We start from the raw sequence: 144,179 nt of genomic DNA on the forward strand, positions 1-144,179 counted from the left end.
GTCTCAAAGCTAAAATTTCTTTCTTTCTTTTTATTTTTTATTATGACCTTTTGCTTTGCTTTTTTATGCATTTATTATATATACCTGCTATTAAATGCCAGTGCTTAACCATTTATTTATTTATTGCTTTTATGCTTTTTAGTTTGTTAGTATTTTAAGATATTTAAGTGATTTGCTGGTTTCCCCATTCAATGCACATAGAGGTGCTTGCCGCATGAGCTTTGACTCTGCAGGCTCAGAAATCAAAATTAATTTGCTTTCATTATATTTGCATGCTTTTTCATTTTTATTTATTAGTATTTGCATGATGCTGCATGACTTTTATGTGATAGTCGGTTAAAGAGCTCACCAGAGCTCATGTTTTGTCTGTTATTATGTATATATATGCCGACTCTAAATAAAATTTACTTACTTACTTACTTACTTACTTGATTTGTTTTATTCAAAACATAAGTAAATAAGTGCAATTTTATGGTTCTAGTTACTCAACTTCAGTTTCCTTGACTGTTGTTTGTCTTTTTGTCGTTTCTTCTTCTTGGCCATGGTGTTTTCTGTTTTTATTCGACTTATTGCTTTTTTTATATCCTCCTGAACATATTCTCTTTTTTATTTCCTCTTGAATATCTTCTCTCCGATCAGTTTATCGGTATGTTCTACGGAATTTTACTTTCGGTAGGTAAGAAAAGTTCCAATGTACTCAAAAGGCAAACACAAGTCGGAGTTTTTAGAATTTTGGTGTATTTATAACTAGGGACATGAAAAGAAATTCTTTTATAAATTACTTTTAAAAAGATTGATTACTTTTCATGGCTGTAAAGGACGGCTAGACAAAAATTTAACATGCATGAATATGTTTGCTTTGACTGTTATTGACCTCACTGTATTATTATGTTAATTGGTCAATTAATTGTCTATTCTAGTTTTAAATTTTATTTTTTTATCATATAGATTAAATGATCGGTGGTCTGGGTCAATTACCCATGGAGAAATAAGAAGTCTGTTGAAATGAAAAAAACACGTAATTTAGAAAACGTTTCCAACATAATGGACTTTAAATTAAAGTTCAGTCTAATAATGATATATGTGTGTATTGTAGATCTTCAGATAGCAGAAAATCAATATTAAGATATAACCATTGAAAACTCGTGTGTAGCGATTTAAACCTTTCTATACATACTGCTACTTAGAAGTTGTCTTCTAATGTGACGACATTCCAACAAGAATGCTCTCTTTATATACCCAGTTTAAGATAGATCATCGTCGGGGGTGTCACGTGATTATTGACCGAGTGCCCCGTATTGCAAGCCCCAGTGAAAGCCCAAAGACTGCTAAACAAAAGGAGATCTTCTTACACAAGAAATATAAGTAAATCCTTCTTTACTAAGAAGATTGGAAACTGACTTTTATATACCCCAGTAGTTTATAGGATTAATATTGAAAAGACAAACATTTCTTGTGATAATGGTTTTTAAAAATTAGATCGATGATATGTACCGTGCCTAAAGGATTTTGTGGTTATCATAACTTGAGTCTATTTAATTTAAAAAAATTGTGGTATTTTCATTCTGTCACACCTAAACGACTCTGAGCTATAGAACATCATAATTTCATATAGTATGATTCAAAATAAAAAAAAAGAAGAAGATTTATGTGTTTCTGCAAAGCATCATTAGTGTTCACGTATTATTAAAAGTAAATATACCCTTACTATTTGAATACCCAGTATTCGTTCTTTTTTATGGGATTATTCATTAATTACTTGCTGATTTGTGAATGCTTTTGTTTTAAAAGCGTTTTTGGGGTAACATCAGTGATCCAGAAACCAATCAACACAATCTGCATGTCAAATTATGTTTTTTTTTTATATATTTTTTTTACTGTAGAATTGTCTATCTTTTTTAATTATAGTTACAGACTGACTTCTATCATATGTTTGTAGTTGATGAAAATGAATTAACTGAATTTTAACAGGGATTGTGTGTATGTAGTGATTGTTGTTTGCTAACATGTAGATATTTTAATACGCAATTATTTGGACTTCGCTTGCTAACATGTAGATATGTTAATACGCCTATTGTTTGTACTTTACTCGCTAACGTTAACTTGATTCCCAAGATGGTCGATACCACTTCAGAGACTGTTCCTGTACATATTTCTGAGGTCTGTTTTTGCTAGGATTTTCTGCATCATTTCAAATTGATATTCACCCTTTAAGTAATATTATAAATCGAATATAATAAAAGTATGGAAAAATATATTAAACAAATCTCGCGCTATAACTACTTTGACTTTTTAACTTTAATACTAGTAACTTTGTCTCAATCAATTTTTTTTTTATTTGACAATTACCCTTCCGGAGCACCTCAAATAACCGTCGGTTCGTGTTTCTGAGTATTTATTTTTCTATGTATTTTTTTAACCTGTTTGTCTTTTCGTTCTTTTTTCGTTGTTTGACTCATGCGTTGTCAGTTTCTCTTAGATTTATGAATTTTGAATGTCCCCTTGGTGTCTTCAACCTATTTTTTAAGTGTTGTGCTGTGGTGAGTCAGGGTGAATTTTTCACACCGTTTCATCAATTTACATATTTTTTTTATTTGGTCTTTTGGAAAATGTTGTTTGTGCTGTATTTAAACCCCTCTACCACGAAATTTGTTTTGCATGCACACGTATACAAATTGCGGTTTTTATCCAACGCAATCATAGGTTTGAACGTTGTTTTCAATTTAGACTGTATATATATATATTTATATATATATATATATAAAAACGCCTAAAAAGTGTACACAACAACACCAATAACAAAAAAAAGGAACTATAAATGTAATTATTTATAAATATTTCGGATAACAGATATCCTTCATCAGTTAATATGATTGTGATGTTGAATGAATCATATATCAATCTACTTAGATTATACTATAACAATCTTGAAATTTATACGATAAAAAAGTCAAACCGAACATCAGGTAAGACGCTTGCACAATTCTAAATATGTGTTAAACACGACATAGGTTATATGACTAATTACAACAAAAATCATAACTGTCGTCACCGTTAAAGCTTAAGAATTGTGCTAGTTCATATCGCACATTTTTTTTATTTAGAGCATATATTTGAACTCTCTGTTTTAATTAGTCATATAATTTATTTATGTGTACATGTATCGTTACTCGTAACGATCCAGCGCCCTCGTGGGAAAAATCGTTGACTATTATTCAGACGTTTTATATATATATATATATATATATATAAGTGCCTATAAATAGCAGCACATGACATACAAATCTATGGGAGTGTGGATTAATCAGTACAGAGATTAATTCAATTACACAAATAAAATTATAGATTGCCTAACAATGTAGTTTTAACACACTATTTAGTATGTTAATATAAGAATGTTTAAAATATTTACAAAATGATGAAAATAAACGCAATATTTCGCTAGACTAACTAGCTTTATCAAGCGTGCATCTATCCAGGTGAAATCGGATGTAGATGATAAGAAACTTTTGCAGCTCAATGTATATGTTGCACTTGAATTTAGCTGCCTTGAAAATAATACATAATTTGGATGAAGTTCAAGATTTTTACAAAATTGGTAGTTGAAGTTAGCAACGTCCAGTGGCCAATATTACAGGATAAAAAGGACGATGCTGTGTACTAAATTATTCTTTATCTTTCCTGTATCTTTTCTCATCTTTTTCGTTAAGACCATCAGGTTCTAAAGTGTGGAGTTGGTGGATCCAAAAATTTTCTCTTCTCCTTCTCGCCGTGGTGTCCCACTCGGTGTTGACTTCTACGATTTGGAAGGTAACATTATCAAAAGAATGTTTCGTTGAACGAAGATGTCTTGTGAGAGGACAGTTTTTGTTGGTTTTGTACCATGAACGATGGTTATTGAGCCGAATATTAAATTTGTCCATTGTTTCTCCCACATACTGAATGCCACAAAATTATACCATATACTCAAATTCCAACTGTAAAACGGAGAACTCAATTTATATATTAACATGTGACACATGTGGCATTCAGTATGTGGGAGAAACAATGGACAAATTTAATATTCGGAGCAAAACCCATACTGTAAAGTAAGTAAGCTATAAAAGAGGTCCGTGCATGAAAAATATTAAACAATGAAAAAGAGACAAAGGCCTGATCTATGTTAAATCAAATAAACAGAAAACAAGAATGGCAGACAGCAACTACATTATTTTTGCTTATTTGTGTAATTTGAAGCACACGCTGTCTGCTTGTATACATTCTTTCTTGCCTAATCAATATGAAAATAAGGAGATGTGGTATAGCTACCAAGGAACAAATGTGCTTCAGAACAGGCATGATTTAAATGGCACAATTAGTCTGTAAATCTAGCTTACAAAGAAACATGCAACTGTACTTAAACTATAGGCGTATTTGTTCCCTCTTAACTGGTTTCAGTTTATGGTAGGTTTGATAAACTTTCTATTGTTTAACAGAAGGGGTTCCGAACTAGTCTCGAAACAGTTTATCCAATTTCAAAATTTGTCATTCATTACTGGTTAACTGCAACCGGTTTTAAACTAAATGATAAATCATTAAGAAGCCGAAACCCAAAAACTGAAACTAGTTTGATTGCAATGAATTTGCTCTTAGGTTGCAACTCCCTGAGGCAAAGTTAGACCCGTTAAATTTTCATCCTTTTTCATATTTTGGCTTTCCAAATTTTTATGTTAATAAATGTCTTTGTGTTGTTTGGTTGAAACCCTTTCTCATATTTTTTCTTCATTCATTGATAAAAAGGGTTGAGATCATTGTACCTAGCCAAACATGTAAAAAGGACAACACAAAAAGATTAATATAAACGTACAAACGATTTATGACTTTGTGTTACAAAATCAAATGAAAAACCAATACATGCTAGCAGGACTGACGGCGAAGCAGAAATTGACTAGTTTTTCTTTTTTAATTTTGAAGTCAGAGGACCGTAATTAGGTCATAAAAAAAAACCAGCCGGACCATCTCTAATAGAAAATATGTAATAACTTATTAGACAATCTAAATACCAAATATCAGTACTACATATTACAGATGACTGGCCTGACAATTTAACGATAAACAATTTTTTTTGTAAGTCAGCGCATTAAAGATGAACGGTTTCAATGTGATTTCTAGTGATCACACCATATGAATTTTAATGCCAAGCAATGAATATATGCATTTGTGTATTTTAATTTGATTCTCAAATCATTTGATATAATATTGACAATCAACAGAAAAAGAATTTTGCTCTACAGTCGTATGATGAAAGTTTGACAGCTATACATTTTTGACAAACACTATAAATAACTATGGTCGTATTTTAGATAGTCCTAATTTTCTTCAATGAATGACTATATGTTATAAATTTATGATAAGTGTGCATACAAACATCCCCAACTGCTTTCTTATACAATAAAATAATTGACGTCTGTATAATTAATACAAATAAGAATTACGGTTACTTTAAAGATGGAAGATATAACATGCAAACATGTGTAGACAAGTATCAGCTGTATAAAAATAACTGAAAATTCAGATAAGGGCATAGGTAGGAAAAGTTATTATTTATGATCAGGTTATATAATTTCTGCAATAAATATTTACAAGAACCCTATTTTCGATAGGTTACAAGAAGAAAAAAGAAAGAAAAATCATCACAGATCACAATCTCAATCATAAGTAGACAACACAGACTACTTTGAGTGGCCGTAAATTACTCCTTTGCTTTCATTTGGTACAACTCTTAGACACCACTTATATCAACACTTGCATACCAAGTGTATATGTCTGTAACATATTTTCCTAAACTTGAATAATAAATTGGTCGTTGCTTTTGTTCGCTTAATATATTCTACTCAAGTAAATCAGTTCAGTTGTCAATGGTTCGGCACTCACATGTTTGAAAGATATACTAATGCAAAAACGACATTTACTGGAATGCTTACAATAGAAGTTCTTTCAGAGGACATAATAGACTTGCACGTTTTGTATGACATTAAATGTCGATAAAATATCCTTTATCAAAGCAAAAATTAAATCAATGAAAAAAGAAAGGAAAAGAAGAAAAACATAAGTTTGCCTTCATGCAAATAAAAAATCACGTAAAATATCCAATGACTAGCATTCTAAAGAAACAAAATTGCACAAAATATTTTAATTGGAAAAAGAAGTTAACTATTTAATAAATTGATGATTAAGGCTTCACAAAATATATGATAACACCTAAAATATAAAGGATTACGGACGGTAGTTTCTTCTCTTTTTCTTTTTCGACATCTCGAAATTGGGAAATTTATAAGCTAAAACCAATAATCACAATCTTGGTTATTTACTCCATGACCGTTCATCAGCATGGTGAATTGTCTTTAGCCATTTCGTGATTGTTTGTCATCTTTTCTTTTTTTTTTATTATTATTATAGTAGGAGTATAGTTTCCAATTTGAATTTTCCTTGGAGTTCGGTATTCTTGTTATTTTACTTTTTTCAGTATGTCTGTCTGTCAGTTATATAATCTCTCATCTAAATGACAAAAAAAAATGAATTGTTTCATAATTTTTTTTTACTTTTGTATTTATATTATACGTAGATGAACATCGATATCACGTCTTTGTATCTACATAAAACTTGCTACGATTGATCATATTTGGATAGCAATTTATTGCATCAAATCGCCATTTCACAATCTTAAGATTCCGTTATATTATAGCAGTCAAATTGAAAATTACACAGTTAAGATTAAAATACAAGCTTGAAAAAGGTGTATGAAAGAGTCTCCTTCTAACTTCAATACTTTTTTAGTTTGTTTTCCTTTATTTTCTTTTGTTTTTATATTATTTATTTTGACCCATGTTGAAGTGCTGTACAAGGTACGTCCAGTCAGAATCGGAATGGCTGTTATATCCAATACCCCATGTAGGGAGAGTGCCATACTCTCTTCACGTAAATTAACAGATGCAAGTAATGTCTGAAGGGTCCAGTCCGTATAGGTGATCTATAATTTCTGTCCCTACCCAATATACCCTCTACAATGATAGCATGTTTAGTCTTGTTAATGCATTGACTCTTTATAGATTTTTTCTATTGAACCAGATATCAATCAAATTGTATATTGAAAACGTATTAATATATTTAATTTATGTAATGCATGCTAGCTTTTTTGTAACTTCCTGGTTTATTATAATGCATTGTCAGTATGCCTATTCGACCCACTGTTACTTGTATTTAATGTTAAAATGTCATTACGAAAATTACATCTTTATCTTAGAAGTACATGATGTTATGAACTCATGTCATACTAAAAGTTTGTGTTCCATGACAAATGATACAGACTTTTGAAGGTTTATTATCATATCTATCAATAGATATATTTATCAGTAAAACGAGACATTTTTGTCGTTAGTGCATATGTTTCTACAACCAAACGTCACTATTCAAACACAAGTGAATGCCCGAAAATGATATCCTGCGAATGCTCTATCCTTGTTTTAAGATTAACAACAAAAAAGTACTTGAATAGAACTTTGGAAGGATGATTCTAATGTGAAAAAACTTATTTTTAAAAGATAAAATGAATTAATAAAATACGGTAATATAACTGTTGATTAGTTTGATGAACATTCTAAATTCCTATTTTCCAACCCTAAAATATCAAATATAAAGTATAACAATGACTATAAATATTACTTTTCAAGACAAATACCGTCCCTTCTTTCTATTTTGGCCTTTTAAGAAAATCCAAAACCGGGCCTGGTTAAATATACACCTAGTCATTCTGTAATCATATATTTTTATTGAAGACAAACATGTACAGATTTAATAATTAAATTTTATAATATTTTTCACTTTACTGAATTGAATGTCCCTCTGGTATGATTTTGTGTCATGGATGGATACCCCATATCCTTTGTTTTTCTTTTGGTTTGGGATCTAAGATTTTCTTTTTTCCAGCTTTTAAAATATGTATTTTACTTAACTAATTAAACTTATTCTTTATGAATGTCTAGTAAGTTTAAATACTTTAACATTGAATGAACTCATTTGTGTTCCATGGTCTGTGTTCAAATGTTGTAAAGTTGTTTTGAATGCCATTATATTCTTTAAGTTAAAATTAGAACTTTTAATAAATTGTTTAACAACATTATCATACGTAAAATTATTTTGTTTTCCTTTCAAACACAGTTTAACACTACGAAAGAAAAATGTTTTTATTTGTGAAAGCTAGTGTGAAAAGTAACATGTATGTTTATAATTTAGCAAAATAAGATATACCCATAAAACTACTAACTAACAACAATAACAAATGAAAGCCTAAAAATATATCTTACTTAATTTTTAAGTACTGTTAAAACATCTCTTCTTATAAATACAAAAAGTACATGTTTTATGTACATTAAAAATAAAAATAATCATTTTCTTTGTGCATGGTCGTAAAGATTACCTATTGTGTAATGTCAATATTAGCATTTAATTCCAAAATAAAAGTTCTATTTCTGTACCTTTACAACGCAGCATAACTAGATGTAAACTCCAACAGATTGCATGTTCTTGATGAGTTACAAACTATCGGTTTATGATTTATTTACTATATGTATATAAAGGTTGGACTGTTCGTCTATATAACAACCGAGATTATTTTAAAACATTAAAATTTATTACAATAAAACACAATCAAGTAAACTATCAGAAAAACAATTATAGCACAAATAAAATGAAATACAAATACAATTGCCACGTTCTAACATTGTAGACTAAAGTAATTACTTTAATTACTTAATTCTTCTTTGTTGATCTTGTATTGCTTATCATTTAAACTGTATACAGTTAATTTCAATCTTCTGTGATTATATAATATATAGTTTTTGCCAAACAAATATTGGTAAAAGGATTTATTCAAAGACAATAATTCCTGAAGGAAATTGACTGCCTTCTGGCATTTTTGTAGATCTTGTCTTGCTGATCATGTTTAAGGCTTACAGTTTCTCTCTATCTTTTAAGTTTTAGCCCAAATCGTAAAAAGGAGTAAACATCGTCATAGAAGGCTAATCACCCCTAAACGGAGTCGACTGACAATTCCGCCATGTTGATATATTTATAGATCTTGTGCTAATATTTCTGTTCTTATTTTGAAGTTTGTTTTTCTCTGTAGATTATTGTTTCACATAACACAAACATTGCTTGGTACAAGAAGAGAGTGTAAGTGGAACTATCTTATCCTTGAACCGATTATCTTTTACTTAGTTGAAAATGAACATAGATTTTTGTACAAGTGCAATTTTTATAACTAATACATAAAACATACACGCCAAAGTCTAATTTTCGTGAGTTAAGGAAAACTATTTTCGTAGATACTTGATTTCATAGTTTTGAAAAAAAATGGATACAGCTTATTAAAAATTTGAATTATATTGAATACTTAAATTTGTGGTTAACACAAGTATCCCACGATAATGGAGTTACAGCACAAAAAAGGGTTAGAAATTAACAAGCGAGTGCGAGAGCAACATACAATGCAAAGAATGAATATAACGAATGGGTTGCCAATTATTCATAGTATCGGCTTATTTTTTTAGTATTAAGTCCTAATTTTTAAGACAATATGACACACCAATCGCATTAACAGAACAAAAAATCAGAAGAATATTCTTTGTAGTTTTTCAACTATCATTACTATGGTTTTTTTTAAATAGTCATTCGTTTGATTTTAAATTTTGCTCAAATTTCATGACGTTTAAATACTTAATATCAGGAATCAGCGAATCGATCGCTAGAGGTACCCTTACACGCAGTAGTAGAAAGGCCTGCACATTACTGCAGAAGTTGCAAAGGATTTGCAAGAAAACAAAAACAATCATGTGTTGGTCTAAATGGTGTGTTTGTTTAATCGCCCTTCATACAAATTGATTCATGGACTCGCGCGTTGTATACTTGCATCACTAAGCTCATATGAATAACTAAAGTATTAGATGTTGTGAAATATTGATATAATTTGGATTGATGATGCTTGCATGATTAAAAGATAAAACTGCGTTCAACTATAATTGCTTAAGTGGTCAATGGATTGCGGTAATAAATACTTCACCTTTGTTTGAAGCTATTGATTAGTTTAAAAATGGTGAACAACACGAATGCAAGGAGAAGGTTTGAAAGAGTAAATAAATTATAGATTAGAATAATTAGAAAGAAAGAAAGAAAAAAAGAAAGAAATTGAGAAAAAAAGAAATGAATAGACAAAGACATAAATAAAAAATGAAATAGATAGATAAATGAATGAATTTCGATAGATTAACCAGGTGTATTAATTTGAAGGACAAACAATACAATGGCACGCAGAAAGACGGAAGGGGGGAAAGGAATGGTCCACGAAATGTTGATCGGATTTGTGTTAAAAGAAGCAACTTTGACCGTTCTTAAAATTTCTTTTTATTTCTTTTCTTTCCCTTAAATGCTCTAAGTTTTTAGTTAGGATCTGGCAATTATTCAGTTGTCTTTTGAGCACTCTTATTTTGTGACCACTTAGTGATTTTCAATTCTGTGACAAATAGCACAGCCTTCTCATGCCTTCTATTAAAGCTGAAAGATTTACTGCTTTTTGTCAGTAATTCTGTCATTGCAAATAAAAATATGGGCATATATCTATGAGACAACAATATAGGGTCTGGAAGTTGTGTGAACTGTGTATTTATACATGTTATAGGACTATAGTGTTTTTGTTTTGACATTTTAATATATAATAAAACTCATAGTCAATTATCTTACATGTTATGGTTTCGGTAGAAGTGCCTTTGCATGCAGTAGAAGAAAGGCTTTCACTTAATTTGCATGCAACAATATATATTAATGTAGCGCCATATTGCATGAAACTAGGAGGGTGGACCTCAACCCTTTGTGGCACCTTATGCCAATCTAAACAATTTGAGCTTGATCGGATCCGCAAATCAGAATTTTCAGCGAATGACGTACCTCATTTGTTTATCACTGGCAGCCGCCGATCTGATATACTCTTAATATTGTTCTTTGATGACTTCGATCATTAAGATCCTACAAACGACTAATTAATGGATTGTAAAAAGTATTTTATATCTGACCACCTGATCTGATATGTGTATGTATTAATCGATTCGACAGCAAACGTGCAACGGTCATTTTTATTTCATTCTGCAATATTTCTGAATGTTATAGTATCAATTCACAAAATAATACACCCTTAAGAATAATTTGTTTTACAATAAAAGTCTACAATTCATAAAAATAACAAAGTCGTTGTACAACAATTTATATACACTATGTACTGAGAAAACTCACATACACACAACACACGCTACTATAAAAAAAAAGAAAAAAGAGAAAAGTTAATTGATGACATAAATCCATGAATTAAAAAAAAAACATGAAATGAAGTAAAGAAAAAAGTAAAATACCAAAAATACCGAAATTCCGAGGAAAGTTCAAAACGGAAAGTCCCTAAGCAAATGGCAAAATCAAAAGCTCATACACATCAAACGAATGGATAACAACTGTCATATTCCTGACTTGGTACAGTGCTTTATTGCTGGTCTTCATCTCACTGTAACAGGGAAACCCATTAGGACCTAATTATTTGAATTAGAGATCTCATGGATTAAAATGGTTATCACGATTTGTATGATTCCTGATAACGAATCTGAAGAATAAGGTATCACAGATACACAAATCTGTGATATAAAAAAGAGGCTGATAACAAAGGGACAATCAAAACTCATAAATCCGTGGTCGTCTGTGACACAGATATTCCAAAATGGTCAACCAGTTGATGGCATCCGTGACACTTTCGAAGTGATGACTACAACTTTATCACTTAAAACCGTCGGTTCAATAGCTTCCTTGTAAGCAGCAATCCTCTATCAAGAAAATCATGATAGGAAACGCAAGCTCTGGGAGACAATACTTCTTATAAAAGCGCTTTTAGAATGTTGCAACATAGAAGAGGAAATTTCACAGTTGGGAAACTGAAATCATCTCATTTGTCGCAAAGTTATGTTTTCAACCGACTTTCATTGTCAGTTTCTACACGTAAGCCAAGATATGAGACAGCCTTAAGTGTATCGTCATGTGGTGTCCCTGATTTCAAACTCGATGTGGTAGATGCATTCAGCATTAGTGAGAGGACATCAACAATATAACGAAACATGATGTAAAGAATAAAGCTAGCTTCTTTTCATTTTTCCTGAGAAGCTGCTGTATTAAGCCTGTTTCATATGAATACAGGAACAAGTCGGCAACATTTGGGTCTTTAAAGATAAATGTAGCGTGAGCGTTCATAGACCCGTTCACTTTTTTAATTCTAATTTGTATTAACGACCTTACAACCTTAACGTTTAAGAGTTTCGATGTCTGCTTTTTCGCATTTAACCCATAGCCTGGCATAATCGACTGAATCCATTAGTAGTTTAAACTTGTGTTTCCAATTTATGAATTTTTCCTGACGGTATTTCGATCATTCGGTAAACACATTTCGAGGAGAAGGTTGCTGACAATGTTTAGGTCACCAGTATGATAACTTGGCCAGCCGGATAATATGAATGGGGTACTAGCACAGGTGCAATCAGGAGGTTTAAACTTGAAGTCGTCAATAAAGAGTTCCTGCAACACTTGTTTATGATTGACGATATTTAGTCGCAATAGGTGCGGTATATGTTTAAGATATGATAGGAACAAACTGATCTTTATGGTAGGGAGGTAGTTTTGTTTGAATTGGTTTATTATTAAGGATATTGCCTAAATTGATGGCATCGAGACCTTTGTGGTCAAAAGAAAATTTTAGAAAAGATCGTTCTGTGTAACATCTTCCCATAACTGGTCTGAAAAGTCTGTGACTGGCAGTATCCGACATGATAGCTGTATGTCTGTATTGGTTTGTATGTTGATTTGTAACAGAGGTTTCCAAATGTAAGTTGTAATTACAATTCCTGTTTGACAGTACTGTAAAGTTTCATTTTACGCACCGAGCATGGAATTGTTTTCGCTACATATATCTCATATTCTATGAATTGTTAAATATTTTAATTTGAATTTTATCTTAAACAATAGAACGAACACATTGTTTAATAAAAGATGTGAACTAATTCCAAGGAAGACGACCAAGTAGCTGGTTTCCTTATTATTTTTCCGGATATGATAATGATAAAGTGAAATATTTTTTGTGCTTTTCATATATCCTATGACATAGACCAAAGTAAAGGTTTATTAAAAAGTTTTTGAACAAAATCTATAAAAATTGTATATTGGTGTGTACGGTATAGCAGGTAATGTTGCTGAATAAACAATGAGTAATTTGTGTATAAAATATCCGTTTGTTCATTTCCGGTTTCATAAAGTCACGAAGCTGAGCTACAAACTTTAAATTCAAGTGCATCAAATATTTTATCAGAAAGAACACAAGTTATCAGTATCGTTTATAAATTTAGAAAAGTATAAAACTGAATCATTTCTGACGACAGAAGTTTACTCAATTCATAAATCTAAAGTTATTTTCCTGTTGTACTGTTTTGTATAATTTTCGTTCAAAAACAGGGTGTCAACAAACCGTAACTTCGTACTCTAAACACACGTAGATCATCATAATAAATATTATAGTATATAAAAAGGTCATCTTAGGTTTCAGGCTGTACAAACAGAAAATCTTTATCTTTATCTAGAAAACGGAAATTCAACTACATGTTAAACCTTACAAGCATAGATATCTTACAATTCATATATATAAAGGTTCATATTTTAATTATCTTAATAATGTTCCCAACAAAAATTTCTTGGGATTATTTTTGTTTATTTGTTTGTTCGTCTGGTTTTTAAATATTTTCTTTGTTTTTTTTTGTTTATTTTTTTATTTTGTTATTTTTTTGTTATTATTTTTTGTTAGTTTTTTTTTTTTTTGTATGTTTATCTTTCCCTTTTTGTTTAGTGAGCACGTCGAAGTGTTTGTACATAAATTCGTCTGAATCCAGGAAACTCTTATTTGTCTTTTAATCATAGATTCTGATAATTCTACATCTAATCTAAATAGAGATAATGTAAACTTACGATTCATAGATATATATCGTTATGATTACGCCCTATATTTATACTGTGTTGAAGGTTCCCTATGACATTAAGATGAAGAACAAGACAATTAAGTGCTGTTCCCCTTCTTTGGGTTATGTCAATTGCGTTTAATGATTTCGGGTAATGAATTATTTCACCATGTCCTTTTTTTGGTTGATAATAGTGCATTTTGTTATTTTGAATAATATACTAGGAGGTCCTAAAAATTGGTAAATGGAACCAATGAAAACTCCCAATGTACGGTTGTGGAAATACAATGCAAAAGTTCATTTTTAATCAAAACGACTAGGCTTCTTCCATTTCTATTTCAAATTATCATGTTTTAGTTTTTTTGACAGCTATTGAGATAAAAATCTCTTCGATGTTTTTATAAGTTTAGATTTTACTGAAATTGTAACCTGAAAATTAACTAATTTATGTTTAAATCCCAAAATATTGAAATAAACAAGAACGTGTTTACTTTAACAGTAGCTGACTCGAAATGTATTGTAAGCGATGTTTAACTCTGTAGTTATATATTACACCTTTCAAATCAAACAAGTGGACATGAGAAACTTGGGGGGTTAGAATCTTTGAAGATGGTCTAAAATTTAACTAAGTATAAAAGGTATTGAATGACAGGCTACATTGAAATAATGTTATACTCAGTAGGTGATGTACAAAGGTGTGAGAAAAGTCAATTCAACCGATGTTACAAATTCTATTTGTTTTAATATAAACGCACCATTTCAGAACACAGAAATATAAAAAAAAAATTTCTCTTTTTAGTATTTGTTGTTGTATTCTTTTTGCTTGATTCATTTTTTAGGTTTGTTTTTTTTTTTTGCCTTGAGCATCTGACTTGACGAGCTTGCGGAAAACTAGCGGTGTTAATAGATTTCCTCAAAAAATCAAATTACTGTATCAATACTCTGCTAAAGTTATAGTTCCAAGATTTGTTATTTTGATGCATTATTTGTTGTCGTTACATTAAAGTTTTTTTTTTTTTCATTTTCATCTCAGTCTGATAATCTCCCTGATAAAACGCGTAACCTCAATATATGCTGAAGCTACTGTTTCAATTAATAGCAATTGAGCAAATTATGACTGCAGTTTGTTCATACATTTCCCTCTCTGTTCTGAACGTCTGGGACATAGTGGAGCAGCGAAAGTTGATAAAACGCTTAGTTAACGAGTTTAAATTACCTAAATACCTCATGGAATATTAATGTCTTGAAATGTCTATCGATTATTCAACTTCAAAAAAATATCTGTCGTAAATGTCAGATGTGGTACCAATGACGTTAAAAATGACCTTAACTGACGTTACCCAACTGTCATTGAAGACCCCACTGCTGTTTCGATAGACTATTCTCATAATTAACCCTTTTCTAAACATGATTTGTGAACTAATTTGGTTAATATGGTTACTCTCAAACTTCATACATTGTAAGGGTATTTTTGATAAGTGCTATATTTAAAGCACATAGCATCTGATTATTGTGAAATGAACACGAACAAATCACTAGCATTATTTGCACTTGCAACAAATCTGTATTTCAAAGGTACAACCGTAAAGCCGTCGTATAATACTTCAATCGACCAGATTTACTTTTTGAAGAAAATTAGTAATAAGCAATATAATTGGTTAAACATCTGCATTTCATCAGAATTTCAATTCCGGATATTTGTCACACATAAATCGACACTGTTCTGGTTTCTAGTCTTGATTTTGCGATGGTATTTGTAGTTATTATCACGCGTATTTCTTGTTTACTTTAAAATTTCTCAAGCTTTGCGATTTATTTATGCTGTTAGGTATTGTTGTTTAGTTGTGTTTGTTGAATTTAATCGTGAAAGTGACAATCATTGTTGGGTGCGCTTGGTTTTCAGGTGTGTTCGATCTGTTGTATATTCAAGTAAAATGACATTTACACAAGTTTGTTAAAACTGGCACCGTCCGAAGCCAAGAAAAGGTGCCCTGAAGTTGGAGTTGACAAATACATTACCTGAAATTTTGTATTTGCTGAAATTTTGAGAGTAGCAACAGATTCTAGAAAAAAAAGTTTTAATAAATGATGCAGAAGTGAGACGTGATGATTTATTTATTTATTTCAATGAACTATGTAATGATACGTGAACTTGTACAACCATATTTAGATATCACAGGCCTTGTTTTAAAAGTAACACATATCAGACCTTTTTAATCAGTAGCACGGCTGAAAAGGAAGCACCAGATATGAAGCCAGATTTATCCAATTCTTTATTGGTTGAAAGTAATGTTGACCCAGGATCTCGATACCTTAAAGTGTATAATTTGCAAGAAAATGTCTCATAGAAAGTGAAAACATTACATACCATGCTGGAAGATTAACAAATCTAAATGATGTTGCTGTTAGAGCAGGCGATGTTGATATGATATACCGAATAAAACATGAGAATTTGCTCAATAACGAAGTTTATCATGCTGCATGTTTGACCACATGCTTGGCATAAAGACCAAACTACACAAAGAGTGGTTAAAATTATAGACAATGACCTTATTCGTGACAAAAAGACTCTTGTTATTTTATCAATGTTGATAATGTACCAGTCTTTTTTACCAAAGTAGACCTACTGCAATTACTTCAAACTCACGGCTAAACTTAAGAAGCACTTCATGGATGCCATAATGTTCTTTTCTAAACAAGGACATGGTATTTCGAACATTTGATATGCAAGCGTCATTTCTATTGGCGACGCCTTTAAAGCCGCGAATAACATCAAAGCAAAATCGAAAATTAGTTAAAAGCCGACAGACGGTAATGTTATCAGCTGTCCGACTTCACATTGTAACCATGAAGAGACAGATACCACAATGATTGTCCATGCTTTGTTTGGTGAAAAAGACGGTAAGGATAGAATAGTTCTCAAATCAGATGAAAATTACAAAATTGAGAAGTATGTGTTCAGACTGGTTCAATTGACAGCTTGAAAGATAACAGACGATTTATCCCAGGTCACGCCACTGTTTCGTCTTTTGACCCAGTTGTCACTGAATTTCTTCCAATCATTCATGCCTCGTGTGAATTTTATTCCACTCCAAGTTTTTATAATATCGGTAAAAGTCGGTATACAACCTCCTTAGGACGAAAGCAAGCCACTTTAGTAATCTTGTAGCATTAGCACACGGTGATGTTGATAGTGCTATATATGATGCTATGATGTTTGTTACTGCGTTATACGACTTAAAATACAAGTTCAATAAATCGCACAACATTTATATATATATATAAAGATAAAAGTGTAATAAAGCTTCCGCCATGTGCATTAGTGTTTAAGCAACATGTACTTCATTTGTACTTGCACTATGGCAAAGCAAAGTTTGGGTGTAGAAAAATGTTCCAACCCAAATAATGGCATGCCATGTGAGTTTGATTGGTGGGAAAGCCTGTGCGAGCAGCATACGTTAACAAGGAGCAGCGACTCATTTCTAAAACTATATTACGAGAAAAAACACTCGTAAGTCATGAACATTTCAGTAACTTACGATTTATTTTAGTCGTAAGATTTCTTGGTAAAAGAGTCGTAGTTGGCCTTTTGCAAGGCAAAATGTTTGTCCCTATCTAATATACCCTCATATTCCAAATTTCCCCAAACTTCATCCTGGACTTCTTCTGTTACAGGACCTATCTATTGTTTTTATTGTTAATGTGTTCTTGTCTTGAGCATGTGAAATATTTGCCACTCGACGTTAAGCAACCAACAATCAATCAATCAATCTTTTTTGCACGAATTGTTTTTCTAAATGTAGCTAATTGTAACAATGTCCAGGCCGTATCAGCCGCAAGGCTGATGACACAGATGACACATCATGAACATTGTTTCTTGAAATATTTTCTAACTAAATTGGGGTGTTCCTCGTTCATGTCGTATGTGAATTTTAACTTTCTATAATGTTTTCGATGTTTCATTTTTTATATGAAAACGGTCATGTCTTACTTTTTTAATTTGTCATAAAACCCACTTGCATTCATTTCAGTACCTTCGAATGAAAGTTGATCGTAGTTGTCACTTCAATTCCTCATGCTTCTTGTATCATCTGAAAATTTTTCGTATATTGAGACTAACAAACGGGATTGTTTTCAAGAAAACTCAGTGAATCGACATGAATCCTGGAAAACCGAGACAAAATCTAACCTGCAAATGTTGTTGGATTTTATGAACAATGTCATTCGGATACTCTATTAATACCTATTATTCTCAAATGTATTTATATCTTGGCCAGAAATGCTATTTATCGAGGTCGAAGACCAAGGTTATTCTGTTGTAGTTATTTATTAGGCTTTTCAATTTCTATCAAACGTGTTACCTTCGAAAAAGTTAAATAACACGTTATTCTGGCGTCATGTGCAAATATGAAACACATCTAAGTCGAAAATTAAGCATTGATAAATAATTATACTTGTATGATTTATTGAATGGATTATTGATTTTGAAAATAATCTGCAGTTTCTTTCTCTAGATGAAAATATGATATTTTTTTTAAGTGATGACCTTTGACCTTGATTCAAGGCATGATGGCACCAGCTTTCATATTTACAACACATATTTTCAAAAAGAACACGATTAAAGCTTTCCAGTGAGCTATTCTAATGCTATGAGGTGTTTAAGTTTCTAAAATTGTCCTCACCGCCGCTAAACTAACATAATGTATGTCCCATGCAGTTTGTGCATAGTCCGAAGAACGGATTTCTGTAAAGATCTTCTAAATGTAAGTTCCAGTATACACAACGCCGTTATTAATAGAATGCCTGGAGTTCCAATCACAACTCCTTGTCCTGAACATACAAAACAACGTAACTTGACCGTATAGCTGTACGTTCAACCAGGAGTCAATTAATGAAATTTTAAATAAACTTTAATTAAGTTGTTACAGGTGAATTGTCCTCGATTTGCAAAAAAGTATCCATGTCTATTCTTTTATATCAGTGTATATTTGCAATGTTGCCATATAAATAACTTTAACAGTACTTTACATATTGGATATTTAATAACATTGCACACTTGTTTGACAAGACTTATGTTACATTCCGATAAAAGATCTGGGAGAATCCAATCCTTTCGTACTCTATAGTTGTTATTCATAGTTAAAAAATTCGGTTAACAATTATTGTTAAGGTTATGCCATTCTTGTTATATAATTTAATTTCGTTTTACCTGAGTAGTCATTTGTACATCAACTAGGTTTTCTAAAAATTATTTTGAAATAAGGAAAAGGCTAGAGAATCCCAAAGAGTACCTTCGTTTTGAAAAATAACAGTGTGGGTCATAACCATGAATCGGTATTAAAAAAATCCGTTGATTTTCATGTTCTGTGATTTTTTTTTTAATTGGATAAACTTTTATCATTTTGGATACTAGTGTTACCTGCTTTTGGGATATAAGTAAATTTTCGAAACGGATTAATTTATAATCAATTCAATTTAGGTAAGTTTATTTTCAAGTTTTAATTACACATGGACACTTTTGTAAAATATGAAAATACACGAGGCCAGTCTGATCTCCCCAAAAATTAAAAAAACTTTGAATCAAATTAAAATTTACACTGAAGCAAGCATGATAAATATTTGAAATAAAGATTAGTGCACTTGTTTATAGAGGATATTTGGAAACTGAACAGCGAATTATTAAAAACGCATTTTTTTTTTTATTTTAATTTGAAAAGGCGCTTGCATGATATCAAAACAATATTTGAAAAATAGAGATGACTATCTGAAAAATGTGGTTGCTGCGTATGCAAGAATGAGAATGAAAAAATGACGTGTTACAATTTACATACATTTGCACTGTTAAGTAAATATTTTGCAACCCTACGCATAAACTCTCTTTTACATTGAATTATTAATTTTAGCTTAACACGTTAACAAAAAGCTTCTGCAAACACATAGTTATATAGGTCTTTAACTATAAAATAACATTATGGATTATAAGTTGTATTCGTATGTACTATTATAACTTCCTCACTTAAGGAAGAAATTGAAAATCATTCTAAGTACCAATTAAACATTTAAAGCATATGGATTTTAAATACTATTATGCTTTTATATAATATGTTATTATATTAAAGGTGTTTAAAAAAAATACCAATGCGTTGAAACGTGTGACTACTAGACTGAAAGCAATATGGACGAGATACGCGTAATTAAAAAAAAATAATTTAACACGTCCATCAATAGATAATCCTTTTTCATTGAAATCCTAAATGCTAGCTAATTCCTATTAATAAGGGTTATTGTTTAATCAAACATAAGGGGATTGATCACAAACAGTAGCTTCATTAAATATTTTGAAACAAATCGTGACTGGAAAGGTCTTAATGGCGTAATGAACTTAATTGAGGCTATTTCAAACATGTCTTGACCTAGTATGATATTTTTTTTTAATTTTAATGAAGATCAAAATAATATATTAGTCTTTCCCATTATTAATTATCAGTTATATAAACTATTCAACAGATAAAATATACACATAAGTATACTTTTGCAGTGTTAATCAAATTATAGAGTCAATTTGTGATAAATTATGTTAAACTAATTGCAAACTATGCTTTTTGCGATATTTCCAGTGAAACTGGACATTGGCTAATTCAAATTATTCTAAATGTTAGCATTATTATCTGTCAGCACATTTTTTCAACAGAATCATAACTGACCATTTTCCTATTTCATAGCGACTTTAATAACTCAATATTATATGCTTCACTTCAATAATGATGAGCGTCACTTAATTTGTTTATGCAAAACTTTTAAATTGTACGATATCACATTAAAATCTTAAAATGAATTGTGATCAGTTTCAGTGAATGACTGCTTGGCATATAAAATGGTTATGGCTGATTATTCTTTCCGAACTTAACTGCATTTCACGCAGCAAGTTGTGAACTGATCTAAAACTAATAGTATGGTTGAATGATTATTTAAGGTGTTGTAGGGTTGGGTGTTAATAAAGCAACTACTTTTTGTTTACCACTTGTGATATTTCCTTCTAGCATTAAACCAAAGAAGTTTCAAATGAAAATTTGAAGTGAACAGGTCTGTCACTAAAATTACTTTTAAAATTCACATTAGAAATCACCTGTGATATCTAAGAAACATGCAACAGAATTTAACGAACAAAGGTCCAATTCAAAAATCGTCAATAGTTTACTGAATGAAAAGGTCTATAGAAACGTCCATGAGAAACCAACATGCCAGGACAACAATAAGTCAATTTAAATAAACGACATACAGTTTAAATAACCTCTTAAAAGCGTATCAATCCCTTTTAATTTTGTATTGGAGTTTTACTTTATGATAATAGTTTTATAATTATGTAAATAACAAAAGAGTAACCGTGTAGGCACATAAATTTGACCACGGGTTTCATTCTTGACGGTTCTAATTAATGATTTATATGAATGATATCATCAATACACGTCTAATACAAACAACACGTAAACACATTACATGTGGCGTTTCTCTCTCTAAGATATGGTAATCTTTGTTAACATTGTTGTATCCAAATATTAACATTCGCCACCATGTGGATCTCGGCCCCTCTATTGTCAGACACGTTATACGGAAAAGACATTTCAGTCGATGAAATCTCTGTGTGATGTTCAACTTTTGAATTATTATTGTTTCCGTATTTTAAACTGATTTTTATTGTAATATTATGTGTTGAAGAGACCAACAAGAGATTTACAAGAACGTAGGTATAAACTGTGATTAAGGACGACTCGAGTGTAAACTAATTTGTTGACACTGAAATTGGACTTTTAAAAGAACTTTTATCGGACATAAAAGATCGAGATTGTTTACCGGACAAAGGGTCTGACATGATAGCTATGTCATCCGGACTGCGTTATTTTTTGTCAATCGTGTCCGACGATTTTCAACAACTTTGCTTTCGTCACGTGTCCAATGTCTTGACCTTTTAAGTTTGCCGTCCAACTGTTAATAGATTTGACAGGGCCAGCTATTTAATAAACCTACATGTAGGAAGGAAAGAATATTGAAGTTCTCGCGTTGAGTGATCAATGTATGGGTGCCATATATTACAAGGACGTTACTTCTGAGGCTGCAATAACGCATATAGTGTTATTAATCCTTGAAATTTACTTTTCGTCTTTCAGTTAAAATTACCGCAAAACAATATTTATGCGCCTCTTGCCATTTGACAAATATAAACGACGTGTAAATAGAAAGTTACGGCGATAAAATATTTCATACAATTGTTTTTTAACATCCTTATCAGAAGCACAGAAAATATAAATCAATGTAAGACTTTCCAGTGAGCGCTATTTCTTATGTGCAACGTCATTTATTTTTGGTTGTTCGACGATCATATAAGGTAATTCCAAACATATGCTTTGTTTTCCAGAATTGAAAGCATAAAAAATACCTACCAGCACTCTAGATAAAGCCAATGGCCCCTATTTCATTATTCCTGCGGAAAAAAGGAAATCTGGAGCGCCAGCATAGGGTAGCTTAACTGCCCAACAAATACTAGCCATCTATTCAAACGTCTTAACATATGTTTTTGCCGGTGCATGAAACATGCGCGGATTTGCATTACGTTTGTGCGAAAAAAATATTACATTTGCGCGAGAGATGTCACTACGTTTGCGGTCATTTAAAAAAAGTAATTTACAGGTAAATATGACATATTACAAGCTGTTCTGTTCAGTTTAAAATATATAATACGACTTACCAGTGATAATATTTTCTATCGCGCTAATGTAATGGCCGTATATTCCCAAGTTCTCGCAAATGTAATGCGCCCAAGTGTTCTCGAAATATGTTTTTCCGTGATGGTCCTTGAAGAAAATCTGCTGGTTCTAAATATTATTTGTATTGAAAAGTTAAATTTTAGTGGTCAAAACCTTTGGACAAACACATTTCAAGAACTTTGACGCCCGTCTTTTGCATCTTTAAACATGTCAGAAAAAGAAATTATTATTAAGAAATATCATGGAACATCAATAGTAAATTTTATATTTTTTTCCTACCACGGATCATTTTTAAAATTAGATAAGTTGTAAAGGAAAAACATAAATTTTCAAAACGTAAGGGACTCAAGGGCCACGTTTACATATGAAAAGGGGATTTTTTCGAAATTTGTGCACTTTCCAGTAAATTTCCTATGTTACAATGCTTATGTTACAACGTCGTCAATTGGTCGGGGGCACAACCGGTGTAACTCATTCATAAAAACAACTTGAGATTGGTATACAAAGATAAAACTTTTAAACTTTTTGAAAGAGGGAAGAAAGATACCAGAGGGACAGTCAAACTCATAGATCGAAAACTGACAACGCAAAGGCAAAAAATAAAAAGACAAACAGACAAATAATAGTACAGATGACACAACATAGAAAACTAAAGACAAAGCAACACGAACCCCACCAAAAACTGGGGGTGATCTCAGGTGCTCCATAAGGGTAAGCAGATCCTGCTCCACATGTGGCACCCGTCGTGTTGCTTATGTTATTACAAATCCGGTAAATAGTCTAATTCGGTGGGTCACATTCGTGAAAAGGGAAGGGTATTGTAGTTACGACATAAGGAACATATCCGATATCATCTGTGAAACGGTTATTCCATAACGGTCAACCAACTCGTGATGGCGTCCGTAAAATTTACGAAGGGATGATTTCAACTTCACCATTTGAAACTCTTGGTTTAATAGCTTCCTTGTGAGCAGCAATCCTCTATCAAGGAAATTATGATAGGAAATACAAGCCCGGGAATATCGTATCAAATGGGAGATATATACTCCGTATGCAGGCGCTGCTGGAATGTTGCTACATAGAAATGGAAAGTTCACAATTGGGAAGCTGAAATCATCTCTTTTGTCGTAAAGTTTTGTTTTCAACCGACCCTCATTGTCAATTTCTAGATGTAAGTCAAGATATGAGACAGACTTAACTGTATCCGTAGTATCCTTTATCTCTAGTTCGATGGGATAGTTTCGTTCAACATAGTCACCAAATTTTGTATTATTTAGTGAGAGAACATCATCTATATAGCGGAACGTAAAGTTAAAGGACATTGCTAACTTCTTATCTTTCTTCCTGAGAAGTTCCTGTATGAAGTCAGCCTCATAATAATAAAGAAACAAGTCGGCAAGAAGAGGGGCACAAGTGGTTCCCATAGAAATTCCTTGACCTGACACCTGATTTTGCAAATAAAAAAATTACAAACCATTTAAAACAAATTTAATATTTTTTCCATATAAAACAATGTAAAATTTATCCATCCGATCTGGGACTGTTACACTAATATAAAAGTCCTAGGTCCGATAGTGCTCCTTTGTCACTTGGTGACTGATAATAGGGTCTGGATGGGGACTCCTTCATTTTTGTATTCTTTAATTTTGTAGGTCATTTTTCTCTATTTTTTATACTTTTTGTCCTTTATTCTCTATTCTTTATATTTTAGCACCTCATTATTCTCTATTCTTTATTTTTTTTTGGTCCATATTTCTCTATTCTTTATATTTTTTGCCCATTATTCTCTATTCTGTAAACCCCCATCCACACCCTCTGATAATGTTACCCCCGCTGAAATGTCCCAGATTATTTTGACGCTAAAGTAAGTTTTCATACTACTAATGCTTGACATGATCACTTGCTCATTCTAGATTATGTTGTTCAGGAATCTGATGTTCAGTAGTTGTCGTTTGTTGATGTGGTTCATAAGTGTTTCTCGTTTCTCGTTTTTTATATAGATTAGACCGTTGGTTTTCCCGTTTGAATGGTTTTACACTAGTAATTTTGGGGGCCCTTTATAGCTTACTGTTCGGTGTGAGCCAAGGCTCCGTGTTGAAGACCGTACTTAGACCTATAATGGTTTACTTTTATAAATTTTGTCTTGGATGGAGAGTTGTCTCATTGGCACTCATACCACATCTTCTTATACCTATATATGTTGAAAAACAGGAATTTCAATAAACAGCTGTATTACCAAACCCCCCTTTTTATAAAAATGCTTGGAGTTATTTCACAAAAAAAATCAAGGAGTTATTTCCCAAATAAAACAAATACTTTTGTACAGCTAAGGAATGTATATATGTATATAAATCAAAACTGTCGAAATATCGTCTAATAATGCACTTACGTTACTTAAATCGGACACTAAAAATAATTGTCAAATGACAAATGGCGCGAAATCATAGCGTGGATATTTTTTCGAAAACTATCGAGACTATCCCCCACTCTAACCTTTACGAATGAGCTTCTCCCCGAATGCGATTCATATATTTGAACAAAAGATAATTATATTTTTCGTTTGGTTAATGCTTTTCCATTCAAATATTTTAACATTAATTTTTTTATCAATTTAAAAAAAATGAAACAAAAACGTGTGTCAAGTCCAGCTTGTCATTTTTCCTTGCGGTAAATTCAGGCATTTAAGAGTTGTTCAGTTAAAAATTACCGTTTCAGAAGTAAAAACCGTTACTAGTGTTCTTATAATGTGCTCGGATATATTTTGATAAAAACACAAAAATAAAAAAAAATAATAAACAGAATGATAAACTCAAAGAAATATACTTAAATGTATAATTTCTTGACCAATGCTAATTTTTACTCCTAATAAAGTGAATTTTATAACCTGAAACAACAATGTGGGAGGTGTCTAATGAATTATTCGTAATAAATTGGATTGCGTTCACGATTTACGAAATCTGTTGTTGAAGAAAGGAAAGCTTGCAACGTCCATTGACAAATATTCAAGAGATATTAAGGACGATGCCCAATCAAAAACATAATCTTTATCTTTCCTGTACCTTTTTTCGTCTTTTTCATTTAAACCATCAGGCTTTTAAATATGAAGCTGGTGGATCCAATAGTTTTTTTGTCTCCTTCTCGGTGCAATTGAGGTAAATTGTTGGGCTTTCCAAATACCTTTTCGATTCCTAACATCACTGAAGAGACATTATTTGTCGAAATCCGGATATGGTGTACAAAAACCTTTGCACCTTTTGTTTGCGGTATATCATCTTCTCCGCAAGTTTATTGTTTTCTGTTTAGTATTAAATTTAAAATTAAGATCCATTTATAACATCGGTGATCCGTTTATTTGGCAATCGCCAATGGCAGTCAGCAGGGTTTAAGAACATTTGTTGTTCGACCTGTTAGTCAAATGCGTTTTGTTAAAATATGCTTTTTCACTTTTTTGGTCTTTTGGAAAATGTTGTTTGTGCTGTATTTAGACCCCTCTAACAAGAAATTTGTTTTGCATGCACACGTATAAAAATTTTATCAAACGCAATCATAGGTTTGAACGTTGTTTTCAATTTAGACTTGTTTATAAATATATATATATATATACATCAATGAACATGTCAATAATATGGGTGTCCTATGTTACCTGAAAAATCTGTAACAGGAAATGATATCATCTGCACAGACACTTTCCTGTGGAAGTTTTTTCTAAATTCGTACTTTTTAGAATTATTCAAATTTAACATTAGATGATAAATCAAAAGTTCGGTGTGAGCCCTATGTACATAAAAACACACTGCAAATAACTGTTTGAGACAGAAAACAAGTTTTGACAAAATTAGTATTTACATTTTGCTGGTTGATTGTTTTCTATTAAAGTAAGGATACTGATAAAAGGCAATAATAATATAACAACAAGATGAAATAATATCGTATCGACAAATATTACGGTACAACAAATGGCCCCCCAACAGTGTCAATTTTTTTTTCAAAATGCAATAATACAACATGAGTTCTTTATTGTAATACATATAAAACAGAAACCCTCTATCAAACTTTATAGGTAGCAGGTCATCTGGAAATGACGATACAAACAGACAGGAAAATATTACAAACCGAAAGATTTACAGATAAAAGATATATTTAAAAACGAAATAGTATTACATAATATCGTATGATTATACAAGGGAATACAAAAGATATCCATATTGAATCATTTCCTTTTGAACAAAGATCAACACTGACGAAGGCCGTTTATTGTGCCGAAATATTAGCTTTCAATGCACCAAGTTGTATTGTTTAATGCAGCTAATCAAGGACACTAAAGCAATGTCATTTTCCAAAATCAACAAGTTTACAAATGTAAATAAAAATTGTTCAGAGATTGTTTTCAGCCTCATATGGTTTTTGCAGGGGTTTTATGACGTACAGAGGATACGACATTCCTCCATGGAGCATTAGATTTATCGTCTCTTGTCAAATTTCAAAGATTTTTAAACTCCTACAGGAAATCTGTATATGGAATTGAACCCTTTATATCGCTTCTAGTCACGAAAACTTCGAGTAAAAGAGGGGTGAAAGATACTCATATGTCGAAAACAAACCGACAACGACATGCCTTAAAAAGAAAAAGACCAACAGACTTTCTAATATTCTTGTCATGGTTAGAAAATACATAAAATAAAACCATTACAAACTCAATCCCGATTTAATATTCTTGTACGTGTACGTTATAAATAAAAGTAATCTATTTTATTTTTAGAAATTAACCTGTGATAATATTACGTCACAAAAATAGTCACTTTTTGTGGCGTTGATTCATTCATGTGACGCGCAGTTTATATTTCATATGTGGTGTCCTGTGCTGTCGTAAATTCGTGGGAGGTGTCCGTATTTATTCTGCGGTTTACACGTTGTAATGTACTATTATATTATATATTTATGTATTTCTCTGTGCTGAGTTTTCTTGTGTTTTTTTGTACTGTATTCATGTCAAGTAGAGTTGTCATTTTAGCGGTATTTTTAACATTGCCATATAAGCAGGAGGTTTGGCTAGCCATAAAACCAGGTTCAACCCACCATTTTTTTCTTAAAATGTCCTGTACCAAGTCAGGAATATGGTAGTTGTTATCAAATAGTCTATTTTTATGTATGTTGGCGTTTGTTTTTGTTGCAGTTCAGAGTTTCTGTTGTTCCGTTGTTTTCCTCTTATAGTTGATGTGTTTCCCTCGGTTTTAGTTTATAAGCCGGGTTTGTTTTCTCTTTATCGATTTATGACTATTGAACAGCGGTATACTACTGTTGTCTGTATCTAGCTTCCCTAACTGTAATGCAATGAAGTTATCAATGCATAGCTAAATGCATGCATATATACAAAGGGAAAGTTGAAACTTTAAAATATGAATGTGATGAAATAAAAATAAACGAGTAAATTAAAAATTGTCTTAAATACTTAAAACCATACACATTTTCATATACAACTCTCGAAATTATCATGGCAGTACACAGTATGAATACAATTGGATTTGGGATATACGTCAATGAGACCGAAATCCAACGACATATATAACCAAATGATATTTAGACAACAGAGGCGGATTTAGGGGGGCCTATTATTATCATTTGTCGTAAATTCAATAAAATTAACTCCCTGGCTTTGGTGCATCCGAAGCGCATTTTGGAAGTACATTCATGAGGAATTTCATACCCAAAATTTTGAAAGCGTAGGATGTATAAATACTTGAGGAGCCGGCTTGATGACCAAAAAGGACATAAAAAAGAATACTCAAATACACCTTTGCATTGCCTCATCAATATTTTTACTGTTTAAAAATAGCTTGTTCTCTAAAGATAGAAAACCTTATACATTAAATAAGTGTTGTATTTTCTTTGACAAAACTATACCAAAACAAATTTTTTCATGATAAAAATTTGATTTGCACAAAATGTAATACAAAATATGCCTTTATTAGCCTATCTTTATATATTTCTGAATCCGGTGAGGTAATTGAAAATAAAAAGATAATAATTCAATGAAATTTCTACAGGTGAATTGGAAGAGTGATAACTTATCAAACAATATTCCTATATTTCCTCTATACAAATATTTGTGCCGAAGGATTTCAATATCTTTGTTAAATATCTTATTTTAAAAAAAACGGTTAGTTAATACAAGAATGAAATGACCTAGTCGAAGACATTTAAATCATGAATGAAAAATTATCAATCGTCACTTGAATAGCGAGTAGTCACTTGTAAACTTTTATTAATATTAGTTTAATTACATACGTTGGTATGTACAAAGAACGCGCCTTGATTTAATATAAAAAAAGTATTCTAAATTTTGATTGCCAAATATGTAAGGACATGATGACTAATGTAGACGTTGGTTTTTTATGAGAATGGACAGGTTGAAAGAAAAATAATTGAATTACAAGAAAAACAAGCAATTAAATACTTTTCAAATACCTGATTAATTACAAGTATTGTGTGTGTACTTAAAGATACTCTATCAGATAATCGGAGAGATAATTTGCCATCATATACTATACAGATCGCATATGTTGTCCCCTATGTCTTCAATTATATATATGTGTAATCGCCTTTCTTCTTTTTTTGTCATTACATTTCTTTTTTTTTTTTTTTTTTCTGATTATCTTATCTTTCATTGCACCCATTAACCGTTTCCATTTAATTGTTAATATGGGACCCCAAACGTTCTTCTACTATCCATCAGGGTCTGGCACGTTCCTCCCATACCCCTTTTCCTCTAGAGGCCTCGATGGCCGATTAGTCTAAGTAGTTCATTTACAGCGATCACTAGCCTGTCATCACTGAAGTGTTAGTTTGAACCCTGCTCGTGTCAGTTGAGTTTGACTCCAATTTTTGACTAGATTGCTAGTTTTTTTTTACCAAAGGTCGGAGGTTCTTTCCGGGTACTCCGACTTTCTCCACTAATAAAAATAGCCGCAATGATATAGCCACTTTTCATCCATTCTTTTCCTCTACGTGTATCTTATTTAAATAATCTGTTGTCATTCCATATGGATGAGAGATAGCATGCCCGTCAGCTCAATTACATATATGCTTATTATACGTTAGATCTTTTAAAAGAGGTAAACTGTGACACTCATTGGCTCCTTGTTCTCCCATATCATGCTTACACTAGTTATCCGCTTTAACACACAACAACCCGGATTTTAGACCAATCGATGTCGTCTCTGTGCTCGTTTTCAATTGAAGATTTGGTGTATTATCGATTCCCTACATTCATATCTTTTCGTTCGTCGTTTCAAGTATTCTTTTTTTTATTGCTTAAATATTTGTTTTCACAATGACATGAGTATAATTTATAGTCTGGGTCATCGATTAATTATAAAAAGACCCCCTCCCCCAAAAAAACACAACAAAAACAAAACAACTATCTACAAAAGAAATAAAAACAAATATTTGTCAGACTGTACTTGTTTTACAGACTTTTGTCATTATATTATGGGAATATAAATTATCAGATGCAGTGCTATGACATAGATTTATGATCCAAAGTTAAACAATATGAAAATTTGAAGTGTTGTTGGTTGTATGACTTTTTGAATGTTTCTTCGCTACTTCGATTGTATAATATAAAACAAAACACGTTTATTTGCGAAATAAAATGAAAAAAACATATGGTCTTGTAAGTCAAGTTTAATGTCGTAATCTAAAAGCTTCGTGTACTACGAAGAAACCAATGCTTATACTGCTACCTGTATTAAAATATAATATAAAATTAAAAAATTAAAAATAAAAGAGAAGATGTGATGTGTTAACTATTCACCAAAGGACAATGATGTGAACACTTTCAGGTCATACTACAGCCTTCAAAAATGAGCAAAAGACATTTTTAAATCTTACAGTTTCTCTGTTGACTATATTTTGATTAAATAACATCTACACCAAGACATATTATGTACACGTAGGTAGAAAGTACATGTAAGATGTACATACAGTTCACTCTCCGATAGTTATGTTACTATGGTAAGTGACAATCGACAAAACTTCTGAAATGCTGCGGACTGCTGTTCACCTATAGGTTTTCAGTATGTATTATATATATCATACCTTTTTACGAAGATGTATAACTCATTGAGATAAGTTAACCCCTCCATTAAAACGTGTTGTTCGAACGGAAATAATATCAATATAATTTTATTTTATTTTAAATATTAATTGTCATACAAATGCATCGTTGTAATTTCACAAACGTTTGCATTTAAGTAGTCATTTTAAAACATTAGATAGCTTTGGAAATGTGTGTATTTATCGTTTATTGTTTAAATCATAAATAAAATCAAGCCGTTGATTTCCTCTTTGAATTCTTTCAGATTTTGTCATACCGGGACGCTTTGATAGCTTACTATACAGTATGGGTTTTGCTCATTGTCGAAGGCCATACAGTGCACTTTATATATGTATAATTGTTGTTTACATCCTCGTCATTTGGTTTCTACATTTTCTTATATTTATATATAATTATTTTTTTTCATTTTTCATTACACCTCTGGTAAATTAATAACGCCGCCATATGGTAACCCCATAAGGATTCGTAGGGGTCAGTAGATTTCTTAGGGAACATCTTGGATTTACGTCTACTATTATTGTTACGGTATTTTATTGTTTAATTCTACATTTCTGTATAATAAATTCCATTATTTTTGTTTTATTTATGTTAAATTTTAATTTCCATTACTTGCAATAATCTGAAAATTTATCCAACATACATTGTAAATCATGGCTAGATAACTACGGCCTCATCCTTATAGATTTAACTAACCCTCTGTGTATCCGTAGGGGGTCAGTAGCGAAGCATATAAATGGTATTGTTGGATGAGATGTTTTTTTTCATTATATGTTGTAAAAAATGAAGTCATCGAGCGCCTGTTATCAGTTCTAGATAACAGATACAGGTATTGTTAAAACAAATTTCCTGGATGTTATCGCTTTCTTCTTGAAGAATTGTCGAAAAACAGTGAGCATCCTCAACTTGCAGGGACAATGTTTTTCCCTACATTTGCTACGACTTATATAAAACACTATGGATCATCGTCATGTGTTTCAGCATTAGTTTGACTAAATAAACGAAATCCATGCATGTAAGCGTCAATGTTGATCAAGTGTTAATCTTCGTCATTTGGTCTTTGCTGGATATTATTGTCTCATTGGCAATCTCCCATATCTTCTTATTTTTAGCTTACCTGGCCCAAAGAGCCAAGTGAGCTTTTCTCATCACTTGGCGTCCGTCGTCCGTCGTCCGTCGTCGTCGTACGTTAGCTTTAAACAAAATTCTTCTCCTCTGAAACTACTTTGCAAAATTCAACTAAACCTGGCTACAATCATCATTGGGGTATCTAGTTTATAAATTGGTCCGATGATCCCACCTGCCAACCAAGATGTCCGACATGGCTAAAAAATAGAACATAGTGGTGAAATTCAAGTTTTGTCTATCATTTTGAAAACCGCTATAAAAAGAGAAAATCTGACAGGACAGACATGCTCAGAATGTAAAGCTCTACCTATTGTCCATTAATGTCGAAACTGTCAGACGACTTCTTATAGGAGTAATTGCCCTTAAATGGCGAATTTTACCATTTGTCTCCCTTCATTTTTACCTATTATCTTGAAAACTATAAAAGATAGTGAGAATCGTTGATGAACAAAAATAATCAGCAAGACAAGATTTACAAATAAGTCAACAATGCCGATATCGTCAGACGACTCATTATTAGAGTTACTGCCCTTTAATGACGAATTTTACCAATATTTTGCGTTTTTGCCTAATATCTTAAAACTGCAGTAGATAGATAGAAACTTTAAAAAGCAATAATTATCAGCGAGTCAAGATCTACAAATAAGTTTATTAGCCGAATTCTTCAGTTTACTCGTTATTGGGGTAATTGCTCTTTAATGATTTCTAGTGTTTTTGCCTAATATTCTCTTGAAAACAATAATAGATAGTAGACACTTTAAATAGCAAAAAGGATCAGCAAGACAAGATCTACAAATAATTCAACATGGCAAAAATTGTTAGTCGAATCAATCTTGGAGTTTTTGCTCTTTAATGACGATATTTACCATTTTACTTTTATTAATATTAGTTTAATTACATACGTTGGTATGTACAAAGAACGCGCCTTGATTTAATATAAAAAAAGTATTCTAAATTTTGATTGCCAAATATGTAAGGACATGATGACTAATGTAGACGTTGGTTTTTTATGAGAATGGACAGGTTGAAAGAAAAATAATTGAATTACAAGAAAAACAAGCAATTAAATACTTTTCAAATACCTGATTAATTACAAGTATTGTGTGTGTACTTAAAGATACTCTATCAGATAATCGGAGAGATAGTTTGCCATCATATACTATACAGATCGCATATGTTGTCCCCTATGTCTTCAATTATATATATGTGTAATCGCCTTTCTTCTTTTTTTGTCATTACATTTCTTTTTTTTTTTTTTTTTTTCTGATTATCTTATCTTTCATTGCACCCATTAACCGTTTCCATTTAATTGTTAATATGGGACCCCAAACGTTCTTCTACTATCCATCAGGGTCTGGCACGTTCCTCCCATACCCCTTTTCCTCTAGAGGCCTCGATGGCCGATTAGTCTAAGTAGTTCATTTACAGCGATCACTAGCCTGTCATCACTGAAGTGTTAGTTTGAACCCTGCTCGTGTCAGTTGAGTTTGACTCCAATTTTTGACTAGATTGCTAGTTTTTTTTTACCAAAGGTCGGAGGTTCTTTCCGGGTACTCCGACTTTCTCCACTAATAAAAATAGCCGCAATGATATAGCCACTTTTCATCCATTCTTTTCCTCTACGTGTATCTTATTTAAATAATCTGTTGTCATTCCATATGGATGAGAGATAGCATGCCCGTCAGCTCAATTACATATATGCTTATTATACGTTAGATCTTTTAAAAGAGGTAAACTGTGACACTCATTGGCTCCTTGTTCTCCCATATCATGCTTACACTAGTTATCCGCTTTAACACACAACAACCCGGATTTTAGACCAATCGATGTCGTCTCTTTGCTCGTTTTCAATTGAAGATTTGGTGTATTATCGATTCCCTACATTCATATCTTTTCGTTCGTCGTTTCAAGTATTCTTTTTTTTATTGCTTAAATATTTGTTTTCACAATGACATGAGTATAATTTATAGTCTGGGTCATCGATTAATTATAAAAAGACCCCCTCCCCCAAAAAAACACAACAAAAACAAAACAACTATCTACAAAAGAAATAAAAACAAATATTTGTCAGACTGTACTTGTTTTACAGACTTTTGTCATTATATTATGGGAATATAAATTATCAGATGCAGTGCTATGACATAGATTTATGATCCAAAGTTAAACAATATGAAAATTTGAAGTGTTGTTGGTTGTATGACTTTTTGAATGTTTCTTCGCTACTTCGATTGTATAATATAAAACAAAACACGTTTATTTGCGAAATAAAATGAAAAAAACATATGGTCTTGTAAGTCAAGTTTAATGTCGTAATCTAAAAGCTTCGTGTACTACGAAGAAACCAATGCTTATACTGCTACCTGTATTAAAATATAATATAAAATTAAAAAATTAAAAATAAAAGAGAAGATGTGATGTGTTAACTATTCACCAAAGGACAATGATGTGAACACTTTCAGGTCATACTACAGCCTTCAAAAATGAGCAAAAGACATTTTTAAATCTTACAGTTTCTCTGTTGACTATATTTTGATTAAATAACATCTACACCAAGACATATTATGTACACGTAGGTAGAAAGTACATGTAAGATGTACATACAGTTCACTCTCCGATAGTTATGTTACTATGGTAAGTGACAATCGACAAAACTTCTGAAATGCTGCGGACTGCTGTTCACCTATAGGTTTTCAGTATGTATTATATATATCATACCTTTTTACGAAGATGTATAACTCATTGAGATAAGTTAACCCCTCCATTAAAACGTGTTGTTCGAACGGAAATAATATCAATATAATTTTATTTTATTTTAAATATTAATTGTCATACAAATGCATCGTTGTAATTTCACAAACGTTTGCATTTAAGTAGTCATTTTAAAACATTAGATAGCTTTGGAAATGTGTGTATTTATCGTTTATTGTTTAAATCATAAATAAAATCAAGCCGTTGATTTCCTCTTTGAATTCTTTCAGATTTTGTCATACCGGGACGCTTTGATAGCTTACTATACAGTATGGGTTTTGCTCATTGTCGAAGGCCATACAGTGCACTTTATATATGTATAATTGTTGTTTACATCCTCGTCATTTGGTTTCTACATTTTCTTATATTTATATATAATTATTTTTTTTCATTTTTCATTACACCTCTGGTAAATTAATAACGCCGCCATATGGTAACCCCATAAGGATTCGTAGGGGTCAGTAGATTTCTTAGGGAACATCTTGGATTTACGTCTACTATTATTGTTACGGTATTTTATTGTTTAATTCTACATTTCTGTATAATAAATTCCATTATTTTTGTTTTATTTATGTTAAATTTTAATTTCCATTACTTGCAATAATCTGAAAATTTATCCAACATACATTGTAAATCATGGCTAGATAACTACGGCCTCATCCTTATAGATTTAACTAACCCTCTGTGTATCCGTAGGGGGTCAGTAGCGAAGCATATAAATGGTATTGTTGGATGAGATGTTTTTTTTCATTATATGTTGTAAAAAATGAAGTCATCGAGCGCCTGTTATCAGTTCTAGATAACAGATACAGGTATTGTTAAAACAAATTTCCTGGATGTTATCGCTTTCTTCTTGAAGAATTGTCGAAAAACAGTGAGCATCCTCAACTTGCAGGGACAATGTTTTTCCCTACATTTGCTACGACTTATATAAAACACTATGGATCATCGTCATGTGTTTCAGCATTAGTTTGACTAAATAAACGAAATCCATGCATGTAAGCGTCAATGTTGATCAAGTGTTAATCTTCGTCATTTGGTCTTTGCTGGATATTATTGTCTCATTGGCAATCTCCCATATCTTCTTATTTTTAGCTTACCTGGCCCAAAGAGCCAAGTGAGCTTTTCTCATCACTTGGCGTCCGTCGTCCGTCGTCCGTCGTCGTCGTACGTTAGCTTTAAACAAAATTCTTCTCCTCTGAAACTACTGTGCAAAATTCAACTAAACCTGGCTACAATCATCATTGGGGTATCTAGTTTATAAATTGGTCCGATGATCCCACCTGCCAACCAAGATGTCCGACATGGCTAAAAAATAGAACATAGTGGTGAAATTCAAGTTTTGTCTATCATTTTGAAAACCGCTATAAAAAGAGAAAATCTGACAGGACAGACATGCTCAGAATGTAAAGCTCTACCTATTGTCCATTAATGTCGAAACTGTCAGACGACTTCTTATAGGAGTAATTGCCCTTAAATGGCGAATTTTACCATTTGTCTCCCTTCATTTTTACCTATTATCTTGAAAACTATAAAAGATAGTGAGAATCGTTGATGAACAAAAATAATCAGCAAGACAAGATTTACAAATAAGTCAACAATGCCGATATCGTCAGACGACTCATTATTAGAGTTACTGCCCTTTAATGACGAATTTTACCAATATTTTGCGTTTTTGCCTAATATCTTAAAACTGCAGTAGATAGATAGAAACTTTAAAAAGCAATAATTATCAGCGAGTCAAGATCTACAAATAAGTTTATTAGCCGAATTCTTCAGTTTACTCGTTATTGGGGTAATTGCTCTTTAATGATTTCTAGTGTTTTTGCCTAATATTCTCTTGAAAACAATAATAGATAGTAGACACTTTAAATAGCAAAAAGGATCAGCAAGACAAGATCTACAAATAATTCAACATGGCAAAAATTGTTAGTCGAATCAATCTTGGAGTTTTTGCTCTTTAATGACGATATTTACCATTTTTTGGCGTTTTTGCCATTTGTCTTGAAAACTATAAAAGATAGATAGAAACTTTAAATTACAAGAATTATCAGCAAGACAAGATCTCCCATCAAGTAAAATTTTGCCGACTTTTTACAGGAGTGATTTCCATTAAAGGGCCAATTTTACTCTCTTTTGTGTTTTGGGCAAAAGGTAAAGAAAATAGGGAGAAACTGAACTTAAACAAATATAATCTACAATGTTGGAGAGAGTCAATTGTTGAATATGCACATATACCTAGGTGAGCAACACAGGCTCTTTAGAGCCTCTAGTTTTTTTGTTTATAGTAGACAAATGTCAATTCGATAGCATGTGTGGCGATTGGACTAGTGTTTACACATACCAATTGCTACTTTATTTAGTACGATCGGTTATAGATGGTATCAATTTTAAAGACATATAGTCAAGCACTTGTGAATTAACTATTATAATTGACGAAGACGCTTAACAAAGTTATCATATCTTCCGCTATAAATTTAAGATTATCTAAACCAAAATAGATAATTTTCAAGTTAATAATCAATAGTTCATTATGATTCACACAATACATCTATGTAATAAAATATAATTTTTCAAATATGCAATAATATAAATCATACTTCAATACAGTTGCAGAAATGTATTCAATTAAACACTATTTTAATATAAATCAACATAAATCATGCTTTTAAAAAAACGTTATTTGAGTGTTACATTTTTTACCTTAAGGTTAATGTGGTAAGGTCCTTAAAATCTCTAATATTGAAGGAAATGTTTTTATAACAAATGGAATAATTCATGATTTGTCCGTGGTTATATACTCAACCAGAAACAATAAAACAAAGGACAGATTTCAGCATGCATAGTCAAAACAAAAGAAAAACGCAACCCGACGAATAACAAGACACAAAATATTACACAGAAAGTTAAAGATTACGAGTCAGGGGTAAACTCAGACGACCTGGAAAGACAGCAGTACCCGTTCGAGATTCAAGAACCATCATTTTTCTCGTGGTCAAATGTGATAATTGGAAAAAGAAAGTTGATCAAGAAGAAAAGTTTAAAATCAAAAAGCAAAATAGACCAATTTTTCTGAGTTTACCCATGAAGATTAATGCTGATGGACAAAAAACTGAGGACATAATTCATTTTGTTTTATTTTTAATGATCCTACTGATTTCTCTGGGTTTTTGTCGTTGTTATTTTTATTTCTTTTTCTTGTATTGAAAAAGACAGCAAGGTTCATTGATAAAAACCGGGACATCACATGTATCAACAACAAAACATATATATATATATATATAGTTAGACTCAGATCGACGTCCGGTGTCTAATCGACGTCCGTTCCTCAAATCGACGGCCAATGTGACGTCACGTTCTCTACTAAGTGTCCAATATTTTAACCCTCTAATCAACGTCCAATGTGACGTCATTTTTTACCGAAACGAGGTCCGATCGATCGGAGTTTCCTCTCATCGATATATAATATCATCTAACCATTTATTTTTAGTTGGATCTTTGTTTATATTATCTTTATTGTAATGTTTTTGTATAAAGGTGCTTAAAGAACCTAACTGTTTCAGATATCTTTATCAGAACGAACACCAAAAAAGACAATAAGACAACAACCGAGTTCATATTACAAGTCCATGCATACATATTAATATTTTGGTTATAAAGAAGTTCATCCTCTCGATAAACGTGCCAAATTCCTTCTATATTCATATAAATGGCAAGTTGATACACGACAATGAGACAACAACCCAACGACAAAGATAACCGAAAGACATCTCGAGGGCAATATAGAGTCTCAAAACAATAACCAGAATAAAAACAAAAGTACAGCCAATTGTTGAAAAGTATTATTATTTGGACTTTGCAAGATTTAAGATATTCAATAACTTTTTGAGTTCTAGGTTTCACCCACCATTTAAAAATTGTGATGCGGCAAGTCCAAGTGAGATGCATAAATTGGACGTCGATTTTAGAACACTAAAAAAGCCGTCGATTAGAGAGACATATAATTGACCGTCGATTTTGATTCTCATTTTATTATGACGTCAGTTTTGGATATCGAATTGAGAAACAGACGTAGATTAGAGACCGGACGTCTATCTGAGTCTTACATATATATATATATATATATATATCGTTCAATATCCGTTCTTCGCTTATAGCATATAATGATAAGTAGATTTTGATTCAGATGATGCGTTGATTCCAATTACTATTTATTGTTTGGCAAACAAACTAATGATGAAAGCAAATGCTGTTTTAATTTAACATGAACATTTTTCGTCTTTATGTTAAATAAACTAAACAACGGTAGGACCAGAAACCGAATGTATGACTAACAAAAACACAACTGTTAAGAACCACCCGTGTTGTAAAATTTTATCTATTTTTCAGGGCTAAAATGTTAATCATAGGACGGCAAATAATAACGTTGATGGTAGTTAGAATATTTATTGCACTGCTTTTTTTTGCATCTATTGCTTTATCGACAACAACAACCGAAGAATCAACAGATTCTACTGCTACTACGACTGTAAATACAAGGGTAGTTACAAACACTGTAAACATAGCAGAAACTACAACAGAAACTACAACTGATTTAACAACCGAAACAACGGCAAATTCTGCAAATACTACAACTGATGGTACAACAGCAATTGCAACTGATTTAACAACCGAAACAACGCCAAATACTGCATATATCACAATTGATGTTACAACAGCAAACACAACTGATGTAGCGACAGAAACCACAACTGATGTAATGACCGAATTAACGGTAAGTACTGCAGATACTACAACTGATGGAACAACAGCAACCACAACTAATGTGACGACAGAAACCACAACTGATGTGGTGACAGAAATTTCAACTGATGGTACAACAGAAACCACGACTGGTGTAGTGACTGAACCTACAACTGATGTAACGACCGAAACAACGGCAAATACTACAGATACTACAGCTGTTGTTACAACAGAAACCACAGCCGATATGGCAACTGAAACTACAACTGATGTAACGACCAAAACAACAGCAAATACTGCAGATACCACAACTGATGTTACAACAGAAACCACAACAGATGTGGTGACAGAAACTACAACTGAGGTAACGACCGAAACAACGGTAAATACTGCAGATGCTACAACTGCTGTTACAACTGATGTTACAACAGAAACTACAACTGATGTAACGATTGAAACAACGGCAAATACTGCAGATTCTACAACTGATGGTACAAAAGAACCTACAACTGATGTAACGACCGAAACAATGGCAAATACTGCAGAAACTACAACTGTTGTTACAACAGAAAACACTGAGACACCAACATTAGAAACTACTACAGAAGCAACAACTTTAGAAAACAAAACTGAGGCAACTACATTACAAACTACTACAGAGGCAACTACATTAAAAACAACTATAGAGGCAACTACATTAGAAACTACTACAGAGGCAACAACATTAGAAACTACTACAGAGGCAACTACATTAGAAACTACTACAGAGGCAACAACATTAGAAACTACTACAGAGGCATCAACATTAGAAACTACAACTGATGCAACAACCTTAGAAACTACCACAGAGGCAACAACATTAGAAACTACTACAGAGGCAACCACATTAGAAACTATTACAGAGGCAACTACATTAGAAACTACTACAGAGGCAACAACATTAGAAACTACTACAGAGGCGACTACATTACAATCTACAACTGATGCAACTACCTTAGAAACTACTACAGAGGCAACAACATTACAAACTACTACAGAGGCAACTACATTAGAACCTACAACTGATGCAACAACCTTAGAAACTACTACAGAGCCAACTACATTACAATCTACAACTGATGCAACTACCTTAGAAACTACTACAGAGGCAACAAAATTACAAACTACTACAGAGGCAACTACATTAGAACCTACAACTGATGCAACAACCTTAGAAACTACTACAAAGGCATCTACATTAGAAACTACAACTGATGCAACAACCTTAGAAACTACCACAGAGGCAACAACATTAGAAACTACTACACAGGCAACAACATTAGAAACTACTACAGAGGCAACTACATTAGAAACTACTACAGAGGCAATAACATTAGAAACGACTACAGAGGCGACTACATTAGAAACTACAACTGATGCAACAACCTTAGAAACTACTACACACGCAACAATATTAGAAACTACAACTGATGCAACAACATTAGAAACTACTACAGAGGCAACTACATTACAAACTTCAACTGATGCAACTACCTTAGTAACTACTACAGAGGCTACAACATTACAAACTACTACAGAGGCAACTACATTAGAACCTACAACTGATGCAACAACCTTAGAAACTACTACAGAGGCATCAACATTAGAAACTACAACTGATGCAACAACCTTAGAAACTACCACAGAGGCAAAAACATTAGAAACTACAACTGATGCAACTACCTTAGAAACTACCACAGAGGCAACAACATTACAAACTACTACAGAGGCAACTACATTAGAAACTACAACTGATGCAACAACCTTAGAAACTACCACAGAGGCAACAACATTACAAACTACTACAGAGGCAACAACATTACAAACTACTACAGAGGCAACAACATTAGAAACTACTACAGAGGCAACTACATTAGAACCTACAACTGATGCAACAACCATAGAAACTACTACAGAGGCAAAAACATTAGAAACTACAACTGATGCAACTACCTTAGAAACTACCACAGAGGCAACAACATTACAAACTACTACAGAGGCAACTACATTAGAAACTACAACTGATGCAACAACCTTAGAAACTACCACAGAGGCAACAACATTACAAACTACTACAGAGGCAACAACATTACAAACTACTACAGAGGCAACAACATTAGAAACTACTACAGAGGCAACTACATTAGAACCTACAACTGATGCAACAACCTTAGAAACTACTACAGAGGCAACTACATTAGAAACTACAACTGCTGCAACAACAGTAGAAACTACAACAGAGGCAACTACATTACAAACTACAACTGATGCAACTACCTTAGAAACTACCACAGAGGCAACAACATTACAAACTACTACAGAGGCAACTACATTAGAAACTACAACTGATCCAACAACCTTAGAAACTACCACAGAGGCAACAACATTAGAAACTACTACAGAGGCAACAACATTAGAAACTACAACAGAGGCAACTACATTAGAAACTACTACAGAGGCAACTACATTAGAAACTACTACAGAGGCAACAACATTACAAACTACTACAGAGGCAACAACATTAGAAACTACTACAGAGGCAACTACATTAGAAACTACTACAGAGGCAACAACATTAGAAACTACTACAGAGGCAACTACATTAGAACCTACAACTGATGCAACAACCTTAGAAACTACTACAGATGCAACAACCTTAGAAACTACTACAGAGGCAACAACATTAGAAACTACTACACAGGAAATTACATTAGAAACTACTACAGAGGCAACAATATTAGAAACTACCACAGAGGAAACTACATTAGAAACTACAACTGATGCAACAACCTTAGAAACTACTACAGAGTCAACTACATTAGAAACTACAACTGAAACAACAACATTAGAAACTACTACAGAGGCAACAACATTACAAACTACTACAGAGGCAACTACATTAGAAACTACAACTGATGCAACAACCTTAGAAACTACCACAGAGGCAAAAACATTAGAAACTACTACAGAGGCAACTACATTTGAAACTACTACAAAGGCAACTACATTAGAAACTACCACGGAGGCAACAACATTAGAAACTACTACAGAGGCAACTACATTAGAACCTACAACTGATGCAACAACCTTAGAAACCACTACAGAGGCAACTACATTACAAACTACAACTGATGCAACTACCTTAGAAACTACTACAAGGGCAACAACATTACAAACTACTACAGAGGCAACTACATTAGAACCTACAACTGATGCAACAACCTTAGAAACTACTACTGAGGCAACTACATTAGAAACTACAACTGATGCAACAACCTTAGAAACTACCACAGAGGCAACAACATTAGAAACTACTACAGAGGCAACCACATTAGAAACTACAACTGATGCAACAACATTAAAAACTACTACAGAGGCAACAACATTAGAAACTACTACAGAGGCAACAACATTAGAAACTACTACAGAGGCAACAACATTAGAAACTACTACAGAGGCAACTACATTACAAACTACAACTGATGCAACTACCTTAGAAACTACTACAGAGGCAACAACATTACAAACTACTACAGAGGCATCTACATTAGAAACTACAACTGATGCAACAACCTTAGAAACTACCACAGAGGCAACAACATTACAAATTACTACAGAGGCAAGTACATTAGAAACTACAACTGATGCAACAACCTTAGAAACTACTACAGAGGCCTCGACATTAGAAACTACTACAGAGGCAACTATATTAGAAACTACTACAGAGGCAACAACCTTAGAAACTACTACAGAGGTATCTACATTAGAAACTACAACTGATGCAACAACCTTAGAAACTACCACAGAGGCAACAACATTACAAACTACTACAGAGGCATCTACAGTAGAAACTACAACTGATGCAACAACCTTAGAAACTACTACTGAGGCAACTACATTAGAAACTACAACTGATGCAACAACCTTAGAAACTACCACAGAGCCAGCAACCTTAGAAACTACTACAGAGGCAACAACATTAGAAACTACAACTGATGCAACAACCTTAGAAACTACCACAGAGGCAACAACATTAGAAACTACTACAGAGGCAAATACATTAGAAACTACTACAGAGGCAACAACATTAGAAACTACTACAGAGGCAACTACATTAGAAACTACAACTGATGCAACAACCATAGAAACTACTACAGAGGCAACTACATTAGAACCTAAAACTGATGCAACAACCTTAGAAACTACTACAGAGGCAACTACATTAGAACCTAAAACTGATGCAACAACCATAGAAACTACTACAGAGGCAACTACATTAGAAACTACAACTGATGCAACAACCATAGAAACTACTACAGAGGCAACTACATTAGAACCTACAACTGATGCAACAACCTTAGAAACTACTACAGAGGCAACTACATTACAAACTACTACAGAGGCAACTACATTAGAAACTACAACTGATGCAACAACCATAGAAACTACTACAGAGGCAACTACATTACAAACTACAACTGATGCAACTACATTAGAAACTACCACAGAGGCAACAACATTACAAACTACTACAGAGGCAACTACATTAGAACCTACAACTGATGCAACAACCTTAGAAACTACTACAGAGCCAACTACATTACAAACTACAACTGATGCAACAACCTTAGAAACAACTACAGAGGCTACTACATTAGAACCTACAACTGATGCAACAACCTTAGAAACTACTACAGAGGCATCAACATTAGAAACTACTACAGAGGCAACTACATTAGAAACTACCACGGAGGCAACAACATTAGCAACTACTACAGAGGCAACTACATTAGAACCTACAACTGATGCAACAACCTTAGAAACTACTACAGAGGCATCAACATTAGAAACTACTACAGAGGCAACTACATTAGAAACTACCAGGGAGGCAACAACATTAGCAACTACTACAGAGGCAACTACATTAGAACCTACTACAGAGGCAACTACATTACAAACTACAACTGATGCAACAACCTTAGAAACTACTACAGAGGTATCTACATTAGAACCTACAACTGATGCAACTACATTAGAAACTACCACAGAGCCAACAACCTTAGAAACTACTACAGATGCAACAACATTAGAAACTACTACAGAGGCAACTACATTACAAACTACTACAGAGGCAACAACATTAGAACCTACAACTGATGCAACAACCTTAAAAACTACCACAGAGGCAACAACATTAGAAACTACTACAGAGGCAACTACATTAGAAACTACTACTGATGCAACAACCTTAGAAACTACTACAGAGGCAACTACATTACAAACTACAACTGATGCAACTACCTTAGAAACTACCACAGAGGCAACAACATTACAAACTACTACAGAGGCAACTACATTAGAAACTACAACTGATGCAACAACCTTAGAAACTACCACAGAGGCAACAACATTAGAAACTACTACAGAGGCAACAACATTAGAACCTACAACTGATGCAACAACCTTAGAAACTACTACAGAGGCAACAACATTAGAAACTACTACAGAAGCAACAACATTAGAACCTACAACTGATGCAACAACCATAGAAACTACTACAGAGGCAACTACATTAGAAACTACAACTGATGCAACAACCATAGAAACTACTACAGAGGCAACTACATTAGAAACTACAACTGATGCAACAACCTTAGAAACTACTACAGAGGCAACAACATTAGAAACTACTACAGATGCAACAACCTTAGAAACTACTACAGAGGCAACAACATTAGAAACTACTACACAGGAAATTACATTAGAAACTACTACAGAGGCAACAATATTAGAAACTACCACAGAGAAAACTACATTAGAAACTACAACTGATGCAACAACCTTAGAAACTACTACAGAGGCAACTACATTAGAAACTACTACAGAGGCAACTACATTAGAAACTACTACAGAAGCAACAACATTAGAAACTACTACACAGGAAATTACATTAGAAACTACTACAGAGGAAACTATATCAGAAACTACAACTGATGCAACAACCTTAGAAACTACTACAGAGGCAACTACATTAGAAACTACAACTGATGCAACAACCTTAGAAACTACTACAGAGGCAACTACATTAGAAACTTCAACTGATGCAACAACCTTAGAAACTACTACAGAGGCAACTACATTAGAAACTACAACTGATGCAACAACATTAGAAACTACTACAGAGGCAACTACATTACAAACTACTACAAAGGCAACTACATTACAAACTACTACAGAGGCAACAACATTAGAAACTACTACAGAGGCAACTACATTAGAACCTACAACTGATGCAACAACCTTAGAAACTACTACAGAGGCAACTACATTAGAAACTACAACTGATGCAACAACCATAGAAACTACTACAGAGGCAACTACATTAGAAACTACAACTGATGCAACAACCATAGAAACTACTACAGAGGCAACAACATTAGAACCTACAACTGATGCAACAACCATAGAAACTACTACAGAGGCAACAACATTAGAAACTACTACAGAGGCAACTACATTAGAAACTACAACTGATGCAACAACCATAGAAACTACTACAGAGGCAACTACATTAGAACCTACAACTGATGCAACAACCATAGAAACTACTACAGAGGCAACAACATTAGAAACTACTACAGAGGCAACTACATTAGAAACTACAACTGATGCAACAACCATAGAAACTACTACAGAGGCAACAACATTAGAACCTACAACTGATGCAACAACCATAGAAACTACTAAAGAGGCAACAACATTAGAAACTACCACAGAGGCAACTACATTAGAAACTACAACTGATGCAACAACCATAGAAACTACTACAGAGGCAACTACATTAGAAACTACAACTGATGCAACAACCATAGAAACTACTACAGAGGCAACTACATTAGAAACTACAACTGATGCAACAACCTTAGAAACTACTACAGAGGCAACAACATTAGAACCTACAACTGATACAACAACCATAGAAACTACTACAGAGGCAACAACATTAGAAACTACTACAGAGGCAACTACATTAGAAACTACAACTGATGCAACAACCATAGAAACTACTACAGAGGCAACAACATTAGAACCTACAACTGATGCAACAACCATAGAAACTACTACAGAGGCAACAACATTAGAAACTACTACAGAGGCAACTACATTAGAAACTACAACTGATGCAACAACCATAGAAACTACTACAGAGGCAACAACATTAGAACCTACAACTGATGCAACAACCATAGAAACTACTACAGAGGCAACAACATTAGAAACTACTACAGAGGCAACTACATTAGAAACTACAACTGATGCAACAACCATAGAAACTACTACAGAGGCAACAACATTAGAACCTACAACTGATGCAACAACCATAGAAACTACTACAGAGGCAACAACATTAGAAACTACTACAGAGGCAACTACATTAGAAACTACAACTGATGCAACAACCATAGAAACTACTACAGAGGCAACTACATTAGAAACTACAACTGATGCAACAACCATAGAAACTACTACAGAGGCAACAACATTAGAAACTACAACTGATGCAACAACCTTAGAAACTACTACAGAGGCAACAACATTAGAACCTACAACTGATGCAACAACCATAGAAACTACTACAGAGGCAACAACATTAGAAACTACTACAGAGGCAACTACATTAGAAACTACAACTGATCCAACAACCATAGAAACTACTACAGAGGCAACTACATTAGAAACTACAACTGATGCAACAACCTTAGAAACTACTACAGAGGCAACTACATTAGAACCTACAACTGATGCAACAACATTACAAACTACTACAGAGGCAACAACCTTAGAAACTACTACAGAGGCAACAACATTAGAAACTACTACAGAGGCAACAACATTAGAACCTACAACTGATGCAACAACATTAGAACCTACAACTGATGCAACAACCTTAGAAACTACTACAGAGGCAACTACATTAGAACCTACAACTGATGCAACAACATTAGAAACTACTACAGAGGCAACAACCTTAGAAACTACTACAGAGGCAACAACATTAGAAACTACTACAGAGGCAACTACATTAGAACCTACAACTGATGCAACAACATTAGAAACTACTACAGAGGCAACAACCTTAGAAACTACTACAGAGGCAACAACCTTAGAAACTACTACAGAGGCAACAACATTAGAAACTACTACAGAGGCAACTACATTAGAAACTACTACAGAGGCAACTACATTAGAAACTACTACAGAGGCAACTACATTACAAACTACTACAGAGGCAACAACATTACAAACTACTACAGAGGCAACTACATTAGAAACTACTACAGAGGCAACTACATTAGAAACTACTACAGAGGCAACTACATTAGAAACTACTACAGATGCAACTACATTAGAACCTACAACTGATGCAACAACCTTAGAAACTACTACAGAGGCAACTACATTACAAACTACAACTGATGCAACTACCTTAGAAACTACCACAGAGGCAACAACATTACAAACTACTACAGAGGCAACTACATTACAAACTACAACTGATGCAACAACCTTAGAAACTACCACAGAGGCAACAACATTAGAAACTACTACAGAGGCAACAACATTAGAAACTACTACAGAGGCAACTACATTAGAAACTACTACAGAGGCAACTACATTAGAAACTACTACAGAGGCAACAACATTACAAACTACTACAGAGGCAACTACATTAGAAACTACTACAGAGGCAACTACATTCAAAACTACTACAGAGGCAACAACATTAGAAACTACTACAGAGGCAACTACATTAGAACCTACAACTGATGCAACAACCTTAGAAACTACCACAGAGCCAACAACCTTAGAAACTACTACAGATGCAACAACCTTAGAAACTACTACAGAGGCAACAACATTAGAAACTACTACACAGGAAATTACATTAGAAACTACTACAGAGGCAACAATACTAGAAACTACCACAGAGAAAACTACATTAGAAACTACAACTGATGCAACAACCTTAGAAACTACTACAGAGGCAACTACATTAGAAACTACAACTGATGCACCTACATTAGAAACTACCACGGAGGCAACAACATTAGCAACTACTACAGAGGAAACTACATTAGAACCTACAACTGATGCAACAACATTAGAAACTACAACTGATGCAACAACATTAGAAACTACTACAGAGGCAACTACATTACAAACTACAACTGATGCAACTACCTTAGAAACTACTACAAGGGCAACAACATTACAAACTACTACAGAGGCATCTACATTAGAAACTACAACTGATGCAACAACCTTAGAAACTACTACTGAGGCAACTACATTAGAAACTACAACTGATGCAACAACCTTAGAAACTACCACAGAGGCAACAACATTAGAAACTACTACAGAGGCAACCACATTAGAAACTACAACTGATGAAACAACCTTAAAAACTACTACTGAGGCAACAACATTAGAAACTACTACAGAGGCAACAACATTAGAAACTACTACAGAGGCAACAACATTAGAAACTACTACAGAGGCAACTACATTACAAACTACAACTGATGCAACTGCCTTAGAAACTACTACAGAGGCAACAACATTACAAACAACTACAGAGGCAACTACATTAGAACCTACAACTGATGCAACAACCTTAGAAACAACTACAGAGGCATCTACATTAGAAACTACAACTGATGCAACAACCTTAGAAACTACCACAGAGGCCACAACATTAGAAACTACCACAGAGGCAAGTACTTCAGAAACTACAACTGATGCAACAACCATAGAAACTACTACAGAGGCAACTACATTAGAAACTACAACTGATGCAACAACCATAGAAACTACTACAGAGGCAACTACATTAGAACCTACAACTGATGCAACAACCTTAGAAACTACCACAGAGCCAACAACCTTAGAAACTACAACAGATGCAACAACCTTAGAAACTACTACAGAGGCAACAACATTAGAAACTACTACACAGGAAATTACATTAGAAACTACTACAGAGGCAACAATACTAGAAACTACCACAGAGAAAACTACATTAGAAACTACAACTGATGCAACAACCTTAGAAACTACTACAGAGGCAACTACATTAGAAACTACAACTGATGCAACAACATTAGAAACTACTACAGAGGCAACAACATTACAAACTACTACAGAGGCAACTACATTAGAACCTACAACTGATATAACAACCTTAGAAACTACCACAGAGGCAACAACATTAGAAACTACTACAGAGGCAACTACATTTGAAACTACTACAGAGGCACCTACATTAGAAACTACCACGGAGGCAACAACATTAGCAACTACTACAGAGGCAACTACATTAGAACCTACAACTGATGCAACAACTTTAGAAACTACCACAGAGGCAACAACATTAGAAACTACAACTGATGCAACAACATTAGAAACTACTACAGAGGCAACTACATTACAAACTACAACTGATGCAACTACCTTAGAAACTACTACAAGGGCAACAACATTACAAACTACTACAGAGGCATCTACATTAGAAACTACAACTGATGCAACAACCTTAGAAACTACTACTGAGGCAACTACATTAGAAACTACAACTGATGCAACAACCTTAGAAACTACCACAGAGGCAACAACATTAGAAACTACTACAGAGGCAACCACATTAGAAACTACAACTGATGAAACAACCTTAAAAACTACTACTGAGGCAACAACATTAGAAACTACTACAGAGGCAACAACATTAGAAACTACTACAGAGGCAACAACATTAGAAACTACTACAGAGGCAACTACATTACAAACTACAACTGATGCAACTGCCTTAGAAACTACTACAGAGGCAACAACATTACAAACAACTACAGAGGCAACTACATTAGAACCTACAACTGATGCAACAACCTTAGAAACAACTACAGAGGCATCTACATTAGAAACTACAACTGATGCAACAACCTTAGAAACTACCACAGAGGCCACAACATTAGAAACTACCACAGAGGCAAGTACTTCAGAAACTACAACTGATGCAACAACCATAGAAACTACTACAGAGGCAACTACATTAGAAACTACAACTGATGCAACAACCATAGAAACTACTACAGAGGCAACTACATTAGAAACTACTACAGAGGCAACAACATTACAAACTACTACAGAGGCAACTACATTAGAAACTACTACAGAGGCAACTACATTAGAAACTACTACAGAGGCAACTACATTAGAAACTACTACAGAGGTCACTACATTAGAACCTACAACTGATGCAACAACCTTAGAAACTACTTCAGAGGCAACTACATTACAAACTACAACTGATGCAACTACCTTAGAAACTACCACAGAGGCAACAACATTACAAACTACTACAGAGGCAACTACATTACAAACTACAACTGATGCAACAACCTTAGAAACTACCACAGAGGCAACAACATTAGAAACTACTACAGAGGCAACAACATTAGAAACTACTACAGAGGCAACTACATTAGAAACTACTACAGAGGCAACTACATTCAAAACTACTACAGAGGCAACAACATTAGAAACTACTACAGAGGCAACTACATTAGAACCTACAACTGATGCAACAACCTTAGAAACTACCACAGAGCCAACAACCTTAGAAACTACTACAGATGCAACAACCTTAGAAACTACTACAGAGGCAACAACATTAGAAACTACTACACAGGAAATTACATTAGAAACTACTACAGAGGCAACAATATTAAAAACTACCACAGAGGCAAGTACTTTAGAAACTACAACTAATGCAACAACCTTAGAAACTACCACAGAGGAAACAACATTACAAACTACTACAGCGGCTACTACAGTAGAAACTACAACTGATGCAACAACCTTAGAAACTACTACTGAGGCAACTACATTAGAAACTACGACTGATGCAACAACCATAGAAACTACCACAGAGCCAGCAACCTTAGAAACTACTACAGAGGCAACAACATTAGAAACTACTACAGAGGCAACTACATTAGAAACTACTACAGAGGCAACTACATTAGAAACTACTACAGAAGCAACAACATTAGAAACTACTACACAGGAAATTACATTAGAAACTACTACAGAGGAAACTATATCAGAAACTACAACTCATGCAACAACCTTAGAAACTACTACAGAGGAAACTACATTAGAAACTACTACAGAGGCAACAATATTAGAAACTACTACAGAGGCAACTACATTAGAAACTACAACTGATGCAACAACATTCGAAACTACTACAGAGGCAACTACATTAGAAACTACAACTGATGCAACTACATTAGAAACTACAACTGATGCAACAACCTTAGAAACTTCTACAGAGGCAACTACATTACAAACTACTACTGATGGATCAACCTTAGAAACTACTACAGAAGCAACTACATTACAAACTACAACTGATGCAACAATCTTAGAAACTACTACAGAGGCAACTCCATTAGAAACTACTACAGAGGCAACTACATTAGAACTTACAACTGATGCAACAACCTTAGAAACTACTACAGAGGCAATTACCGTAGAAACTACAACTGATGCAACAACATTAGAAACTACAACAGAAGCAACAACCTTAGAAACTACAACAGATGCACCAACATTAGAAACTACAACAGAGGCAACAACATTAGAAAGTACAACTGATGCAAAAACATTAGAAACTACAACTGGGACAACAACATTAGAAACTACCACAGAGGCAATTTCCTTGGAAACTACGACAGATGCAACGACATTAAAAACTACAACAGGTGCAACTACATTAGAAACAACAACTGAAGCAACTACATTAGAAACTTCAACTGAGTCAACAAAATTAGAATCAACAACACCTACAACAACATCAGAAACTACAACAGCCTCAATGACTTTCGAAACAACAATTGAGACAACAACATTATATCTCACAACCCAGCCAGTAACAACATCATTGCCAACACCAACTTCTACACAAACAACAACCACAGTACAGACAACATCAGCTGGAGCACGTGCCTCAGGTATGATATTGTTTTTTTTTCTTAAATTTTATCATGGACACATATGCCAGTTTGTTAGGAAAAAAGTAGATAAAATGTGACAGGTGTGGATTTTTTTGGTTTGATCGAAATACGAAACTCGGTTATAAATAAACACATCTGTTGTAAGATTTAAGAAACCTTTTCAACATAGATACAACTGCACTTTGTATTATCTTATTAAGGGGAAGAAAAATAATTCTTCATTCACAGTTTCAGAAACAATTGCACTCTTTGTAATAATTATAAAAAAAGAGTTCAAAACATTGTGATTGGTCATCAGTAACATACACAACGGATATTCGGCCAATTACGTTACAGTACTTCCATATTTGGTGTATGAACAAAACATAATTGAAGATATCAGACTTATAATTTCCCCCGAGACACAAACTTTTTCCCGACGCGAAGCGGATTTTGATTTTGTCAGTTTTTATGAATTTCCTTTTTTTGAATTTACATTGCAGTTATAGGATTTTGTTATACTTTTTAGTATGACAAACGTATATAAGCGCGTTTCATCTACTGAAGACTCATAAGTGTTGCGCGAATCGAAATATTTGAAATGCCAAATCAAAGTTGAAGAGCCTTGAAAATTAAAAACTCCCTCACAATTTTTCCAAATATGGCTTAGCCCGTCTAAGCATAACCCATCTAAGCATAAGCTTAGAAAACCTTAGTGTTTTGGACAATTCTGTTTTTTTAAACAGCAAGTAAATTTCAAGACAGTGGTCGTATCAGTGATATTTCATGTAAACACAGGACTGGTGATACTCTCGGAGACAAAACGTTCACCAGCAGTGGTAAAAACTGAGTTGTTTCAAAAACTCATCAGTGATACCAGGCTCATAATGACGTATGGCGTTTCTTCTACAAAAGACACATCAGTGGCGCTAGATTCAAACAGTTACAAGGTCAAATCAAATACGAAGTTAAAGAGCATAGAAAAAAAACTCAAAAAAATTGTACCAAATCTGGCTGAGGCAATTAATCCCTGGAGGTAGAAAAACCTTAATTTTTGAATAATTCGACATAAAAATAAAAACGGCAAATCATCATAAGTTTTTACCTGACATGTTTTTATTGTCCCCAAATGCAGGGTGAAGTTGGTTTTGATCAACGACTCGGTCAAACCAAAGACTTTATACTCAGGCGGCATTAAAAATCAAGATGTATCGAAGTCAGAATAATGCGTCCGTGTTGCTTAGTATGTCGTCCTGTGAACTATTAACTTGCTTGTTTATACCTCAGTTTTTCTTTCTAGTACAAAGCACGTTATATATATACATACTTAATTGACATGTACCTTGTTATCATCTTCAATACTCATGTTATATTTGTCAAAGTCATCAATCAATCAATAAATCTTAAAAGTCATTAGTTATATGGTAATTTATAGTTTAGTGATGTTAAACAAACATGTATAACACTATTCTAGAATTTATGGCATTCGGAGAACCAACTGCTGATTCAAGACTTTACGGAGATGACGTGTCAACTAATAATCTTAGATGTTTCACATCAATTCCTTTCTTGGGTGACAGTTACAACTACTTGACAGTAAGTGTATACATTTCTTGTCATTTGCAGTTTAACAAACTTTGTTTTCGTTCAGATCACTTTGTGCGTTGAGGCTTTGGCTAACTCGGCTGTGTATTTTTATGTGTTGGATTAAGTTGTTTTGTGTAATGTATCCGCTTTTTATTCTGTAGGTAGTCCCCACTTCGGTTTTATCATGTATATCTATTATATAGTCATTTTATAAAATTTACTGTTTGCAAAATTATAAATTATTCTAAATAATAAGGATGTTCTTGTCCCAGGCAGAAAACCATTGCCGTGTTAGGCGCAACTTTTTGGAAGTTTTGGTCCTCGGTGCTCTTTAGCTTTGTACTAGTTTTGGCTTTCAGACTTTTTTCATCTGAGCGTCACTGGTTGGTCTTGTGTGGACGAGACGCACGTCTGGCGTATTGAATTTTAAGCCTAGTACCTTTTGTTAGCTATTATTCGTGTGTTTCTTTGTCTTATATGTTCTCCCATTTATTTGTATTGTGGTCCTGTCATGGGATGTTGACGTTTTTGTGTTGTGTTTGACGTTGCCATAAAAGCGGGAGGTTTGGCATGCCACAAAACTAGGTTCAACCCACCATTTTTTTCTTAAAATGTCCTGTACCAAGTCAGGAAAATGGCCATTGTTATATTATAGTTCGCTTCTGTGTGTGTTACATTTTAATTTTGTGTTTTTGTTGTGTCGTTGTTCTTCTCTTATATTTGATGCGTTTCCCTCAGTTTTAGTTTGTAACCCGGATTTGTTTTTATCTCTATCGATTTATGAGTTTCGAACAGCGGTATACTACTGTTGCCTTTATTTAAAGCGTTTTTGTTTCTTTTTATTACAAGCTGTTTCAAGGTTTACTTAGCTAGGCTAATCAGGTTGTTCCACCTACGATAGGATGGAAGGGGGTGTCATCTCGAATTCCCAGAAAAATAAACGCTGAATCCAGAATTCCCGAAAAAATAAAGCATATTTTTTCGAATCCCGAAAAAAAAAACACTAATTCCTGAGTATAACAATTTATATAAGTGTAAATCCTAAATTCCTGCAAAAAAAAAAGACCCAATCCCTACGTCACGAAAAAGGTCCCTCGATCAGTACCTCACTTAGGAGTTTCCCTTGCCACTTTTTTAAATTCGTAAAAGATTATCAGAGCTTATGTTGATATCTTTTAATACTATACGGAAATAAAAAATGAAGTTTAACTATGTCATAATGCATATTGCTATCATGTCGTTACAATCTGCATATTCATATTGACCTTTACTTTTCATTCACAGTTTTCTTCAAATGGTCTAGCATGCATGGGATGCAGATATACTTCCTATGTTCCAAGAGAATTGAACTTGGTTTCAGATCGCGATATAATAGCTGCATTATGGACAGATTTAGTTGTATCTAGATCAACTGAGAAGATGTATTATCATCTCTATAGTGACGATGATGATTTTGGAAATCGAACTCTGATTGATTCAGTTTTGAATAAAGTTTCTTCTAATGTCAATTATTACTCTCAAACAAGTGACTTTTCAGCATCTTGTGTGTATGTTGCGACATGGGAGAATGCAAGGCTATATGGTGATATTGTAAGTAGTAAGATTGTATATACAATTATTGACTTTTGATGAGATTGGTACAATGATTTATGAAACACAGAGACATGATATTCACTGAGGCCAACAACCATGGGTGAATATCATATATCTTTGGTTGATAAATCATTGTATTAACTGATCATGCTGATATCAAATGTGGACAATTGTTTTATTATATAATTTTTTTAATCCATCTCCAATTTTCTAGTATTTGTTTAAGATGTTTAATGACTCCTTGTTTTTATACTAAATATTTTATCTGCTTTAGCAGTTGTTTATTTTAATAAGTTGAAAAATTCGATAAATTCACTAAAAAAATAAACACTGAAAAAAGAAGAAGAAGAAAAAGGCGAACTTGCATGAAGTCATAAACCTTCATTATAGACGTTGCCTAGGAACATATCTATTTAGGTTCATGTGAGCTGTTCCAAATCTTATATTAACCTCTCATGATTTTTCCCGTAGTGAATATAATGTTTTATCAAGCAATATTCCCTTTGCTTTTAGCCAAGGAGAAAAGAGAAATTTTATAGTCATTATAACATTTAGTATTAGGTCCTGATGTAGATTATGGAAATTGTTGCCAAGTTTGTTTTATTACAAGTTAAAATGATAAATAATACTTTGTTTGCATTTTTACCCCCAGAATGCTTATAATATCTTTAAGATCAGTTAAGGGAAATACGTGTTTAAGTGAAGTTGCATATACATTTATTTCCTTTTTCTCTTTTTAGAACACTGTAACATTTCAATTTATTTTGGCAACAAATGGTGCAAAGACCTATGCTTACTCCTTGTTTAAGGATGTAAATATACTGCTTCCACCTGGTGGCAGACAATGCTCTATAGGATATTCAGGATTAGGTGGATCGTCATCAAGTATATACTCCTTCACACAAAGTGCTTTTAAAGTTAGTGAATTTAGAGGGAACACATTTGATGGTGGGTATATAGTGAAAATTTAAATTATTAACTCGACTACCACAGGAAAACTGTCACATTCAACACTTGTATTTAAAAACACAAAGAATGTATATAGAATATTCTTACCTTTATTAACAATAATTCTTGGTTTTCTGAACAAATTCATCCGTTCCAAACAATTTGGTTAAAAGGTATATGTATATATGTGAGCCTCAGTGGTTTGAAACAACAGTTTCTCAAAGTTTTCAAAAAAACTCATCGAAAGATACCGGGCTTCTAATTTTGTACGCCAAACTGGCATTTTGTCTACATAAGAAATAAAGGCAACAGTAGTATATCGGTGTTCAAAAGTCATAAATCGATTGCGAGAAAACAAATCCGGATTACAAACTAAACCGAGGGAAACACATCAACTTTAAGAGGAAAACTGAAGTGCAACAAAAACGAACACCAACATACATAGAAACGAACTATTTCGTAACAACTGCCATATTCCTGACTTGGTACAGGACATTTTAAGAACGAATGGTGGGTTGAACCTGGTCCCATGGCTAGCCAAACCTCCCGCTCCTATGGCAAAGCTGAAAAATATCGTCAAAATGACAACACCACGTGACAGAAACACAGCACAACACACGCAAGAAAACTCATCACAAGAGAAACGCACAAATAAATAACACAATAAGACTCATCTGTGACTCTAGAATCAAGACAGTTCAAAGGCCAAATCAAATAGGAATTTAATAATTTAAAATGGCATACGACATAAACAAAATAGTGTATGTCTTAAGATGACAAATCAAGACATCAATTGTACCGATTAACCTTCTGTTGGTGTGCGTAATACCACAAACCTCCTTTTATTAAAATAATTAAACTCATCATTGATACCAGAAATACAATTTTGTATGGCAGACGCACGTTTTGTCTACAAAAGACTCATCAGTAACATTTAAAAAAAGAAATTAAAAAGGCCAAATAACATACGAATTTGAAGAGCATTGAGGACCCACAATTCAGCAAAGGTAATCTATTCCTGGGGTAGAAAATCCTTAGTATTTAGAGCAATTCAAAGTTTTGTAAACAGTTAACTTATAATAATGACCATATCAATGTTGGTTTTTAATCAGTTGAGATACGTGAATGCCTTAGACTTGCTTATTAAATTTTAAATTGTTTGATCAAGCTATATAGAACAATTATTTTTTTTTTCAACTGTAACATGACTGTATACTGGCGTCATAAATCTTAAATTCTATTGCAGGTGTAAATGGTGTATTTTTTATGTCACTTAATGCAAAGGGTCCAATACAAGAGAACCCAGCTTCTCAGTGTGTGAGGTGGTATCGTAGGAATGTTAATTCAGTTAGATGGAGCTTGAGAAATCAGAGATGGTGGTTATCTCAGATTTGTCCGTGCAATCAGAGAATGCTGGTTTTTGATGGAAGATTTTATTTCCTTTCGTATCAAAACGGTGCTGTGTGTTTTGCCAACTACAGATTCGGTACCAGTCGTGTAAGTATATATTTATATCTGCTTTAATATGCATCAGTGCATCTATGTAGATGAAGACATATGTTTTCCTGTGATGTTTGGAATTTGATCACATACACCTGATTTCTATTATGTTTTAAAGTGATGTTTAAACATGATAAATGCTGTCTCATTTACATTCTCTATCATCTCTTATCCATGTTAAACACATTAGCCCTTATAGACCCTCACAACATTTCTTTGACAAAAAATGGACCTCAGAAGTGATTTTACTCCTTCACTCCTATAATGAGTTTGAATAAGATAATATTTGTCTTCGACATGCAATTTCATAATATGTTATAATTTCTTACATCTGATTTAACAATCAAACTTTTATCTATGAATTTGTAAAGACTTAGATTACAAAGAATGAAATTGCCTGTTAAAAGAATATCCTGACATGTGTTTCATGACCCAGAGGTCATGATTAAACAATTGGTTTAGATAAATAACTTTAGGATTCATAACAGTTGAAAAAATGTATCTTAACAGAATGATGTAACATATATTTCATGACCATTTGTACTTGCTACCTTTCTTCTTTGTGTACCTTTTGATACATGCATATATTTGATTTGTAAATATAGTTTGCATCTCATGCTGATTAGAAAAGTTATCCTTGATACTTCTCAGGAGGGCTATTGTTTATGGTCAACACATTCATTTGACCCCTGGAATTATTTTTTTTCTTCAAAATTCACATTTTCAATTCAAGTACTTCATGTATGTATATATATATATGTTAATTTGAAAAAACAACAACAGAAGAAATATATTGGCATCTTTATACTCCTTGTTTTTCTAAAAATAAATATATTATACGAACTACTCACATACAATTTATGAAACACTTTTATATATATTATATCGTTACATTAACAAATATTTAATTTTATTACTAAATACCATCGAGTTAGGCATTTTCTTTAATAACCACAGAGGTGTTTATCACTATTTGACGAGGATTTAATGTAATGAAAGGTAGTTTAAATTTATAAAAATACGTCAGCTGCAAAGCTCTCAGAATGCAGAATTTTGCATCTAAGTTGTTTTTTTTTTAAATATGGGGTGGGGAGGCAACGCGGTGCTCACCAATGAAACTACTGCAAAATACTGAGAAATCAGTTAATATTAATAATAGACTGAAATAGGGGTAAAAACCTCTGTAACCAACATTTACTGGAAGTCAAAATTATAGAGTACAATGACATTTTTGATCCAGTTTTCAGTTTTACCAACAAATGAAACTATATAACAAAAGTTACTTTTCAGATTTGCTGCTATCACCAGTTCTATGGGTTCCTTCTTAGGAACAGACCAGATGCTGGTACTATGGTCACAGGGAATCCTTTTACTGATATTGTTACATACCAAAGTGATAATATTATCCCTAAAAACAATTGTTGTTACAAATCAAATAATTGTCATCTGTACTACACAGTAAGACCAGTGGGATTTTGTTACAGGAGGTCACCATTTGGTATATGTAAGTACATGTATTCTGCAGATTTATAGGTCCAGATGGGTGTACATTACTGTAAACCAACTAATTTTTGTGACTTTCGTGAGTAGAAAAATAACACGAATAGAAATCATCACGAATATGTAAACTTCTTTCCTTATTCAACTACATCAAGAAAATTTGAAATCGTGAACTTTAATCGCCGTGAAGTGGGCTAGAAGGGATGAAACGCGAAATAAATTTTCTGCGAACAGCTATACTCTGTTTTGCTGTAAATAATGCTTCTTTTATTGTTTAATGTTACACATTGATTTCTCATGTACATGTAGTATCACTATTTAAAACTTTAAAATTCTATAAGCGATGATTGTTATCCAAAGATTAATTTGCCTGTAATTGTCTAATATCTTTTTTTTGTATAAACATTTCATAACAAAGACAAACATGATTACTTTTGTAGATCATTTTAGAAATGCAAGTAATGAATGTTACCAAGTCCATTTTGATGGGAACTGGAAGTGAACTATATAAATCTATAATCTATAATTCGATCAAAAGTTGCATGCAACTTGAGAATCAAGCTCCTTGTTCCTGAGTCTGTACCTTTAGTGAAAATATATGAAACCTCAAATTTAAAACAAAATAGAATATGTTTTACAGTTTATATACTTGAATGCCTAAGTTTTACTATAAAACAGTGTATATATGGAATTCATTTAAACAAAAATCCTTTATCTTCTTGAAATCTTAAGGAATCATACCACATATCCTTATTTTTATACTGGAAGCTAGAAAGATAGAATGAATCGATCCTGAAAGAAAACATCTTAATTCAGCAAATAATCAAACAACTGTTATGACAAAGTTTAATTAAATGTTAACGCACGACAAATATAAAAATTAACAATTAAAGAACACTCTGTTCATGCTATCATCTTTTATTTTTCACATGTTGCATGATTCTGTGTTGATTGTTTATCAAGGTCAATAATGGAAAACTTTATCCTCAAAACCTGAGAGTTAATTAGTAGCAAACGTTGTCGATCAACAATCACTGAATGAAATATAATATGCTTATTATAGATTATTGATTCTTAAAAAAATGCTATCTAATATGCATAAAGGACTTAGTTTAGTATATATGCATGCCTATATTGGTTCAATAATTTTCTTCATGTTATAATTACAAGAAACTCGTTTCATATGACTTGAATTAGTAAATTTTGTTTATATTTTCAGTCTTTACTTTTGGGGATCCTCATGTTGACACATTGGATGGATTTCAATACACATTTAACGGCTGGGGTGAATACACAATGATGAAAATTGAAAATGAAAATGTAACTTTCGAAGTTCAAGCTAGAACAGATTTAGCAACCTCAAAGAATGGAACTGAACTGAAGAAAATAAATGCTACTATATTTAGTGGATTTGCTGCAAAAGAAGACGGAAATGCCTCTATGCAAGTAGAATTGGCCAGTGATTTGGAAAGTAAGTTATAAACCCTGGTTATGTTTAAAAACACCAGTATGAAATTATTATTTTTTTGTTTTGGTAACCTGACAAGCAGCATAGTAACTGTCATAAGGGAAAGATTTGTTATCATTTTTAGTTGTTTATAAAAATATAGATTCTATGATGATATTTATCCAATTGAGATCGTTCACTTTTCAAAATTTCAACTGTGATTGCCAAGCATTTTCATATTTGAAAACTTTTTGTACCAATAGTGGATATATATAATTTATTTATAACTTCTTACTTAAAATATGTACATGTTGAACACTTTTACAACCCTACAAAAGTACTATTAAATTATTATCATAACATTTTTACCCTTTAATCATGATATTACGAGTTAAATCAAGCCTTTCTTTTGTTTTTCTTTGCATTGTTTTCACATTATCAGGGAGAGCATGTGCAGTCATAGATGTTACATTCTATATGGAAATGAAATATAATTTTGGAATGCCTTAGCTAATCAAAATTTAAAGGAATGATATGAAACTTATCTGCAATGTAATAAGATAATGAAATATTATCTGTTCTATACTTCACTTTAAATATATGTTGTTATAGCTTGTCTTTTATAATATTTGAAAACTTTCTTAATTACAGCAATGGTTGTTTATGGTAACGGAAACGACTACACAACACAGTTCAATACTGATGAAAACTTTAAAGTTTTTCTAACTGGCATTGTATTGAGACGTCAAAATCATACACTTGCTGTTGCTTTCTCTGAGTCAGGTGATTCTTCCAATATCTTTAATCTATATGTAAATATATATATAGTCATCGTGTTGATATATTATTTGATTTTCATAGCAAGGGAGAGTTTTTAGGTATTATACCAATATTGCATTGGGAAAAAAAGACCCGCTAGATTTAGTCGACTTTGCCATTTTGGTTTACCCAAGATATTTGGTTTTGACAGCTGATAGTCTTATAATTAATCCTTGTTAAGGAAGATTTGTTGTACCATGCATGATAATTTAAGACTGTTACATATGTTTACTTTGAAAATCTTTAATTTTACACATATTTCTTGGAAAGAATAATTTGTTGAAATAAAGTAGTAAATATCTTTGACAAATGGCTGATAAATTTATGTATTCTTCCATGCCTACGGTCATTAACATTTTTGACAATTTTATTACATAAAATGAGCAAACAAATATTTACCGGTTGATATTGATTTATAATTCTTCATTAAATATAAGTCTTTACATTTGTAGGGATTCAGTTAAACTTTCAGGTAAAAACTCGGCAGTTGACTTTGTCAGCATCAGTTCCTGAGGATTTTAAAGGTCAAGTTACAGGTCTTATGGGAAATTTTGATGGCGACAAAAACAACGAATTTGTATTACCAAATGGAGATATACTTTCATCTAGTGATATTGATACTGAAAGGGAAATCTATAACAATTTTGGTCAGCTGTGTAAGTAATGAAATCTCATGTTTAGTGATGATCGTTTAGAAAAAAAATAACAAAAAAAACTCTATTTAATTAAAAATGTAAGTGATTTTTTGTACTTTTTTTGACTTATTTCAAAATCTTTTTGTTCTGAAATTTCTTTACTTTTAATTGTCAGAGTTTTTAGTGCATTAGACTTTACAATTCAATGGCTCAATTACATAATTTTTAGTACTCTTTAACAAATTTGAGTTATCTTTTTTATACGCCCGTCAAAATTTTGACGGGATGTATTATGTTATACAAATGTCGTCTGTCCATCTGTCCGTCTATCTGTTTGTCCGTCTGTCCGTCTGTCCGTCTGTCCGTTTGTCTGTCCGGCGTAAACATGTCGCATCACAACTTGAGAACGACTTATACAAATTTCATGAAACTTAACATAGTTGTTTCATATGATGGTCAAACGATCTGTATACTTTTTGGTGAAAATAAGATTAAAACTTTTTAAGTTACGGAACTTAGTAACTAAAACAGGTGTGTGTTTTTTTTTCACATGTCGCGCCGTATCTCAAAAACAATTTATGATTATTGCTTAAAACTTAACACACTTCTTAGTTATATTAGTCTTAAGATCTGTATACTTTTTGGAGATGATTCAAAATTCTATTTTAGACATATTGAGTATTTTGTTAAAAAAAGGGGGAGGGGTTTTTCACATCTCGCGCCGTATCTCAAAAACTGTTTATGATTATTGCTTAAAACTTTACACACTTCTTAGTTATATCAGAGACATATAATACAAGAGATTGGCAACTCGACGAAATCCCGTAAAAACACGCGGCCACTAGTTAAACCTCGCGAGATCTCCTTAGGTAATAAAGTCTTTAATAAAAGTATTAAAAGTACTCGAAGTAAATACGAATGGTTACTTGTAAGCATAACATTAACAGTTTCAGTGTTAAATTTATCATAATTAATTAAATAATTTGAGTTCATATATAATTATTTATTTTTATGTAATTTTGATTTTAGATTTGTATTATTGAAAAAGAGACATAATTTGATATTGTATTAAAAAAAATGTTATGATATTAAATAATTAACACTTGATAAATTAATTGTATCAGAGTTCATTTTATTTGATAGTTTCATAATGGGTTTCTATTGAATATACACCTGTCTCGGAGACATAATTTCACAGTGTGACATGTATATTAGGTTTGAATTATTCGATGACCAGGTAATCACGAACATGTCATAAATAATGAGTTTTAATTGACACCTTGTAAACAAGAAGTTGTTACACCACAGGTGTCCACACTCTTTTCAAAAATACAATTCACAAAATGTAAAATTAATTAATGTGGAAAAAACTTAATTGTCGGTAAATTTATGGTTTCTTCGTGTTCGAAGTGTGTATTGAGAATTAATATTTATGATAATTACAATTAATTTCTCATTTGAATAAAGCTTCATTCATGTGCACGCAATATGAAAAATTCCGATTTTATTTCGAAGGAAGACATAAGCGAGAGACCCACTAACAAAAACAATTGACAAAACTGCATACATAGATAGATATGTGTGTCCTCGAAGCAACAAAAATCTTAAAAAATAAACCACAACATTGAAGTGGGAGCCGAGGTCATACATCAAAGCAACATGGAAGACACTTTTTTAAAAGTATTTTATAACCTTATTTCCACGAGACAATCATTTGTAGTGGTTTTTGTCTTTTAATCATTTGTAGTGGTTTTTGTCTTTTTATTCTGGGGTAAAGAGATGGCAGTTTAAAAGTAAAATTGTTAATGTGAACATATACAAATCATTGATGCAAATAAAATCTTTTATTATTAAATATATATATATATCTTTTGATGTCACCATTAAAATGTCCTCAATACGATTTTAATTTGAAAATGAATTAGGTTCATGTTTTGAATGAGAAGCGTAGTCTGAAACGACAACAGATGCATGAAGCTCATTCATAATATTACGACCAGCAGAAGGTTTCCTTTTCTAGAAAATTTTACTCCTTTTGAAAATTTACTGCATTCGTTCATCTTTGGCACCCTAAAAAGAAGAAAAAACGATGACTTCATAATAGGAGAAAATAATAAATTTTGCCATAAACAGAATGAAAAATGAATAAATTGCCTACCAAAATGCAGGCTTTAAATTTCATAGTGCACAAACATGAAGGACTGATTTAAGGAAATTTTTCCATGAACAATTTCAATATTTAGCCAGTTTAATAAAAAAAAAGAAGAAAAAAATGAGAGAAATGTAAATCCCCATAATATGACATATTTATTTGTAAATTTCTAGTTTTGACGAAACAGATTGATAAAATTAGCATAGCTGGCTTTGTGTATAAATAACAAAATAATAGACACCCTGTTTGTGTGATATTTTTAGAAATAACTGTTGGATTAAATTTTACGAAACGTGGCTTATTTTCACGACATAACATCTGAGGGAAATATAGCCCAATACAATTGAATATTTATTTGCACATTTCCAAGTTTTACGAGATAAAATTATAGTACCAGCACAGCTGGCTTCGGGTATCAATAAGAAAAAATCGCCACATTTGTTGATAATTTAAAAAAAAAAAACAACACTATTGGATCAAATTTTACGAAAATAGTCTTATTTTCACGAAACAACATTTGGGAGTATTATTGCCCCATAAAATTATATATTTATTAGCATATTTCCAAGTTTTAAGAAAAAAAAATTGGCAGATCAAATGGTTTCTACAAGGAATTGTATATTTAAATATACAATTCCTTGGTTTCTGCGGCAATAGGTGAAGTAAAATGGGCCGAGTTTTAACTTTGTTTGTATTTGATTAATCTCATCATTCCAACACATTTTATTAGTAACAAATTATTAGAATTGTTTTTTTGTATCTTTTAAATATACTTACATTCTTTAGCTGTGAAAAGTATCGGCATTATCCATTATAAAAATCGTTAGGCGTAGGACCTTTTTCACAACAATGGCGGATTTTACCCAAAAATCCATCGGTATAATCGGCTTTCCGGTGGCCAAGTCATTTCATTGGCTGTTGTATAGACTCTACTAGAGTTGCGAATCTCTTGTATTATATGTCTCTGGTTATATTAATCTTAAGATCTGTATACTTTTTATTGATGATTCAAAATTTTATTTTTGAGTTATTGAGTATTTTGTTAGAAAAAGGGGGAGGGTTTTCTTACATGTCGCGCCGTATCTCAAAAACGATTTATGATTATTGCTTAAAATTTTATACACTTCTTAGTTATATTAATCTAAAGATCTGTATAATTTTTGGTTTTGATTCAAAATTTTATTTTTGAGATATTGATTTTTATTTTTTTTTAAAGGGGGGTTTTCACATGTCGCGCCGTATCTCAAAAATGATTTATGATTATTGCAGAAAAATTCACACACAAGATGACGGGCGTATCATGCGCTCATGGCGCAGCTGTTTATTAAACATAGTTATAATTTGTTTATCATAGGGGAGACAACTGCAGCCATTTCAATATTTGCTTATACTGATGGGAAATCATGGGCTGATTACAGTCACCAAGATTTTGTTCCATTGTTTATTGACGAGTTTAAAAATACTACCCTCCAGTCAGCCTACACCATCTGTGGTGGCAGTAGTGACCAGTATAAAGCTTGTATCTTTGATTTCCTGGCGACTGGTGATCAATCATTTGCTGATGATACTCAATCAATAAATGAGGAAGCTGAGTCTGAAACTGCACAATTACGTAAGTTTTGTTCTCATTTCTAAACTTTATAGACATTTTAACAAATTTTGTGAGGTGTAAACTTTTAATTCAATATAAAATTTTTGAATGTCTCAATCTTTCTTTGAGTTGAAGGACAGCAAATAAGAGCCCTGTTCATGTAAATAGAGTGTTGTGATTTTGTATAATGATCAAATACATCATATCCCCTCTTTTCTACAATGATTGACAGTGACAGAATCTTTTATTCAGATAATTTTGAATAAATCATATTAGCACATTTTAGGTCTTTTAATAATAGAATATGAAATATGAAGTGGCAAAATATTTTCAGAGTTGTGATCAATTTAAGTCTTTCAAGTTACATTTAACATTTGTTTGCTAAGTAATATTTCTTACCTACATTTATCTGGACTTTACTATATATTTGTTTTATTCTATTGAACAAATAAACGGTAAAAATAAAATGGAACATTGTCAGTGTCTTATCAAGAAAAAAAGATGCGATTTGATTAGAAGGCACTATTCTCTTGCACGCTCAATTCTAATAAATTTATAAATGTTGGATTGCAAAGGAGTAAAGCCAGTATAATTAAATCCCAATAAACAGCCCTGTAAAGGTGTATTTTTAAATAAATTCAATTGTTGGAGTAAATTTTGATTGCATGTTTCGCCATATGTATTATTTTGAAAGTATTATTAGAATAATTGTATATCTGCATCATTATATATTAGCCTGAAATAAAAATAGATTTCATTTTAGGTAATTTTCTAGAAATTTGTCATCTTTTCCACCGGTTTTTATGATTTCATCTATGGCGCCAACCCTCGCCTATTGAAAGTTTGGTTGAAAAGTAAAGAATGTAATATATAAAGAACATTTCAGCAAAATATTTATGTGCCAGGGTGGCTCCACTTTTAATTTTTCAGAAAACTGTCATATATTTTGCCAAATTATGCATAATCATAGTTGAATGGAATAAAAATAAAAATATAGTAAAGTCCAGATTAATGTAGGTAACAAATGTTGCGTTTCATAAAAAGATAATACACAGATGTGCTGCTGGTATAAGCCATAAAGGTTCATTTTCTGTTAATATGTCTGTAAAAACTGTGTACTGATCCTTTTATCTAATAATATGAATGATCCCATGTGGTCAACACATAAGTAAGCTATCACATATTTGCAAAGTTGACCTTTGATGTACTAGTATTTGCTTATTTGGTCTATTTTGGTCATATAGCTCTACAACTGTTTCGGGTCTTAAACATCCTTCCTTCAAATATTCGGCTTTGAGCGTTCCTGATGATGATAAATCTGCAAAAGCACTTCAGACGCATGAAATATATAAAGTGTTGTTTACATTTTACATATAGGAAGAGACCTCCTGTGCATTTTGACATCACAAATACTTGACCAGTTAACTAACTCCTTTGAAAACATTGGGGTTAGTATTCTTCAATCTTTGTTTTCTGTATAGACATATTTATAGACTGTTGTTTGTCTAGTGATCTTTTTCCTTTTGATTAAACTGTTCAATAATTTCATTATCTTCCAGGAAATGAGGCGCCAGAAATAAGTGGACAAGAATCTATCAAAGTAGTAGTAAATCAATCTGTAATTTTTAACTTCTCTGGTCAGGATGATAAAGCAGATTTTAAATACAGTATAATAGATCAGCCAGGTGAAGGCACTTTTACATCTGATAATTCTACAGGAAATCTGACATTAACATGGACACCTGCAAATCTCAATACAGAAAAAATCAGGTAAATTTTGTAGATATTTTGTTTTAAAGAAAGATTCAAGGGTTCAAAACAAGATTGAAACAATAAGGAAGTTCTACGTTTGATGCAGCATTGAATATTGGTATTCATTGTGTATTATATTTTCGGATTGAGTAAAATGAAGAAGAAGGCACATTTTTGGCTCGAAAATGACACTTATTTGCAATTAATATTCTAACATTTTCTTAAATTGTAAGAAATGTATTTTGATATTTTATCAACGTTTGATTCAAATTTTTTACTTTGATATATTGTTTACTGTTAGAACAATGTGCACATTGAATGTTAACGAAAAGTGTTTGGTTAAATTCTTTGGTATTGTGTTTCCCATAGTCTAGAATTGTGCAATGGATTTTCCACATTTGGCATTTTCCATCGTACATAGGAATTTTATATGATAACCTATATATTTGCTGATAAGTATACTTCTTGTATCCTTTGTATTTCCTTCATATAAGATATGATGTGGTATGATTGCCAATGAGACAACTATTATGGACCACAGACCAAATTAAGTAGATGTTAGCACCTGTCTTTAGAACTTGATTTTATCTTGTGTACATTCTTCTAGTTTTTTATATGGTTTTTGTATTTTGAAATTGCTGCATGAACTATGAATATCTGCCCAAATAAATCAAATCTATATTAGTAGAAATGCTCCTCTTTTGTCTACTACCAAGAGCTTTAAGGGATGTATTGTTTGCCAAGAAAGAAATGAAACTTATCAAAGATACCAGTCTTATAATTGCCAAAATTCCAAGACGATTGCCTGTGCTAAAAGGGCATTTTTTGTATTTGCGAACTGTTTTAATCTGAATCATTTCCCATAAGTTAAAATTATAGCTAATGATCATCAGTTTTCTAATTCTTTTGAGTTTATACCTTTTGTATTTTATTTTCTAAATGATATTATGTGAAGGGAGGAATATTAAATTTCTTTCAGACTTTGATTAAATTGCAATATCAATGTGTAATAATATTACATAAACTTCACAGGGTAACTACTGTAGACAGTGATGGTGTAACAGCAGATGCTATAGAGGTGGTGATTATTATGTGTAGCGGATGTTCCGGTGACCAAGGAACATGTGATTATGACACTCTCAGAAATGAAACCAATCCCAACTTCTTGATTGCCTCATGTAACTGTACTACTGGTTGGTCTGGTAAGGACATATTTCTTTGTTTTAAATATAGTTGACATTTGATTTCAAATTGTATCTGTTAGATAATCAAATCTGGAATTAAGCTATGGTAATTGTACAATGTTCTGTTATATAAAATTTAAAAGTATTTGGTATCTAAATAATCAAATCAAATCAAAGCAGATACTAGAAATCACATTTTTCGAGTGTATTGGTATTTTCCTAATCTTGCAGTTCATTAGCTGTTGTATCAACTTGATCAGACAAACGTGCTTTCAAAATTATTTGTATGAAATTTTGGTCCAAACCAATGTTAAAAACCGTTAAGTTAAACACTTGAGGAACTATCAAACTAAAATCGCATTGAAAGGACACCAGCAGCTGAGTGACTGACCACTGTGTAAAAGAGGGACGAAAGATACCAGAGGGACAGTCAAACTCATAGATCGAAAACAAACTGACAACGCCATGGCCAAAAATAAAAAGACAAACAGACAAATAATAGTACAGATGAAACATAGAAAACCAAAGACTAAGCAACACGAACCCCACCAAAAACTGGGGGTGATCTCAGGTGCTCCGGAAGGGTAAGCAGATCCTGCTCCACATGTGGCCTCCGTCGTGTTGCTTATGTTATTACAAATCCGGTAAATAGTCTAATTCGGTAAGTCACATTCGTGAAAAAGGAGGGTATTGTAGTTACGACATAAGGAACATATCCGATATCATCTGTGAAGTGCGTTCCTGAGATTTTGCATTTTACTGGAAGCCGCAAAAACATAATAGAATAAAAAAAACAACAACAAGAAACCAAATTTAATTTCTTACAGCATATGTACTACAGTAGTGACATCCTTTGGCTCTCACAATCCATTTGTCCTTTGGTTGAAAAACAAAATTACAAAATACACAACTGAATTTAATTCAACAACATTTCACATGCAAATTATTATGTTAAAATAATATTTACATATTTAGTTAAAAATTATGAGTTTGTTAACATAACAATGTGTCGTCATTGACTTCAATCATATGAGAACATATTCTACACAAATTGAAAGAAAAGTGTTTATTCAGTATAAGACATATTACATTGAGAACTGCTGTCTACTTTGATTCTGTCCCGTCAGATATCTTTAAGAATATAGTTAATTCTGTATTCTAATATGACGTTCTTCAAACGCTTTGAGTACACACCCGTGATAAAATATGAATATATTGATATTTCAGCTGATCGTAAACGTCATGTATTGTTTGGGCTGTTAAATCTAACTCCCACGTCGTTTGCTTACTATGAATGAGTTACCCGAGGTCAGACGGTGTAAATAACGTCATTGAACGATGACGTAAGAATATAAGCCATCTACGGGAAAATGCACGAATTTGAAACTGAAAGTCGTCAAAACATGAAAACATAAACAAACGATGATAAGAATTTGTTGAAAGCCCATTTTCTTAAATAAAAGTAAGATAATTAATCTACTTCGTCCTAAGCTGTCTTAGTATGTTATTGTAAATCATTTAAGCATGTCACTTATTAAGTTTTCTTCGTATTTTACGTCAATATTAATAATGTGTTCAATTACGGGAACAGCAAACATTTCCCTTCACCTACAGCGCTTCGAAACAAAATGATTGTTGTCTTCGTCCTATTAGAATAGATATAATTCATGGGGGCTTAAAATTATATTGATTTTACTACGGGTTGGCCCTTTATGCTGATATTTTACCCCTCGCTCGTGGTAAAATATTTAGCATAAAGGGCCGACCCGTGGTAAAATCACAATTAATTCAAGCCCCCATGAATTATTTCTTAATCATATATATCTAGTCTAAGTCAAAAATATTGTACTTAAAATTTTATTTCATAAGATGTCAACTACAATACCTTTGATTTTCTTTTTTTATAATTTGTATATTGGTACTGTTTTATTTTGTAAGATAACAAGTTATCATCAATACCAATCATATAATCATTTGTCCGAGACCAGCTTTTCAACTACATTTGACTCATCAGCAGCACTCATATCAAAATAGTTAGACAGCAAAACGTAATTATTACAAAGTCAAATTACTGAATTGAAAACCAAAATTTCCAAATTGTAGTTCTGAATCTGACCAAGGCAATCTATATATCTATAAGGTTGAGAGAAAAAACATATGTATCTGTGTGCTTTGTATGGGATACCAGTAGGATTGCCATCCATCTTTGAGGACATGTACAATAAATACATACATAACTATATTCCTTCCCTTTTTTAGGTGATGACTGTGAAATTGATACAAATGGTTGTGTTGATAACCCATGTGCTTTAGGACGTACCTGTATAGATTTATTACCAGGTGATGAAGAAGTATTTGGTCGCGGTTACAACTGCTCTAATTGTCCAGCCGGCTATAATATTACAGCCGATGAAAAGTGTGAAGGTAAACAAAGAGACCGATTGATTAAGAATTATTCCAATTGAAGGGCATGAATAAGGAACCTTTTTCATTATGAATTTAAACAGTTGAAGTAAAGCCTTAATATTTCAATATCAACCCTTTCCACACACAAACTCTTATTGAATAAATTTGATTCATTGATATTCAGATGAATTTTCCAAAATTATGAATCATTCTTTATAATAGATGAATACATGATTTCTTTATCTTATATCACATCATTTTTCTTTTACCGGTCCACAGTATTGTATTCTTCCTGTAATGATTTTCATTGCTCTTCGGTATTTTCCTACGTTTTTCTCATAACTCTTATAATATTTTGTGTTAATTGAAAAAAAAAGAAATGCCAACTTTAAAAGTGATTGAGTATGATGCCAGTAAAATTACGCTTTTATTTTTAGATATAAATGAATGTTTAGATGGAACAGATAACTGTCCAGCAAACAGTAATTGTACAAACACAGATGGAAGCTTTACATGTATCTGTCTAGACGGGTTCAGAGAAGTTGGTTCTGAATGTCATGGTTTGTACTAAGATAACAAAAGTTTAAAAATTTGAGGCTCAGTTAATTTAAATGATGTTTGAGACATTTTGATGTGAAAGATAAAATAATCTCTGTGACTTTCCAAGCAGATGTTTATGTCTGGAGTTCATACAAAAAGGGGCATTATTAGTTCCTATCTAGAGACATTTGACTTTGGGCAATTTTCCTTCTTCAAAAAATGGATAAAAGTTTGTAACTCTAATGATTTTAGTCACAAATAACACACTTTAAAGTCCTATACCAATAATCTACCAAAAAAATTGTATTTGTGTAACACATTGACACCATTTATCTTTACATAATTATAAAATGAAAGAATTTCAATGAAATATGATATCTTATTTGAATGTTGAGCAATACAGAAATGAGAACTGTTAATTATAAACTTTAGAAAATCAACTGGTGCAAGCAAGTTTAACCAGTAATAAATTCAAATCACTTTAATTATATTTTCACAGACATTGACGAATGCACTGAAAGAACAAGTGGTTGTGAACAGATTTGTGCTAATTGCGATGGAAGCTTTACGTGTAGTTGTGTGTATGGATTTGAGCTGGTAGCTGACGGTAGCTGTAATCAAAGTAAGTTTAATTGGGAACCTAAATCGCTACTTTAACTGTAATTAGAATGAGGCTGTATTGACTGTTTGAAATTGTGTTAGTCTAGTTTTTCATTCTGTTTATTTTATTTAAAATTAAAATTTTATGTGACTTTCAGCAGGTGATTTTTGGGAAAGTTTTTTGATCGTAATACGATACTTCAAGATTTGTTTTCATCGTAAGATATATGATATCTTTATTGCATTTAATAACTTTTAAGTGATGTTGTCAACATGCTTCACCAAGTCATTATCCTGCTCTTCCTAGTCAAATCTTGAAATTACTGATTGTTTAATCTTCTTTCCAGCAATATTTGATGTCTGTGCACTGCAGAATTTAACCTGTAGTTATGGTTGTGATAATACTACAAATCCAGGAACGTGGGAGTGTATATGTGCTGAAGGGTATCAACTTGATAGTGGCAGCGGAAATTGTTCTAGTAAGTGTCATTTATATAAGAAGATGTGGTATGATTGCCAATGAGAAAACCATCCACCAAAGACCTAATAACTTAGATTTGAGCAACTATAGGTAACTATACAGACTTCAGCAATTAACAAAAATCATACCGTATAGTAAGCTATAAAAGACAACAGCATGACAAAACGAGAAAACCAACAGCCTTCTTTATGCAAAAATAATAAACAATGACAACCACTGAATTATAGACTCATAACTTGTATAGCACCCTTAAAAAGGACAGAGTACTTCAGAATTTATTGTGAGGTTTTTATCAATGCCAATAATGTGACTGGGTGAGTATCACGATAATAAGAACTCGCATTCTGGTATCTGATACATATATCTTAATCCCGATTATCCTGAAATCGCAAAAATTAATCTCGCGTTTTGTCCATTCTTCAAAAATCGCAATAATAAATGCATACAATAATTTCTGAATTTCAGTATACTCTTGTCAATGCATATACCTATATTTACTACAGCTGTGCTATTTACGCAGTCTGATTGCATTGACCGTATAATCATTTGTGATATACAGTCACTAACCGTATATCGCCTTGTTTGTGACGTTGACAATGCGTTTCGGTACGGTTTTATGTATGATGTCATTAAAAGTACAGGTTCGCAGAATGTTTACGTCGCTCACTCTAAATTAAAAAATGATGGTTTTTATCCTAAATATTTCATTTGAAACAGTTGTAGGAGTTGCAGTATATAAAAAATAATCATAAATTGTCTGGAAATATAAATTGTATTTGTACTGGGCTCAAAACAGGATAGAAATGCTCGGCAAAGCCTCGCTTTCTACTATTTCTAAGCCTTTTACAAATGAAATGTATATTTCGAGACAATGTATGGTTATTCTATATTTCCAAAGTTTGATTTGTAAAAAGCCCACAATCAGAAAAGCAGAATAAAATTTCTGCATTTTGATTGTCAAACAACAATATGTACATGTATATACCAGATTTGATATTGATATATTTCACAAACTTTAGAATGAATGATATACGCCGGCATGTATATAGATTTCTTGATCATTCCATCTAGTGTAATATACTTTTACATCAAACTCCTGTCATATGGCAAAACTGTTTTATAACTAAAATTTGCATACAGTGTAAGTGAATTGATATATGTGGTAATCTTTCTGCAACAATTGAAAATTTTACATTTTAGATATCAATGAATGTGATGCTAATGTATGTACACAGAACTGTCAAGATACTGTTGGTAGCTATATCTGTTCCTGTTATAGAGGCTTCAAATTAAATGCTGATAAAACGTCTTGTTCAGGTATGAATTCAAGAAAATTTTTAAAATTTAATGCATGTACTTGAATATTTGATTGTTATGGTTCAGATATTTTACAACAATCTATCTATTGAATATATATCAGTTGGATAGTTATACACCATCATTAGTAACGCCTTCAAACACAATAAAAATGAAAAAAAAATCAATATAGACTCCTTACAACAATTTTTATTCTAAATATCATTGCCCATCACATAATTAAACAAATTAGTTAGTCTAAAAGGAATAATTTTATTTTTGCAACTTAAATTGTAAGGTGACAAGAAAGTACAGTTTTATCATTAATACAATCGAACATAATATATATAAATGGATTTTTTTATTATGTGTATTAACAAGCATGCTCTATTTTGTGAAAGCCTGTTTGAGTCCATTTTATGGTGACAACTGTGCAAGTCAATGTAGCTGTGGACCAGGCGCATTAAGATGTGATCCAAGTCGTGGATGTGTTTGTAACAGTGCCTGGACTGGAACTAATTGTGATGTTGATGTCAATGAATGTGTAGAAACTCCAGGCATATGTCAAAATGACGACAAGACTTGTGCGAATGAAGATGGCGGTTATGAATGTAATTGTAGATCGGGTTTTGAAAAAGTGTCTGCAGATGACAGTTTTCCTTGTGCAGGTAAATATTAGGTAGAAATAGGTACAACATGTATTTTATAATGTATTTCATAAATACATATTGTAGAATGAAAAAGTCTAGTTTGTATTGTTTGAATCTAAATAGTACTACTTAAATGTCATTTGGTTGCAGTTTATATAAAAACATTACTCAAATCAATTTAAGGACAGGTGTAATTGTTCTTGATTATCTAGACATGACGTAATGCATTGTACCTTTCTTATCTAAATGTTAGCTTGAACTAGATATAATTTCCTTTTTTTAACCCGTTGTATGAATACACTCGTATTATTACAGCCTTTTGTCATCACAGGCTGTTTCCTAGTATCGATTAATATGAAAATCATAAACGGCATTTTCTTAAATATATAAATAGAGGTATTGATTTTATTAACTTATCTAGCATATTCAATGACTCTACCATCCAAAGCCAAATACCTCCATATTTTGATAATATAGAACCACCTGTTATTTCGTATTCTTTTAAAAAAAACCAGCAGAAGTTTGATTTTTAATTATACGTCAGTTAGATCAGACGTCAAAATAGAAAATAATGTTAAGACCGTGAGGTCAAAACTTTTCTTAAGAAAGGACCTAAATATCGTCCTCTATCTATAATAGATTGGAAACAGTGTCGTCAGGTCATTAAAGACGCTCTGTCTGCCTACTGTAAAAATTGGTGTACACGTGGAAATTCTGATAAATCTCTAGACAGTTATTTGAATAAAATTATGAATACTGTTGATATTCGTATACCTCATTTTGAAAACAATTCTGAAATTAATAATAGGGTCCATGATATTCTTATTTCTGAATAAAAAATAAACTCCAAGTAGTCGCAAAGCGGTTTGTGTTTGTACCGGCAGACAAAGCAGCCAATAATGTAGTGGTGGTGTGACGCATATACTACACGGAAGTTCTCCAAAACGAAATTATCAATTCTTCTACATTCAGGACCGTACGCTCTACAGAGAGTCAAATTGTAAACAAGCATATCACTGCCACTACCCAGCTTAAAGCCTCTTCCGAACATTTGAAAGTCCTTACTATGTACTGGCTACCTAAATTGCACAAAAAAACATTTAAATTCCGTTTCATCTCCGCATCTAGGAAGTGTTCTACTACTAATCTATCAGTGCTTCTAACTACCTCCCTTACTACTATCAAAGAACTTGTTATTAACTTTTGTAATAAAGCTTATGAAAAAAATGGTAATAATTATTTTTGGAGTGTTAAAAATTCTTTATAGGTTTAGATAAAATACATGCTATTGATGATCCTTTTAATTCTGTTGACAGTTATGATTTTTCTACTCTCTACACTTCCACACACTCTTTTCAAGAAAGCGTTTTCATATTTAATAAAATGGTCTTTTGAAAAATCTCATTGCAAATTTATTTGCTGTAACTCGTTTAAAGCTTTTTTCTGTAACGAAAAAGGAAAGTATGCTAGATACACTTACTGGAAATGTGAAGATATGATTGAAGATTTAAATTTTCTCCTGGAAAACATATATGTACGTTTCGGCGATAATGTGTATTGACAAGTAGTAGGTATTCATATGGGCACTTACTTATTGCTATGAATCTCAGTTTATGACCAACTTCAGTAAAGACACGTCATTGTTACATTTGGTTAATACATTCAACAATACCTACCGTTATCTTGATGATATTGTTTCGTTAAATAATCCAGAGTTCTCTAAATATATTACCTAAATTTACACAAAGGAACTTACTTTAACTAAATCTAACAGCAGTAGTTGTCTTTTTCTAGATTTAGACATTTCAATTTCTAAAGGGAAACTCCATACTTAAATTTACGACAAAAGAGACGATTTTTCATTCCCTAATGTTAATTTTCCTTTTTTAGATGGCGATGTGCCTTTGGCTCCACCATACGGTGTTTATATATCCCAACTCGTTCGTTATGCCTGTGTGTGTAGTGATGTCATAGATTTTAAGGAACGTAATCAATGCATCACTGGTAAATTATTAAGTCAGGGATTTCGTTACCATAAATTACTTAAAACTTTTACTAAATTCTTTCATAGATACAAAGATTTGATTAGTAAATTTGGCTGTACCTGTAAAAAACTTATTAAAAACGGTATTTCACATCCTAAATTGTACAGTAATATTGTACTAAAAGCGCGGAAATCACTATGTGATCCGTGTAAACTCATCGAACCTTTATACAAACTTATTAGTAAAGGTTATCTTACCAATGTTGTAATTAGATCTTTGAATATAGTTTACATTGGCACACATATCGATTTTGTCATCAGCAAATTAAAACATAACTAAATTTGTATTCTTTTCAAACGGGATGTATAAAGACACATCCACGTTCATTTATTTTTATAAAGAGGTTAACTCTTAACTATCCTACTGCCTGTTGATACATTTATTTTTGGCATTGCACAAGTCATGTCTTCTTTGACTGTCCATGACGTCAAAATACTAAATCCCTGGGATGTGTTTTAGTTGATTTTAGTCTCTGATGCATGATTTTTTTATTATTAATTGTTTTTGGCTTTTAACTAGCTGTCAGTAACTGCGAGTACTCTCAAATCGTACTTTTTTGTTAATTTGACCTGTTGATACTATTTGTAATGCTTTTTTGTTATCTAATGTTTACTTATTCAGGGTTATATCTCGTCTATATACCAGCTTTGATACGTGTTTGGTATGACTATAAATTTTAACTTCTTCGTACTTTGAACAACAAACTTATTTATTTTGTAAAAAATATTTCCGTTCTCCATTTAAACTGTATACCTTACAACAACATTATTTTCATTTACCTGTGTATATTATTGTATTTGGTGGCCTTTTGTTCAAGGTTGTTGTTTTTTTTTTAAATTGTTTAACATCTCACAGCGGATTACTACTGTTGCCTTTATTTATTCACCCCTTATTTTATTGATTTGGTATTTACATTGTATCATAGATCAAATGTATTCGATCAGTGTATGTTCACTTGTGTTAATATGTCTTTTGATTGAGGTAAGCCCTTTCAATTGATGTTTTATAGTGTGTCTTCCTATGTTGTGATGTTACACTATTGTTTCAGATAAGGGTAAAGGTTGGTACCTTTTAAAACGCTTAAACCCGCTGCATTTGTTTGCACCTGTCCTAAGTCAGGAATCTGATGTTCAGTAGTTGTCGTTTGTTGATGTGGTTCATAAGTGTTTCTCGTTTCTCGTTTTTTATATAGATTAGACCGTTGGTTTTTCCGTTTGAATGGTTTTACACTAGTAATTTTTGGGGCCTCTTATAGCTTGCTGTTCAGTATGAGCCAATGCTCCGTGTTGAAGACCGTACTTTGACCTATAATGGTTTACTTTTACAAATTGTGACTTGGATGGAGAGTTGTCTCATTGGCACTCATACCACATCTTCTTATATCTATAACGGTGTATTTGTTGCAGTCAAACCAGTTTCAGGTTACAGTTTCAGGGTTTAATGGTTTGGGTTTAAACCGGTTACGGTGCACCATTTTTCTGATAATGGTTTGTTAAACTGTTCACACTACACGAGGAGGTTTGATAAGTTTAAGAAACTGATTTCAATTTTCAAGGAACAAATGTAAAACACCCTTTCAGTTTCGAACTCGTTCAGAACCACTTTGGAAAAACGAACAGAAGGTTTATCAAACCAACCAGAAACTGAAACCAACAAATTTGCCATTAATGTTTAAAGTTTCAACATGTTAGATACATTTATGATAAGCCTATGAGAAAGGATGATATCATATTGCAGGCATTCATATGTAGTATCTCTTGTGATTCAATTATTTATGATAACAAATTTAACAAACCTTGATATAATTATATATATCCTTTTTCATAGTTCAAAATTATTTTCTTGTCAGACTAGGAAATAACTGTGATTTTCTAAGCAATTTCTAAATTAGATTAAGAAGAAGAAAAGGTGAAGAACTTTATAATTAATGAAATATTAGGTCAAATACTTTTTATTGTTGTTGTATTTTATATCAATAGAGTCTGCCACAATGTTTCATCAATATATCTTTATGCTTCATTTTAGATATAAATGAATGTAGTAGTGCAACAACAAACAATTGTTCAACAACAACTTCAACGTGTCAAAATACAGATGAAGGATATACTTGTAGTTGTAACCCTGGCTACCAAACGAAAAATGTGTACGAATGTGAAGGTATGATCATAAATGTAAAACATAAACATTTAGAAAATAAATTATATATGTCTCTATATTTCACCGTAGAGATACCGTAAGATCTAAGTTTTTGAAAGATGTAAGATTCCACGTTCAAATGTAACACCATGCACAAATTTTAATAGACTAGAAAAACAAAGGATATGGGGTATCCATCCATGACACAAAATCAGTACACGCACAGCAAAATATACACAAAAAGCAAAGGAACAACGCTTATATTGCTATTCTGCATCTCAAAGTCACAGTGAGGCCTTAGTTAATTATACAAGTCAACAGGGGCAGATCAGGCGTGGCACACCTAGTGCCTACCCCAAAAGGTGAGATTTTTTTGTGGCATAAAACAAAAAGACTTTTCATTGCTCTGCTTGGTAAAATTGTTAATGTCACCTATCAAATCTTAAATCCTGGTTCTGTGCTTGGTCCAGATACTGAGTAATTCATGATTTTGCTGAGGTAGATTGCTACATCATTTAATGAAAAGTTATCTAACCTTACATGATTGATGGCATGATGAACGCAACATTGAATTGCCTGACAGACAACTAAATTAAAAAAAAAAGGTCATATATCAAGTGTATCAAGTGTTAAAACAAGGAGAAAAAGATGGTACATGTATATGATAAAAAAGCAATAAGTACAAAGTTTTGTAATTTTTTGTCATATTACCAATACACAACTAAGCAAAATATAACACAAATTGTAAACTAAGAGAATTACTTGAAACCTTGATATAGCAATTATTGCTATCGGTCACTTGCCCTATATTCTTTATTGTCATATAAAAAGTCAAAATTGAACCTTTTTTTTTATCCCTCATTCATGACATGCAATGTGTTGACTATCGCTATTGTTTAGTAAAGATGTGATCAGGTTGGGGTACATACACCAATAAGAAACCAACCCAATGACAAAAATAACCCAAAAGACTCCTAGAGAGAAACATAGTGTTCAACAATAGACTGGTGTTTTATACAGTATTTCAGACTCTAAATCATCCTTCATCTATAAAATTGTAAATAAAACCAGAAACATTGAAAGATATCTGCCATTTACACTAAATTTTCGGAATGACAAAAATATTAAGCTATGACATAGGACAACCGCTGGCAATGTATTTGCTTTATAACTTAGTTGGTAGCAATAGATCTTAATTCAAAATGACTATAATATACTACAGATGTAAATGAATGCACAACAGAGTCTGATGATTGTGAACAAGACTGTGTCAACAATGTGGGAAGTTATAACTGTCGATGTTTTTTTGGTTATGAACTCAACACTGACAGAAAAACTTGCAAAAATGGTAGGTTAATAAGTTTCTATATATTAAATAAGTTTCTGTATATTAAATAAGTTTCCGTATATTAAACTCTTACTTAAATGTGGAGAAAGAGACTTGATTACACAAAATGAAAACTATTACAAGTAATGGATATTAATGTTTATTCCTCAGTTTTTATCAGCAAGGAGTAAATTATTGCTACACTTAGCAAACACGTCCTGCAATGCAGTTTGTAGCTTTTCTCAAATACAAGTGATTTTTTTACATTTTAAGATGTATTCGATATTTAAGAAATATGTACACAACTGTTTTTTTTAAATCAGCATAATTATGTAATATTTACGACATCTCAGCAATTTTATCATATGCAGAATCTTTCTGTATTATTAATCATATTCAATGTTTAAATAAAATACTATAGATTTAAGGTACTCTTCTATCGCAATATTTCTGATGCTTTTTACTGATACTTTTTACCTTTTATTTTTGAGTTACATTTCTCTATTTAAAACTATACTCTTCAAAAATATTTTGCAGATGACAGATTTTAACATATGATATATGATTTACATTTTAGTGTCTGATCCATGTGGTACCCTGAGTAACCTGACCTGTAGTTATGCATGCAGACTATTTGAAAGCACGGCATTTTGTTATTGTCAGTCTGGATATGTACTACAGGCTGATAACCAGACTTGTGCAGGTAAATCATTGTTAATTGATTTTACTGTATATAACCAGTGTCACTTATAGTTATCAAAGGTACCAGGCTTATAATTTGATACGCCAGACGCGCGTTTCGTCTACATAAGACTCATCAGTGACGCTCAGATCAAAATAGAGTTAGAAAGCCAAAAAAGTATAAAGTTGAAGAGCATTGAGGACCAAAAATTCATATAACATTGATGGTCACAGATATTATTCTATGTATTCATATATCAAAAGACTTTGTAGTGAGCTAAACAAAAATGATGTTAACAGAATAGAGAATGGAAACAGGGAATGTGTCAAAGATACATCAACCCAACCAAAAAGCCAAAATCCGCCACCAATGGGTCTTCAATGCAGCGAGAAAATCATGCTCCCGGATGTGGTTTCAGCTGGCCCCTAAACAATAATGGTCAGCGAAATGGACGCCACACTTAACTCCGAAACATACAAATGAACCAAAATTAAAACAACACACAAGACTAACAATGGCTAGAGGTTCCTAAATGTATGGAAATATGATAATATCATATAATGATTTGGAACAAATAATTGTATTAAATGTTCTATTCTTTTTTAATTTTAGCACAGCTAAATTTTTAAAATGTTTATTTTGTTTGTAGATATAAATGAATGTGACGATGACAGTAAAAATCTGTGTACAGATAAGTCAATTTGCACAAATATAGCAGGAAGTTTCCAATGTAGTTGTGCAATTGGTCAGTTCTTGGAGAACGATCAAAGAACTTGTTCAAGTAAGTACAACATATTTAGAAAAACAAAATTAATCTATAAGTTTTTTTTTTTTTTTTATTATTAAAATGAGATATGACAAACTGCTGTTGTTATAATATAAATACAATTGCAAGATCCATTGACAGAAAAACAAATTAAGTTATCAAAATTAAACTAAGCATGGACAAATTGAATTAAAGAATATTTCCTGACATATTGGTGACATAATGCTTTATGTACATTTCAGATTGTGATCAGTTTCACTGGGGTGATAACTGTAATAATACATGTAACTGTGGCATTGGGACAGAGAGGTGTGACAGAATTACTGGATGTGTGTGTAAATCAGGATGGCAGGGGACCAAATGTGATGCTGATATCAATGATTGTAATATAATGAACCCTTGTGATACCTCTGCCAATCAAAGATGTGTCAACACACCTGGCTCATTTGTCTGCAAGTGTGTGGCTGGTTATCAGAATGGAACAGGAACCTGTACTGGTAAAAGAAAAAAAAGCATGATTTTAATTTCAATATTGTTATCAAAATGTTTTTCGCTTATCTATTAGATTTAAATCCAAGAGAAAATGTCTTCTTAAATGATAATGAAGTTAATTAAACTTGAATAGAACCAAATACCATCAAACCATAAAACATCAAGTAATACAATCTTTTTCAAGTCTTTTCTACATTATAAAACAAATTATATTATAGGTTGCTTTATGAATTTATTTGTGATCATGTTCATTTTAAGTTTTTTGTACAAAGGCTTGGATTATTTAAACGTGCAAATGTAGAAGTAATTGAATCCAGTTTTAAATTTCAGAATTTATTTTTTTTTCGTGTAAAGTGCTTGAGGGCTCTTAAGAAAAACCTGATTACTTCTTTCAGATATAAACGAGTGTCGTAACAATCCATGTGATCAATTATGTACTAATACAGATGGAAGCTATACATGTAGTTGCAGAACCGGCTTTACAAAAGATGCTAATGAGAAATGTCAAGGTAATATTGATTATTTAGTATTTTGTTGTAAAATTCTACATCAGTTCTCCATATCACAATGTTATGCATTCTGTGTAATAATTCTATTAGCATATATACATCAAAATGTTAAATGATTAGCTAACAATTTTTTGAACAATAAAAATTCAGCTAATGACTTGACATTATTTTCTTTAAGGAGAAAACAGTTTAATAACGCATGGTCTTTTTGATTCTGAAATTGTAAATTAAGAAGTTGTATAAATATTTTAGTTATTTTCACCTCTTATTATTTGAATCAAAAGACAACTTGATATAGAAAAAGTTAAAAATTTAAATAGAATAAATTTGAAAATTGTTTTTATAGGCTGCTTAAATAGATAAACACAAAAAAGTAATTGAGTTAAAGAAAGAAATATAATGAGTTGCAACTTTTTGAAATTGCTGCCAAAATATATAAAAAAAACTTTTATTCAGTCATGTTTTAATGAACTTTGTTAAGATGAATAATGAGAAATTTTATTTTGTAGATATCAATGAATGTGACACAGCCTTGAACAAGTGTGACCAGAACTGTCTTAATACTCCAGGAAGTTATAAATGTTCTTGTAATGATGGATACATACTCCACCCAAAAGACCAGAGGACATGCAAAAGTAATTTTTGCCACTTTTTGTTAATACCATAGTTGGAAATTAGAATTAATTCCCATTTCCTATTATCCTTTTTTATTAAAAGTATTTCATGTTGGTTGTTAAAAGGTAAAAAATTGATTAAATTATCAGACTTGTGTTTTGAATAAATTTTACCCTTTTTCTCGATACCAGTAAAATGATTTTAAGATTGGTATGATGTAATTTATAAAAAAGGGCTTTAAAATTTTAATGCACCTATCATATATGAAAAAATCAAGTAAAATATGACCACAAATTTGTGTATGCATTGCAATATTCATATATGTATTTATTATTTAATTCACAGTTAAGACCCAATGTTCCAAATTCAATTGTACTGACCCAGGAACTTGTGCTGTCAAATCTGATGGATTGGAATACTGTACATGTCCAACAGGATACAATCTAACAATGATGACTGATAATATAACTGGAATCTGTGAAAGTATGTTTTTAATATTTCCCATTCTTAGTAGTTTGAGACAGTTAAGATTTGCAAAATGTGCTCCATGGATATGACTGATAATATTTACATAATTATTTAGACTTAATCCATCATTATGTTAATAACTTACACTGGTAAGGGTAATTGATAATAATCCTTATGAATAAAAGGAGATGTGGGATATATTTTAATAAGACGGCAACTCAACGACAAAATTAACAACAGATATCTAGAGGAGAACACACAGTCTTCAACAATAGATGCACCTTATTAACATTTCCATACATTCATTGTAAAACATGCTACGCATTTCTCAAAAACTTATAACAGGAATTAGTCATAAAAGAGGGACGAAAGATACCAGAGGGACAGTCAAACTCATAGATCGAAAACAAACTGACAACGCCATGGCCAAAAATAAAAAGACAAACAGACAAATAATAGTACAGATGACACAACATAGAAAACCAAAGACTAAGCAACACGAACCCCACCAAAAACTGGGGGTGATCTCAGGTGCTCCAGGAGGTGTAAGCAGATCCTGCTCCACATGTTGCACCAGTCGTGTTACTTATGTTATTACAAATCCGGTAAATAGTCTAATTCGGTAAGTTACATTCGTGAAAAGGGAGGGTATTGTAGTTACGACATAAGGAACATATCCGATATCATCTGTGAAACGGTTATTCCATAACGGTCAACCAACTCGTGATGGCGTCCGTAAAATTTACGAAGGAATGACTTCAACTTCACCATTTGGAACTCTTGGTTTAATAGCTTCCTTGTGAGCAGCAATCCTCTATCAAGGAAATCATGATAGGAAACACAAGCCCGGAAATATCGTATCAATTGGGAGATATATACTCCGTATGCAGGCGCTGCTGGAATGTTGCTACAGAGAAATGGAAAGTTCACAATTGGGAAGCTGAAATCATCTCTTTTGTCGTAAAGTTTTAATTTCAACCGACCCTCATTGTCAATCTCTAGACGTAAGTCAAGACACGAGGCAGACTTAACTGTATCTGTAGTATCCTTTATCTCTAGTTCGATGGGATAGATTGCATAACGTTTGCAAGGATATGGATTATTTTGGAACTCTGATAATGTGAAAGAGTATTGTTTTCAATAAAATCTAAAATCCATTAATCATAGTAAATCACAATAAATCTCTTCACCAATTTCATTGTAATAAATTCAGACAAAGAACAACAAAAACAACTAATAGTAAATGATTAAACTCTGAAAAAGTTTCTAAAACAGTATCTATATAGCTCACATATTAAAAAACTGAAATTGAGAACTGAAATGGGGTATATTTATTGAATATTTCAGACATCAATGAGTGTGAGCTAAACAATCCATGTGCTAATGAGTGTACAGATAAAACACCAGGGTACGAATGCTCCTGTACCGAAAATGGTACAAAACTGGACAGTGATGAACAGAGTTGTACAGGTTGGTATACTATTTTGTGGAGTGAAGATTAATTATACTTCATTTGTTTACTGTTTAAAAAAAATAAAAAAACACAATGTAGAAAGAATGTTTAGAAATAGACAGATAAAAAGTAGTTGAACATTGTATTGAGTATACATTCATATTTTTTCTTTAAGTTAATACATGTACATATATTCATTAAAAAATATTGATATTTATATATATGTATATCTTTGTGAAATTAAAATACAACAAATTCCATGGTGTTGATTTATACTAAACTAAATTCAATCATTTCTTTAGCTTGTGCTGAAGGAGAATGGGGACAGAACTGTGTTAAAAACTGTACATGTGTGATAGCAAACACCAATTCTTGTAAAAAAACAGATGGAAGTTGTAATTGTAAAACTGGCTGGGAGGGTGATAATTGTGAATCGGATGTCAATGAATGTAGCAACACAACAATATGTCAAGCTAATTCCATGTGTGAAAACACCAATGGATCCTATGTTTGTGTCTGTAGAGATGGTTATTTTAACTCTGGAGATGTTTGTAAAGGTTAGTTTTCAGAAAAAATATATTTTTATCTATAATTATTTTGTACTTTTTAACTGACTATTAACTTCAAATTGTTTGTTATATATTTATTTCTTTCTGATATTGACAGGAAGACAGTAAATAATATTCCAGATAAGAGGGTCTGGGTTAGGTTTATAGAATAGAGAGTAATGGTAAAAAAATAAAGAATAGAGAAAACTGGCCTAAACAATAAAAAAATACAGAAATGAAAACTTCCCAATCCAGACCATCAGATAAGAGGGTTAAAGCATATTATTTTTTTATTCCTGACCTAAAAATCATTTCCTTTCCAGAATGTGGTTCCAACACATTTGGTCAAAACTGTGCTCAGATCTGTAGCTGTGTTGTAACCAAAACAGATTCCTGTAACAATGTTGATGGCAGTTGTACTTGTAAAGCTGGGTGGAATGGAACCACCTGTTCTGGGGATGTTGATGAGTGTAAAGTTACTTCCTATATATGTAACACTACATATAATTCTGAATGTAACAATTTAAATGGTACCCATGAATGCAATTGTGTGACTGGATACCAGAAAATAGCTGATGGAAGTTGCCAAGGTAGGCATGATATTTTCAAGTAGCTATTATTGATAACCCCTTACTTGAACTACTGAGAAAAACTAATGTATAAGTACAATAAATAATATCATAATTGGAAGCTTTACAAAATATGTCAGTTGAACTGTACTTAAATCTATGTTCGATAAAGTGGGTAATTGTAATAAAGGGTTATTTTAGTCCAAGATGTTTGCAATTTTTATTTCACATGTTTTGTGCTTTAGCTCAATATTCACTGTGTTTCATGCAAATTGGTTAAAAAGCAGCACGTAAGCTATTATTTAATTTTTCGATCATCGTGAACTGGCCAATCTATTTCCTGTCCTGTTCGTCTGTTCACATACCCCCACTTTACGACTTTCTTTATAATGTCTTTTTTCAGAATGTGACAGTGCAAACTATGGAGATAGCTGTTTTAAGGCCTGTACTTGTATTGTTTCCAATACACTGGACTGTAACAATGTTAATGGTAGTTGTACTTGTAAAAATGAATATAATGGAACCAACTGTGAACTGGACATAGACGAATGTGATGATGCAACAACTTGTGACAGCATTCCCCATTCAACCTGTCAAAATTCAGTTGGTTCTTACAATTGTGCCTGTTATGCTGGATATCAAAAAAATGTTTCTAATCTCTGTGATAGTAAGTTTGGATTATCAAATTGATGTTGACTGTTTTAAGTCGAGTTATTAACACTTATATCTGAAAAAAGTAAAGAAATGGAAAAAGGTTTTCATTTTTTCACCTCATCATCTCTTTGATTAAGGTATTCTGAAAATTTAAGATATAAATTATGGATAGTTATGCATTTTACTTCCAATTCTATTTAAAACAAAATTGTCATGTATAATACTTTTTTTTAATACTTCTGCAGAGCAAGTGACATCTAATTACATTTCTTGTGAGTTTGTCTGTACATTTGAGTATTTTTTATATTTATTTGGGTCACAATTTTCTTGTACATCAGTTTTATTTATTATTTCATTAAGATTAATAGTGACTAGTAGAAGATATTGAATAAAATTGTCAAAGGGGTTAAATTTTTTAACCAAAAATATTAAATTGGTTATGCAAGCATTGTCTCCAGTTAACCCCTTTAATATTTTTATGTTGTTTTATTGCATGGCATTGATGCAACTAGGGCAATTCTGCAGAATGTTTTTTTTCAATTTTCTTAATCTGTTTAAACCATCAAGCCTTTACTGTAATGGGTATCTCATTTGTGAATCTAATAATTTGTGTATGAATGCTATCAACATCTGTATGGGATATCATGCTATGTTGTACAAAACATGTGATTGTAGGAAGTTTCATCTTAATCATCTATTTGGAATATTATGAAATAGACTCTAGCCTCTTTGTGCTTCATCAATTCTAAATTGTGCCTGAAATTTTATATTTTAATCCATTATGTTTAAATACTTTTTTCAATCGGTTGAAGAAAACCTTTTTTTTTGACATTTTACCTTGCTCACCATGGTCATTACTAAACGATATTATCTTTTCAAGATATTTATGGATAAAATGATTTTAACTTGAGTAATTTAATTGACATTTCCTAAGATTTAAAATAAGTACTTGCCACAAAGTACCAGCTCAATTGGGATGATTTCATTTTATATAAAGAACAATAATTATTCATGATAAGTTTGAAATTTAGGATAAACATTAAAAGTCAATGTATATAAAAAAAAAAGATGTGGTATGATTGCTAATGAGACAACTTGTGACCAGAGACCAATGACATAGAAGTTAACACCTATAGGTAACCTTACACCCTTCAACAAAGAGTAAAGCTCATACCGCATAGCAAGCTATAAAAGGCAATTACATGGCTAATGTAGAATAATTCATACCAAAAATGACTAGCAAAAAGACTTAGATGGAGAGTTCTCCCATTGGCAATCACACCACATCTTTTTTTATATTAAGACACAAAATACCGATCTGAGAATACTCACAGTTACTGAATGCTAGTTCAAAGCCAATAACTAATAATACAAAAATCATTTATCGAAGACTAAAATATCAATAAGGACATATCCAATGGATTAAGTGTAAAGACACTATTAGCAGTCAGAGAAAAATATGATCTCCTACAATGCCAAAATATAAGTATGGACATAATGTAGAACCTAAAATGATAATTGTTTTAAAGCAATAATATTAAGCTGAGGTTTTAATTTATTGATAACAAGATCAATGATACTGTTAAACAAGACTACTTGTTGAAGCGAGTTGTGATACAGAGCAAAACACGTAAATAATAATAAGAATAATTATTTTCAGGCAATGAAGAAAAAATACAGAATGTGTCGGTTTTGTTTTTTATACTCATTCTCTCACACATTATGAATTCATGGCATCATTATATTTTTTCTTGTAGACATTGATGAATGTGGAAATAGTAATTTGAACAACTGTACGGAGAATGCTTCCTGTTTTGACACAGATGGAAGTTTTGATTGTGTTTGTGACTCAGGGTATACTGGTCAAGGCGATGTGAATTGCACAGGTTAGTTTAATTTATGATATTTGTTCATATGCTACCATTTTAATTTTCTGGTCAAGCTTGTCAATCTTAAGTTATGCCTAGTTTCCTTAAATCTTTTCCAAAATTTGTTTTGGCTTTCACTTCCTCAAATCGTGTAATTAGTTTATTGTGTTGAATGCAGCAAAGGACACAGGTAGTTTTGCTTTGCAAAAAAATACATTAATTTCATATATATTTCACATCATATTTCTTAATTTGCTTTTGTAAATTTCAGTTTCAAAGGAAGTAGTAGATAGTAAAAAACTATGTATAGTCATATTACAAATTAATCTGTGTTGTTCATTCTTTGTGTTATTATATCATTTATAATGAATATGATTTTTTACTAACAATAAAGTTACTACTATTGTTGTAATTGAGGTATTTTAAACATGTATATAGGAAACTATTTGAATAAAATAGTTGCAACCATACAAATTGTTACAGTCTCAAATATTCAGATTAAGACACAAATCTGTATTATACTCAGTCAAGTTTTGACATGTAGTTAGTGTGATAATACATTTTTTACCAGTAATTTTATTGATAATTTACAACATATTTAACTATCATAACTGAAGCTGTTACAACAGTTGAGCCAACGTCTGAACTACACAAACAACAGCACCTATTGAGCCATCAACAACAGAAAAAGGTATCTTTTTCATTTCCTACCATTTGAATTTTTTGTTGAAGTATGTCAAGTTAAAAAATATGCGATTGATACTTCTTTCATAACATTTGGAGAGGAAATTGAAATCTAAAACAGCGAAAATATGAAAATTTTTGTTGTTGCTTAAATTGAGACATTTTGATTAATTGAAGAAATAAAAAAATATATGTACTTCAGGAAATAAAGGTTTGTCAAATAAATAAACCCTTGTTTTTAAATTCCAATAGGGAACATGTATTATATTATTGTAGTAAAATTAACAATGGTTAATTTACTAAAAAAAAAATAAACATTTATTTTAGGATATTTTTATAACAAAAAAACAAAACAAAAGCAACAGCCATCATAATTTTGCTGAAAATATTTGTATCAAAATTTGATTTGATTTTCATTTCCTCAACTATTTTTATAAGAAATTTACATTTGCATGTGAATGAAATAATTGTAACCATACAAATTGTAACAAAGTCGACAATATTGAGATTCAGACATATAACTGTAATATACTGAGACCAATCTTCATGTGTAGTAGGTGTAATTATTTATCTTTACTTAATAATAATTTACAAACTTTCATTACTATAATAGCTGAAGATGTCACAACATTTGAGACACGTCTGAAACTTCACAAACAACAGGAACTATTGAGTCAACAACAGCCGAAAAGGTACTGGAACTACTCACAAAAGATTTACAAAACAGACAACTGAAATCTCTTCAGAGCGTGCAACTATTACACAAAGTATGACAGCAAAAACTACTGAAGTGTCAACTGAATTTTTTTCTACCAACAATAATTCTGGAACCACAGCATAAAGTCTTACAGAAACCACTACAGTTGTTGTCACTGTCACACAAGACACTTCAACACAGAATTCATCCAACTTTATAACCAGCACAGAAAGGGATACAACAAAAAATGATACAGAAGCGATAACAGAAAGTTTCATTGTCAAAGAGGGTACAGGCACAACAAGAAGTGACAAGGTATCCGTAGAAGGCACTGTAACTCAACCCTCTGGAACCACCATAGAAAGCTATCTAGCCACTGGTCAAAGTGAAACTACAACAGGGTGTCACAATCATACAACCCACTGAAATCACAACAAAAAACTACATACCTACACAGAGTATAGGTATCACATCAGACAGTGTCAATGCAACTCAGAGATGTGGAACTAGTAAAGAAAGTGTCTTAGTCATTAACAATACTGAAGCCACCACAGACAGTGTCACATTCATTCATAATACTGAAGCCAGCATAGACAGTGTCACAGTCATTAATAATACTGAAGCCACCACAGACAGTGTCACATTCATTACTAATACTGAAGCCACCACAGACAGTGTCACAGTCATTAATAATACTGAAGCCACCACAGACGGTGTCACAGTCATTAATAATACTGAAGCCACCACAGACAGTGTCACATTCATTAATATTACTGAAGCCACAACAGACATTGTCACAGCCATTATTAATACTGAAGCCACCACAGACAGTGTCACAGTCATTGATAATACTGAAGCAACCACAGACAGTGTCACAGTCATTAATAATACTAAAGCCACCACAAAAAGTGTCACAGGAACACAAAACACCATAACACAATGACTGGAACTAGTACAGAAAGTGGTATGGCGATCAATAATACTGAAACAGTAACAGACGGTGCCACAAGTACCATAAACACTGTTGTACAAGGTACTGAAACCACCACAGAAAGTCCTACTGCCACTCAAAGCACAGATCCACAAGGTTTTGAAATCAGTACGGAAAGTAGTATGGTCACACAAGACACTAAAACCACAACAGCTATGCCGTCTGGTACACAGACAACTTAGATTCTGAAGTGACAACACAAGAAATAGCCACATTTGATATCTCCAGTAGTGAAGGTACTTGAGCACTCTCTGCTCTCCTCTTGTAAAAATTATTCGTGACCTGTTGAATTAAAATTTCTACTGTTAGTTTCTCTCTAATTTCTACCTTAGAGGCCGTTTAAATTCAGATTTTAATGGTAGTTCTCCTTGATATTTCCCAGTTCATATATTTGGATATGTCCCGAGAGCTCAATCACATATAAAAAATAATATCTAAGTTTCATTAACAGCTTTAAAATGAAACCTTTCCAAAATCATTCAACTCTTATTTTAAGGAAGAAAGGGTTCCTCAACTGTCACTACCAGCTGTTTCTAATTTCGTTCTAATTTTAAAGTTTGATATAGAGTACATTTTATGGGAGATTCTGTTATGAAATTTGGTTACTTTTTCATATTTTGCACTTAATTTGTACTGAATAAAAGAAAACATGCTTTGAACTTTTTTTATGTCACAATTTATGATATTCATGTTGATTAAAATAAGTCTCATATCACTTAATGTTGATTTTGCATTTTATGTTTTTAATCTCTTTCAACATTTTTTCAAATTATATAACATGTATTAGATATATTTATAAAGTACCTTATGTTGAGAAAGATTTTGTCATAACTTTTGTATACATGTCAATTGTAGCAACATCATCAACAGTCCATTTTACAGGTAAAACAACTTCCCAAATCAACCTACACATTATCTAAGTTTGCACAACATCTTATCTTAATAATTATTGTGTAAACAATTTTTCCCTGTGACTGACTCAATATTTACTACTTGTTTTTCTTTATATTTCTTATTTTGCATCAAAAATCATCAATAGATACAGGTGTAGTTGATTTGAATCATAATTAAACAACATACACAAAAAAACTAGACAAGTAGGATAATGGTAAATTAAGGAACAAGATATCTTTGCTTCTTATTATGTTTTCATGGATAATTATCTTCTAAAGATAAGCATGTTGAAGAGGTCCTACAGAAATAATACTTTTTGAGAGAGAAAAAAGTCAAGCAATGACCTTTGACCAGAATATGGACTTTTCTTTCAATAGATATAGGAAGATGTGGTATGAGTGCCAATGAGACAACTCTCCATCCAAGTTACAATTTATAAAAGTAAACCATTATAGGTCAAGGTACGGCCTTCAACACAGAGCATTGGCTCACACCGAACAGCAAGCTATAAAGAGCCCCTGAAATTACTAGTGTAAAACCATTCAAACGGAAAAACCAACGGTCTAATCTATATAAAAACGAGAAACGAGAAACACGTATGAACTACATAAACAGACGACAACTACTGTAATCAGATTCCTGACTTCCTGACAGGTGCAAACATTGTATTTTATTATTTCTTTTCTCTTCTTGGAAAGGAGGTTATCTAAAGATGATGTCTGCTGAACTTTTATTCCAGCTTAAAACACCATTTCATCCTTTTCCTTTCATCTTTCTTCGTTGTCTTGGAATGGTTTAATCTGTTGTGTGTATATTTACAGTACAGTATTACCCTACAACTGCCAAACTTGTAATTGTGTGTTTTCCCTCCTTCTGAAATTGAAATTTGTGTTTAGATTGCGTGTTCTTTTTTTTGTGTTTATAGAATATTGTTTGGTATTGTCAGTTAGTAGTAATATGATTTTCAGTATCTGAGTTATCTACTCTTTTAAAAAGAGAAAGACGAAATTAGTGTTTTAATTCAGCTTGCTTTTTAATTTGTAAAATGTTATACTATAAGATTCAGCAGAATAGTTGACCTCGTTTAGATGAAGAGTCCTGCAAATAAATCAAGTAGTACATGACATGAAGAAAGTCTACCAATAGATGTTTAAATGATCACATATGGTCATTAAAAAACATTATATTTCAGATAAACAAGAAAGAAAACATCCGCACAATTAGTTTTCCAATATTTCTCTTGGAGTTTTGTAAGAGCAAAAATTGATAAACACATTTAGATTGTAATTTATATATTGCAAACGTTATGTTGGTTAACGTTTCCTCATATATTAATTTTTATTATTCTTGTTGATACTGTTAAGACAGCATATGGGTAAATTCTTTTTGTACACTTTGTATCATTTTGATAAGTTTGAAACAACCAAAAATGCCACAACTACTGAAGGTATCTTAGAATTGAAATTCAAATTTTCAAAAAAGGCTACAGTTTGTTTTTTTTTTTTTTTTTAAAAACAAATATGAAAATTGCAATGGAATGACAATAAGATCTTTAAAGAGATAAATTTTATGAAAAAGTCCTTACGAATATTTTTTAATTCTTATTTGTCTGATGCATATTAATCTTTTAAATTTATGTACTATAACTGCCTAAAATTGGCTGTTAAAAAACATCAAATGAGTACAGATGTGGATTATGCTTTTGAATACAACTGTTATAATTGATGTCCTGTCACATAATATTGTACTTGAAAATTGTAATTTATTTAGAAAATAAATTTACAGACCACATCTTCTTATATCTATATAAAAGAAATCCATCTGGTAAAATGATGCTGATAATGGGAAGAGTTTGAACATGCACAATCATTTAAGTTACAATGTAGACTTTCATCATTATGTACCATAATTATTTATGAGACAATTTACATATTTAGCATTTTTATTGATTTGTATGTACTGACATTTCATAATCATTTTTGATATTTGTAATTATATATTGTTTGTAATTAGCTATAACAAATGGTCTTAAATATTCTTGATATGATTTTTGTATCACTTATAGCCAAGACTACAGCCAAAACTACAGGTAAAATCCCTAGCAGGCACTCCCCACATCCTCTCAATAACATGGTATTCGGATCTTTGTATAACTGTGTTTGCACTTAATAATATGGATTTAAATTGGTACACACTTTTGTTCTGAAATTCTAGAAACAATATCTTTGTTTAATACTAACATGTGCTTTAAAAAGTTCTTCTTGAACTGTAAAAAGAAATATGTTGTTCTAATAATATCAATGTTATGGTTCATTCATACTGTGATAAAATTGAACAGCTTGTTCAATTTTATCATTTATGAGTACAAAATTTTAAAATTCTCAAATGCTGGAATACTTTTGATATGTTGTTTTTGTACTTGTCTGCCTTTTTCAATCTTTAGTTATTAGAAAAAATCTTTTATAGCTTTTCTTTTTCAGACATTCTTGTGATTTTTTGCATAGTTGATTCAACAAGATATGAATGACTCATTGAGAACAATAAATACATTTTTTGTAGCAGTTATCTGAAAGAAATAATTTAATTTTGATTTTTTTAAACAATATATTTAGACTAAGGAATATGATGATTTAACGTCAATAATGAATAGTAGTGAAGACAAAATATGAAGAGTGTTTATACAGTATGAATAATTCGCTTTGCATATATCATTTTCTTGAAAGTTGATAAAAAAAAATATTCAGTAGATTTGTAAAAACAAATTTGTGTTATATTATAATTTCTCATTGATCAATTGAATGACTCAAACTTATTAAAAATACTGTCATTCTACCTGACTATTCTTAATTCCAATATCCAACATTTTATATAGCTCTTATAAATGTCAACCAGATTTACAGCACCCAAAGACTTGGTTGAAACAAAAATATTTAATGTTGTTAATAGCTATCATACAGGAATTAAAATATTTTATGACATGCTATACTCAGGGAAGAGGATTTTGTAAATCACTTCCATTTTAATGTTGTTTATATATAAATATAGCTACAGTTATATATATTACATTATTGCATACTGCTCTAATATATTGTGTGCACAATAACCACTTATGTAATTCACAACCAATCATTTTACTACCATTATAATGTATACTGATCTTTATTTCACAATGGGTGCACAATACACACATTTGTAATTCACCATCACTCATTTACTATAAGAATCAGTTTAAAAGTAAAGAACAGTGAGAATTAATAATGAAAATTGTAACAAATGGACTCATTTTCAATTTTTTATCATTTACTCTTGTACACTTCTTTTTAAGATTTCACCAACTATTTATATCATTCCCTGGTAACTAACTTAAAAACAAACAAGATTGAATTTGAACTAAGCTCCTCTCCTGTATTGATAAGGATTATTGTAAATCTGTTTAATGTTAAGCTATATAATACATGGTATAGCTAAATGATATAATATCAGTTTTGAGCTTTACTATAAAGCTGTTTAGCTGTTAAATTCTACATGTAGGTCAATGCACAGGCTTGTTAATCTGATAGTGCTTGAGATGCATATAAAGGTAACAAAAGTATAGCTGCTATGTTTTGCAGAATATGAGACAAAGATGTGCTATATAAATTTGTACGCCGTTGTTAGCTCTATATTTCAGAAGGTGGAAGAATTTGATATTTATATATAATTGTCCTTGACCTCATTTTTATTGTTCAGGGACTGCTTAAAAAACTAGTTTTTTATCAAGTTATGAGTAAAAGGATAAATGAATTTGGTATTTGAAATCATTGCAAGCTATACATGTTTGTCAGACAGGGTTTACCTGATCTCATTTTCAGAAATCGTTGGTCAACATTGAATATTTGGGATTAGGTCCATTTTTCAGACACTAGAAGCAATAGGTCAACTATATTTGATTTATGGAATGATTGCAAGGTGTTCATGTTTATCCTGTAATATTTATTTGACCTCAGCCTCATTGGTCAACCATTAGTTTTGGTGATAATTCTGTATTTCGGATACTATTTGTAATAGCTTAACTGTATTGTGTGCATAACATGACAGTAAGGTGTTCATGTCATTTTTACATGGTTTATTCATTGTTAATCTTAAGTTTATGTTTTTCTGTTTTAAAACCTGGATCTTAAAAACTAAAAATTCAATCATATACAATTACGTAGACAAGACATTTCAGTGTGCGCACTCGTGTTTAAGTTGTAGCTTAAAAATCTCTATATTGCCAAAATGAGATTTTTATTTCTGAAGATGTTTAAAGAAGTAACTAGTTTTTTTTTATTCTATTTCAGTTAGTGTACCAACAACAACATATACGCCTGTGTCTGGTAAGTTTCTTTTTTTGGATTATTTAAAGATTTTTTGCACTGACAGCAGCAAATATAGGCTAGACAAGGGATTCTTTGGAATCCTTTGCACATTTTTCTTTGTTCAAATGCATTATGTAATGAAGTTTTTCTTATTATGATTAGTTCAAAAGTTATGAAGTTATATACATTTGTCAGGAAAGACATGTTTCAGTTTTAAGGTCAGGATGCAATATTAATTGTTTATTTAGCTTTGCCACAATTGGATACATGGGGAAATTGTAATGTCATTAGTCTATAATCTTTTGATATTGAAAAAATAAGGTTGAGAATACTTAAGTGTCAATAATAATCATAAGCAAAATAAAGAAAGTCAATTCCATGGCCAACAGAGAAACAACAGCCCAAAAAATACTACACAGAGCTAATGTCAAAGGTTATTTTTTTCAAACCTCTATTGACTTGGAAAAATTCTAATTTTATAGTCCTGTCATATAACTTGAAATGATTCAGAGATCACATAGAACCTAATCCTCTAAAGCATATAAGATATAGCCCAAATATTTTAAAAATATCATATTAGATTTAGTTTTATACATATAAATAAGGAAGTTCTTTCATAATGTAACATAGTGTAGTGGCACTCTAGATCTAACACATCAAATAATTTTCAGTCTTGTTATACATTGTGACTTGGATGGAGAGTTGTCTCACTGGCACTCATACCGCATCTTCTTATTTATATTGTGATGAATTTTCTAAAATTGTTATAAGAAGATGGAATGCATAAGTTGTGTTAGATGTATGTAATAACTGGTTTATTAAGTCTAATCTAAAAAATGCTTAATTGATCTGAGGAATAACATCAAATGTGTGACGTTATATAACATTTTTCCCCTTTGTAAAAATACGATTTAAGCCTTCTTATGGTTTTCCAATTCTTTTGCTCTTACAGTCTGTTTAAAGTGTTCCTTTAGTATCCTGCAATGTCAGCATAAAGAATCTGAACTAACCAGAAGCAAAGGAATATTGTGTATTTTTTTTTTCTTTCATTATCATATTTAGAAAATATTGTACTTATTTGAAAGTTGAAAAGTTTCCTATTACATGTATCTCAAATAACTTATAATATTTTATTATGATATTTTAATATTTACAATTCTTTTTTTACAGGTGAATTTACCATAGATGTAGTCCTGACAATAGCTGTAGAGCCAAATGGAAATTTATCTAATGAAAATACTGGCTTTTATCAGGAATTATTTAATGATACTCTGTTAGCCGTAAGTTCATAATTAAAGCCCATGAATGTCTTTTTTGGTCCGACAGAACCTAATTAAGTAATAATAAGAAAGATTGCTTATTATAATTTACTATAGCGATTATCCTGCTTTAAAAACTGGCTAAGAAAAGACATTTTTGTTAAGTTAATGAACAATTGGGATCTTTTACATTTTTGTAATATAAAAAAAAGGACAATTCAAAACAGAATAGGGAAAAATCATAACTCAAAGAAGACTACACCATGACCAAGAGTAAAAAAGTTGAAGGAACAAATAAAGTCGACAAACCAGCTCTGTGTCCAAAAATTTAACAACAAAAAATTCTACCAGTAAAAACCAGAGTTCTTTGCAACATTAACCTCATTAATCTAATTACACTAAGATCTTCTGTAACAATCAGTTTTCATTTTTATGTTTCAATGATGTATGCAGGGTCTACATTAAAATATACATGTTGCACATAAGTACTTCAAATAATTGAAAATAATTTGAAATTATCTTTACATCATTCAGTATCAAAATCATCAAAAATATTTTTATGTGAAGAGTAGTATTAGCCACATAAACATAAATTGTGGGAGAAAAAATTTTGATGGCCTCCAATTTACTGTCAACGACACACGATACCAAAAACGGTAGGTAGAGTAAGTATAAGTTGTAAGGAGAAGTAGAACAAAGATTAATAACAACAATTAATATGAATTTAAATTGCAATATCTTAATGTGATGAAGCATAAACCTTTTCAGTTTTTGAAAACATTTAAGAGATCATTTTTTTCTATTTTTCAGCTCACATCTTACTACTCTAATTCAGCTGCAACAAAAGACAATTTCATTAAAGTAGTTTTGTATAGAATAAGGTAAGAGAGGCTACACATATACTTTCGATTTCCTTTTCGATTAATTTGCAAATAGTCTATTGAGAATATTGGTACCAATACTAATGTCTTTATCAATCACAATATATGAAAACTAGATGACAATAGGAATGCTGAAGTTATCATGTTTGTGATAAATCCCTGGGTCTTCATTTATCATGTAGCATTATTTAAGAAATAAGAAGGATTCTATATGAAGAGGACATACTTCCTGTCTTTGTATATTTTGATTTTTTTCTTTTTTCTTGTTGTTTTGTTAAAGTAGGTTCATATGAGTACATTAGAACAAGGGGAATATATATAAGTACCTCAACAATTCGTTGTTTTAATTAATAATTTTTGCATTTGATTTGTTTTTGGGATCAGTGTGGTTCTCAAAATGGTAGGGTTTTCTCATCAACCAAGCAAGTCCCCAGCAGATGCAGTTGTTTTTAAAATAAACATGCAGGAGAACATAACCACACCACTACAGCAGAGACTTGGAATCAAATACTTTCTGAATTCCATCTTTGAAACAGGGTTCCTACCCTAATTTGGAGCATAAAATAGCCTGGCATTTTATTTCAGTTTGTTCATGTCTTGAATTGTTAGGGAATTTCATGAAAATGGTGAAAACCCTGGAACAACCCTTTGAATTTCTATTATATGGTCAAATTCAAGTTATTTCATTTTATAATACCGCATCCAATTAAAACGTACTTGTTTACACTTAGAACTCTTTGTAAGAGGAATATGTTTGCTTATGATGAGAGGACTAAGAATATGACCATAGTTTTTAAAAAGAATTTATAAGGAAGGAAATTTGTTTACACCTGGTACCAAACATTAATGTCTTGCAGTTAAAAGTAATGTATGGTTTCATGATTTATATTTTCTGATACCACCCTTGAAAGTATATAAATTCCATGGTCAAATCCTGGATACACTCTGGAATGTTTTGTAACTAAAAGAGTGTGAACCTTGTAAGTAAACAAGATTGATAACGAATTCTGTTCAGGTCTTCATGGCCTCAATGAATATATTCCATGTTTGACTGAATATAAAAAGTTTTTAAAATATTTCAGAAGTTTCTTGTTGTAAACTATTTTTTTGAAAGAAATGTTAATAGGATAGACATTCATAATTAATTTAGATTAATGTCGTAGTTGTCCTCTCTTTTAGTAGATAACACAATTGTTATCAGTGTTATTATAACATTTTATTTGTAGGTCCTAGCTTTTAAAGTTCATAGTACATGAAATAAACTTTTCATAGTATATGAAATAAACTTTTTATCTCTCATAAATGCTACATCATGTTTGCTCTTCTGTATTAGTATTAAAGAGTTCAAGTGATATTTTTTTACCTTATGCATAGTGATATAATTATGTAGAACAATAAAGATATAGAAAGAGATATGGGTTGTTGAAATTTTAGCTTGAAGAGCCATTTATAATTTATTTTAGCAAGGGAAGTTTAGTTGCGACTCATGCAGTCATATTGAATTCAACAACTACGACTGCCCAAAATCAAGTTGCTACTGCCACTTATAATCTTGTAAATGGAAATGATAAACTGACATTTAATCAAGGTACTACTCCTCTCGAAGCTGGTGCCACTACTGCTTCCATTACAGCAGGAGGAAATACAGGTACTTCATTACTCATACTACTTTTAAACTTTTATTCCTGAAATAATTCTTTTGTATGTGATAATAATATCCTTCATTTTCCTAATATCAGTAGAATAATAGAAATTAGGGCAACAAAATAAGTTGACACAAAATGATTTGAAATTCTTTCTATATTTTACTAGTATAAGATACAACATTTTGTTTCTTAATACTTAGATCAATTAAAATGTAGATTACAGATTACAGAATTTCTAATTGATACCACATGTTTTAACACTTAAAGTTTTTATCAAAAGGTTTTTTAATAATGCTATTCATATGCATTTTACGGAAGCCGATAAGGGCCATTCAAAAAAAAAAATGTATGTCGTAATTACGACATAACATGTCGTAATAACGACATCACTATGTCGTAATTTCGACATAACATGTCGTTATTACGACATCGCTATGTCGTAATTTCGACATAACATGTCGTTATAACGACATCGCTATGTCGTAATTTCGACATAACAAGTCGTAATTACGACAACACTATGTCGTAATTACGACATAGCTATGTCGTAATAACGACATCGCTATATATATAAAAGAATATGTATTATGATTGCCAAGAGACTAAATGACACAGAAATTAACAACTATAGGTCATCATAATGCCCTCAATAATGAGAAAAGCCCCCGCATAGTCAGCTATAAAAGAGGGACGAAAGATACCAGAGGGAGAGTCCCCGAAATGACAGCTGTTTAACAATTTAATTCAAACGAGTGAAAATAACGGTTTTAATCATGTGCAAATAAAGACCGAAACACGAATATGTAACACAGCAACAAATGACAACCACTAAATTACAGACTCCTGACCGCTATGTGATAATAACGACAACCTTATAGTTTAACTTTTCACTTTTTGAAGCGATAGGAATTTCAAAATGGTCGCCAGTAAAGGCAAAGTTTGTATCGTAAACAAATTCATCTTTTTTTTTTGAGAATATTGAACACTTTATGCAATCAAGCTTAATTAAAGTTATTCACTTGCACCTCAGACTTGCACATACTAGAACTATATTTATAATCAAGTCAAATGAGACCCAGTTGAATAGGGGAGCAATTCAAGCTCCCTGGAGCCTCTAATTATGTTTGGCATTGCAGGTTCTGAATAAGATGAATTTTAAGCTTTTCCCAATAAAGACTATGTTAAACTTTGGTCTCATAGTGCTCAGACCCACGGATCTCAGTACCTTCATTTGTACACACTTGAATCTTAATGTACTACTGAGGCTTGATGCAAATTATAACTGCATTGCTATTGTTGGTTCTTAATGAGATTCTTCAAGCGTCCTCCCCATTGAAGCCCTATTGAAACTTTGTACCCCAAGTTCTTTTAACCACTGTTCCCCAGGACAACTATTCCTACAAACTTAGAGGGAGGGTTGGGATCCCGCTAACATGTTTAACCCCGCCACATTCTTAAGGTATGTGTCTGTCCCAAGTCTTTAATTTACATATTTGTTTTTCGTTTATTTTTGTACATAAAATAGGCCGCTAGTTTTTCTCGTTTGAATTGTATTACATTTGTCATTTCGGGGCCTTTTATAGCTGACTATGCGGTATGGGCTGTGATCATTGTTGAAGGCCGTACGGTTACCTATAATTGTTAATTTCTGTGTCATTTTGTTTCTTGTGGAGAGTTGCGTTTTTGAACAAACCAGCGTATCCCAAAGCCTTGATAACCTCTGTAGGCCCCAAATAAGACGAAAAACATCAAAATTGGAGAGAAAACTGAAAATAAATGGTTTCTAACCTCAGGGATATTAACCCTCCCCTTAAGTTTGTAGGAATAGTTGCCCTGGGGAAAAGTGGTTAAAAGAACTTGGGGTACAAAGTTTTAATAGGGCTTCAATGGGGAGGACGCTTGAAGAATCTCATTAAGAACCAACAATAGCAATGCAGTAACAATTTGCATCAAGCCTCAGGAGTTACTGTACATTAAGATTCAAGTGTGTACAAATGAAGGTACAGAGATCCGTGGATCTGAGCACTATGAGTCCAAAGTTTAACATAGTCTTTATTGGGAAAAGCTTAAAATTCATCTTATTCAGAACCTGCAATGGAAATGCAGGACTTCATAATTTACACAAAGCTGTACATGCCAAACATAATAAGAGGCTCCAAGGAGCTTGAATTGCTCCCCTATTCAACTGGGTCTCATTTGACTTGATTATAAATAAAGTTCTAGTATGTGCAAGTCTGAGGTGCAAGTGAATAACTTTAATTAAGCTTGATTGCATATAGTGTTCATTATTCTAAAAAAAAAAGAAAAGATAAATTTGTTTCCGCTACAAACTTTGCCTTTACTGACAACCATTTTGAAATGCCTATCGCATCAAAAAGTGAAAAGTTTAACTATAAGGTTGCCGTAATTATCACATAGCGGTCAGGAGTCTGTAATTCAGTGGTTGTCATTTGTTGCTGTGTTACATATTCGTTTTCCGGTCTTTGTTTGTACATTATTAAAACCGTTATTTTCACTCGTTTGAATTAAATTGTTAAACAGCTGTCATGTCGGGGACTCTCCCTCTGGTATCTTTCGTCCCTCTTTTATAGCTGACTATGCGGGGGCTTTTCTCATTATTGAGGGCATTTTGATGACCTATAGTTGTTAATTTCTGTGTCATTAAGTCTCTTGGCAATCATAATACATGTTCTTATATATGTATAGCGATGTCGTTATTACGACATAGCTATGTCGTTATTACGACATAGTGATGTCGTTATAACGACATGTTATGTCGAAATTACGACATACCGATGTCGTTATAACGACATGGTATGTCGAAATTACGACATAGCTATGTCGTTATAACGACATGTTATGTCGTTATAATGACATGTTATGTCGAAATTACGACATGCTATGTCGTAATTACGACATAATTTTTTTTTTTGAATGGCCCTTATCGGCTTCCGTAGCATTTTATATGGATGAATATGATATTTTCTAAATTCATAGTTTTTTTGTTAAAATGAAATTGAGATCTGTGTGATAACAAAATTTATGTCAACATACATTTAAACTGAAAGTATGTTTGTTTTATTTGCTGTGATGAAAATATATCAATACTTTGAAATTGATCTTACAGCTGAAGTTACAAACTCTACAACTATTTGTGGCACATTCAACACATTGAACACATGTCCATCAAATCAGGCATGTTCTGTGGATAGTAATAGCGTACCATATTGTGCGTAAGTACACAAATAATTTCTAAATCCTATTTTTTTTAATAAAAAACTGGTGTTTGCTGTTTTTTTTAAAAACATTTGCTTTTATTTTCATCGTGTATGGCCATTTTGAAATACAGTGTGCACGTTATTTATTCTATAATTCTTTCAAGATCGAGAAAAAGTATGTTTTTGCTTGATTTTTGTAATGAAAATTAATTAAATTCGATGGAAAATTCCTCAAAAACAATATTAAAAGCGATCGTAATTTTAAGAATTTGTTAACACTTTACTTAGAAAAGAAAATAATCCACAGTTATATAACAAACAGACTTCATTTTCGGGCGCAGTGATACAGGAAATTCAGCGCTCTCTATCTCGATAAATCTTTCGACAGGGTCCCGGAAACCAGTCATTAATCTCGTCTTATAACCAGTTTAAAGGGTACCAACATGGTTGAATTTATTTTTTACGAATTAAAATTTCTTGTTATAATTATCAAAATACTTTTGTTGAATTAACCTGAGTGTCGTATTTGTAAGACTTACCGTTTTAGCGGATCTTCAAAGTCGCGTTTATTGCCACGTGGTACTTTGTGGTACTTTGTGGTACTTTGTGGTATTGAGATATAGCATGACCGGACTGGTTTACTATGTCCAGTATCTCGTATGGAAACAGTTTAAAGCAAACTACCTATATTTTGACATTATTAATGGATACGACCAAGAATATATAATTACGGACGAGTTTCGAACAATGTTTCAAATAGTTTAAACCTAGCACTATGAATGAATTGGATTTTACCCATTTATTTAAAAGAAAAAAGAGAAAAAAAAACAGATGTCAGGTGGAATAATTATAGTATCAAATTTCAGTGTTGGGTTCTACTTTCATTAATATGTCAACTCTTAAGAGTATTAAGGGAACGACCATTTAACTTTGAGAGTGGTGGGGGTGTTTAAATAAAAAATAATTTTCTGATTCCTCTGGAAAAAAAATTCTCAAATCAGATAATGAAAAAATAAATTCTGATTGAGAGTTATTGCAATTATAATTAATGATCAAGGAAAATCTTATGGTTTACTAGCCCAAAGAACTAAGTGGCTAAAAACGTTTTTGGTGCATACTGTTTGGTATAAGATTGATTCGTGACTTGTGATAACGGAACTAATCTTGAACTTGCATGTATATTTCTTAGTATACGGCAAATGCTTTTACCAGCGCTATCAAGCTTTGATTTTAATTTATGGTACTAAAATTAAAAAGTTTAAACTAATTATGCATTGGAAAAAAAATCTAAAGTTATTTTTCATTTTTGAATTTTTAACATCTGATTTTTAAATTTTGAATTAGGTTTCACTGGGAGATCAGACTAACAGAAGAACTATGACCAAATAAGAGAGTTGCATTGAAGCAATAAGACAGATAAGCTAGTCAAGAGGAAAGCATTCTACTCTTTTTAATGATAAATATTTCTGAAAGCTATGCTTTACCTTACACTTCTAAACTGTTTAATGTTAACAATTTATAAATTTTTTTTCCTGCTTCATCATGAATTCTAAAAATAAATGCATTCTGTAATTCATATGCTAGTTGTAAGCCTGGTATCTTTTAAATCAGTTTAAAACCAGTTTTGGGGTTTTACAAACATGTTCTTTTTAGAAGTAAATATGCATTTTAAACTAATTATTTAAGAATATTAAATTGTATTCTGTAATGGTTATTGTCTTCTTTTTTTAGGCCACTTAAGAGGACTGGTAAGTTTTTATAATGCAGAATCATACATAACATGCAAACAATTTAGAAATTAAAAACAGAATATAAAGTAGCTGCCAATAAAGTAATATTTAAATATACGAAGGAAGTTTTCTGAAATTAAGTAAGGAGTATAGAAACTGCTTAATATCTGAAAAATCTCTCCACATTATTTTGATACAGAAAATTAAAAATCACCAACACTGATAGATCAAGAGTAAACAAAAGAAAAATTGCCTCACACTCAGCAAGCTTATACATGTATAAAATAAGAGAGAGAAGATATCAAGGTGGCATTCAAAAATCATTAGTCATATGGATGCCAGATAAACATGTGAAGAAATAGAAAAAAAGTTATAATAGTATTCACCTTATAGTCTGTGTCTTGACAGTGAAATGCTCTTTGAAAAAAGTTTTCAAGAAATGAATTTGGAATTCAAATAATCTTTAATAACCATTTCAAGATGCAATTTTAATTTAATCATGAAAATCATGAAAATCTGATCTTTTAAATGTTTGGTTATATCTGTTTTGCCGCGACAACGTTTGATGTCATACATACCTGCCAACTTTTCAATATCTACATGGGCAATTTTAAGCGCAAGAGGACATACAATGGTCCTATTATATTGTAATAAGTGTTTATAATCTACTACTACTATATTGTTTGAATGAGTATGTATGTGCCTATTTCCCTTTTAATTCATTTGAATGCCTGTTTTGAGATGTTCATTGTATATAATAAAGAATTTCAAAATTCAGGTCAACACATCTCATGGGGGATATCCCAAATAAATCGGGATAGTTAGCAGGTCTGGTCATAGCTCACTTTATAGTATTTGTTGTTTGTTTGACGTTGATGATCATGAACAGCAAATAAAAATTGAAAGTGTCTGCTGATAATAAGTTTTTCATACATTTTCCTTTTTAGCTAGATATTATGCCTTATCATTTCATTATACAATTTAAATTTGTTTACCTAACATATCCTTTTTTCATAATTAATTGATGTTATTATTTAATTTCAGATAACTTCCCACTGATTGTAGGCCTTGGCATTGGAATTCCTTTGTTTTTCATCGTCCTAGCATTAATCATAGTCCTATGTGTTTATAACAGTAAACGTCATAAAAGTAACGAATTAGACAATGATTCTTTAAACAGGTGAGAATATAATAGAACTATAAAAGTTGTATTTGTAGTAAGTATATAATTTATATAGATTTGAATTTTATATGATCTGTGTTTTTGCAATGACTAAAATAGTATACTATTTTATAGTGTTTTGACAAATCGTCATATTGTGTGAAAAAAAAGTTACCATTGTAATCACATTCAGCCATGAATACATGGTAAAAAATAGTTAAATCAATCAAAGCTAACCACTTGTATTGATTATTAATCGTAACCATTTTATTTATATTTGTAATATAAATTTTTATATTCTGTTGAATTGAGTCGGAAATTCTGCTAGGTTTAATCGATAAGAAAGTAAGACTAGTGATGTATCACATATTTAAGAAAACAGCTTCATCAGGTTCTTGCAAAATGTGCTACATATACTCATTTAAATAAAAGGATTTTTCTAAATAAATCAAAATTACCAGTATTCTGATAAAAGTAGTGAATTAAACTAAGTTATGTCGAGATAAAAATACAATTTTAGTGTAAACATTTGACTGTTTGATTTCCACATTGTATAGTTTATAGAACCAATAAATGCCTGACTCCAATATAAGTCAATGTTGTCTTTTTTTAAACATATAACTAAAATTATGGCATTTATATTACATTTATTTTTCCACAGAACAATGCCTACTCATGAAGGACTTTTCACTGGTGCTATACCTGGTCGATTCAATAGCTGGAATCGACCTGCAGATAGTGCATTCTATGGTCACTGGGATGACGAGTCTGTAGATTCAGAAAGAGGAGCATATGATAATGAGATGTTTAGGGGAAAAGATCCCTATGGTAAATAAAGGCAACAGTAGTATACCGCTGTTCAATAGTCATAAATCGATTAAGCGAAAACAAAACCGGGTTACAAACTAAAACCGAAAGAAACACATCAACTAAACAACAGAAACACTGAACTGCAACAAAAACAAACGCCAACATTCATAGAAACAGACTATTTGATAACAAGTGCTATATTCCTGACTTGGTACAGAACATTTTAATAAACAATGGTTGGTTGAACCTGGTTGTATGGCTACCCAAGCTCCCGCTTATATGGCAATGTTAAAAATACCACTAAAATGACAACACAACTCGACAGGAATACAGTACAAACAAACGCAAGAACACTCAGCACAGAGAAATACATAAACAAACAATATAATAGTACATTACACATGTAAACCGCAGAATAACAACGGACACCTCCCATGAATTCACGACAGCACAGGTCACCACAAACGAATTATAAACTGCTCGTCACATGAATGGATCAATGCCACAAAAAATGACGTATTTTTGTGACTATTATAAGTCAATGCAAGAGTTAAACATTAGAAGTTATTTCAAATAAAGCAAATAATGCTATCAAAAGTAATTTAAATAATTGTTTACAAATGTAAAAAGAAAATAGGATTTCAAAAAGTTTAAGATTGTATCAATTGTGAAAAATGAATTATATTAAAAGTTAATGAGGCTTTTTATAAGTATACCGTATAGCGGGTTATTTTCGCGGGTGTAAAATTTCGCCATTCAAGGGCAACAAAGCATACGAAAAATTTTGGCGGTTTTTATTTTGGTGGATTCTTAAATCCCAATTAATTATTTTGGCGGATACTGAAATTGTTGTAGTTAAAAGATTGTAAAACAAGTGTCTATTGTTATGGTTTATTGATTTTTTTACCTGAATGCCATCTTAATTATTAATTAAAACCAGGTTCAACCCACCATTTTTTTCTTAAAATGACCTATACCATTTCAGAAAAATGGCCATTGTTATATTATAGTTCGTTTCTGTGTGTGTTACATTTTAATGTTGTGTTTCTGTTGTGTCGCTGTTCTCCTCTTATATTTGGTGTGTTTCCCTCAGTTTAGTTTGTAACCCGGATTTGTTTTTTTCTCAATCGATTTATGCATTTCGAACAGCGGTATACTACTGTTGCCTTTATTGATTATATTCTGATACAGTTAATAAATAAAATACCAATGACTCAGATATTTGTTACAGGTATTCAAACGTCTTGTAAATTTTACAGTTGATTAGTTACGAAAATGACTGGAACTTTGATTTACTTACTAATTAGGTTACAAAATTATCATGAGTGTTTACAACTCTTATATAGTTTGACACTAATTAATAAGGGTAATTACCTGACAAGACTACCTTACTCTCTTATTCTAATTGACACTTATTAATAAGGGTATACGCACCTGACAGTCATTTTATAAAATACATGTATGTACAATGCCATTTGGCATTTATGTTGTTAAAAGTAACATATACCGTTATTGACTTGCCGACCGAAAAAATAGATCGTTTACAAAATGCTTTAGATATTTGAAAATACCCAACATATGCATAATCTTTCGCGGAATTTATTTTCGCGGTTTTCTTTTATCCGCCAAAATAAGCGAAAATAAACACCCCGCGAAAATAAGCAGATATATGGTAATTGCAATTTATAACATGAATTTTGGATGTCATGTTATAAGAAATATCAGCAAAACACCAGTAACCCTGTATCATACATAAAAAGATTACAGTAGCCAACAATTTATATTTATCTCTTGTTCACTTCTATGTAAAAAATATAAATGATTTCTAATCACATGCTTATTTTTGTAATAGTCCTCTTAATGAAAGTTATTCCAAAAATGAAGTATGTCCACAGATATCTTATATGTTTTCCTGTGTACATACACACTTGAAACAAAAGTTTAAAACCAAAGTACAGGAGGGCACTAAACCAACAAGGCTTAACATAAAAGCAAAAATAGTCCAACATCAAGCCTGTGTGAAGGAGTCGCAACCTTAGTTTTAGATCAATTGCAAAAGTTCATGAACTAACAATACTGACAAAATTGATTAATTAAAGCACTTATTAGATTGTACCCATAGAGACTTACAGATTACAATTATTTAAGAACAATCGCTGAAAGTTCAAATAAGTTAATCTACCACTTCTGAGTAACATGTACAGATACCAATAATGAGGGACTTCTTGAATAAAGCATGATAATAACTATCAAGGTGAGGCACATAGGAAATTTATGTTCTGTAAATAAATGTAACAGGCAAGCAGGAAAAATTTGCAATGGTTAATTTACTTTTTCTTTTTATAGTGTATGATAACAATAAAGGAGGAAAACCTGCTTCATTTTCATGGGATTTTATTTTCCAAAGTTTACCTGGAAATGGTCAGGTAAGCATATCAGAAAATGTGATGGTTATTGAATTTAATTGTTAAAAAAATGTTTGTTATATTTTGAAAAGTTTAACAGCTGTACATTTCTTTAAGGATTAATGAAGTCCTTGTTTTGTTTTAAATACTTGGTAGTTTATTGAACACTTTAAATCGAAAAATTAGACAGTGCTATATTGTTGTATAGAATGTTGGAATGATAGGTTTGATTTCAATAGACAGAGGGTAAGCTACAAGTCCATCTGCAAATTATTTGACCGTCAGGACAAGCAATCACACAATTGCAAAAGAGTTTTTAAAATCCTAATCAACAGTCACTACATTTACAAAATAAACAAAATGGTAGACAAACAATACTCCTAAAATAAGGTTAAGATTAAATAAGATTGAGCAAAACCAAACCATGCAAGAAAGGGAGAAAAGATAAAATACTCCAGAAGGGTTAGCGGTTTCTGCTTCGTCAGGAACAATTGTCACTTGAAATTTAATTTTGAATTACCCTGGTATTCATTTTATTGTCAGGTGTTGTTCATGTCAATAATTTCAGTAATTTTTACATTTAATCTTGCATAATTACTTTATTGATAATACATGTGAACAGAAACCTAATAGTGCTTGATTGATAGAAAGCAAAATGCCTAAACAGTACTGAAATTACTGCAAGCATGATATCTGTAGAACTACTCATAGCCTTAACATTTTATCCTTTAGGATTTCAAATGTGCCATTATAATGTAGAAGCACAGTTGGTGTGAATTCTTGGGCTCAAAATTAAAAGTAAGACTTTCCATATTGCATTTGTCATGTATAAACTTTTTTTGTTACAGTATCGTATAGAGAGGCCAGAAGCAGAAACAACACCTAACCCAGTGTTTTCAGTAAGTTTGTTATTGATATAGACCTAAGTCTGTGGTACTCATAACATTTTCTCAAGACCATAATGAAAACAAAATTTGTTTAATTTTGTAAAATTAAGTACATGTAAACACATTTGTTTATTTCTGAATATGTGATAAGTTCCAAAATTATCACTAAAAACGGACATTATGTTAGATATAGACAACAATAGTTTAACAATGTTAAAATCTCATAAATTGATTAAGAAGATATAAGTCAAGGTAATAAACAAAAAAGGAGGGAATCGCTTCTCCTGTTATGCATACATCAACCGCCATGATATCCAAAATCAGTCTAGATGTGACAACAGGGAATATGATACAATTGGTCAAAACAGACCAAATGCCTATCTGGTATCAAAACATCTAAGTCTATGAAAACTTGTCGTTAATGACGTCAGACACAAACACATATCATTCAACCATGCAATTTATGATGGTGATTGTAAACTTTTGTAGTGTTGATTACAGTGGTCCTGCCACATAACTTTGTTGGAGCAGTTTTTGTGTAAGGAGCACACCCCTGTTAATTAAATCTGTATACTGTGATTATGCTTGAGTGTAATGTATTAAATGACATGTGTAAACGCCATACAATTGTGTATATAGTATGTTACTGCTAAAATATGGGAAGTTGACAGTTTGAAAGTTAAAATTACAATAGATACACTTCCAGAAATTAATGCAGGTGAAATTCCTTACATGAAAGAATAAAAACTGAATTACTTATGAAACTAATGAGAATATTTTTGTAATTTAGAAGGAAAATGTTTACTATCGATAATACATTTTGTGGTGAGATGCTTTAACATGCTTGATTGACAAAATAAATAATTTTTTACTGAAGACATGTTAGTATTTTGTTCTTGTGTATAAGATTTTGCCAATAAAAGTCAATTCTTGAAAAGATGCGAACAATTAAATGCTGCTTAAAAGTTTTATTTGCTTTATTTTGTATATTTTTATTTCAGTAGAAATGCGGAGATCCATCAAATAATGCATAGATGACTTGGGATAATTAAACAAATTTTAACAAATGTTCCTCTAAGAGGGCTTCCATATAACCCATGTGCCAATATTAGAGATATTCTTCATCTAATGAAATAGAGACAAGAAAACATTGACACTGAATATGTGCTTCTTGAATTATCATAATATGTCATCATAATATTGTATATCCGGATGTCAAAATTATGTTTCAAGTGATTTGTGAAATCAGCAAGAAGTAATAAATAAGTGTAAATTAATTTGTGGATATTCATACAGGGTTTTATAATGTAGAACTGTGAATATGATATATAGAACAAAATCAGTAGCTGATTATATTAGACGGATTCATTTAAATGGCATTTCATGTATGAAGGAATAAATGTGATTATGTGAAATAGGGAACCTGTTTTTTCACTGTCTTTATTTTTTCATCACAATTTGATCATCATCTTTAGTATGACATCACATATTGATCATCATTTATAATAGTGTTATGTTTCTGTTTTTCTCATTTTGTTAGACCGATCATTATTTAACATCGAATGTTTAGTGTGAACACTTTAAAAGACAACTCTTTCCTTAATGGTAACAAACAATAGTTCTATTGCACTTATGATGAAAGATTGTTTGTGTAAAGATTTGACATAGAGGTTTTCATACTTATTTATTGAAAAATTGCATTTGAAATTCTCTCAAATGGAATTTTTAGGAAAGGCAAGTTTTGGGATTATGAATTCAGATTTGACCTTATGAATTTTATGCAGAATATTGTATCCGTTTGTTGGCAATAAATTATGAATTTGACAGGTGCTTTCTAAATACCTTATTCATCAAGTTTCTTCCCTGATACTTTAAAATAAACACTTCTCGATATTTGTTGTTCAATAGTATTTCAAAATTTGTTGACAACGAAATCTGTAGGCATACTCATTCCAAATTAGCTTTAATCCACTATTTTCTACATAAGGGAATGCCTGTACCAAGTCAGGAATATGACAGTTGTTTTCCATTCGTTTGATGTATTTATGTTTTTGATGTTGCCAATTATTAATGGACTTTTCGTTTTGAATTTTCCTTGGATTTCGGTACCTTTTTCCATAATGCCCGTTCTTTTGTTTGAAGCTTTTTGCTAGTTTATAAATCATGCCTTATTATAATTCTACATTTGACCTTTTTTACAAGCAATCTTATAAGAATTTACTATTAAACTGAAGTGCAGTATGATATCTTCTTTTGTTTTTAATTTGTTCATCATTGGGTTTACTTTATTTACGTATATAAATGTGAGTGATATTAGTCTAGATGAATGGGTGCAATTTTGTAGAATAAGTGCAATCGTCTTATAATGTACCATTTTCTTTATACAATCAAATTGTATAAACATTATATGCATTTCATTTTGCTATTTGTAAAGATATATATAAGCATTTAGGTTTACACCTCAGGGAATTAGATTTGTTTAATTAGTTTGTACAGCTCTGGTAGTATCTAGCAAAAATACAATCCATATACCCAGTAACAATAATTTTGTCAAAATTGTAACCTTGTTTTGCTATAGTTTTTAAAAACAAATAAGTTTGAAAACAAATAAATATGTGAAAAATATTAAACAAAATAGTGTTCTTATGGGAACAGTGGTGAACTGTCACAAGTCTTTCACCTTTTATAATTCTGCATACGCTTTACTTTCAATCATTGAATCAACTTCAGTTCAAATTGTAACTGCAATATATTTTTTATCATATTTGGAATAGTTCTTTAAAACACATTTCCTACATCGAAAGCTTGCATATTTTATTCATCCTTTATAGTTATAAACACTGTAAACTGCATTTTATCATTTATATTATAAGGTCTATCATACCAGGAAAAGTAACAAAATCATAATACACTTTAAGTGATGACTAATAACTTACATAGTACTTACAGATAAAAACAACTTTTTCAAGATTGATTTCAATGATATGTTAATACCAGAAATATAGTCCCCTATTGTTATGACTCATATCAAATACGTATTAATTTGCATGTTCATCCTTATATAACAAAATGTATGATAAATATATTGTTTTTCGTTCAAATCTTTTTTATGTCTGTCTTTAAAATCATAGACATTGTTAAATATGTTTTTAAGTGTTATTTGATTTTATTGATTTTTTTTATTATTATTTAACACAAATTATATGATTATGGAAATACATTTGATTATAGGAATATGTGATATTCAGTGTTTTAGATGTGATTATCAGTTACTTAAAATTAATCTATAATGTTCAAATGAAACATGATTTCATATCAATATTTTTTTTAGATATGGTAAAATAAAAAAAGGCTAACAATTTGTAAGCAGTTTATCTAGCAATAATTGTTAATAGATTTGGAATTCTAGCATATGTATATATAGTAATAAGGTATCGTCCATAGTTACTTGTCTGAAATATTGTTATATTATGCATTTATATTTTAAGAAAAAAATCAAAATTTATTTATACATATATATTCATTTATGAAATTAAAAATATTTTTATAATGAGGTATTATATTGTCAAAATACTAACCTGCTTAGTCAGGTAATGGAACATTCTTGTATATGGCTTAATGATGAAAACTTTACATGTTTACTCTGTTTAAATGCTTCAAATTTAAAAACAAAAAAGGAGGGAGGAGGTTCATTGAAAGAATCCACCACTTCATTTATAAATCTGATGAACGTACACAAATTTTTAAGCTTAGATTTTTAGATGTATTCATAAGTTCCCTAAACTTAAGAATATTACAATGTTGCTGAATTTATAAAGGCAGTTCCTTAATGCCTTTAATTCTATCAGGCAATAGCCATTTCGTTTCTACGTGGGGGTAAAAACATAACAATCCCGAAAAGTGGAATTCTTTCTTCTTCTATATGTATATTGTGTGTCTTGTAATACTGGGCAGTAAAGAATCGAACGGTGTTATTGTTAATTTTCAATACTTCCGATAGAGTTGCATTTTGCATGATGAATAGATTGACATACCGGAATTACTTGAAAATCCGTGTGAAAGAGTACAGGTTTATTTCGAGTGTTGTATTTCAATCTTAAGTTGTTTTGAAGATCGTCTCAGTCGTTTATATAATAATGAAAAGTCGACTGAACTATGCCTAGTCGCCACATGTCAATACTTGATTTTTCTGTTTGAATTGTTTTACAATAGTCTTTTTGGGGCCCTTTATAGATTGCTGTTCGGTGTGAGCCAAGGCTCCGTGTTGAAGGCCGTACTTTGACCTATTATTGTGTACTTTTTACACATATCACTTGGATGGATAGTTGTCTCAATGGCACTCATACCACATCTTCTTATTTATTTTTACTCAGTTTTCTCGGGAAGCGATTATTTTTAGCTCACCTGGCCCGAAGAGCCAAGTGAGCTTTTCTCATCACTTTGCGTCCGTCGTCCGTCGTCGTCGTCGTCGTCGTCGTCGTCCGGCGTCGTCTGTTAACTTTTACAAAAATCTTCTCCTCTGAAACTACTAGGTCAAATTTAACCAAACTTAGTCACAATCATCATTGGGGTATCTAGTTTAAAAAATGTGTCCGGTGATCCGGTCAACTAACCAAGATGGCCGCCATGGCTAAAAATAGAACATAGGGGTAAAATGTAGATTTTGGCTTATATCTCTGAAACCAAGAGCAAATCTGTCGGGGTAAAATTGTTTACCAGGTCAAGATCTATCTGTCCTGAAATTTTCAGATGAATCTGACAACCCGTTGTTGGGTTGCTGCCCCTGAATTGGTAATTTTAAGGAAATTTTGCCGTTTTTGGTTATTATCTTGAATATTATTATAGATAGAGATAAATTGTAAACAGCAATAATGTTCAGCAGAGTAAGATCTACAATTAAGTCAACTTGACCAAAATGGTCAGTTGACCCCTTAAGGAGTTATTGCCATTTATAGTCAATTTTTAACCATTTTTCGTAAATTTTTGTAATCTTTTACAAAAATCTTCTCCTCTGAAACTACTTAGAAAAATTTAACCAAACTTTTACGAAATCATCATTAGGGTATATAGTTTTAAAAATGTGTCCGATGACCCCGCCCGCGAACCAAGATGGCCGACATGGCTAAAAATAGAACATAGGGGTAAAATGTAGATTTTGGCTAATATCTCTGAAACCAAAGCATTTAGAGTAAATCTGACAGAGAAAAACTGATTATCAGGTCAAGATCTATCTGCCCTGAAATTTTCAGACCAATCAGGCAACACGTTGTTGGGTTGCTGCCCCTGAATTGGTAATTTTAAGAAAATTTTGCAGCTTTTGGTTATTATCTTGAATATTATTATAGATAGATATAAACTGTAAACAGCAATAATGTACAGCAAAGTAAGATCTACAAATAAGTCAACATGACCAAAATTGTCAATTGACCCCTTAAGGAGTTATTGCCCTTTATAGTCAATTTTTTACAATTTTTTCATAAATTTTGTAAATTTTTGTAAATTTTTACAAAATATTTTCCACTGTAACTACTGGGCCAAGTTCATTAAAGATAGAGATAATTGTAAGCAGCAAGAATGTTCAGTAAAGTAAGATCTACAAACACATCACCATCACCAAACCACAATTTTGTCATGAATCCATCTTTGTCCTTTGTTTAATATGCACATATACCAAGGTGAGCGACACAGGCTCTTTAGAGCCTCTAGTTTCTTTTCTCATCAGACCAATTAGTAAATTGAATTGCAGAAATCCACCTTAACTATCAATATCCATCTGGAACTTATCGCAAACTAGAGCTGTTGAAAATTTTCTGACGTTCGAACATAGCTTTCATGTCAGACCTTTTGTCAAGTAAACAACTTAGGCACTCTCAGGTTTTTACTTCTTCCATTTATTGAGGTTAAAAATCCGAGTGTATCGAGCTTTTCACTGATTCCCTGATATAAACTTTGGCACTGTTCGTTTCTGATTTAAAAAAAAAATTTATCGGACACTTTGAGATGCATTATATAACTCAATACTTTTGAGATACATTCGCACCAAGCCATCTTTATAAACTGGGATGTTTTTGGGTTGGTTTTTTTTGTCTCGCCTGCGACAAGTTGCAGTATGCAAGACATAGGGATTACTATCTGGTGGCAGCGGCGGCGATGTAAACTATTTGTATAAAGCTTTATATTTCAGAGGGTAGAATACATAGATGCTTTATACCTTGTATGCAGATACCTTATGTTACAAAGTTTCTTTCTGTCATATGTCTATTGTCCTTGACCTCATTTTCATGGTTCAGCGACTAATTGAAAAATAATATTGTTTTTTGTCATGTGAATTTCTCACTTATTAGTAATAGGATAACTGTATTTTGTATATGGGTTCGTTGCAATGTCTTCATGTCCGTCAGAAAGGGTTCACCTGACCTCGACCTCATTTCAGGGATCAGTGATCAAGGTTGAACTTACGTGATTATATCCGTTTCTCAGATACTATAAGCAGTAAGTCAACTATATGTTTTGGACCCCCCCCCCCCTCCCCCGTATGGATTGATTGCAAGGGGGACATGTCAGTCTGGCAAGTTTCATCTGACCTTGACCTCATGTTCATAGTTCATTGGTCAATGTTAAGTTTTTGTATTTTGATCTGTTTAAGCTCACATGGCCAAAGGCCAAGTGAGCTTTTCCCATCACTTGGCGTCAATCATCCGTCGTCGTCTGTTAAATTTTACAAAAATCTTCTCCTCCTCCTCTACTGGGCCAAATTTAACTAAACTTGACCACACTCATCACTGGGGTATGTAGTTTAAGAAATGTGTCCGATGACCCCGCCTGCCAACCAAGATGGCCGACATAGCTAAAAATAGAACATAGGGGTAAAATGCAAGTTTTGTCTATTAGATGAAACATAGAGATCATATCTTGGAACCAGTACGTAAACAAAAATAAATGTCTATGAATATTATATATCTCCCCAAAAGAGGCGTGGTTTGTGAAACAGCTGTATTCACAAAGTGCAACCTATAGTTGATGTGTTTCTCTCGGTTTTAGTCTGTTACCCAGAAATTGTTTTCGCTTAATCGAATTATGACTATTAAACAGCGGTATACTACTGTTCCCTTTATCTATTTAGTGGAAAATAAAATTAAAGGATACTTCTTTTCTTTCTTCCTAAGAAGTTCCTGTATGAAGTCAGTCTCATATGAATAATAAAACAAGTCGGCAATGCCGATTGTTTGTTGAAAAACACGTTCTCCATACGTAACTATGTTGTCAATCAAGAAATCAAGCGTCTTGATAATGTCAGTTTCAGTGATTTTTTGTTTGAATCAGGGTGTTTTTTTACAAAGTAGGATTTATCCCTCCCCAAGACAAGATACTTGTATCTACGTTGGTTATTCTTTTCTATGAAACAAAGCAGGACCAACGCTTTCAATTTGTCTTTTAGTTTGAAATTTGGAATACTTGTGTAAAGTGTAGAATAGTCAAATGTTTGCAAGATGAAAGAGTCTTAGATTGTATGTACTCTAAAAGATCGTTGGAATTTTTCAGTATCCACATCTGATTTACGCAATCTCTAGAATAGTTTCACAAAATCTTTGAAGCCCGGCTTTGATTGCTGATAAAATTGATGTTAATAAATTAAAAAGAGATTTCGTGGAGCACTTCGAAGAACCAGCAATATAACGTTGTTTGTAAGGACACTTTTGTAGTTTAGGTAATCAATACAGTGGTGGAAGATCCAGTTCTTCATCTTTGGTTGAAATTTCAAAGGAACATAGAACAGACCTATGATTATCCAGGATTTCCTCTTTGGTAAGTGTCGTTGGGGTATATATTGAGTTTCCAAGTGAATTAGCAATACCTAATTCATTTATCAATCAGTTTATGTATTGTGATTCACACACAAAACGATGTTATTTGGGGCTTTATCAGCGGGGACAACAACATATTTGTCATGGAGGTGGGACAAGTATTTTGAAACATTTGGGTCTTTAAAGATTGATGTACAATGGGTATTCATAGACCAATTCAGTTTCTTAATTCTGATTTTTATCAACAACCTCACAGCATTAATCCATTCGGAAAGAGTATATACGTCTTGTTTCTCGTGTTTAACCCATTGCCTGGCATACTCCGTCGACTGAATCCATCAGTATTTTGAAGTTGTGTTTCCAATTGATGGATTTAGGCTAACGATATTTTGAGCCTTTGGATAACACATTTCGCAGAGAAGTGTGATTGACAATGTTTAGGACACAAGTAATAACGTGGCAAGCCGGCTTATATATGAATGGGGAACTAGCACAGGTGCAATCAGGAGGTTTAGTCTTGAAGTCGTTAATATTGAAATCCTGCACCAAGTGTTTGTAATTGAAAATTTAAGTTGCAATTGGTTTTGTATAGGTATAAGAAATGATAGGTACAAACTAATCTTTAAAATAGGGAGGTATTTTCGAGTGAACTGATTTATGATGAAGGATATTGCCCAAGTCGAGACCTTTGTAGGCAAAGGAAAGTCTAAGAAAGGATCTTTTCTCCTTTTCATTTTTTCCAATGCAAACTGGTTTGAAAAGTCTGTGACTTGCAAAAATCCGAAATGATAGGTAAGTTTGTATTGGTTTGAATGAGGGTTTGTAACAGTGGTTTCCAAACATAAGTTGTACAGAGAATGAAGTTTTGAAAGGATTAATGAATAAAGCTTCGTGCGAATGTGATGAATAAAAAACGGCTTTTGTATAAATGGCAGCAGGTCAATAAAAGAGACATCATGGAGAGTAGGTGATGTATAATGACGATGACCATGACTGTGTCTACCTGGAGGAGTAGAGTTGAAAATGTTTACCGAGCTACAGTACAGACAAGATAGAATACCTATACCATTAATTAATTCATTGCAACCATATGGTGTCGCATTTCCCAATTGTTGAATCCAGTAGTCTTCATTTTGTCGACGGAGAGGTGTTGCAATATGAGGATTGTTAGTCCTGTGGTATATTTTTTAGATGATGCAAACTTTCATAGAAAGGTTTGAATGATCAGGCTGGTTAAAATGCAGGTAAACAATGACGCTTGCATTGTTGTTGATGTCAGATCTATGGCCGCACATACGTGTATTTAGCCTACCTTTCGTTTCATCGACGTATATCAATCCGCAAAGGTTACACTCTAATCCGTAGACAATATTTGTTGATTTACAATTCAGATCATCGAAGCTTCTGGTAAAATAAGACGTTTTAGTTAAATTGCTAGTGAATTGAGCATCTGTTAATAAAATTTTACAGGTTTTGCAGTTCTTGGTTTTACATTTCGAACAGTGTTATTCAGAGTCATTAAAATTCAAAATGCCTTGTAGAAGAACTGAACACGGCTGCGTACTTGGATTATTGCTGTTGTCATTAGTGTGATGATCTGAATATGTCATGTTAGGGATTTTTGTCATGTCTGGTGATGAGGGGACACCTGACATATCAGACGACACCGTGTTTATGGTGACGTCTGTTTAGGACTTTTATATACTGGACGACGTCCAAGGCAGTATTCTGTTTGATCTTCGTAAATTCATGTATATTATGCTACTTGGCGGATGATGTCCTTGGGGACAAAATGTCCACTAGCAGAGACATCGACCCAGTGGTTGTAAAAGAGAGGCGAAAGATACCAAAAGGACATTCAAACTCATAAGTCGAACATAAACTGACAACGCCATGGCTAAAAAGAAAAAGACCAACAAACAATAGTACACAAAATACAATATAGAAAACTAAAGACTGAGCAACTCAAACCCCACCAAAAACTGGGGGTGATATCAGGTGCTCCGGAAGGGCAAGCAGATCCTGATCCTCGTGTGGCACCCGTCGTGTTGCTCATGTTGGCAGAAACCCGGTAATAACTCTAAATCGGTAGGTCACATACTGGATTGTAGTTACGATATTTGGAACATATCCGCTATCATCTGTGAAACGGATAATCCATAACGATCAACCAACTCGTGATGGCGTCCGTAAAATTTACGAGAGATGATTTCAACTTCACCACTAGGAACTATTGGTTAAATAGCTTCCATGTGAGCAACCAACCTCTTTCAAGGAAATCATGATAGGAAATACAAGCCCTGGAATATCGTATCAACTGGGAGATATATACTTAGTATGCAGGCACTGCAGGTATTTTGCTACATAGAAATAAAAAGTTCACAATTGGGAAGCTGAAATCATCGTTTTGTCGTAAAGTTTTGTTTTCAATCGACCCTCATTGTCAATTTCTAGATTTAAGTCAAGATATGAGGCAAACTTAACTGTATCTGTATCCTTTATCTCAAATTCGATGGGATACAACATAGTCACCAAATTTTAAACTTTTTAGTGAAAGAACATCATCTATATAGCGGAAAGTAAAGTTAAAGGATACTGCTAACTACTTATCTTTATTCCTAAGAAGTTCCTGTATGATGTCAGTCTCATATGAATACGATTGTTTGTTGACCAAGCATCTTGATAATGTCAGTTTCAAAGAATTTTCATCGTTTGAATCAATGTGATTTTTTACAAAGTAGGATTTATCCCTCCCTTAGACAATATACTTGTGTCTACGTTGGCCATTTTTTTTTTAATGAAACAAAGCAGGACCAACTCTTTCAATTTGTCTTTTAGTTTGAAATGGGGAATACTTGTGTAAAGTGTAGAAAAGTCAAATCTTTTAATACTATTGCAAGGTGAAAGAGTCTTAGATTGTATGTACACTAAAAGATCTTTGGAATTTTCCAGTATCCACATCTGATTAACGCCATCTCTAGAAAAGGTAGTTTCACATTAAATTTGAACCCGACTTAGAAATGGAACATTCAGCTTACTGTGGTATCATGTATAAGATGGATCCATTTTTTTTTATCTTTTCCTTGTTCAACATATTTTCCATTACTTTAGTTTTTTAAAGTGTACAATATAAAAATAAAGGCAGAACAAGGGAAGTAACTCTACTGCATGACTTTGCACAAATTTAAGGAAGAAGAAGTAAGGTACAGTAGGTTTCACACCCGAACTCCTAAATTCATTTAAGTTTTCTCCACTTAATGTTAACAAGATAAAACAGTCATCCAAGTAACATTTCCAATTATCTAAAATGTATTTATAGAATTGGAGTCCGAATTGTGCTCAAGATCGTTCATACATCTGAATTTTTAAATACGCCATTACTAACTTAGCATCATATTGTTCCCATCCCTATATCTGTCTGTACAATTGACCATTAATAAAAATAAATGTTCTGAAGAATGAATTGTATACCTTAAATCATGAATTTTCCAAATATCCTATCTTGTACTTCGGAAGGGTATTATTCTAGTCAAAATTTAATTGCTTCTAGTCCATATCCATGTGGTATGGTAATATAGAGATTTACAACCTGGAATGATACCATAATCGTATATTGACTAACTTTTCTCGGAGGATAGTTCAACATATCTAAATCATCTCGAATAAAGCTAAGTATGTGTTTGAGTATCGGTTTCAGGACAATATTCAAAAAACACTTACTCTGTGCGTTTCACAAGAAGGACCCGCTACAATAAGTCTAAATTCTAAATCATTCGGGTGTGGTATACTACAGATATTGAAGTCGATTTTTTATATACGTCTTAAATCAATTCAAAATTAGGGAGTCCATAAACTTAATGTTTTCACCTTTAAAATTTGGTAAGGATTCACATTCTTTGTTGGTTAAGCCTTTTCTTAGTAAGCAAATACACACTATAAGTTTATTCTTTATTTTCGACTTATTATAATTCTTTACTTTTTCATAATAGGTATTATCTTGTAATAAGGTATTAACAATATCAATATAATAAACAAGATCCCTTGTCTGCTTCTTTGATGATCACATTTCATCGTTTTTTAACTTTTGGTATTGTTTCCCATTCCTGACGACTTGTATTTGGTCTGAACTTAAGACTTCGTATTTTGTTAAAAGAAAATCTTGCAACATAATCACAAAATTTATCTAACGTTTTGTTCCTTTCTTGAATGATTTTTAAGTACTTTTATTATGGACAATGGATTCATCACAGCCCTCTTAATCAAAAAGTTCTTCTCTTAATGGGGAGACCTGGGGTATGGGAGACAACTCTTACAAAGGTATTGGAAGTCATTTGTGCGTTTTAACTTGCAGTATTTGAAACAGTGATCAAGCATTTATGTTATGAGAATGATGCAGGAGCATCTACAAAAATTGTAGTATGTTCACTGCATTAAATTAAGGAATTGCATTTCTTATTTAAAGATTCAAAAATCAAAAGCTGAAAAGGTAGAAAATAAACATTCATACATGAAATGCTTTTTAAAAAAAAACTATGTACCGAGGTTTTGGAATGATTCTTGACATCATTTAGATAACATCTTGAAAGATAAGGTAAAAATTGAATTGGAAAAAAATGTATCGAATAATAAATTTATAAGGTTTCAGTGCTAAGCTATTTGCTGATAGGATGTACTTAACTGTATGTCTTTGGTTTTCAAATGCAAACAGCAATATTCTGGAAGATATGTTCTGAACATCAATTATAGTACCAGCTTATGCTAACAGATTATGTATACTAGCACACATTTAGTACTCAGATAGTCAAAACATTAAATTTAGCGTCTGTTGATGGTAACGTGCAAGCTGGACTACCTTGCAGACTAGCCACTTGTGTGTAAGACAAATGACATACACAAATGAAGCTGATCTGCAAGGTAGTCCATCTCCACAAAACCAAACATTATGTTCAGTGTTTTAAATCTAGTAAAAGCTGACAAAAACTGTCTTTTATAGAGCCTAACTGGCGGAACGGTCTCGATTGTTGGATAGAGAGCCGGTGAAGTTGCCATGAAGTCACAGAAGCATTGATTCAGATCCGTGTGTGTGTATGAGAAGGTGTCTATATGTGTGTGTGATAAGTGTAAACATGTGTTTATCAGTATATTTGTAGAGGAGTCTAAATACAGCACAAACAACATTTTCCAAAAGACCAAAAAAGTGAAAAAGTATATTTTAACAAAACGCATTTGAATAGCAGGTCGAACAACGGAAAACAGAAAACAATAAATTTGCAGTAAAGATGGTATACCGCAAACAAAAGGTGCAAACATTAGTACACCATATCCGGATTTCGACAATCAATGTCTCTTCAGTGACGTTAGGGATCGAAACGGTAATTGGAAGGCAATATGATTTACCTCAGTTTAGGATAGACTCTTTAATTTTGAAGAGTCGAAATAGGATGAACGGATCATATAAACCCGGAGGCAAATATAATACAAGCCTAAACGAAAACATATAAACAAGTCTAAATTGAAAACAACGTTCAAAGCTATGATTGCGTTGGATAAAAACCGCAATTTTTATACATTTGCATGCAAAACAAATTTCTTGGTAGAGGAGTCTAAATACAGCACAAACAACATTTTCCAAAAGACCAAATAAGTGAAAAAGTATATCTTATCAAAACGCATTTGACTAGCAGGTCGAACAACGGATGTTCTTAAACCCTGCTGACTGCCATGGCGATTTACCAGATGTATCAAAATGGATCTTAATTATTAATTTAATACCAAACGGAAAACAATAAACTTGCGGAAAAGACGATATACCGCAAACATGAGGTGCCAAAATTGGTGCACCAGTATATTTGCAGATATATTGATGCATATATGAATTTGCATGTGTTTTTAACATGTATTTATATGTATGTGTGTATGTTATTTTTAATTTTAGTTCATTTATATGTTGATGAGTTTAGTGTGACATCTATTTTCACTAAACTAGCACAAATTTTTGTTTAGGGGCCATCTGAAGCCCGCCTCCGAGTGCGGCATTTTCTCGCTGTGTTGAAGACCCGTTTGTGGCCTTGGGCTGTTTTCTGCTCTTTGGTCGGGTTGTTGTCTCTTTGACACATTCCCCGTTTCCATACTGAATTTTATGAGTGTATGTTTGTAGGAAGGTAGGTATGAAAAGTAAAATAACAAAAATACCGAACTCCTAGTATATGTGTATGTGTATGTATATGTTAGCGGCAATAAATGAAATTGGGCATTAATCTTAAATCCTAGGAAATGAGCTAACGCCTAAACATTAAGTTACTTCCTGAAATTTTCAGGCATTTAGCTTATTTCCTGAAATTTAATGAAGAGTTGAATATCATTTCAGGCAATAAGTGATTTTTTTTTTTTTTACCTTCCAAATATATGTGAATTCGATGAAGATTATCTTAATTCGTGATTAATGGATAGTATTTTTTCTAAGTTATTTTTCTAAATATTATCATGCAATCATAGGTTGATAATTGAACTAAGGGAGAATGATGTGGAATTCTGAATTAATGTTTTGCTAGAGAGACTGTATTATAATTTGAAAAAGGCACACAAAGGAACAGGTCATGAGGACAGAGCCCGTATGATTAATCAACATGATAATGGTTATGCAAACATTTCCAGTGCGTCATTAAACTGAAATATTTCTTTCACTTTGTGAAAATTGTAACATTATGAAAAAACACAAAGGGAGGGAGTAAGAAACACATTTCGGTCAATGAAATCAAAAATATCAGAAGATTATATGACCTTGTTGATACAGTATAGTTAAAAACTGTAAAAATATTTCGAGAATTTAAAGGAAGGACTAGTTTTGCAGTCATTTTTTAACATATAACTTAGAACACAATCTTTCCGTTTTGTCATGAAACTCAAATATGTGACGCTTTATTTATTCAAATCTGTATCCTTTGTATGGAGACTTATTGTTCATCAGTGAACAAACCTTTGGTTCGTCTCAAATATATTTGACCATCATGGTTTCGTCACTTATTTGACGAACTAAAAAAATTGTAGAAACAATGTGAATTCTGTTATTGAGAACGTTTTCTGAGTTCTGTCTCCTTCCCCCTAGCAGTTTTCAACGAACCCTAACCCTAAATTTACTCATAACCAGTCTCTTTACTTATCTTTATGGACCATACAATGCCCTACAGGTATATACATAATGTATTAGGTTTTTTTTATTTTCAATTAGTGTACTGTGGATTCATTTATTTTCGTGGGTTCCAATTTTCGTGGATTGAAATAAACTTGCATTTTCATGTGGTTTTTCCAACGTCTGCGTACAAGCCTATAGCAAACTTTGTATTTATTGATTATCTTAATTCGTGGTTCACCTGTAGCAACAAAATCCACAAAAACTGGTATCCCATGAGTAAAAATGAATCAACAGTACTTCTTTCCTGAGGGAGTTTACCAAATGTGAACCCATTTTTATACCAAACAAACCTTTAACCGTTACTGTCTTATCAAACGTTATAGGCACGTGACATTTTTAAGCTGAATACACACAAGGCAATACAGGGTGCATATTTTAACCACAATTCCGCTAGTTAAAAAATAATCAAGTCAAATATTTGCTGCTGAATATACTCAGTTCAACAAAAGGTGCTATTGAAACGGTCACGTGTGTGAATCAAAATATGATAGGACACAGATTTATGGCTGATCATTGATTTGACTCGAACACCTATGTGATGAAAATTCCTAACTTATTACAATTGATATCTGATAGATCTTTTATGTTTTATGTTTTATGAAAACAAGGAATGTTAAATTAAAAATGTGTTATGTTAAGTTTTGACAAATTTTGCCAAGGTAATATTTTATAAAGCTATTTTTTTTATTCTAGTGATGTTTTGATTCTGAATGAGATCTAATGAGTATGCATATAAAATCCAAAACGAGGTTTAGGTCGTATCGATTGTAAACAACATGGCCGATAAGGAAACGAAAGGCGACGGCAGCACTCGAGACTTAACTGTACTGCCGGATTTGACGTTTGGTTTTGTGGAATGTACTATTAGAAGTAGTTCACAGAGTCTAGACCTTAAAGAAATGTCCAAAGGCTACAAATGTTTCTCTGAGAAATACGTAACAAACTTTTCTAGTAAGTTTTCAACTGTGTGACCTATCAGTATCAATTGATCAACAGATCAAGAAAAATTAGCTTTGAAGCGTTTCGACCACAGGTCGTTTCGAAACAGTACCAGTTCACCCATAGTTGTTTCGTCCGCACCTTTTCACAATCTTTTAACATATATAGGCATCAAATTTTAGATATAAATACTGAATTAGTGATCACAACTAAATGTTTTAATGTATGTACCTACTACAAATAATCTAAGATGATGTGGTATGATTGCCAATGAAACAACTCTCCACAAGAGACCAAATGATGTAGAAGTTAAAAGCTATAGATCACCAATCAGCCTTCAACTATGAGCAACTTAAACCAATACCACAAAGCATTGTAATGTACAATGTATAAAAGACCCTAAAATGACAAATGGAAAACAATTCAAATGTTAAAACTAACAGCCTGATTTATGTTTAAAACACTAACCGAAAAACAATTATGATATACAGCAACAAATACACGTACTGAATTACAGGCTCCTAACTTGGGACAGTTACCTACAGAATGTGGCAGCCTGTGTTAAACATATTTGCTGGCGTCATACCCCCAATTCCCTAAATATGGGACCATGGTGTAACAAAAAAACTATAAAAAATAGTTGAAAAGGGCTGTATGATTGTATTGATATGATAAACAACAAATGACATACATCACCTGTTATTTTTGTAGGGTTGCTGTCTCATTAAATGAGGTATACCTACATTTCCTTTTATCCATATGTATATATATCAATACTTATCAAATTTAATCATTTCTGCACATATGGCCAATCACAGTGTCTATTTGAACTCTAAAATGAACTTAATTTTGAAACCTAGTAGAATTTAATAGCTACATGTAGTAAGACATGTAAGATTATATAATTATAGCTTTGACAAGCTGCAAACATAGTAAACTAATTATAGATCCAAGGTTTCATTAAGATATAAAAGAGGGCATATATTTATTTACATGTATTCATGTCACCCGATAGACAATGTCGGGTGACATATTGCTTTTCCTCTGTTTCTTTTTCCCTATTATTATTAATATTCTTCCACCTAATTTTGTCCGGCAGTTTTCTCGGAGGCAATGGAACCAATCTTTATGATTGTTGAGCATAATGAGGACCAACATCAGTGGAGTTGCAGTGAAACTTTGAAAAATTTAAAATGGCCGCCGTTTCCATGGAAACAGCAAAAATGTGAAAAATATTTTTTTTTGTTTTTGATGACTAATTTGAGAATGCCTTAACTAAAAATCATCAAATTTTTATACAACATAGGTATCTACTATATACAGGTTTTGGATGATTTTTAGAGTCATCGGAACTACTGTATTGCCATGGAAACTGGGGAAAGGTTTCCCATTATAACCCTATGGGAAAAACCTTAAAGTAGCATTTTCTCTCTTAAAATGGTAGGTCAAATCCATTGAAACTGTGATGGTATGTTCCCTCCCATGTACCAATGTGGCATCTGTCATTACAATTTTGGGAATGGTCTTTGTTACCATGGAAACCAGCAAAAATGTCACAAATTTCAAAATGCTCCAAACTTAATATTACTTTATATTAATGCTAACTGGCATGTATAGATAAGACTTTTGACTTTGGAATTTCCAAAATGGCCGCCGTGGCCATGGAAACAGCAAAAATGTGAAAATTTCAAAATGCTCAAAATGTTTTGGAAGTTTACAGTTTAAAATGTATTGCCATGCATATATGTGCATTCACTGTTTAAAATTTTTTAATGGCTGCCAACTAGTGGCAATGGGGGGGAAGGGTGACATCCGCTATTGCTTGCAATGGCAAATCTAGTTATATTTATAATGTTTCATGTCACTTGGGATGATATTTAATTGATGATCATAGTGATACTGATAAAAAATTATGGATATGTATATTATATACAAATTTATACATTATGGTGTTTAAGCCCTGTATAACCACAGGTAATCCGATGGAGAACTACATATTCAGACGTAAATATATATTGTATTGTATGAAAACAATCTGAAGATATTAGTTTCAACTTCAAGTACATTTCTGTTTAACACTTAAATAAAACACTCCTTTTCATTTCACAACGTAGAAAAGGGTGGTTTCGTGAGAGGAAAATGCCAAAGATCTCAAAGAAAAAATTAGTCGCCACATGCTGTAGAGGTAATATGACCTGTAAAAACTAGATTAAACAATATAACAGTACAAATGTAATTGTGGTTAAAAATAAGGGAAGTCATATGCATGTATCTGTGTATGATGCATGTAGCTTAAAAGAAAATGATTACATTACTTTCCGCTTATATATATATAAACAAGTGTAAATTGAAAACAACTTTCAAACCTATGATTCGTATATATATAATACTAGGAAAAAAACCGTGGAAAATTGTCAGTCACGTGTATACTTAGCTTTAACCCCTGCATGCCAATTAGTGTCAAATAGTGCTTTGTTGCAATTTAAAGTCGAAATATGCTTTATGCATGTGTTATGTTAGTTAAAGTAAGAAATATTTTTAAACACATAAATTCTACATAGTATGATTTTGTGCATTTAAATTCATATTTTTATGTTTATACTGGCGTCTGTGTGCTTAGGATTTTTTTTGCTTTAAAAGCATTGCTGGCCTACTTGAAGTATATCTACTACATTGTATATTGCAATTTTTATGTCGTAAAGTATTTCATGTGACTCAATTATAAAACGTCTTTGAAAACAATATTACGAGTTGTGTGCTTTTCATTTACCATAGTGTCTGGATCAGGTAGAATAGATAGTGAATCAAAAGAACGCACTCGGGATAGTGCGACATACAACTGTTCATTAGTAAATGGGGGATACGAAAGATCTAATCCTATGTGAGTGAAGGTTGATAAATTTTAAAAACCACTGAATTATTGTGAAAAGAACATAGGGAGATAGCGGGTAATCATGAATTGGAATAAGGTCGTAGTTACAATTACAATAATTTAACCCTGCGTCCTGTCGGGGTTACAATTCCTTCCCATTAGATGCAATGGAGCAGACTGCCCGAGATTTCCAGCATTGCAATTCCGAAGTTGATTTAAAGTCATTTTGGGTTTTTATCAAAAGTTTTAATTTTCTTTAATAGAAATGTAGAGCAAGTTAATTATTTCATTAGAAGGGTCATTGACAAATTTGTAAGATAGGCATCATGATGGGCATCAAAAGAGCAGAGGAGAATCTGCTTAGTTTTTGAGTATAAGTCTGCATTTCAGTTGCTTGTCTTTGATTTCAAACAACTTGGAATTTTAGTCCAATTCTGAAATTTGCAATTTTCGACTTGGTAATATTTATGGCTAAAAATATTTGTATTATTACTTTTGGAATATAAATTATAATTTCATGTAAATTGATATTTTCGTGTTATTTGACAATTTCACCACCCTAAATTACGTTTATTAATTGAAACGTAGGTGAATAGGATATTCTATCACATACATACATTAACTGAAACTGTGGTAACTGTGGTAACTGTTTCATTTTCTAAAATTCAGTTTGCGGCCCACTTATTTTTATGTTTATACTGTGTGTGCTTAGGATTTTTTTCTTTTAAAGGATTGCTGGCCTATTTGAAGTATTTCTAATACATTCATGATTGTATATTGCAATTCTTAGGGCAGAGAATAATAAGGTCTATGCAAGAAATGTAATAAAAATATAAAACAGATTGGGACAGGCTTTACTGGGGTCGCAACGGTTAATACATTACATTGTCAGGGAGTACAGAGTATAAGGGAAATTCAGGTTAATGCGGACATCAGGTAATTGCGGACACGTCATGTCAAAAAATTATTGAGTCTAACGTAGAAATAATTTTTCCCAGTTGAACTATTTCTAAAATTAGATCAACTTATGTTCGTAAGCCTGTGTATTTTTGGTTGAATGTTATGTAAAAGAACATGTTTGTTGAGCACTGTCTGTAATTTTTGGTAAACTATAAAATGATGTGCCCAAATGCGCACAGCATTTTCTAACAATTTTGTGTAGGTCCAGGATTTTTTTTACTTAAAGTCATTTATATTGTCTGGTTGTGGTCATAGTTTTAAATCTAAAGACTATTTGTTATTTTTTTTACCATTAAACTGATTTTTTACAACAAATTCTTATGTCCAGTCCACAATTTCCCTCCTGCTGTCCACATTTACACTCTTGTGGCATGTGTGCATTTATTTGATGTTTGAGCTAAAATTGACCAATGAAAGATGTGGTTTTTTTTTAATTTCAACCGGAAATATCTCGAAAAGTAAATCATGAAGGAATAAATTTCTCTGCACATTCCAAACGTGTACATTGAAATTGACCTTTATTCAAAATTTCAAAAAATTCTAATCGTGGATTCATTACTGTATCGTATGCCCTTAACAACGTTTTTACATGACAGGGATTACATGTACAGTGTATAAATATCGCAGCCGGGTGTAGTTTGTTTCAAGTTCGGTACAGCATGATTAGTGTATAATGGGGCAAGTACTTTGTTTCATTATGAATGATGATATCTATACTACTTGTTCTTTAACATGTTAAACTGCTTACATTAGACCGGAAATATAATGTTCAAAAATAACAAATAATATGGTTGGTAGTTTTAGCATAAAGAAAAGTTCTTTTTTTATCAGGCCTGATTTTAATTTAGATTTTCATCAACGCCATTCTTTAATTAATGGACTTCTAAATAAAGTAAGCATATTAGCAACAGTCCACAGTTGATTGATTGTGCCCACCATGCTAAGGGGAATTATTTTGTCGAAGACGTGGTACTCCTTTACCCTACGGATATGTCTTTCAAAATGTATTCTTAGCTTTGCTATGGTTTGTGTTATTCCACTTCCTGCTTGGTAAATTGGCCATAGCTCATAAGAAAAGGAAGAGTATTGACAGTTATACCAGTTCCTTCGAAAACCTTGTTCAGTACAAACCCCTTGTTGGCCATAATGAATCTCCCATCTCCAGTAAATCAACCACTCCACATAATTTTGTTATTTCCACATCTGACATACAGCCAGTATATAAGCTGGAAATGAAAGTTACAGCCCCATGAGGGGCAATTCCTACCAGCCCGTTCCATGTATGATTACTTTTGTAACTGGAATAACATTTAGATCACAGTGCAAGGGACGACGATCTTTCAGTTTTTATTTCTGTGCAGTCTATTATCACTCTTGTTGATGAATACAACAACTTGAAAGTAGGAGGAATTTTATCGCCTACGTGTTTTGTTTACCAGTCCATATGTTGATGCTTCCTAGAACAAAAACAAAAAGTTTGCCCAAGTTATCATCTTACGACTAATAGTTGAAACATGGCAATTAAATCGTACAGCTAAGTCCTGTTCCATTAAGACACCTTTGAGTCTACACAAAAACATGGATAGCTCATCTATTAAATGCAGGTTTCTCTGTCTATCTGCAGTAATATTTTGATTGGCATTATCGAGTGATCTGTAATAATAGCTGGTCATGGAGATGGCGGTTGGTTTTATAAAATTGAAAAACGCCGAAAACATTGACAAAGACACAAAGCCAGTGTAAAACAAAATCATTGAATTATCAGTTAAAAGTCGACTGATACCAAATCTTTCTATTTTCTTCTGCAATCTCTGTATTTCGTGATCTCTGATTTTAACCAATGCCTCTAGTGCTTGTATTTTGTCTTTCTGTGGTGAACTGAAATTGTAAAAGTTAGCCACAAATGAATGTTCATGTATGACTTTTTAAAAAAATTAGTTGTGTATATATTCAAATTTTAATTTAAAAAATTGTTTGCCAGATATATGGGATGGGATTCAAATTTGGATAATTTAAAAAAATGAAATCCTGGTATATAAAGGGGGATATTTTTGTATGTTTCAAGAACAAAACCTTTTCTATTTGAATTGTTAACTTGTTTACCATGTGATATGTTGAAGCTACCAAGGACAGCATACTTTAGGAAATATGGTTTATAATAAAAACTGTTGCTGTGAACAATATTCTCTTTTTTTCATTAATGCATAAAGTGGAAATAACCATCTGCTATCTGTAAACGGGAGATAACAAACAAAAACGCTAAATTTTCTTTATGAAAATAAATTTTGGATTTGGAAAATATACTTATCTCATACCTCTATTTTGAGTTTAAGCAGCATCCTACTGACCAGCAGCAGTAAACTAGCAATGTATACCTATGTATGTAAAATCCAGCATCCCACTAACCAGCAGCAGTCAACCAGTGTATCAATTCAGCCTCCTACTAACCAGCAGCAATCAACCAGTATATGAATCCAACATCAACTAACCAGCAGCAGTCAACTTGTGCATCAATTCAGCTTCCTACTAACCAGCAGCAGTTAACCAGTGTACCAATTCAGATACCTTCTAACCAGCAGCAGTCAACCAGTGTACCAATTCAGCCTCCTACTAACCAGCAGCAGTCAACCAGTGTATCAATTCAGCCTCCTACTAACCAACAGCAGTCAACCAGTGTATCAATTCAGCCTCCTACTAACCAACAGCAGTCAAACAGTTTATCAATTCAGCCTCCTACTAACCAGCAGCAGTCAACCAGTGTATCAATTCAGCCTCCTAATAACCAGCAGCAGTCAACTTGTGCATATTACGATACTTCATTTTGTTGAGTGTAAAACCATTCAAAACAGCTGATTGCATTTGCAAATAGATTTTAATATTAATAGTTTAAAAAATGAATTGCTATTTTGAGAATGATTCTAGTGGATATGTAAAAATTCCGCTTCATCTATCTATCTAAAAAAGAAATCTGTAAGCGAGAAAAATCATTATGTACTTTTATCATTATACTGAACAGAAAACTTGCATTATACCCCCTATGTTCTATTTTTAGCCATGTCGGCCATCTTGCTTGTCAGGCGAGGTCATCGGACACATTTTTCGAACTAGATACCTAAATAATGATTGTGGCCAAGTGGGTTAAATTTAGCCGAGTAGTTTCAGAGGAGAAGATTTTTGTTAAAGTTAATGGACAATTATTGACTTTTGATGAGGTTGATAGTTATAGATTATGGATGTGAAGTGTGATATGAAAAATTATCATAGAAAAAGATCAAAGCAAAATTTGAAAAAATAGGGAAAAAATGATTTATCAACCACAGATAGAAGATATTCACTGAAGCCAACAGCTTACCTCTGGGGTTAATAAAGTATCAAGAGAGATATATGATTTCTGCCATACAAAATACTGTATAAAACAATTGACAATGATCAACATGTTTATACATAGAAATTTGCATGTATAATGTTGTCAATTATGCTGTTATGGGTCATTACAATAAATAAAGGCATCTTTTGGTTTCGAAATCTTTTGAAAAAAACCTTTTATTCCAAATACTTGCAAGCGACATCAAAAGGTAGTCAGTTTTCTGAGTTTGCTCAGTCTTCTACGTTGTGTATTGTGTACTGTTGTTTGTCTGTTGGTCCTTTCCTTTTATAGCCATGGCTTTGTCGGTTTATTTTCGACTTAACAGTTTGATTCTCCTTTTGGTATCTTTCGTCTCTCACAAAAACTAAATAAATTTCTAAACAGCTGTGTCTGTGAGTTCTTTTGTAAATCTTTATTCAATAGATTTAATAATTGTTGATATAATTCCCAATATTTTATTTTTATAGTTGATAAATCAGTGAATTTTCACCTGTAACTCAAAATATTTTCAAATTTGTTTTAAAGTTAAATGGCTAAATGCCCTTACGTAATTGAATTCGTAAACACTTTTCCTTTTATGGAATAAAATGTTGGTTTTGTGGCGTATTTTTCACTAGTTCATTTACATATAAAGCTATGTAGAGTGCAACGTCTTGTTCTATTCCATTAATTATCAACGTGGACTGTTGGTCTATATTAGAGAGGAGAAGTATTTTCAAGACGTTTTACTCTTTGCATAGTTGTTTGCATTGTATTCGATGTTTTGATATGCCTTACTATAGTTATGGACACTGCACTATTTATTTCAGCTTTCACATTCATATGACATTTATGAATGAAAGAAAGTCAATCACTGAACGTGTATCATGTAAAAGATCAAATGAGTGCAAAAGATAGGTCACAGTTCAATTTAATTTTTATTTCAATAATATTTACATTATATCAAATTCTTATTTCAATCAATAAATGTTTTATTTCAAAAGTAAGACAGGAAACAGTCTGCGTGATTTGCTTTAATTTTGAAATTTCATTTTTTAACTGTTCATTATAGTGATTAAAAGTCAATGACAAATTAGTTTCTGTGCTACTTGATAAGCAGTCTAAATTATTATTCAGTTGCATCACTTTGATGTATTGTAACGTGTGTGCTCTGCAACCTCGTACTTAATTTTGCTTTTAACTTTTACATTCGAGTGTCACTGATAAAATTTTTTGTAGACGAAACGCGCGTCTAGCGTATAAAGTTATAAGCCTTGTATCGTTGTTGAGTTTACTTCCGAATCTCTCAGATACGATACTACCTGTGTTCCGATACATTCCGGAACATTGATCGATCCGTGTTTCACCAAGAAAAAGATTGGATCACAGTTAAAAAGATGAATAAAATGTTAAACGGGAACAAATGAAATTGAATCATCTCTTTATGTAAAATATCAAGCTGAATTCGTTTTCTTACTGTGAATCTACGAGTTAAAGTTAAGATTACAAGCAGATTGGTTGTGTGCATGATGTATTACACCTTCCCACTTATAAACAAATAAACCTGCAAGCTAATGCAAACATTTGTTCGAATATTTATGGAAAATATCAACACAGTTTTGAAATACATAAATGATTAAAAAATCAAGCGTTGATATAATGTTTATCTACGACTCATTGTTAGTTTATAATCCTCTTAATTTCTTTGCCAAAAACCACAATTGTATGAATAAAAAGTTATGTTAACAATCGTCAAATAGAAAGCAATCTTACTAGGCGATCTTTTTAAATATACTCTATATATATAGAAGAAGGAAAAAGGGTAAACAAAATTATCAACAGCAAATACCAAAGTATAGAATGGTTTAAAATATCATGTAAATATAAGTTTAAATGATGATACAGGAACAAAACAATTGTCAAAATTGAACTAGAAAATTAACAGCAGAGTTGTAGGGACAACAAAGTACATTTAACACTGAGCACTTGAATCTAATTTGTCGGATTACCAAACCGAGAGTGAAATAAAGTGCTCCAAAATGGTATAAATATGACTCCAGTTGTATTGATTTGTGATCAAAGTGAAAAATGAGCTGAGTTAAGTAGGAATCTATCTGGCCCAGGTGGTAAACGAAATATTACCATAGTCATTTTTTTAATTGAATACCAGACAAAGATTGTCCAAGTATTTTCCACAAATTATTTCAAAACCCTCAAGTAAAAAAAAAGCTTAGATAATGTTTACGGACAAAGTTTTAAGAATTTACAATTAAGATGTAGAGCAGATCTTGATAATTTGAACAATTTAAAGAATGTCGTGGACAATTGTCCTACTACGGACATCGCTCCAGTAGTTTCTTGGATCCATCACGAAGCCGAAGCTTTGGCTACTGAATCACACCGAACAAATATTTGGAGTGGTGGACTAGTGTAGCAGAAAAGTTGAAAGATAAAGACTTTCGTTCAATTTATTTCCAGAACTCGAGGTCGAATCATGTGGAAATTTAAGCGCAGAAAGTCTCAGATAAAACACAGCAAAATACAACGATTGGACATCTGCTGTCGTAAAAAAGATAAGAGAATCCGGCGGAAAAAATGATAAACGGATCGTTATTCTAGGTTCTCCAAAGAAAACTGCAAAGGGGTTAGAAGAAATAGATCAAACCATGTATAAAAACGATCATTATATGATGGCAGAGTGGCATATCTATGAATCCGGACCAAATAAAAAACTAAAAAACAACGGAAATCCAGGTCAAACATATTGGGATGGAACTAGCGACCATTTCGGAAAAAGCAATGTCATGACTGCCATCGGATATGCCAACTATTTTACATCATTTTACAATTTGACCACTTATCTTGGTGCTTAGATGTCACAAGCTAATGAAAACGGGGACTTGAACCAAACGGAAATCATTAATTTTGGAAAATATTTTGTCCAAGTAATCAAATCAATCCCTTGGTCTATGAATGTTGTTGATACATACTACGATACAAAGAACAGCGATTGGATATTAGATAAACAGGTTATAAAAGGTCAGACATTGAATATGTCACGAGTTCTAGATGAAATTATATCGGTTATGTAATGTATTCAAAGAAACATACCTTCTTCCACGGTACTAACGTGCTCATAAATAAATATGAACATGTAAGACATTTAATAAAAACTGTATCGTTTATCTAACAATCAAACATCTTTCCGAGGAATTTGAAATACTGATAAGAAATGAAGTTCCTGTTGACATATCATAATGAACAAAAAAACTAGAAATACGAGATGTGCAGTATTTTTGGATAGCAGAAATTGTCAAAACGAAAATGGTCTATCGATCTAGTAAGGTACCTCAGACGTTCTGCAATTTTTATAAACAAATAAAGACTTTTATTACATCCACTAAAAGAAAGTTAAAAGATATCAATAACGTCCTAAAATGAAAAATTGTAAGTTGTCTCTATATCATAGATTGTCTTTATATATTATGAGGTTTTCAAACCCAGTGTTTTTCTTATATGATTCAATGTTAATTCTCTTTTTCTTATTTGCTGTTTTATCATATGATTTAGATACATGCATTTTTCTGATGCAGTAATTTTCTCATGTAGATTCATGGTATTTAGCTTCTCTCATATAAGCCTTATATCCATAATGTTAATGAATATATTTTCGTATCATATAATGCAGTGTGGGTATCTGTTATATACTAGTAATGTTATTTCCCTACATATTATTACTTACTTTAAAAAGTGTCTTTGGTTACCATGTGGTTAATGTGTTTATATGCAAATGTAAACAATTTCAGTTTTGCAGTAAAATACTATTTTCAATCATATTTTGATGAAGGTGTTTGTTACATGCAGTTAAACGGCAAAAAATATCTGCATTGTTGTTCTGGCTTTTCCTTCAATGAATAAAAATGATCCCCTCCACATGAGGTTAACGCTCTAGCATCTGATCGAGTTTATGTTGCCAACATGTAACCGTTTTGAAAAAATGGATGTGACGGAAATGAACGATAGCACGATACACAAAAAATACGAACGACACCTAGAGGTGAATCAATTTTCATTAAACAGAAACAAAAGTCAGACCTCGAGTCCAGTATAGTTATAAATGAAAACGATACATTATCATAGAATTAAAAAAAAAAGTCAGGAAAAAATTTCTAAGTGACAGAAGAAATACAGGTAAAGATGTAACTTAAGACAACCATAGACACGAGACAGGCAAACAGATATTTGGTTGGAACAAATTAAAGTTTTTTTTTTTATTATTATTTCTTAACCAGCCGCCAATTGGAAGAAACAAACAAAAACGTATTTAAAAGATATGCCTGTAAAATATTTTCATTACAACCTTTAACTGTTATTCAAACCGTTAGATTTCAATCTCCACAAGTTTTGATACGAAGTAAACAAAAAATCAAACCGTCTTATTTCTAATTTCTCCGTGAGTTATGATACGAAGTAAGTATTAAATCAAACCGTTAGATTTCAATCTTCCTCACGAGTTTTAATACGAATTAAACATTGAATCAAACCGTTAGATTTCAATCTTTTCCGTGAGTTTTGATACGAAGTAAACATTAAATCTAACTGTTAGATTTCAATCTTCTACATGAGTTTTGATACGAAGTAAACAAAAAATAAACCGTTAGAATTCAATCTTCTCCATGAGTTTTGATACGAAGCAAACAATAAATTAACCGTTAGATTTCAAACTGCTCCACGAGTTTTAATACGAATTAAACATTGAATCAAAACGTTAGATATCAATCTTTTCCGTGAGTATTGATACGAAGTAAACATTAAATCAAACAGTTAGATTTCAGTCTTCTCCGTGAGTCTTGATACGAAGTAAACATTAAATCAAACCGTTAGATTTCAATCTTCTCCACGAGTTAAGATCTGAAGTAAAAAATAAATCAAACCGTTAGATTTCAATCTTCTCCTTGAGTTTTGATATGAAGTATTCATTAAATCAAACCGTTAGATTTCAATCTTTTCAACGAGTTTTGATACGAAGTAAACGTTCAATCAAACCGTTAGATTTCAATCTTCTCCACGAGTTTTGCATTTCAGTCTTCATTATAAGTTTTGATACAAGATAACGTCAAACTATTAGATTTCATGAATTTTGAGGTACGATGTTTACTTTAAATCCAACTGTTAGATTTCAGTCCGCTAAATGAGTTTTGATACATACTTAGGTGTAAATCGATCAATCAGATTTTTTTTTCGCCTAAAATTTTGATGCGACATTAACTGTAAATCACCATGCTGGATTTTAGTCTTCGCCATGCGTTTTGGTTCGGTGATATTTTCTCCATGAGTTTCGATTTAGTGATGTCTTCTCAATGACTTTTGATACGGGATTAACTGTAAATCAAACCGTTAGATTTCAGTCTTCGCCATGAGTTTTGATTCGATGTTATTTTCTCGATGATTTTTGATTCAATGTCTTCTCAATGAATCTTGATACAAGGTTAACTGTAAATCAAACCGTTTGATTTTGGTCTTCGCCACGAGTTTTAGTTTGGTGTTATTTTCTACTTGAGTTTTAGTTCAGTGGTATTTTCTACTTGAGTTTTGAATGTTGTCTTCTCAATGCGTTTTTTGATACAAGGTTAACTGAAAATCATCCTGCTAGATTTTAGTCTTCGCCATGAGTTTTGATACGATGTTAAATGTAAATCAAGGCCTTAGATTTCTGTCTTCTTTGTGAGTTTTGACTCAACGTTATATTATCAATGAGTTTTGATACGATAGTATCAGTAAATAAAACCGATGGATTTCTGTCTTCTCATTGAATTGTTAGACTTATCTGCCTTATATCTTGCCTAACATCTAGAAATTGACAATGAGGGTCGGTTGAAAACAAAACTTAACGACAAAAGAGATGATTTCAGCTCCAATTGTGAACTTTTCATTTCTATGTAGCAACATTCCAGCAGCACCTGCATACGGAGTATATATCTCCCAGTTGATACCAATATTGCATGCAGGAATACGTGAACTTGCTGTTTCCAGACAATTTCATATCAGAAACGTTGTACTGTCCTTACAACAACGGTACAGGCAGACGGGATTTGTTGATGACCATTTATGACCAGATCAATATGTAGTGACAACGCCACATCTATAAAATATGATTATGTAACATGTTTACGGCTGCAACATCAACTTCTTATCTAGTCGTCGAATGTCATGGCAAACAGATTCTTTCTAAAAATGTAGCCCATATACTAAAATGCCAAAGAATCGACTACAGAAAAAACAATTAAAGCCCTAAAGTTTAAACCGCTTAATTGCCAAAACACACTGTTATGCATGGGACAGAGGTAAAACTAGAAGGCACAAAACAGAACTAAAAACATGCCTAACAGAATTGGTTGACCTTTCTGACAATCATTTTGGCGTTATTTACAAGCAGTCATTGTCTTCAACGGTGGTATATCCAATCTTAAGGGGAAAACCAGGGTTTCAGTGCATACCACATGATTTGAACATTAAAAATGACGTCATCAGTTTAACTGTTGAACTGCAAACTTTTTTTAGACAAGAAAGAAATGAATAAAACTCATGTTTATATAATTATTTTACAAAAATTGCATATTTGAAAATGGGAATAAAAAAGAATAATCTAATATTGCGTTTTTAAAGTCCGTCAGTATATCAAGGGTTGAAAAGTACTAAAGTCAGGAAACTAAATATTCTATCATGCAGATAAAGGCAACTGTTAAACTTTAGTTTTATACTGCGATTAACTTAGAATACTCTTTTACGACAGTTGTCTGTTGGTTAGAAACTTAAATGATTGAAAAATGTTCATCGCATAGAAACAAAGATATGTTGCCTTTGAAATCTGTCAACGTTAATGTTATCTTAGTTAGAGATAATACGATACCACACTTCTTTAGAAATATAAATTTCATATCAAAATATATCAAAAGGATTTGACTCCATATCGTGTAAGTATTTCATAAAATGTTTTTATATTGGTTGATTTACACACAATTATTTTTCCATTGTTGTTTTAAAATCATGAGTCTAGATTTCCATTGCAAGGGTTGAATTCATAACCAGAGCTTAATATCCTTATACGCACTCAGTATCGCTCTTTTGTACTTTTCGTTGTACATTGTTTTTGTGTTATTCAAGTGGCTTGGATATTTAAAATGGATTTGTAAGTTTTGTACATTATTTTGCCTCTTTTACAGATATGACAATATACTTTCAAGAGCTTTTATAATAACCTATAATATTTAATTTTTAATTAACACTCTCTGCATGTCTTTGGAATACAGGGGGGAGGGGGCGAATATGTAAAGTTGTAGTTCATTAACATATGTGAGAATTCTCTTGATAATGAATAGTCTGATATTTAGTGCATAACGTTCGATATTTTTGTTTTGTATAATTGTCAGGCATGACAAGTTTGGAAATATTTACCACTGCAAGCATATTGAATGCTAAAACATATATATAATGGAAATTCCTAACGTACTACTACTGATATATGATAGACTTGCTTGTGAAAACAAGAAAATGCACAAACCTTTTTACTATGATTATTTTATAAATTGTATATAAAGAAGAACTGTTAACAATTATTTAAATTATTTTATATGATATAAGTAAAGAGTTTATAATTTATTTTTTTTTATATATGTTTTGATTTCAATACCTAGAGAACATACTTTTTATTCAAATGATTGCAAGATATATCAAAGGATATTCATATATTTTCATCATTCACCGCAAAATGTTCCATTAATTGAATTTTTAAATTACTTTCTCAGACATTTTTTTTTTATCTTGAAAAATACAAATTTAATTATTTTTTATATCGTTCCCAATATTTCATTTTAATTACCGAATTAGTGACTTCTCATCTGAACCTGAAACATTTTAAATTACATTTTATATTATTATCGCTTAATGCATTTATACACGAAAACACTTTCTCTTTATGTAAGAGACTTTTGTGACGTGCTCTTTCATAATTCGATCATTACCCTATAAAACTATGTGTACTGCAGAGTCCTATCGCATTCCAGTAGTTGTCAACGTCGACAGAGGGTCTCTATTTGAGAAGGAAAGTATTTACAGCAAGTTATAATTGTTCGCAAAGGTAACTGTTTTTCATTTGATTTATATAATATATTTTACTATGGACGCTGTTATGAATATTCAAACATTTACAATGAATAAGCCAGGGGGGATTAAAAATGATTGATTTTAACAGTTATTTTACAGCACTGAAAGCTTCATGGGTCTCCAAATTAACAACAACCGAACTGCCGAACTGGAAGATTATTCCTACTAAATATTTTAACACTCTTGGTAAAAACTTTCTTGTCTTTAAAATGAATTTAGATAACATAAAATCACTAAATGAACTTGGAAACATACCTGATTTTTATTTACAAGTAATTTCAAGTTGGGTGAAAACAGGAGGAGGTTTATAAAAATTTTCTGATCACTTTTCGGGTATCAGAAAACAGATTATTTGGGGAAATAAATATATTAAAAATCGCAATAAAAGTGTGTTCTTCCCGAACTGGGTTAAAAGTGGATTGGTGTATATTAACGACATACGGATAGTGAGGGAAAATTATCCGAAAGCTTTATTTTAAAAAAGCTCAAGAATAAATCAAACTGGATTGCAGAGTTTAAGATGTTAAAATCTTGCATTCCAAAAGAATGGCTGCAAGTTTTAAAAAAAAGAAAACTCCGTTAAGAGTATAATCAATATATGTAAGGATAAATTAAGTTGGCAAAATAAACAAATTGAAGCAAAATATATCAACAATAAAATATTCTATAATACTTTAATAGATAAAAAATATACAAAGCCAATCGGTATTAATATTTGGACAAGATATTTAAAATTAGAATACACACCACATATGACATTTGTATACGATTTTATATTTAAAATTTTAACAGAAAACAAGTTGAAAATTTTCAGATGGAAACTACTTCAGTATATTATTCCTACAAAGCAGTTACTTTTAAGATGGAAAATATCTGAGAATGATAAATGCAAGTTTTGTAAAACAGAAGAAGATTACTTGCATTTCTTTATTACATGTTCATTTTTGAAAGATTTTTGGGAGAAGGTACATTATCTTCTAGCAAAAATGAATTTTCATAGCAAGGTATTAGCAAAACATATAGTATTTGGATACAAAATATCAGACCAGGGGTATTATGGTTTTAACTATTTTTTGACAGTTCTAGGTTTTTGTATTTACAAGTCATATTATGTCTCCGAGCAAAAATTTAAATTTTTGATGTGTATAATATGTTTATAAAAGAAATACTAAGGGTTATGAATGAGACCAAAACAGTATCTCAAAATGTATTTTTTATTAATTTAAAAAGATTGATATAATAGAAAAAAAACATTTATATTTTATTATATTCTGAGTATTGTCCTGGATACTCAGAAATTATTTCACAGGGATACTTTATTGAAGTTTGGACAGTGAAGTAAAATTGTAACAAGCATTCTGAAGAATAAAGAATATTTATTTGTTGTTAAAAAAAAAATTAATAAGCCATTTATTACGTATAGTCAATCAATCAACGTTTATATCGTAATAGACCAAACGCTTGCAAAATATAACTCTAAGTTCAGTGTATTGAACACTCAGTCAGGTTTGGAAAATCCAATATTATCAACATTTAATTTATAAATCTTTGATTCACTATTCAAAAGTTGTTTGCTAGAGTCCCTTAAATAATTTACCATATTTAATGGATACAAGACTCTTTTTTAAGACTGTATAGTAACCTCAAGGTGTCCCTTTCTTTTTTTTTTGGTCGTCTGTGACGCTTATCCGGCTTATTTGTCTTTGGACGTTATTTAAATCAAGCCACTCGTACGCATGAAATTTATAAAGTGTTGAATTCCTTTTTTACTAACACAATTCTATATTAATATTCTTGTAATGGTTAGAAAATACATAAAATAACAACATTACAAACT

General features: G+C 32.0%; 2 protein-coding genes and 1 long non-coding RNA gene across 3 annotated transcripts in view; all 3 read left to right on the forward strand.

Annotated features, from left to right (window-relative positions):
• The first annotated feature begins 19,243 nt into the window (after positions 1–19,243).
• On the forward strand, positions 19,244–114,615 carry LOC127725931 (mucin-4-like). The gene is made up of 54 exons (XM_052233236.1): positions 19,244–19,542; positions 39,204–40,245; positions 40,556–40,569; positions 40,691–40,704; positions 41,204–43,350; positions 47,617–48,750; positions 49,291–49,375; positions 49,493–49,695; positions 49,844–49,857; positions 50,114–50,127; positions 50,519–50,883; positions 51,802–52,669; positions 54,126–54,247; positions 55,523–55,828; positions 56,572–56,779; positions 58,026–58,276; positions 59,570–59,783; positions 60,999–61,250; positions 61,878–62,009; positions 62,498–62,701; positions 66,187–66,444; positions 67,983–68,193; positions 69,208–69,377; positions 71,619–71,783; positions 72,203–72,325; positions 72,805–72,927; positions 73,253–73,384; positions 74,587–74,703; positions 75,084–75,350; positions 79,403–79,534; positions 80,736–80,861; positions 81,418–81,543; positions 82,172–82,303; positions 82,531–82,785; positions 83,176–83,289; positions 83,799–83,924; positions 84,250–84,387; positions 85,720–85,842; positions 86,128–86,382; positions 86,697–86,963; positions 87,346–87,609; positions 89,354–89,482; positions 94,796–94,819; positions 97,050–97,085; positions 98,238–98,347; positions 99,137–99,207; positions 100,671–100,855; positions 103,981–104,086; positions 105,803–105,819; positions 106,846–106,981; positions 107,625–107,791; positions 110,120–110,199; positions 111,027–111,077; positions 112,070–114,615. The coding sequence occupies exons 2-54, from the start codon at positions 39,211–39,213 to the stop codon at positions 112,097–112,099; spliced, it is 12,348 nt and encodes a 4,115-aa protein (XP_052089196.1). The 5' UTR covers positions 19,244–19,542; positions 39,204–39,210; the 3' UTR covers positions 112,100–114,615.
• An 18,686-nt stretch (positions 114,616–133,301) lies between these two features.
• LOC127725932 (uncharacterized) lies at positions 133,302–133,661 on the forward strand. The gene has a single exon (XM_052233237.1). It carries the CDS (start codon positions 133,302–133,304, stop codon positions 133,659–133,661), a length of 360 nt encoding a protein of 119 aa, XP_052089197.1.
• Positions 133,662–142,215: 8,554 nt separating this feature from the next.
• The window catches only part of LOC127725158 (uncharacterized), a 6,397-nt gene continuing 4,433 nt past the window's right edge, over positions 142,216–144,179 (forward strand). Inside the window, exon 1 of the long non-coding RNA XR_007992787.1 lies at positions 142,216–142,316. This is a non-coding gene — a long non-coding RNA (uncharacterized LOC127725158). The remainder of the gene's footprint in view (positions 142,317–144,179) is intronic.

This window comes from Mytilus californianus, unplaced genomic scaffold, assembly GCF_021869535.1.
Source record: "Mytilus californianus isolate M0D057914Y unplaced genomic scaffold, xbMytCali1.0.p SCAF_15, whole genome shotgun sequence".
In the NCBI taxonomy this organism is placed as follows: Eukaryota; Metazoa; Mollusca; class Bivalvia; order Mytilida; family Mytilidae; genus Mytilus; species Mytilus californianus.

Excerpts from the sequence above, each read along its gene's own strand:
- LOC127725931 (XM_052233236.1), top strand. The coding sequence starts at position 39,211 with ATGTTAATCATAGGACGGCAAATAATAACGTTGATGGTAGTTAGAATA. Across the intron at positions 43,351-47,616 it reads CCTTAGAAACTACTACAGAG|GCAACAACCTTAGAAACTAC; the intron begins GTATCTACATTA and ends ACTACTACAGAG. Across the intron at positions 98,348-99,136 it reads TTAATGATACTCTGTTAGCC|CTCACATCTTACTACTCTAA; the intron begins GTAAGTTCATAA and ends TCTATTTTTCAG.
- LOC127725932 (XM_052233237.1), top strand. The coding sequence starts at position 133,302 with ATGAATCCAACATCAACTAACCAGCAGCAGTCAACTTGTGCATCAATT.